Source organism: Triturus cristatus, chromosome 7 (assembly GCF_964204655.1).
Source record: "Triturus cristatus chromosome 7, aTriCri1.1, whole genome shotgun sequence".
NCBI lineage: Eukaryota > Metazoa > Chordata > Amphibia > Caudata > Salamandridae > Triturus > Triturus cristatus.
In genome coordinates this window covers 1,632,079,901-1,632,224,079 of record NC_140590.1, presented here as the reverse complement: position 1 = coordinate 1,632,224,079, position 144,179 = coordinate 1,632,079,901, and positions in this window count along the sequence as shown.

Below are 144,179 nucleotides of genomic sequence, written 5' to 3'. Positions count from 1 at the left end.
GGCTGCCAACACTTCTTGGATGAAGTGCTGACAGCCAATCAGATCTCAGGATGAGATGTGTGGTTAGGCTCCGCCCACATATATATATGCTTTTAAATGCTATTTTCTCAGGAAATACTGAACAGATTTACACCAGACCTGCAAAAGGCACTTCCTTGACCTTATGGCTACCTCTCTGCCAAATTTCAAGTAATTCTGTTCAGCCGTTCGGGCTGTAGCTGTGTCTAAAGGTCCTATGGAAAAATGCATGGGGAAAACGCGTTTTGGGACCCCCCTTTTTTCTCGGCCCCTGCTTGACGAATCCCCCCGAGACTTTCAGGGTGGGAGCGGAGCGTAGCGCCCCACCTATTTTGAAAATTTCGCGAGGATTCGTCGACCGGCGCCAAAGGTATTCCAAATAGAATGTTGCGGATTTCCTATGGAAACAGGGTCCTAACTATAACTACCTACTGGCGACCGCCAGTAGGTAATATATATATATATATATATACATATCTATATCCAAAGTAAATAAAAACTCCTTCCGGAAAGCATAGCTCATGAGGGGTGACGCGTTCGCCGGCGGAGAAGTACCGGCAGTCAATTCCTGCGTGCAATACCAGTAAATAAGCGCTCTCGGGCCCACGACTCAGGAAACATTTCAATCAGCAACAAGCATTTGCAATACAATAGGTCTCGCATTTATACGAGTTTGAGCTATTGGCATTGTAAATGACAATGCTTTTTATTTAAGTTTGGTTTTTTTAAAACATAAATAAAAGGCACTGTCATTTACAATGCCAATAGCTCAAACTCGTATAAATGCGAGACCTATTGCATTGCAAATGCTTGTTGCCCTTGGCAACCACCGTACCTCGGAAGCATCACATGTCGCAGTCTGTGGTTTTCAGACAAGATAAGCAGGACATAGTAACGATCGTCAAGAGACCTAAAAACGCATGAGACCAAATCACACAATCTGAACTAAGGGTTTGGCAGCAGCAAAATATGTAACAATCAAAGCGTAAAAGTTTAGTGCTTGGTTTTCACATTTTTCACCATTCAAATACACTAAGCGTTAAAATAACAGGGAAAATACATTCGTAGGTGTATTATCAAGAGATTGCGATTTTACGAATTTACGGGCAGCTACTAAAATGCAGGCTTGCTCCAATACAAACGATCATGCGGAAGCTTTAGGAGCAAGAAGTTAACAGCCAATTGAACAGCTACGCTCAATGACCAATGGGAAGCTTCGACGCATCACAGCATCGGGAAGTAAGTTTCACTTCTATAACGGGGAGACATTCGTTATTCATGGAGCCAGAATTACAAAATGATGGTTACAAATTAGACAAAGCAGCTCCGCATCACATGAATAATTCTGAAGGTAAGCATGTGCAATCCTGGTGCCCCTATAGATGCAGAAATAAATGCACGTCCCGGTTTTTGGTGCTTCCTTTACAGTGTTGTGAGTGATTACGCTTCTACTGGCCCTTTCACCGCACTGTGTCCTGAAGTTCAATAGTTTCTAGAGCAGCCTTGTCTCCTTCACTCAGCACAGCTGGTTTTAATGTGGGACCAGTCTCCTTCCTCTGAGCCCATTAGCATGTCCCTGTGAATGATCGAGGCATCGGGGGAAGGAGTATTAATCGGACTGGTTTCATTCAACGTAGGTTTGCACGATATGAATGTTTTCTATTTGAGTTCCAGTTCGGAATACATGTGATTATGGGCATCTTTTCACTGTCTTCTGTTTCCTCTTGTAGATACGCAAATCAAAGCTTATCAGGTCCTGTGTTTTTTTCGCTGGCATTCATGGAGGGAGGAAGGGAGGCGGCCGTGCGGCCCCGAATGTGAAAGTGATAGCGATCGCGAAAGTGAAAGAAAACGAGTGCTTTCAGGCTGCCAAATGGTGCACGCGCCCGGAGCACATGCACTGTAGTTGGCGGCCTGAAATGCACTTGTTTCCACTTCCAAAACTCGCTTACTATAAGTCTCGCCAGAGCAGCGCTAAAGCGCTGTCTCAGGCGAGACCTAAAAAGGGGGTTTATTAATATCATAAATCCTCCGTGACGCGTTTCGACCAGAGAAGGTCTTGATCACACACCGGAGCAAAAACTCTTGGGTCCTTACATACACTTCATAAGTTAAGCACAGTTAAACGCTTACTGAGTTCTGAGTCTCTAGCCCCACATCACCTCTTGGGCTGCTTGACTTCAGGGCCGTGCTAAAGAGGTGTACGTAGTTCAGGGCTGTTTAAGAACATTGAGCCTCGGGGCAAGAGTGGCAAAAGCATGTGATTGTCGCAATCTGAGCCCAGTAACCAACCAGCCTGCCTTGGGCTGCTGAAAATGTTCCCACAATTGCACCTCCAGTTCCCTCTATATTGAATAGAAAAACTATTTTCCACTGCTGCCCTTTTTGCCCTTAGAGAGGGTTTTGTGCTTGAGTGGGCGCATTTCATTCTTAGTCACGCAATGCAGCATCTTAATAAGCCCTAGGATGTGGTGTTTCCTTTTGCTGATGAGGTACGGATGTGAAACGTCTTTTGATACTGCTCTGGTATTAAGTAGTCTGATTTGAATCTTGCTATGCAGGTGGAGAGTCTAAGGCAAGAGTAGTGGGGTGTTCAGGTAGGGCTTGGGTGCCATACAGGGATGGTTTCGCTCTGTGATTTGTAGTGGAGAGCTAGTGTGTGTTCTATGCCCTACATTGTGTCACTATATGATATTGGGTTTGTGCTTAGGTGAAATCCTGCTAGATAGTGTAGACTCCATTACGTTCAAACTTCGGACTGTGGTATAATTGGTAGCAAAGAACATTTTTAGGTCTCGCCTAAAAGGCCCATGCGCTGTGCTGCGAGATGTATTTCTTTACAATTGGATGGGCTTGCAACCCACCTACAGCACACCATTAGTTGTTTACATTGTCACTCTCATTTGCAAACTTTTGTTTGCTAGCTCCCTCAGGCTTCCCTTCCTTTTTTGTGTAAGCTCACCCCTGTAGCATGGACCAAGTACACGTGTGCTCCCTCATCTTTGAGTGTCCTAGTCTTCTTGAACGCACAATTTTTTTAACCAATTTTATAAGCGCTTCGGTATTATTCCTGGACGTACAATGTGATTTCTGATTTTTAACACAGGCAGACGGCTTCTTATTTATGTTGGTTTCATCCCGTTTCTATTGACGCTTTAGTTACTTACAGTCACAATTGTACTACTCTCACCACTCAAATCTACGCTACTCCACTCTACACTAGTCCACTCCAGGCTACACCACTCCACTCTATGCCAAGCTACACCACTGCACTCTGCCCTACGCCACTCTGCTCTACGCCACTCTACTCTATGCCACTTCACTCTGTGAAACTTCACTTTATTCTACGCCATTCCACTCTACGCCACTCCATGCCAATCTACTTTACGCTACTCCATGCCTCTCCACTGTAATCTGTGCCACTCTACTCTATGACACTCCACACAATGCCACTCTATGGCACTCTACACCATTCCACTCTATGTTACTCTATGCCACTCTACACTGTGCCATTCTACGCTCTCACTCTACTCCACGCTACTCGACTCCACACAATGCCACTCTATGGCACTCTACGCCACACCAGTCTATGCCTCTCTGCTCAACACTTCTTTCACTCTACACCACTCCACTTTGTGCCGCTCCATTCTATGCCACTCAACTCTACTCTAGGCCACTACTTTATTCCATGACACTCTACTTCAATCTTCCACAATCTAATCCACTCTACTCTACGCCAGTCTACTTATGACACTCCACACTATGCCATGCCACTCCACTCTATCCCACACTACTCCACTCCACTAACTATTAGCCAACCTGAAAAGAAGCCACGCTGCTGTACTACATCTCTAAAAGACATTGGCAAAGCCAGTAGCTCTCACAAAGGCGAGATCTATTGGCTTTGCCAATGCTTGTTACTGAAGCCATGTTTTTCTCAATGTGGCCAAGACAGTGCGTGTACTCCACGCCACACCATTGTGCTCTATGCTGCTCTAATCTCTGCCACTCTACTCTAACCACTTTACGTCACTCCTTTCCACACAGTGCCACTCTACGTCACTCCAATCTACGCCACTCTATTTAATGCCACTCTACTTAGTGCCATTCTACTCAGTGCCACTCTACTCTTCTCCACTCCCCCCCACTCTGCCACTCTGTGCCATTCCACTCTGCGTACTCAAATCTAATCTACTCTACGCCACTCTACCCTACTCCACTGCACTCTAAGCCACTCTACTCTGTGCTACTGTGTGTCACTCCACGCCACTCTACATCACTCCACTCTACTCGCCTCTGCGCCACTCTCCCTAAACCACTCCACTCTACGCCACGCCATTAACTTTTAGCCATGCTGAACAGCAGCCACTCTGCTGCACTACATGTCTAAATGACATTGGGAAACCCAAGAGCGACCTATTGGCACTACCAAATCTCTTACTGAAGTCATGTTTTTCTCAGTGCATCCAGGACAGAGTGCCTGACATTCTGCTTGCAGGCGGGAGGGAGGGTCCAAGGCCGCGCCAGCCTTAAGAACGGCTGCAGCGAGTGCCTTAATTTGGGACTTCCTGGCATTAATGTCGAGCTAGTGAGAGTTCGAGACGGTCGTTTGCTCCTGTAAGGAGAGGCGCCTTGCAAGTCTCCCATGAGAGCCACCCTGCCTCAGCATCCTCTTGGCCTGAGGGTGACTTCAGTGTCCGTACTTGCCGGGGGACCCCCCCTCTCTCGACTCCCAGTATTGTTGACAGTGTACAATGAAAGTTGTTTAGGAAACCTTGCCAAGTGCACATGTGGCCTGGGCCTGATAGCAGGCAGCCTTGGTCGTGACCACAGCTCCATCTGATAACGATCCTAGGCTTTGCTCTTCTGACAGCCTGAACCAGGCCTTAGGGCAGATACAGATAAGTCATGGCTCACACTCTTTTTCCGAGGCAGGTCTGTAGGGCTCCCCTGAACCAAACAGGTGGCCTAGACAAAGGGCAGCTCTTCTAATAACAGCCCAGACTTCCACTCTTCTCAGGTGCAGGACAAAATGGCAGCTCCAGTGCTTTCCTGCTGCAGAGGTGACAGCTTGGAGAAAGGGCAGCTCCATCTCTTAACAATCTTGGCTTTCAGTCATCTTTGATAGATTTGATTTTTTTTAAAAATGTAGATTGGCTTTCACTCGTCTTTGAAGCAAGCCAAAATGGAAGATTCTCTTGAATCTTCCCTGAATTAAGGAGGCGGCCTAGACAAAGGGCACCTCTATTTGATATCAGCCCTGTTTTTCACTCCTCTAGTGCAGCTCCAGTTCTTTCCTGCAGTAAAGAGCCTAGACAAAGGACCGCTATTTCTTATAACAGTCCTGGTTTTTACTCATTTATAAATTGATACTTGTATAGCGCACTACTCACCCGCAAGGGTCTCAAGGCGCTTGTACGAATACCGCTGTGGAACCCATCCTGGCTTTCCCTGTGAGGCGTCCACTCCTGGGCACCCCCAAGGTGGAGGCCAGGCATCCTTAGCGTTGTGGGGGCCGTTGTGGAGATTAAGCAAGCTATTGCCCAGAGTTGCAGAGTGGGACTCCATGATTGGAATGGCACCGAGGCGAGAATTATCAGGTCCGTGGAATTTTTGAGCCCAAGACCCACCGAGGCGGGGAATTGAACCCTGGTCCCGGGCTAGACCTCTGCATCAGGGTCTGCCACTCTAATCATTGAGCCACACTTATGATGCTGGCTCAAAGGCTTCCCTCCACCAAAGGAGCATCTAGACAAAGGGCAGCCCAGGTTTACACATATCTCAGATGCTGACCAAAAGGGAAGCTTTAGTGCACCCCTGCACCAAAGAGGTGGTCATTACAAAGGGTTACCCCATCTGAGTTTCATAGCCGTGTCTTTTATGTCAGTGGTAGGCTAGAAGGGCACTTTCAGTGCTTTCTGCATCAAAGGAAACAGAAACAAGCATTGGCAAAGCCAGTAGGTCTCTCATTTGTGACCTATTGGCTTAGCAAATGGTTCTTAACAACACTGCAAACCATGCTTTGCAGCTTTGTTAAAGCAAGATAAAAAAAGAAAAAAAAGCTTTTGCGGTAACTGCTCGCGTCATTTTGTAGACGCAAGCACCACGCATGTGGTCAACTACAAAAGGGCGCTGGTGCTCTTAATTTTTTTTTTGTTACTGATTCAAGTTGGAACGAGGGGATCAGTGAGGTAAACCTTTTTTTTCTTTTTAGTTACTGATTTGAGTTGGAACGAGGGGATCAAGTGTGGGAAACTCTTGAGGTGTTTCCAGTTCTCTGTCTTCAGTCTGGTCGTTCAACTTCCTTTGCTGCCCTCTAATATTGGTACTCTTGCACTTCCCACTTGTATTTTGTGTTCTGCTTTTACAGCGTCACAATTTTAAACAATGCCGGGTTGCACCCTATTTTCTAAAATCTTTGCCTGACCCTTTAGTTTGCTTCTCGGTAGCAACATTTGTATGGGCCTGTATAAAAAAAGAAGAAGCAATGGGGTGCATAAATGTCGCCCCTCTACCCCTTTATCAACTTAGGGATTTTATCAATTTACAGAAGATAAAAATTAATTTTTATATACATTTTTTGTGGTACATTTGTATAATACACCCTGGATTCTCTCATGGAGTATGCTCTTTTTCCAGGACTTCTTAAAAACAATCTCAGGATATGTGATATAACATTTTAGATATGTATTTTATGCTAGAGGAAATTGAATTCTATGTAGGTTTTTGTAAATGTTATCTGTGCTTTTACGATCTTATCTATTAGATCGAATAAAGAATAACTGACTGAGTGTTCCCGGTCCGCTCCTTCTTTATTTCCTCTGTTTTGAAGTTTTTCAGAGGATGAGTTGTCCTTTGATTTGTGGCAATTCATTCTCCGGTGTCAGCCTGCCAGAGGCCCCTTTTGCTGTACTTTTTGGCGGTTTGGTTATCATTATTGCTGCTTTTGTCACTCCTTTCATTGTGGTGTGGCCATGGTGGGAGGGATGTAAGCAACAGGGCAGTTTTATATTATATTTTCCCTACAGGCTACCCTGAGAACCCTGTTTCTGTCTGTCTGCAGGCATCATGTTTGAACCCACACCATCCCTTCCCAGCAGTGAAAGGGGAAAGTGCTGACTGGCCTCTCCTGAACCTTTTTTGAAGACAACCAGGGTCATAAACGAGGAAGGTGGGATTCCTGGAGAAACTCTTGCTCTCAGGAAAGAAGCACTTTGTCTGGATCTCTCACATCGTTTCCTACAAAGCCTCGCAGGGTCTATTTTTATGATGAGCTACACCTATTTTTTCAATGGCTCTTCTCTCTCCCCTCCCCCAACTTGGCTGCTCTAAAAACACCGAGAGCTGTGCTAGAGTTTAGACAACAGTGCTGTAGACTTCCCATGACTCTCGACACAACTGCCCAGATTATTTTAGCAACACTGGGAGAGGAAGTCCGAAGATAAACCTTTCATTTTCATATCAACACTGGGAGAGGAAAGCTAAAGATAAACCCCTGACCATCCCGAGGCTTCAGAAAACAGAAGAGGACAAAGGGTCGTCCTACAGAACTGCTTCCTGTGTCATCTGTCATGGCGGACAGGTCACCTTCTGTGTGCTTCTCAATCTTCTGACAGCTGCGGTGAGGATAGGCCAAAAGGGGGAGTCTACAGAGGCAAGTAAAGCAGTGGCAAGGGAAGCCTAGATATATGGCAGAGATTGCACTAGTGACTAGTCCTGTCTGGCTTTTCAGAGGTAAACATGAGCTATTCCAGCCTGGTCCAAATGGAACTTTGGAAAGCTCAGCTAACAAATGACAGACTCTACCCCAAACCTACCTCGCTTTCCGAAACACCAGTTTATGGAGATGTTTCTCAGTTTCCATGCGCTTCTGCTTACCCTGGCTTTGATCTTTAGTCCTTCTGATTGGCCACTGATCTCATGAGCAAAATATCGGCAATTTGGTCATATTTTAAGAGGACCAGGAGCTGGTCATCAAACACGATTTTCTGTAGCATCCACTCTATTGTTTTTTCAGTTTTTTACTTTCTTTTCTTTATTAATCATTTAAGGATAGTTCAGACTACTATACAATACATTTGAAGAGATTTCTTTGTGCATTTGCTGTATTAAGTTTTCTTTACTCTAGGGGGAAGATACAGGATGTTGCTGGAATACCAATTTTTTTTTTTACAGGCTTCACATAAAATATTAGCCAGGGTTTTACAAGCATAGCCATTTTTATTTTATTCATGGCAACCCTAATTGCACTGTATACTTTGTTCTGTGCGCTGTGCAAACATGTCACTTCATTTCCGTAGCCATTATAATGATTTTCTTGGCTAACCTCTCGTTTCACACCTCCCAGATGCTTGTTATTACAATGTAAGATCCAGAGGGTAGAGGCACTTCTGAAATATGGAAAGTAACGTTAAGTGTTGTGATTTCTATCTCGGTAAGTCTACATATGTGGATAATAGCCACAAACGTAGTCCTCTTTTGTCTACAGGGTCATAACGTCCAAGGGCGCAGTGGCACAGGGGCCTAGAGGCCTGAGGACCACTGAACCATGAATATGGCTGGACCTTCCTACCTGAAATCCAACCATTGGCAAGCCCATAAGGCCCTAGTTTGAACTAGGGCCTAAGACCCCCTTGCTACATCACTGTTTGGTGCTGACCATTTATAGAGTTGTTTCAGAAAATGCGAGTGATTCTGTTATGGACCTGACAGGCTGGAATCCGTTATACAGTACAGTAAGTGAGTACCTCTCGGACCATTGATTGTCCAATCTTTTTACTACGACCATTTATAGAGCGCACATGACAAACGAAACTGTTTTGGTTCTTAAATTAAGGTGTTTTCAATAATCCTATCCTGCAATTCGAACTTCAATCCTGCAGGTTAAAAGGGAGCTCAGGCACCAGGACCACCTCTTTTGTTACAGAGGACGTGTTCCTCTACTTCTGTTCACTACAAATCATTCTAGGACTGGACGACCACCTCCTTTCACGTCTAGACGTTCTTACCAGTTTTGAACTTTTATGTGGTCACCTAATGCATGCTGCATGTTGTAGTTTTGAATCCATACAAAAGTGTATCCTCACCGGCTATCTTACTTTAGGCCTATCGGAATAGTGACGGTCTGCTCAGAAATACAAATAATTTTTCTTTTTAAAGACCCTCACCCACTCTAGTAGTGTTCATCATCGGGTCTCATCCTTGTCCCTAATAACCAGGATGTGCTCGACCATACTCCAGGGAGAACTTTGAATAATAGTTAGGATTCGGGGTCTGTGAGTAATAAAAATTCCTTAAGCAACCCAGGTATCTCCTTTACTGGTGGTTGCTCAGGTATGGTAAAAAAAACTATGTGATGGGTAGCAATGTGGAATAATGACCCTCTTACCCTATTCACTTGTCGACATGTTTCAGTCAGGGGCATCTCCCCACTGCTCTGTGAGCAGGTAAAAAGGAAAAATAAAATGATAATACTGCATCGTTATCATTTTTTATGTCCTTGCTCAGCTGGTTAGGGGTGGGGCTGGCCTGTGTCAGTGGAACAGGGGAGGAGTGGTGGCACTTTGTTAGTGCGCATGACGGTTAGGCCGGCTGGCTTGGGCCTGTCAGTCATGCACACGTTTCATGTTCTCCATATACAGCCTTGTTGGAGAACATGCCCAGGCTCCCAGTCCCTCTCTGAGCTCCGAACCATGGCACTCAGACCTGTCACAAAGCTGCATTGCAGCATTTTGAGTGGCTTAGGGGAGCTGGGGAGCCTGGGTGTTTCCTGTTCCTGCTTCCTGCCCTGGAGTCCTGGAAGCAGGCGAAGAGGACCGAGTCACAGGTAACTGATTTGTTTTCTTCGCCGTCAAGTAGCAGCTGCTACTGGTTTTAGTTATAGCGTCATGCTTGTAAGTCATTGATGACATGTAAAAATTAAATTAAATTAAAAACGAGCAATCCAGAGCAAAAATATGTGCAAGATCGTTAGCTTCACTAACCAACTGGCTGGGGCCGGATAGACCTGCATTTTCTGCCGCGGACACTTTCGCTGCTGGGGCCCTGACGCTGTGTGTTCTCCCCCGTCGTTGTTGCTCGCAACACCGCACGGCCGCCGTGGGGGGAGACTACAGCTCCCAGCCTGCACAGCGGCGACCAGCACCGCCCACTTACTGCCTGAGCGCGCCCGGAGGCGCTTAAACATCAGCTGTTTCCTCGGTGGAGCGGGCGCTTCACTAACCAACTGTCTAGGGCCGGATAGACCTGCACTTTCTGCCGCGGACACTTTCGCTGCTGGGGCCCTGACGCTGTGTGTTCTCCCCCGTCGCCGTTGCTCGCAACACCACACGGCCGCCGTGGGGGGAGACTACAGCTCCCAGCCTGCACAGCGGCTACCGTTACAACAAACAAATGATGGACGGAATGCTGACAATGCATACATTCTCCCCCAGTCAAGAGATCTGGGTTAAATCCGTCGTTCTTTTGCCCACTACACCACCCCAGTTTAGACATGGCCATATGCAAATCAGTCTTGACCCTGTGCCTCATGGGAACAGTCCAGCCCGAACTGCCAAGCCATGTCTTCCCTGGACCGGAATCAAGCATCCTAGGACCGGTTTCTGGCTATCAGCCGTCATCAGCCAGGATAGCTTGACTCCAGTGGCGTAGTGAGCACGGGTCCCACGTCTGGGAATACCCATCCCACTTAGGGCGAAAAGCGTTACAACAAACAAATGATGGACGGAATGCTGACAATGCATACATTCTCCCCCAGTCAAGAGATCTGGGTTAAATCCGTCGTTCTTTTGCCCACTACACCACCCCAGTTTAGACATGGCCATATGCAAATCAGTCTTGACCCTGTGCCTCATGGGAACAGTCCAGCCCGAACTGCCAAGCCATGTCTTCCCTGGACCGGAATCAAGCATCCTAGGACCGGTTTCTGGCTATCAGCCGTCATCAGCCAGGATAGCTTGACTCCAGTGGCGTAGTGAGCACGGGTCCCACGTCTGGGAATACCCATCCCACTTAGGGCGAAAAGCGTTACAACAAACAAATGATGGACGGAATGCTGACAATGCATACATTCTCCCCCAGTCAAGAGATCTGGGTTAAATCCGTCGTTCTTTTGCCCACTACACCACTCCAGTTTAGACATGGCCATATGCAAATCAGTCTTGACCCTGTGCCTCATGGGAACAGTCCAGCCCGAACTGCCAAGCCATGTCTTCCCTGGACCGGAATCAAGCATCCTAGGACCGGTTTCTGGCTATCAGCCGTCATCAGCCAGGATAGCTTGACTCCAGTGGCGTAGTGAGCACGGGTCCCACGTCTGGGAATACCCATCCCACTTAGGGCGAAAAGCGTTACAACAAACAAATGATGGACGGAATGCTGACAATGCATACATTCTCCCCCAGTCAAGAGATCTGGGTTAAATCCGTCGTTCTTTTGCCCACTACACCACCCCAGTTTAGACAGGGCCATATGCAAATCAGTCTTGACCCTGTGCCTCATGGGAACAGTCCAGCCCGAACTGCCAAGCCATGTCTTCCCTGGACCGGAATCAAGCATCCTAGGACCGGTTTCTGGCTATCAGCCGTCATCAGCCAGGATAGCTTGACTCCAGTGGCGTAGTGAGCACGGGTCCCACGTCTGGGAATACCCATCCCACTTAGGGCGAAAAGCGTTACAACAAACAAATGATGGACGGAATGCTGACAATGCATACATTCTCCCCCAGTCAAGAGATCTGGGTTAAATCCGTCGTTCTTTTGCCCACTACACCACCCCAGTTTAGACATGGCCATATGCAAATCAGTCTTGACCCTGTGCCTCATGGGAACAGTCCAGCCCGAACTGCCAAGCCATGTCTTCCCTGGACCGGAATCAAGCATCCTAGGACCGGTTTCTGGCTATCAGCCGTCATCAGCCAGGATAGCTTGACTCCAGTGGCGTAGTGAGCACGGGTCCCACGTCTGGGAATACCCATCCCACTTAGGGCGAAAAGCGTTACAACAAACAAATGATGGACGGAATGCTGACAATGCATACATTCTCCCCCAGTCAAGAGATCTGGGTTAAATCCGTCGTTCTTTTGCCCACTACACCACCCCAGTTTAGACATGGTCATATGCAAATCAGTCTTGACCCTGTGCCTCATGGGAACAGTCCAGCCCGAACTGCCAAGCCATGTCTTCCTTGGACCGGAATCAAGCATCCTAGGACCGGTTTCTGGCTATCAGCCGTCATCAGCCAGGATAGCTTGACTCCAGTGGCGTAGTGAGCACGGGTCCCACGTCTGGGAATACCCATCCCACTTAGGGCGAAAAGCGTTACAACAAACAAATGATGGACGGAATGCTGACAATGCATACATTCTCCCCCAGTCAAGAGATCTGGGTTAAATCCGTCGTTCTTTTGCCCACTACACCACCCCAGTTTAGACATGGCCATATGCAAATCAGTCTTGACCCTGTGCCTCATGGGAACAGTCCAGCCCGAACTGCCAAGCCATGTCTTCCCTGGACCGGAATCAAGCATCCTAGGACCGGTTTCTGGCTATCAGCCGTCATCAGCCAGGATAGCTTGACTCCAGTGGCGTAGTGAGCACGGGTCCCACGTCTGGGAATACCCATCCCACTTAGGGCGAAAAGCGTTACAACAAACAAATGATGGACGGAATGCTGACAATGCATACATTCTCCCCCAGTCAAGAGATCTGGGTTAAATCCGTCGTTCTTTTGCCCACTACACCACCTCAGTTTAGACATGGCCATATGCAAATCAGTCTTGACCCTGTGCCTCATGGGAACAGTCCAGCCCGAACTGCCAAGCCATGTCTTCCCTGGACCGGAATCAAGCATCCTAGGACCGGTTTCTGGCTATCAGCCGTCATCAGCCAGGATAGCTTGACTCCAGTGGCGTAGTGAGCACGGGTCCCACGTCTGGGAATACCCATCCCACTTAGGGCGAAAAGCGTTACAACAAACAAATGATGGACGGAATGCTGACAATGCATACATTCTCCCCCAGTCAAGAGATCTGGGTTAAATCCGTCGTTCTTTTGCCCACTACACCACCCCAGTTTAGACATGGCCATATGCAAATCAGTCTTAACCCTGTGCCTCATGGGAACAGTCCAGCCCGAACTGCCAAGCCATGTCTTCCCTGGACCAGAATCAAGCATCCTAGGACCGGTTTCTGGGTATCGGCCGTCATCAGCCAGGATAGCTTGACTCCAGTGGCGTAGTGAGCACGGGTCCCACGTCTGGGAATACCCATCCCACTTAGGGCGAAAAGCGTTACAACAAACAAATGATGGACGGAATGCTGACAATGCATACATTCTCCCCCAGTCAAGAGATCTGGGTTAAATCCGTCGTTCTTTTGCCCACTACACCACCCCAGTTTAGACATGGCCATATGCAAATCAGTCTTGACCCTGTGCCTCATGGGAACAGTCCAGCCCGAACTGCCAAGCCATGTCTTCCCTGGACCGGAATCAAGCATCCAAGGACCGGTTTCTGGCTATCAGCCGTCATCAGCCAGGATAGCTTGACTCCAGTGGCGTAGTGAGCACGGGTCCCACGTCTGGGAATACCCATCCCACTTAGGGCGAAAAGCGTTACAACAAACAAATGATGGACGGAATGCTGACAATGCATACATTCTCCCCCAGTCAAGAGATCTGGGTTAAATCCGTCGTTCTTTTGCCCACTACACCACCCCAGTTTAGACATGGCCATATGCAAATCAGTCTTGACCCTGTGCCTCATGGGAACAGTCCAGCCCGAACTGCCAAGCCATGTCTTCCCTGGACCGGAATCAAGCATCCTAGGACCGGTTTCTGGCTATCAGCCGTCATCAGCCAGGATAGCTTGACTCCAGTGGCGTAGTGAGCACGGGTCCCACGTCTGGGAATACCCATCCCACTTAGGGCGAAAAGCGTTACAACAAACAAATGATGGACGGAATGCTGACAATGCATACATTCTCCCCCAGTCAAGAGATCTGGGTTAAATCCGTCGTTCTTTTGCCCACTACACCACCCCAGTTTAGACATGGCCATATGCAAATCAGTCTTGACCCTGTGCCTCATGGGAACAGTCCAGCCCGAACTGCCAAGCCATGTCTTCCCTGGACCGGAATCAAGCATCCTAGGACCGGTTTCTGGCTATCAGCCGTCATCAGCCAGGATAGCTTGACTCCAGTGGCGTAGTGAGCACGGGTCCCACGTCTGGGAATACCCATCCCACTTAGGGCGAAAAGCGTTACAACAAACAAATGATGGACGGAATGCTGACAATGCATACATTCTTCCCCAGTCAAGAGATCTGGGTTAAATCCGTCGTTCTTTTGCCCACTACACCACCCCAGTTTAGACATGGCCATATGCAAATCAGTCTTGACCCTGTGCCTCATGGGAACAGTCCAGCCCGAACTGCCAAGCCATGTCTTCCCTGGACCGGAATCAAGCATCCTAGGACCGGTTTCTGGCTATCAGCCGTCATCAGCCAGGATAGCTTGACTCCAGAGGCGTAGTGAGCACGGGTCCCACGTCTGGGAATACCTATCCCACTTAGGGCGAAAAGCGTTACAACAAACAAATGATGGACGGAATGCTGACAATGCATACATTCTCCCCCAGTCAAGAGATCTGGGTTAAATCCGTCGTTCTTTTGCCCACTACACCACCCCAGTTTAGACATGGCCATATGCAAATCAGTCTTGACCCTGTGCCTCATGGGAACAGTCCAGCCCGAACTGCCAAGCCATGTCTTCCCTGGACCGGAATCAAGCATCCTAGGACAGGTTTCTGGCTATCAGCCGTCATCAGCCAGGATAGCTTGACTCCAGTGGCGTAGTGAGTTGTTTTTGCATTTGTCACCCCGAGTGGGAAGGGTATGCTCAGACGTGAGTCCCTTGCTCTCCATGCCACTGGAATCAAGCTATCCTGGCTGACGAGGGCTGAAAGCCCGAAACCGGTCCTAGGATGCTTGTTTCCAGTCCAGGGAGGACCTGGCTTGGCAGTTCGGGCTGGACTGTTCCCATGGGGCACAGGGTCAAGACTGATTTGCATATGGCTGGGTTCAAACTGGAATGGCATGGTGAGCAAAAAAACGATGGATTTAGGCCCAGATCTCTGTACTGGGGTGAATGTATGACATTGTTCTGCATTCTGTCCATCAATTGTTGTTTTTGCATTTGTCACCCCGAGTGGGAAGGGTATGCTCAGACGTGAGTCCCTTGCTCTCCATGCCACTGGAATCAAGCTATCCTGGCTGACGAGGGCTGAAAGCCCGAAACCGGTCCTAGGATGCTTGTTTCCAGTCCAGGGAGGACCTGGCTTGGCAGTTCGGGCTGGACTGTTCCCATGGGGCACAGGGTCAAGACTGATTTGCATATGGCTGGGTTCAAACTGGAATGGCATGGTGAGCAAAAAAACGATGGATTTAGGCCCAGATCTCTGTACTGGGGTGAATGTATGACATTGTTCTGCATTCTGTCCATCAATTGTTGTTTTTGCATTTGTCACCCCGAGTGGGAAGGGTATGCTCAGACGTGAGTCCCTTGCTCTCCATGCCACTGGAATCAAGCTATCCTGGCTGACGAGGGCTGAAAGCCCGAAACCGGTCCTAGGATGCTTGTTTCCAGTCCAGGGAGGACCTGGCTTGGCAGTTCGGGCTGGACTGTTCCCATGGGGCACAGGGTCAAGACTGATTTGCATATGGCTGGGTTCAAACTGGAATGGCATGGTGAGCAAAAAAACGATGGATTTAGGCCCAGATCTCTGTACTGGGGTGAATGTATGACATTGTTCTGCATTCTGTCCATCAATTGTTGTTTTTGCATTTGTCACCCCGAGTGGGAAGGGTATGCTCAGACGTGAGTCCCTTGCTCTCCATGCCACTGGAATCAAGCTATCCTGGCTGACGAGGGCTGAAAGCCCGAAACCGGTCCTAGGATGCTTGTTTCCAGTCCAGGGAGGACCTGGCTTGGCAGTTCGGGCTGGACTGTTCCCATGGGGCACAGGGTCAAGACTGATTTGCATATGGCTGGGTTCAAACTGGAATGGCATGGTGAGCAAAAAAACGATGGATTTAGGCCCAGATCTCTGTACTGGGGTGAATGTATGACATTGTTCTGCATTCTGTCCATCAATTGTTGTTTTTGCATTTGTCACCCCGAGTGGGAAGTGTATGCTCAGACGTGAGTCCCTTGCTCTCCATGCCACTGGAATCAAGCTATCCTGGCTGACGAGGGCTGAAAGCCCGAAACCGGTCCTAGGATGCTTGTTTCCAGTCCAGGGAGGACCTGGCTTGGCAGTTCGGGCTGGACTGTTCCCATGGGGCACAGGGTCAAGACTGATTTGCATATGGCTGGGTTCAAACTGGAATGGCATGGTGAGCAAAAAACCGATGGATTTAGGCCCAGATCTCTGTATTGGGGTGAATGTATGACATTGTTCTGCATTCTGTCCATCAATTGTTGTTTTTGCATTTGTCACCCCGAGTGGGAAGGGTATGCTCAGACGTGAGTCCCTTGCTCTCCATGCCACTGGAATCAAGCTATCCTGGCTGACGAGGGCTGAAAGCCCGAAACCGGTCCTAGGATGCTTGTTTCCAGTCCAGGGAGGACCTGGCTTGGCAGTTCGAGCTGGACTGTTCCCATGGGGCACAGGGTCAAGACTGATTTGCATATGGCTGGGTTCAAACTGGAATGGCATGGTGAGCAAAAAAACGATGGATTTAGGCCCAGATCTCTGTACTGGGGTGAATGTATGACATTGTTCTGCATTCTGTCCATCAATTGTTGTTTTTGCATTTGTCACCCCGAGTGGGAAGGGTATGCTCAGACGTGAGTCCCTTGCTCTCCATGCCACTGGAATCAAGCTATCCTGGCTGACGAGGGCTGAAAGCCCGAAACCGGTCCTAGGATGCTTGTTTCCAGTCCAGGGAGGACCTGGCTTGGCAGTTCGGGCTGGACTGTTCCCATGGGGCACGGGGTCAAGACTGATTTGCATATGGCTGGGTTCAAACTGGAATGGCATGGTGAGCAAAATAACGATGGATTTAGGCCCAGATCTCTGTACTGGGGTGAATGTATGACATTGTTCTGCATTCTGTCCATCAATTGTTGTTTTTGCATTTGTCACCCCGAGTGGGAAGGGTATGCTCAGACGTGAGTCCCTTGCTCTCCATGCCACTGGAATCAAGCTATCAAGGCTGACGAGGGCTGAAAGCCCGAAACTGGTCCTAGGATGCTTGTTTCCAGTCCAGGGAGGACCTGGCTTGGCAGTTCGGGCTGGACTGTTCCCATGGGGCACAGGGTCAAGACTAATTTGCATATGGCTGGGTTCAAACTGGAATGGCATGGTGAGCAAAAAAACGATGGATTTAGGCCCAGATCTCTGTACTGGGGTGAATGTATGACATTGTTCTGCATTCTGTCCATCAATTGTTGTTTTTGCATTTGTCACCCCGAGTGGGAAGGGTATGCTCAGACGTGAGTCCCTTGCTCTCCATGCCACTGGAATCAAGCTATCCTGGCTGACGAGGGCTGAAAGCCCGAAACCGGTCCTAGGATGCTTGTTTCCAGTCCAGGGAGGACCTGGCTTGGCAGTTCGGGCTGGACTGTTCCCATGGGGCACAGGGTCAAGACTGATTTGCATATGGCTGGGTTCAAACTGGAATGGCATGGTGAGCAAAAAAACGATGGATTTAGGCCCAGATCTCTGTACTGGGGTGAATGTATGACATTGTTCTGCATTCTGTCCATCAATTGTTGTTTTTGCATTTGTCACCCCGAGTGGGAAGGGTATGCTCAGACGTGAGTCCCTTGCTCTCCATGCCACTGGAATCAAGCTATCCTGGCTGACGAGGGCTGAAAGCCCGAAACCGGTCCTAGGATGCTTGTTTCCAGTCCAGGGAGGACCTGGCTTGGCAGTTCGGGCTGGACTGTTCCCATGGGGCACAGGGTCAAGACTGATTTGCATATGGCTGGGTTCAAACTGGAATGGCATGGTGAGCAAAAAAACTATGGATTTAGGCCCAGATCTCTTTACTGGGGTGAATGTATGACATTGTTCTGCATTCTGTCCATCAATTGTTGTTTTTGCATTTGCACAGCGGCTACCAGCACCACCCACTTACTGCCTGAGCGCGCCCGGAGGTGCTTAAACATCAGCTGTTTCCTCGGTGGAGCGGGCGCTTCACTAACCAACTGTCTGGGGCCGGATTGACCTGCATTTTCTGCCGCGGACACTTTCGCTGCTGGGGCCCTGACGCTGTGTGTTCTCCCCCGTCGCCGTTGCTCGCAACACTGCACGGCCGCCGTGAGGGGAGACTACAGCTCCCAGCCTGCACAGCGGCGACCAGCACCGCCAACTTACTGCCTGAGCGCGCCCGGAGGCGCTTAAACATCAGCTGGTTCCTCTGCGTCGCGGACGCGCACGGGCGGCGCCGAGCGAAGCCTGGGCAAAGGGCGGGCCGTCTGTGGCAGTCGTGGGCAGGAGGAGGCAGGGCTGGGCCAGCCCCCTGAGAGCTCATAATGGGTAAGCGAAAACATACTGTAACTACAGACCAGGGAGGTAAGAAGGCTAAGGTGCCTAGACACTCTGAGTCCATCATCTCTTACCTCTCATCAGCGGTGGGTGCGTTGACCAAGGAAATTGCAAATGCTGAATTGGAGCTGGGCTTACCCTCTACCTAATTGTCTGCACGTACTATCAATGCTGCGCCACTTGCCCCATTAGAACCGGAGGTGCTTATTGTAAAGGCCAACTCAACCGTAACAACCAATGCACCCACTGCGCCCCTTCTACCTGATGACATCCAGGTCCAGGCTTTGCCTGAGACCACACAGCCACGGTATCAAGACCCTAAAAAAAACTCGAAAAGGAGGAGGAAAGTTGAGGGCAATCTAGCAACAGCCCAAGTGCGGGAGGCTAATCTCGAAGACCAGTTAGAGACATTGTTCACTGCCCGTATCGAGCCCTTATTGTTGGGTATCGCAAAGGATATCGTTGAGACACTGAACACTTGCCTTGCCGGGATATTGACAAAATGTTCTTTGATTGATAAACTGGTCAAAGATTTCTCCTCAATCTCCCCCCAATTGACAGGGGGAAGTGTGTTACGGGACCTAAGGCCTAGTAAGGCTAGGGAAACATCTGATCCTAGTTTGCCCAGTTGCGGGAGGGTCCCAGTCATGGAGGGGGCGGGAAACCCAATAAATAACAGCACTAACCTAAGCCCAGTGCCAGGGGGGACCAAGCTAAGACCTCAAAGGAGGAGCAGTAATCCAATAAAGATAGTAGCAGATATGGGGCTAAAGGGTTGCAAATTAAACACCGATCTGCCCCTAGAGGCAGCCCCTCTAGTTGCAATCTTCATTGGTGTACCCCCTCTGGCAGAAGGAATGGGTGAATCGGCCTCTGCTTTAATTACAAAGGCAAGGTCATGGTGCGCGGAGGCAAGCAGTGGTGGGACCGAAATCGCCAATAAGGTGATATTTGCTAGCAGGGTAGGGTGGATTGGGAAACGAACAAAGAAAGTGCAGGGCGATTGTGTTATTGTTAATTTTGATCGCCCAGACTTGGCTGATAGATTATTCTGGGATGGGTCGGATATCTCAGGGACCGACCGTTTGAGACCTATTCCCCTGGGGTATTTCTACCCTCCCCCAACGCCAGCCCCCGGTTCTTGGGACAACCGCCTAGGGCGAGTTAGAGGGAGTATGTACTCTATAGCGGGCAGTGTAGGCCCAGTGACATTGACACAATATAATCTTGTGAGGGATTCTGGTACCCTGGCAGTTTTGGCCGCACACCCTGTGCATAAAGTTAAGGAAGGCGAGGGTTTGGCTTTGATCAATCGATTTTCTCCCCTTTCTGACATCGAGGAAATCGATTGACAGCAAGCCCCAGCACAAGTCATTAGCCCTAGAACCCCCACTCCCGGTGAGCCTGAAGTATGTAAATTGATCAGCTGGAATATTGCAGGGGCAAGAGCCAAGAGGGGAGATATAGCCTGGATTGAGTTTATTAGTGCCCATGACATCATAGCGCGCCAGGAAACCTGGGATATTTTTTCTAATTTTTGGCTAGACGGCTTTATTACCTTTGCTATCCCAGCTGTTCCTAGTATGTCTGGTAGGGCTAAGGGCAGTCTTATGTCCCTCTTTTCTCTGAATCTGAAAGGTACATTTAGGCAGGTTCAAAGTGGTTCATCAAACCTTTTAATTGTAGAATGGGCAGTTCCACCCAACTGCAACGTTCTCATAATTAATTTTTACAATTCCTGGGATAGAGATACAGAAACAGACCACTTAGATTGCTTGGACAATTTCCTCTCTATGTTCAGACAAAACAATCACACAAACTTTGAGCTGGTTCTATTAGGCGATTTTAATGTTCATCCATGTAGTGACCTGTGCGTGGTAGGAGATCAGGCGGATATGATGGCTATACATCCCATTTCGAGCATTCTAAGGGGGGAGAAGCCCTTGAGGAGTTGCTCGATAATTATAACTTGTATGAAGCCGACATTTCGGAGAGCGGGGCAAGAACCGCCACTTATAAAGGATCAATCCCCGGTTCCATACTTGACTATATCTTCCTGACCCCAGGCTTTTTATCCAGAGTTGTGTCCTATAACGCAATAGTTTCAATCCACAGTGACCACAATCCTGTTTTGCTTGTGGTCTTGTGGGGTGAACGGCTGGACGTTAAGACTCGCCTCAGTAGTCCGGGACCAGCCTTATGCCCTACAGATCAAGGGAGAAGGCTCAAATGGGCAAATGTGGTGCCCGGGAATTTTATGCAGGAATTATTCCCTAAAATAGAGGGGCTAATGGGGATCTGTCAGGAGGAGGGTGCCCCAGCACACGAAGTCATGGGGGCGTTTGAAGGTATTTGTGCGCAAATTTCCGAAGCCCTAATGGTTAAATGCACCCGGGGGGTGGAAAAACAACATAGGTGGTTTGATGCAAAGTGCTCCAAAGCCCATAAGGCTTTAATGACGGCTCTGAAAAGTAATCCGAGAGATAGGACTGAGATCGCTGAAGCAAGAAAGGTGTATAAGGCCACCATTATAGGAAGAAAGCAAGTTATAAAACAAGCGGCGTGGGAGAAACTAATGTCAAGCGACGTTTTGCGTGACAGTTCTCAGTTTTGGACCACCGTGAACCAATCCTTTTTCTCAGATGTGGATAATAAGGTAATGGATTGTGTTATCCCGGATGAAAAGTGGCTTAACCACTTTAGAACAGTTTATGGTGCTAGTGACTTGGGTACTCTTAAAAATGGGTGGGAGCCCCTAGAGTGTGCACCGTTAGTTTTTACTCCAGCTGAGGTGGAGAGGGCAATTTTGGAGACATCCAAAAAGAAAGCCCCTGGGCCGGATGGGGTCCCGGATGACTTTTATATGTACTCCCCAAACCTCTGGGCAGGGGTCTTAAGCCATGTTTTCACAGTCGCTAACAGTAATATCTTTCCTAGCAGCTGGGCCACATCAGTCATCGTGCCAAGTTTTAAGAAGGGCCAGCGCGATGACCCGGGGTGCTATAGGCCCATTTCCCTCCTAGACTCTGCTATTAAGATCTTAGGCAGAGTCTTACTCTACCAACTTAGAGAAAATATCGAGAGGAGGGGAGGACTGTCAAATGTACAGTATGGCTTTAGGGAAAAGAGAGGCACTGTGGACCAGTGCTTGAATCTCCATATGCTAATATCTAACTACACAGTTGCCAAGGAGGGGTCCTTGTTCTTGGCGTTCATGGACCTCTCCTCAGCATTTGACTTAGTGAATAGGTCAAAACTGTGGGTTGCCCTATTGGAGCTGGGGGTTGATAAGTCACTTGTGACCTTCATGGCATCACTCCACCAGGAACGTTTTGCAAAAGTAAGGGTTACAAAAGAGGGAAGGTGTACCAGTCAATTCAAATCGGAGAGAGGAGTGCGGCAGGGCTGCATCTTGGCCCCCCTCCTTTTCACCATCTATATAAACGGCCTTGGTAAACATCTTGAGGCCGTGGAGGGGGATGTGCCGCGTGTAGGAGAGATAAGAATACCTGCTCTCCTATACGCGGATGATGCAGTCCTGTTAGCACGCACCGGGGTGGCCCTCCAGCGTTTGTTGGATTCATTTGGGGCATTCATGGACATGTTAGAGCTGAAAATTAATGCCAATAAGTCCCATACCATGGTGGTGGCCCGTCATAGTAAGAAGGGTAAAAATATTTCATTTTTTTGTAAGGGCGAGGTAGTGTCCAGGGTTACATCTTTTCCCTACCTGGGGGTAACATTCGATGAGAAGGGTACCTGGGGACCCCAGATTAAGATAAAGAACCTTTCAATGGTGAGAGCCACATCGGCCCTTATGGGGTTCGCAAGTAGGCTGGGGGCAAGGCCAATGGAGGCCCTCTTAAAAATATATAATGCTATGTGCATCTCAATAGCCATATACTGTCGTAAGGACTCCCTTAATACGTACATACATTGTTAAGTTAGCATAACCACGTCAGAAGTTAGAAAGCCATCTTGCTGCTTTTGCACACGACACTGCGTTCACATGTTATTGCTTAAACGAACTGCTGACTCGAGTTTTGCCTCACACGAGAGCAATCTGTTGTTACCATCCCGAGCTCTGCGAAGCGACCTTGGTCTGCACACGATGTGACAAACAGTCTGAGTTGTTAGACAATGCATGTTTTCCACTCTAGGTTGATCGACCCACTATTTAGTCATAACACACGAGCAGCTGCACATACCTGAAAGTTGGTGCTTTTAATATCACAGACATCATGTTTATTATTCAGACCGAAGACGAGCCTTCCTGCGAGAAGACTCCTGATGCTCCTGTGATGTGATTTCACTAAGCTGATCTTTGAGGTATGGGGTCCCCTATTCAAGCCTAAGAGACCTTCTGTTAGTCTAATAATAATATTAGCCTCTTAGTAAAGGGAAAGTGGTAGTATCCACTGTCATTATAACATGATCACCCCTTTTATATTCTATGGAATTGTAACTATGTTGATGGTTTTGATTTTAATCATTTGTCTGCTTGTATTAGCCAAAGTACTGCATATTAGGACACGTGGTCTATAAAAATAAACTCTTTTTATTTTCACCGTGTCTCTGTTGATTCTTGTTGTAGACTGATGTGAGAATAATATACGAACAGGTATTTCCGATTCCCACCATTCCTGAGTATGTACTGAGTCGCGTGTTCTGGGTTGTCTTTTCATTGGGACCGCCGAGCTAAATCTCGGATAACGAATGGGACACTTATGCTAGCCGGATACTGGGTTCTGGGTTCTGAGGTGAGTTTCTGGTACACCACAACTCACTGAGGTCCTGGGGTTCTACGCATAGTTCTGTGTATAAGCAGAATCCCTGCAACATGGCGCACCTAACGTTTGGTCTATGAGTTGAAACGCCTTAGTAGTGCTCGCGTTTGTCCACAACACCCTCATTCTTGTTTCCGGATAACAAGTCTGACGGATTTAAACCTACCTAGGTCTATTGATATAGGTTCTTTCAAGCTTGATAATTAAAAAGGTTAGTGAACCCTTGTGCTACTGATAGTTTCACGTGTGTTGTCCTAATGTCGGTGGATATTGCGGCGCATAGCCGTGCGGCTCTAAAACGTCATTTGACGCTGTATGGGGTACCGGACACTGGTATGAACGTCATCTTTGTGATGGGAGCCGATGCGGCTCATCCCTATGAGTTGTTCTACTCTTGGGTGACGATTCCAGCGGTGGGGGATGATGACACCTTTCATTCTTATACTGCCGCTGCAGTGCCGGCGAACTGTACGCCGTATAGGACACAGGAAATACCAATATCTGCTTGGCAGCATCTTATTTGGTTTAATGGCGCCCTTCCCCATGTGGTTATACCGCCGAGAATGGGCCCTTTATCAATTGCAGGGGCCACTTGGCCGGTACTAGCCGGATTTACGCCTCATCCCCGTTACCTCACGGTGACGGTGGCTGAGCTGCGTGTACTACACACTGCCCTCATTACAGTATATAGGGCGTTAGTGCAGTATGTGTCGCGCAATATGCAGGCGGGGGCGCCTGCTGTTGCGGGACAGCCTACTGATCATCACGCGGTGGTCATTAGTCCTGTTATGGTCAATTCTGTTATGGGCAAGCGCCCCCAAACTAGAGATGATTTCCCCTTTTGGCTTGCTGAGAAATTTGACCAAATAGAAGCGGTTTACCCGAATACTACTCCTGTGGAGAAACACAGGATCCTCACCATTAGTTTGCCTAAGGACTTGGTCCCCCACATTGATGATTGTACAAATTGGGGCAAGGTCTTTGCAGCGACGTACGCGCAGTGCTATGGCACTCCGTCTATGTTGCAGCTGCCCTCCGTAATCAAAAGAGTTCAAGAGAACCATGGTGCGGAGTCTGCGATAGAGTTAGGGATGCGGCTCCTCGGGCAATTTGACCTGGTGGCTACCATGATAATTGGTAACCTGAAGGGTGATGCTTTGCATTTCCAGGTTCGTAATGAACTGAAACGAATTCCTGAGGAGGACAAACCGCAGGAATTTGCGAAAATAATCGCAGAGGCATATCGGGATTTGGGTCGTAGCTCTTTAGGAGTTAAGCCTGTAATAAAGAATCCCGATCTAAAACAGCAGGGTAAGGCAGAAACGTCTGGTAAGGACGACCGGCCCTTTTTTCCTAAACAAAAATGGCAGGTTAAACAACAGGGGAAGCAGCAGCAGCAGAAACAGGGCTCTCGGCCTGCCTCTCCCGTACAGTCAAGTAGTGAACGCACTTATGATCTGCGCGATCGTGCTGCTATAAAGTCTCCTGATAGATTTCAGGTTTCTGAACAGCGCTCTCCTCGTTCTTCACAGGAAACATCGGCTACACAGTCCGGTGGCGGAGGCGGTGGCAAAGGTCGGGGTGCTCCACAACAGCGTGACCAGCCCCGACAGACTGAGGGTAAAGGCAAGCAGGACGAATTTGCACGACAAAGACCCCCGTTTCAGAAGAAGAAAGTGGCGGCTCTGACGGCAAGGTATGCCTCAGATAGTGCGGACACAGCTTCGGAACCGGACATGGGCGCTGACGCTCCTGGACAGCGCAGCGGAAATTACCATAGTCCGTCAAGCTCTGCGTCCATTTCTGGCGGTGACAGCAACTGATATCTCGGTTACTGTGGAAACAGCTGACACCAGAGTGGCTCCCCCTGATAGACTTTATGAAATAGTCTTATTAATTGAGGGTGACATACAACGTACAATAAAAGGGATTTTTTGGGATAATCTGACCACCACCTATGATATCCTCCTAGCGGAGGCAGATTGGCCCCCAGCTTTCATTTTAGAGGCTCCTAGAGGGGAGGAAGTAATCCTCCCGTCCTTTGCGCACACAGTGCCTAAGGACCAAGCTGAAGTGTATGCTGAGGAGTGGGCGCTTGCGCTTGCGCCGGCGGTGTATCGTACTCAGGTGGGATGGGACAGATTGTCCCCCTGCCATGAGATTCCATTGCGGTCTATGCCCCAGCCTCAACCTCAATATCCTATGCGTCGTGAAGCGAGACCCCACGTCGCGGCAATCCTTGAACAATTGGAATATCAGGGTGTTATTGAAACATGTGTGTCCCCTATGAATAACCCTTTATTCACTGTAAGGAAGCCTGACGGCTCGTACCGTTTAGTTTTGGATTACCGGCACCTAAACTCCCACTGCCGGACCTGCGCGGTACAAAATACACATAGCTCGGCTTTGGTCGACAGTCTCGTGCGTAAAAGATTTAAAACGACACTTGACATTTCCAATGGCTTTTTTAGCCACAACCTGTCCACACTGAGTAGCCAGTGGACAGCGTTTACTTCGGGCGGAAAACAAAAACAGTTTACAAGATTAGCCATGGGTTACAAAAATAGCCCTGGCGTCTTTTCTGCTCGCGTGGTTTCTCTTTTAGAAAGAATAGACCCCGAAGCATACTCATATGTTGACGATATCTATCTTACGGATGATGAGCTGATGCCGCATCTGTCTCGCGTTGACAATATTATCGTGAGTTTTGCAGACTATGGCTACAAATTCAATTTTGCGAAGTCACACATCGCAGAATATACGGTGTTGTTTTTGGGCTACGAGCTCAACAATGAAGGTAAGGGGTTAGCCCCCCACTTTCTGGAGAAGTGTGCACGCTTGAGTGCTCCTACGACACTGAAGAAATTACAATCTCTGCTGGGTTTTCTGAATTTCGGCCGTACGTACATTCCTGATTATGCCCAGCGTATCAAGCCGCTTTACGCCTTGGTACAGCCTTCATTTTCGAAGTCTAGCTGGCAGCTAGAACATTCTGCTATTTTACAGTCTTTACAGGCTGACCTTCTTGCTTCACAATACTTGCTGACACGTGATAACCGCACTAACCTGGTAATAAGAATAGTACCAGGCGCGGTGGGGTTCACGTATTTGACGTTTAATGAGGGCGACACAGTCCCCATTGCGTACAAATCCCACTTGTACACCTCTGCTGAATTACGTTTTTCCACGGTCGAAAAAGTTCTGACTGCTGTGCAGATGGCGATCCTCAAGGAACGTGCACTGTCGCATGGGAAACAGATTCTGGTTGTAACTCCATATCCTGCTTTAGAGGCAGTGACTAAAGCAAGTGTACCCAATTCTAAAGCTTTGCATCCACGGTGGATACAATGGGCTACAACACTGACGTCGCCAGACGTCACTTACATCTTTGATGCCTCATTACAGAGTCAAGAGTACTTGCAGTATGAATTCGTTCATCCGGCACCTCTGTCTTTGCGCCCGCTCGAAGAATACCATTGTGTCATATACACTGACGGGTCTGCGCAACCCGCAATTGGATCGAAACACGCTTATTCAGCGGCTTGTGCAATTGTCGTAGGTACATTCGTAAATGGTGAATTCCAATCTGATGCAGTGCATACGCAGTCATTGGGTGATTGTACCGCGCAATTGGCGGAGCTCCGGGCTCTGGTGCTTGCACTGGAGTTTGCTGATCCCCGAGTCACTACTCTTATAGTGAGTGACTCCTTCTACTGTGTCCAGTCTTACAATGACAATTTACACTTCTGGTCTCAGAATGATTACCGCGACACTAAAGGTAGCACAATTAAGCATAAAACGCTTTGGGTTCGAGTGGCGGACTTTAAAGAACGTCTCCCTCTCGTAAGTGTTATACACACTCTTGGTCACCAGCGGCTTGGTGTCCATGCTGTCGGCAACAGCTTAGCTGACGAGGCAGCGAAAACAGCAGTGGCTACATACTTAGTGGCAGCAGTTACAAGATCCAAAAGTAAGATTGATGATGACATCTTGGCAGCTATTGCTGCTACAGAGAAGGGAGGAGATTACCCGAAGGGTTTTCCCTCTCGGTATATTTATCATTTAAGTCCTGATAACGTCCCGTTAGTGAGGATTAACGACGTTGGTGATAGAATAATTCCCAACGCGGACTGCAGACCAGCACTGATCTTGGCTGCACACGAGGGGTTGGCGTCAGCCCACGCCGGTGTGTCAGCTACAATATCTCTGCTACAACAACGTTACTGGTGGTTTGGTTTATATAAACAAGCGCGCGCTTATGTTCTTGATTGTGACATTTGCCAACAGATTAAACCTTCTACTGTTGCGCGCCCACCACAGACACAGCTGTACATCTCTAATAAGCCATTTGGTTGTGTTTATTTAGATCACTGCGGTCCTTTTTCTTCTGATACTGCGTACAAGTACATCTTGGTTGCAGTGGATTCGTGCACACGTTTTCTATGGGTGTGGCCACAAAGGAGTGCTGACTCGCGGACTGTCATCAGGGATTTGCGTGTCTTTGTGGGAACTTTTGCGTGTGGTACCTTCCATTCTGATCAGGGCCCTGCGTTCGCCTCTAAGGCTTACAAGGAGGCTATGAAAAATTTGGGGGTCCTTGTCAAATTTTCGTCTCCCTACCGACCTGAGGGTAATAGTGTGGTGGAGCGAATGAACCGTGACTTAAAGCAATCATTGACAGCACGTGTTTTAGGCACAGGCCGGAACTGGCTAGCCCATTTGTATAACGTCCAACGTGCACTAAATAATCTCCCTAGAAGGTCTCTGGGTGGGCGGACCCCGTACATGATGCTCTTCGGAATCAGAATGTTTGTTCCAGACCTTGATGGTCTAGACATTGCGGCGTCGACCGCACCCTTTGACGTAGATGATCACTGTGCTGTTTTGCAGACTCTACAAGAAGCCAGAGACTCTCTTTCGAAAGAACATTTGCCCTCCACGTCTGAAGCTGAGGTTCAGATTCCGGTAGTCGGCTGGCTACCCTGAGTTGGTGATCTGGTCCGTGAGAAGGTGGAGAACAAGAAGGAGTTCGGCCCCTCTTATCGTGCACCAGTTCCAGTGCTTGGAGTGCAGGGTACAAGAACAGTCATTTTACCTCCACTTCCTGGTCGCAAAGAAAACAGGTACATCTCTATTGACAATGTCAAACTTCAGCGAGTGGCCGATACTTCTTAGTATGACTCCGGCAGTTTCATGCCAGACAATGCAAAGAAATTCAATGATGGTTCCTGCTTCTACCACCTTGTCTGATGTTGCAATCGAGATGCATTCAGTTACTGATCCCTTGCTGATACCACCGGCTGGTGGTTTGTCCGATGAGACTGAGTATGCTTATCCTACACGTGGACCTTCGCCTGTTTTACAATCTACAGCACTTGGCCAGTCCCGTTTTTCCTTTGACACTAACTCTTTGCCCTCAACTCCCCCATCAAACATTGCTGTTTTTGTGAGCTGGTTTAAGAAACATTTTTTGATAGCTCCTTGGACATACATCTGGTTGATGCTTTTTGGTATTTTTTTGTTTATGTCCATTGGATTTGTTGTAGTTTTCTTCCGTTTGGTGGATGGCCATTATCTCAAAGAGAGATCGACAATTAGACTTATCAATGGAACTTTGGCTCCCCACTCCTCATCCCACATCATGAAAAGGGACCAGACTTTTGTGAATATTACTGCCTGGCCCGTCATGGATGGAATCGCATGGGAGGCAGTTAAATTTCAAATTCATGGGCCTACAGAGGTCATTAATGTGCCTAATGTATTTCGTGTTTCTATGGGTGATGTAGTTAAACAGAACATTCGTTCTGATGATTGGGATGTACACGCCATTGAAGCACTGTTTTCAGATTTGAAATATTATGCCGCCTTTGATGCAGAGGATTTGTATGAAAATGCGGCTAATTATGCGGAACAGTATTGTTTTCAACATTATGGCAATCACTTCTTGCATAAATCAAATTCGTTTAGAAATTTTGTAAATTTTACCCAGTGGGAACATTGTCCCACCCCCTCGTTTGGCAGTTCACACACATTAGTTGATAAGTTTACTTATTTTACTGATTTCAGTGTTTCAGCCCCGGCATCCTTTTATTTTAAAGTTAAGCCTGAGTCTGCCTCCAAGGTTAGACTGACACACACCAAATTGCTATATTCTAAGTCCTTTATGGATGAGTTGTCAATCAAAGGTTATGATCTATGGAAGGCTACTATTGATCTTAAGTCGGTTTGGGGTTCCAAACCGTGGCAGGTTCAGGGAACTGAAGCTTTACACCGTGCCTGTCTAGTACCAAATCATATGTTGTTTTTAAATGCAACCATCTTCCAAACCACCTGTTTCGGATTGGCCACTTCTAAAAAACTAAATTCGCCTTCTGTGCCGGATCTGGGTGCTTACCCAAATTGGAATAATCACACAGATCTGTCCCTTCCTGCTTTGCAGTTATTGGTTTCCAATTCGTCTTTCAATATTTCGAAATTTAATAGTGAGGGATGGATAATTTGGCAAAGCAGTTCTGATACCTGTCAACGTCGTTTTCTAGGACTGAAACCGGGGTATACTCAAGATCGAGTGGACCCCCGGTTTGAGTCGTCACATACAGTAACTACATACTCTGTGGGGAAATTATGTCAGTCCTGGCTGCGACATTCCACCTTGGCATCTGTCAAAGTTCATTTATCAAAGTTACATGACAAAATAGATTTGAATGATTTTGTTAAAGGTCCTGTGGGTGGCAGATCCAAGAGATGGGCGTATGCTATTTACAACGAAGTATGGAAACTGTCGGAAATTGAGGCAGCTTCAAGATTGAGAGCTATTGATCAGGCTAATATGGAAAAAGTATTAGCAGTAATTGATAACAGCATTAACACTCTTTCTTCTCGCATTTATACATTAGATAATATTGTTTCTTCAATTGTTGATATTGTGCAGGATGATATGTCTGTGTTGTATCATGGTCAAAACCAGTTGCGTTCTGTTATGCAGTTTGCATGGACATTACAAACATTGAAGGCAGGGAAGGTCCCTTGGGACTATCTGAATACAACATCGTTATTTCTTCCCTTTAACCTTACTGACAAACAGCAGTTCATGTCCATGAAGGATGCTATATATTCCCTGCTCCATATTGAGAAATTGGAGCCGTTACCTTTTTCTGTTGCGGAAGTCGATTCCGCTGTGTGGCTCTTACACGGATTGATAAGTCTACCGTTTGCGCTTTTTAAGTTTACCTCTTGTATGAAACACTATGCTCTGGGTAGATATGAACAGCTGGGTACCGCTTTCATACATGAAGTCTGGTCCCTCCCCTTTACGTATAGGTGTACAAGGGACGGTACTGAGGTTTATCTGAAGGGTGAAGAATGTACAACGTCACCTGATCATTCTGTTGTGTGTAGGCACATTCAATTACACGGTGCTTGTAATGTACACGCTCCGAACTTGGCCTGCGTCCTCAAAGGTATCCCGGTACCAGTGATTACGCCATCTTTCACGCTGCTTGCAAACGGTAGTTATTTAATTTTGAATAATGAAGCTTGCTGCGGGATGTTAGTAGGGATCCCGTATATAGTAACTGTAACACAGAGGGTTGTCTGCTGCAATAACGTCCTGTTTCCACCCCCGCATGGGAGGCTGGATGCTTCTATCTGGCCTTCAATTCCAACCTTGAAAGCAGAGTTCGACAAAATGAGCAGAATAAGAGCGCTATTGTCCCAAAAGGAGGTGCCATTGACTTCCTCCCGGGAAACATTTGTCCTTCACGTAGCAAATACGCGCACCGAGGTACAGGCGCTGTTGAATACTGACCTCCCCCTGCATTTTGGTGCTTTGATCCAAACAATTTTCAATGCCTCGTCCACGACTGGCCTGGCTCATTTTTTTAAACTTGTGGGCTCGGGCCTCGTGACCTCTTTCCAAACTATTTTTGGTGTGATTCCGGCATTTTTTCATTCTATTTTCTCCAGCGTCTTTGGAGGTGTCCCGTTAATTCTGGCTCTAGTGGCAGGTGTGCTACTTTTACTTTTCATCTTGCGGAATGGCTGCTCTTTCTGTGCCACACGTCAGCCTGTCCCGTCTGCAGCTTCTTCGTGACAGGATGCTTGATTACTATGGTGTCCTGCCGTTGGCGACTTTGAGCCTGGCATATGGATTATCCTTCCGGTATTCCTACTTCACCTGCGTGCAACCTGTCTTCCACTGCCTAGATTGTCCCTTTGAATGGCCTATGGATTTGTGTTTAACCAACATGGTGTCTCCGGACCCGGATTTTGATCGACTGATGAGGCCCTTAGTGTCTCACGAGTCTGCCTGTTCTGGTGTTCGGATTATGGCCTGCGGTGCGGCACATGGTATCCTGGGTAATTGGGACATCGTGAGAGCGGCATATGACTTCGTGAATATGAGTTACTTGGAAGTACACGCTGGTTGCCCTCTGATGGTGCTAGAGGCTCCGCTGATAGAAGAACACGTATGTTCCTTTTCTTTACTTAACTGGATGGCTGAAACCTTCAGTGGCCGTGCCAATGATTTTCTGCTGGAAGCAGTGGCCACATATGCTGCATATACTTTTATGGATTGAGTGAACTTTGGTCCACAATGTTTTCCTCACGTGTCTTGAACTGTCCATGTACGTCTGCACTTCTGCCCGGTGAGGCGTTTTTTCATTTTTTTTCACCTCCCACGGCACGTTTGAGGTTTTTTGTTTTTTCTCTCTATTTTTGTTTTTTTTTCCTGTTCGAACTTTGCCTGAACTGACCAGTTCCTTTTAAATTGGATACGCCTTGTTCTGCTCTGTCGTGCTTGAACTCTGCGTTCTCTCTTTTCTTGCATACTAAGTAGTGCTTCGATCAAGGGGGCATGTCGTAAGGACTCCCTTAATACGTACATACATTGTTAAGTTAGCATAACCACGTCAGAAGTTAGAAAGCCATCTTGCTGCTTTTGCACACGACACTGCGTTCACATGTTATTGCTTAAACGAACTGCTGACTCGAGTTTTGCCTCACACGAGAGCAATCTGTTGTTACCATCCCGAGCTCTGCGAAGCGACCTTGGTCTGCACACGATGTGACAAACAGTCTGAGTTGTTAGACAATGCATGTTTTCCACTCTAGGTTGATCGACCCACTATTTAGTCATAACACACGAGCAGCTGCACATACCTGAAAGTTGGTGCTTTTAATATCACAGACATCATGTTTATTATTCAGACCGAAGACGAGCCTTCCTGCGAGAAGACTCCTGATGCTCCTGTGATGTGATTTCACTAAGCTGATCTTTGAGGTATGGGGTCCCCTATTCAAGCCTAAGAGACCTTCTGTTAGTCTAATAATAATATTAGCCTCTTAGTAAAGGGAAAGTGGTAGTATCCACTGTCATTATAACATGATCACCCCTTTTATATTCTATGGAATTGTAACTATGTTGATGGTTTTGATTTTAATCATTTGTCTGCTTGTATTAGCCAAAGTACTGCATATTAGGACACGTGGTCTATAAAAATAAACTCTTTTTATTTTCACCGTGTCTCTGTTGATTCTTGTTGTGGACTGATGTGAGAATAATATACGAACAGGTATTTCCGATTCCCACCATTCCTGAGTATGTACTGAGTCGCGTGTTCTGGGTTGTCTTTTCATTGGGACCGCCGAGCTAAATCTCGGATAACGAATGGGACACTTATGCTAGCCGGATACTGGGTTCTGGGTTCTGAGGTGAGTTTCTGGTACACCACAACTCACTGAGGTCCTGGGGTTCTACGCATAGTTCTGTGTATAAGCAGAATCCCTGCAACAATACGGTTCGTCATTATGGGGGTATGTTACCCAGGAAACCTTACAATGAGCAGAAAACAAGTTTCGAAGACATCTCCTCTCCGTTCCCCAGTCTACCCCTACCTTCTCGATCCATGAGGAGGTGGGTCTAGACTATGTAACAGATAAGCTCAGATTGGCCCCCTTAACATGCTGGCTGAAGACATGGCTAAATAACGAATTATCCCTTAACCATGCCATCCTGCAGGATGTTATGTCTCTTGATCATATGAAGAGAATTCCCTGGTTGGAGTATGTGAGACACACTTTTGTACAGTTAGGACGCCCCAATTTATTTAATTTGCCGTCTTCTATTAGGAAAGAGGATATTAACTGGATTAAAACACACTTCATGGGAAAGGCGAGACTGGCTCGCGAGGAGCACGAACTGACAAAAACAACAGTCAGATCACATTATATGTTGATATCTTCCCCGTCTTTAGAGCCCTATCTTAGTCTTGTAACAAAGCCCTTCCACAGACATTTGTTAATTAAATTTAGATTTAATTTAATCCCACACATTCTAGGCTGTTATCAGTCTTGGTGCAAACCGGAATGGGGCCCGCCGTGAAAATGCGATGAATTTTCCACTCAGGACACTATGCATTTTATGATGTTTTGCAGTTTATATAGGGTTTCCAGGAACAAATACCTATTACCTATTTTAAAAGAAGCTGGGTTTGTCCAAGTAAGGCCAACCCTAGTTTATTTACAGTCTCTCGGCAGTATTCGTATTATATACTCTGTGGCTAGTTTTTTAGTGGCAGCTCATAGAACTAAAACAAGGACTCTGCCCGCTATTGATGCGGTATAAACTGGGAAAACTGTGAAGTGTGACCATATAATTTTGTTTTGTATGCCCACTTGCATTTTTGTATATAATGACTGTGCCCTGACCTGTATTTAGGAGTTATGTATTTTAAACTGTATATATTGTTGTTTTATGGCTTTTATGATTTTAAAAATCGAATAAAGTGTATTTTGATGGAAAATGTGCAAGATCGTATATTGTTAATTAAAGTAATGTTACAATGGTGTGCATGCAAAAAGCATGAAACGCACGTCTGTTATACCTGTGTTTTTCCACTAAAATAGCTAAGGGTGTTAATGTATTCTCTCTGAGAATGGTATGCAACCTAAAAGTCACTGGTTCCCTTCCCAGTGGGGGTTGGCTCAACCTTTCATCTTTCAGCGGGAGCGAAAAGGAGTGGCTAAAATGATTTCCCCATCTGGGCACATGCCCCTTAAAATATGTATTCTAGAGTAAATAGTTGGGTACAAGTGCTTTCAGTCGGGTGTCTGTTTGCACCTGGGATTTTTAAATGCCCACACAGTTGTCAAAAACGCACAGACACTTGCTGCCTATCCAGTACCACCCCTTTGACCTTCAGCACGGCCCAAGGTCATTTTCACTCTTTTCATTTACAGTTGGACCAGTGACTGAAACAGGAACAAACGCATTGAGGGTGTCCACCTTTCAAAGAGATCATTAGCTGCCCTTTCCGTGTGTTTTAGGGCTCTGGAAGGTTTGGAATCCCCTTTAAACATGATGATTCGGGCTTCATATGAGATGTTATTCTTGTAAAAAAAAAAAAATCCCCAGGATGCTCTGCCTAGTCTTAATAAAATTCCTACAAGCAGTGCTTTAAACGGGCCAGTACTCACCGGTACTGAGTACCAGCACTTTTTACTTTTAGCCACTTGACTACCGGAACTACTTCTGGAATAAATAAGAGGATTGGTATTCACAGTGACCCAGCATTGGCGCAGGCACTGTTGTGCACAAGGTATATTCAAATCCAGCCATGGCCCGTGCAGGTAAGAGCGTTGGGGCCAGGTGGGGGGAATATTTCGACGGACGATGACGAGGAAAAGTTAATCATTTATTTTATTTTCCCTCGCCATGGTCTGTTGAAATCCCACCCACCCCATCACGCTTACCTTCACGGACCGCGTTGTTCAAATAATTTACCAACCAGAGGATGAACCACGCAGAGAGCAGTATCCATAACACTCGTGTTATGCAGCACCTGCCCCATGATTCTTGTTACACAGCGCCAGCCTACTTATACTTTCAATTGGCTAATTAACTTCAGCAAGGAGGAATGTGTAGGGCTGTTGGCTGTTGCATGCACAATCTTTGCCTGTCTGAGTCTACCTCTGATGCTCGGTCAGACTGTCCTAGTGCCTCCCGCCCTCGCCTGAGAGCACTTAATCCAATTCATGCCAGCTGGCTCGAGGACCGAACCAACTACCACACTGCTCCAGGACTCTCAATTGCACCCCAGGAGGAAGCAGGAAGATTAAGAATGCCTTATTTTTCTGGTAAACTGGAGGAATCTAGTTCTGCCTTGGTCATTGGCGCAGCAGCTGCGTTTTTAGGTCTCGCCTGAGCCAGCGCAGGCGCTGCTCTGCGAGACATTTAGTAAGTGGGTTTTCAAAGTGCTACCACACGCTCTTGCTGGCCTCAAGCTTGCGGTTACGCGCGCACCCGCCATCTGGCTTTTTGTTATGGCTCATTAAGCCTTACAGCGCGCTGCTTGCCCTCAACGCTCCTCCGTCCTTCCCCCGCCGCGTCTCGCGTTAATGGGAAACATATGTGCAAATGCGGTGCTTTCACTTTCGCTGCGGCGGGCGCTCGCGCGCACACCACTTTCGAAGCCAGGCTTGTCTTGTTCTATGCCGTCGCGCGCGCACCTCAATTAACTTTCGCTCCACTACCCGGCTTCCTTCCGTTGACTGGCTCCCTGACTACACTGGTTGACTTTGACAGTAAGGTATCTATAATCAGTGGGAACAGGGCTGGTGAGATAAACAGACTTCTGTTGCCGCGAGCCACTCGGTCTGTACTTTTTGTCACAAGCGTGTCGCCTCCTGCGCCCTCCTCCTTTCATCACAGCCCTGTCACTCTGCTGCCACTGTTGGGTCGCTTGTGTCATTAACGCTTCTTCCGTGCTCTCACAACACAACTCAACAGGGCTGGCCCGCCGGTGAGTGTGACGTGCTACCCCTACAAACCTTCACTTACATGGAGCCCTGTTCCGTCTTCCAGGCAGGTAGCAGGACTGGCAGTCTGTCCCCTCTTCACCCACCACAGACTGGGCATCATTACAATTTAGGAAGCCGGGGGGCACAATACAAGCACCGAGCTGCTGACAGGGTTCTGAAAGAGCATGTGCTTTGTCCCACTCCGATGTGGGTATTGGCGAAAAGTAATCCACTGAATAGTGTCAAATATTTTTACAGTTATGGAATGTGTATTGTGTAGTGTATTATTTGTGTTTTCTCTAGGCATTTTGTGTTTTGCTAAAATGCCAAGCGGGTGAATTTTGCTTCAGAAGGAATAGTTTCCCAAACCATGAATATGTGAGCCTCCGTGCCTGCTTCATTATAAGAATTTCAACACATTCTTTAACGTTGTATATCCAGTCAAAAGTGATCTCTGATTGAATGAAGGCTTGATTTTCATCGCTGCCAAAGGCGGTGTTTGTGTGTTGCGTCGTTAGTCAACTGCACAGTAGCGAAGTCGCCACTGCCTTGCCTCAACAATTTTTTTAAGGGAGGTTTTGTCGGAAGGTTTTGTCTCCATGGTGAAATTGGGAAGGGTGAGCGTGGTGATTTTTCCACATGAAACTGTAGACTACCTGAGAGCTTCTAAGGGAGAGCTTCCCTGCTCTAAGCCTGTATTGAAATGTGACAGGCATTGCCTAAAGTAACGACCCTTATGTGTCTCACACACTGATATAACTGCTTAAGGTTCCGGTGAAAACAAGTAAATATTCCCAAACGACATGAAATAGTTCAAACCAGTCCCTTATTCTTTAAAGTTTTCATCTAATCCGCCTAATCTACCTTTTTATAGTTAAATTGGGCATGCATTTCAATGCAAGGCATCCTTTTTTTACAACTTTGATAGGTGGAGAGGTATAAATATAAATCATTTGCATCTCCTGAATTTAGCACTAGTGTATTGTAGCATTTATATGGGGCTTCTTGGCAGCAGTCGAAGGGCATTCAAACAGAATGGATACTTTGAACCGAAGTACTATGGGATGGACCGTCACTGAGTGTGGGGGCGAGGTCAGAGACGTGACAAAAAGAAGGAAATGTGTGTCAACTATTTTGTTTACCTTTCACCTCTATATAATGCAAACATCGTAATAAAAATAAATGCCAGCTAAACTAATCTATGAAATATGTCGTTCTGCTTTAAAAGCATCATTGGTTAATACATTCACTTAAGATCTCGATGTGTCTACCTGAAGGGTCCCCGACTTGAATCTTGACTGGTGTACTGGCATCAGAGCCTGTGACAGAAAGTACTGTGAATATGCAAGTCTTTAGTTAAGAAAAGTAATTACACACTGCAGAATGGCAATTGCTGGCCTTTGATGAGCTGGTAAGACCGCAGGGGTCAATTCCTACTATACCACACACTGACTCGTATCTTGTGCACTAACTGGAATGCTGCGGCAATAGAACACCAAATCAATGCTGATGTACAGTACCTCACCGTCATGAGCAATATGTGGAGACTAATCGTCTGGTTGGCAAAAGCTATTGGATAGCACATTCAGTCAGGGCGCAAGTCCAACAAGCATTGGCATAGCCAATAGGTCTCACCTTTGGGGCCTTATAAGTGTTTAACCATGCAACAGTTAATGTTGTTGCACCAAGGATATTGTGCTGCATAACTAAATACTTATAAGGTCCCAAAAGCGAGACCTATTGGCTATGCCAATGCTTGTTCTGTAAAGTGACACACTTTCTTAACAACAATGAAAGCTACAGACTGTTTGTCTTTAGCCTGCAATCTTCCTAAGCACTGTACTGAAAGAACAGCATGGGGTTAGTCAGCTATATGTGCCTTGTGCAATTTAAAACTTGTATTAATTTAATGAGTGTCAGCGAATATCCCTCACACACCAAACTCTAACACAAGCCGGCCTTTGCTAAGATAGTGCCCTGGTCGAAGAGAAATTTGGCGCCCCTGCTCATGCTAGTGAATTAAATGAGGCAGCATCGGGCTCCCTTTTGTGTTCACTGGCCAGTAACTGGTCCCTGAACACAAACATCTCCGGATCTCCCCCCACATCACCTAAATCACCCGTAGCTTAGCTGCCTCAGGCTGATAATGGTATTGTTTGTACAGGGTGAAAGGAAGGCAAGGAAGGGGGTTATGAATAGTTTATACGCAGGAGCCAGCAGATCGGTACTCCACAGATTACAAATGGTCCAACATGCAGCGGCCCGCCTAGTATTAGGCTGGCCTCGCAGATCATCAGCTTCTGCAGCAATGGATGCATTACACTGGCTACCAATTGCAAAGAGAATTCTTTTTAAGGTCCTCTTGATTACCTTTAGGGCTTTTCACCATCGAGGCCCTAAATATCTAAGCCAGGGTTTTAGACGATACAATCCGGTACGTTGTCTAAGATCTGTGGGCCAGAACCTGTTGGTTATCCCTAAATTCAAGCTGACAACCAAAGGTGGCAAATCTCTCTTCGTGTTGGGTGCTAAAGCCTGGAACAAGCTCCCCTTTTCCTTACGTTCCTTGTCGGATGAAACCCAATACAGGAAAGCATTAAAAACTTGGGTATACTCTATGTCCGATTCAGCTTGTATAGCAATGGTTTGAGATGTAGTGTCCTGCGCGAATCTGTGTCTACTCCCCCCCCTTCTCGTACATCTGAGCTGGGTGAGCGCCAAGATACTCCTTGGAGTGATAGTAGCGCTATAGAAGTAGACTTTACATTACATTACATTACATTACATGGGGTGTTAAAAACATCGCCCATGGTATAATGAAGGATTGAAGCCGCTTTAACCTTGCAAATCAGACAGAAATGAGCACTCGTTGATGAAGACAAAGCTGGAGCTAGATGACAGGGGTGCTGTTGAAATAACCTTAATGCACCCAGCTCAGTGCGCCCCTCAGAATATTGGCTCCCTGGGCCCAGCTTGCACATGCTAAAGGCCAGCCCTGGTCACCAGCGAGGTAACATTGCAGGGGCAGCAAAGGAACTGTATCCTAATGTCCGGAGCTGCCAATTTTGGAACTGTAGAACAAGGCTTGAGTCCCGGTGTTGGCTCAACATCCTGTTATTGTGGCCACTTTTAAAAACTCTGCCCCAAAGAAATTAACAAGGACACATGCCGTGGTAAGTATTTATTAGGACGTTGCCATGTATTTAATTCAGGAATTTGGTAACTCTCAAATGCCATCATCGTTTTGGCACTGCCAAATCATTTTCTGAATGTTTCAGTTAGAGTTGCTATCCCCATGAAGCCGATGTTGATTTTGAGTGTGCTTGAACATAGGGCTTCAGTCATATTTATTGCCTGGTAGAATTACTGAGATAATTCTATTTGTCCACTTCTTACCCAACATTCTTGCATACAAAGCCTGAAAAAGTTAGTAACATAGCCCCACCTCCAGCTCTTGCTCCGACCCAAACTCCACCACTTGTCTATAGGTCCATTTGGTGAGTATCTGCACTTATTTTTTCCCATTTAAAGCACTGCCTACAAGGTAACAATATGTGCTATGTTTGTCACATGAAGAGTAACTCCATAGTGTGGAGTACCAAGGCGCTCCAAAACAGAAGGTGTGGTTCTTCAAGGTCAGACACACAAAGGTCTATAAAGGGAAACAGAGACGGTAAAAACTAACTTCAGCGAAACAAAACCCGTGCAGCGAAGGCTGCTGGGCCCAGGGCCAGCACGCAGACGCCAACCCTGGCCAGGAGGGTGATGGGAGAGGTCAGCCGACCGGCGTTCACATTGATCTTATCTCTGGCGGCCTGCACGGCGGGGATGTACCGGGCTTCCTGTCCGTGCACGCCGACGCCGCCAGCTATGAGGAGGTCGAGCCAGCTCGCGCCTCCGCCCACAATTGCCCCGGTCTTTGCCCCACATGTCATTTCTGCTCGCCGAGTCCCAAGGCCAAGAAAAGTGTTTGACTTCGTCAGGAGATCTCGTCCTCGGGAAAGCGCCCTGAGACTGTAAGCATCGTCGCTCTTGTTGGTTTGTGTTTACACCACACCCAGGGACCTGCTGTCGGGGTCTTGGCACGGACCAGGGCGCTCTTGCATAGCAAGCGCGGGCAGCACCAGGCGGCATGCTGGCCACCACGTAGCCACTTCCGACCGACAAGCACGAGGAAAAATGTCACTTGTGGAATCTCAGAGTTAGTTTAGGATTATGTCAAATAATTTGCATTGTGAGTATCATGGGACGTAATTAAAGGAAGGAAAGAGACTCCTCCCTCCGCACCGTCAGACCTTACGTATACCACACGATATCAGCTCCCTTCACAGGGTCACGAGGTGTGTGGGTGTGCAAACAACTGGAACCCCCTGCAAAAAGTGAAACCTCAACACATGGGCAGCAGCCTAAGAAGCTTTGAGTTTTGTTTGGCGAAGGAGGGGGGAAAGAGGTGAATTAAAGTGTGAAAAGGTTAGTTACATAGCCCCCTTAGGAAGGGACCACACAGGAGAGTATAAAGAGGAGTGTTTAGTATGATATGCCAACTACAAGAGCAGCAGGAAGTAAGACTGGTCAGCTCTACAGAAACTAAGTCCCAGTATCAAGCATGACATTCCATTTCCACGTTCTTATTTCCACACCACAGAACGTGCCACACATACTTCTTTCGAGCACTAAACTAAACCTACACAAGCATGAAATAATGCAATACATTTTCTAGAGTAAAGCAGAGAAATATACACATATTGGATCTCGTTAAATGAAACTACCATGTGGTGAATGGAGAGAAATAATATAATGTGCCATAGCATAGGCGAACATCATACATATGTTTGTCTAACCATTTTGGTTTCCAAACATACCCGTCTCTCTTCCCCATTCACACTTATTATTATTATCACCCAGTCCAGATAAAAAAAAATTGGTGCACTCTTCTGAACTAGCTTTACTCCCAGCATACTTGGCTGTGCGATTTAAATTCCACACTCTACTGCCATTGGTCCAAACTGTGTTTTTGAACTCTAGAAGCACTTTCAAGGAATGTGGAAATTTAGTGTTGTGTGCGTCGTGTGGCACAGTATCCAATACACAGTCTTCCACTTTGACCTCAGTATTCTTTACAGCTCTCCTCAGATAAAAAAAAAAGCTTGTTCATCCTCTGATTTTATAATTCCTTCAGTCTGTACTCTGCACCAAGATCTCGTTCACAACCAACCTTTGTACCATTTCATCCAACCAGGAGACAAATGTTCGTTTGATATCTACCTTTGAAAATGTTCAAATGATCTTCTACCAGTAGATCACCGAGGAGTCACACTATAGGGTGTACATTTCTAGAAAACACTTCGCCATCTGAATGCTGTCCTTCCCATCGTAGTTGAATCTCTCAACAACTCCATTAGTTTCAAGTTTACATAATGAGGCGTTCTTATTTAAAATGCCTCTGTCACTTAAAAATGTCTCTATTTCTCTTGAAGTAAATTGTACAGCGTTGTCTTGAGTAAACCTCGAGGGCATCCTTCCATCGTGCAAATTTTGTCCAGAAACTTTTCCAGTTGTAATGTTTCTAACAATTTCCAGTTCAGGCCATCTAGAAAATAGGTCTGTCAAGACTAAGATGTAATGTAATTCCTTTTCACCCTGAATTGTACCCATAATATTTAGACTGATTTCTTCCTAAGGTCTCCCTAGTAATTCACTACATGCCATGAGGGATTCCTTTTCTTTCTGAACGTATCACTTACATGTTACGTTATGTTATTTTATATTGATTTGTATAGCGTACTAATCACCCAGGTGCTTTTCGGGTGTGTGGACTTATATGAAGCGCCAGGTCTTCAGCTTCTTGCAGAGCTCAAGAAGTGAAGAGGAGGATCTGATGTGTTGAGGAAGGTCATTCCATGTCTTGGGTGCGATGTAGGAGAATGAGCGACCTCCAGATTTGCTTTGGTGGATGTAGGGAATGTGTGCAAGTGAGAGTGAGTCTGGTAGGTTGGTGAAACTGTATGCGGCTCTTCAGGTATTCTGGTCCTGTGCTGTATAGGGCTTTGTATGTGTGCGTGAGAAGTTTGAATTAGCTGAGCATGTGAATGGGGAGCTAGTGAAGCTTGTTGAGGTGCGGTGTGATGTGGGTTTGGCGTGAGAGGTCGAGTATGAGTCTTGCAGCGGTGTTCTGAATGGTCTACAGTCTGTGTGTGAGTTGTTTGGAGATTCTGATATATAGAGTGTTGCCGCAGTCCAGCCTGCTGGTAATGAGTGCTTGTGTGACGGTCCGTCTGGTGTTCTGGGGCATCAATCTGAAGATCTTTGGTAGCATGCATAGGACGTGGACGCAGGAGGTGCACAATGTGTTGACTTGAGCTGTCATGTTGAGCTTGTAGTTTAGGATGAACCCTAGATTTCTTGTGTGGTCTGTGGGTCTAGGTCCTAACTCCGACGACCACCAGGTCTTGTTGCCAAAGACCAGTACTTCCGCCTTGTTGGAGCTGAGCTGCAGGCAATTGGTTCTCTACCAGTCTCCAACCAGTGTCATGCAGTTGGTAAAGATGGCCCTGGTGGTATTTGTCTTGTCCATCAGGTATAGGATGAGTTGGTTATCATCGGCGTAGGAGATGGTGGTGGTAGGAGGATATTATAGGAGACAGCATCGAAGGCCACGGAGAGGTCAAGCAGGATGAGAGCCACTGTTTCTCCTCGGTCCAGGATGATTTGAGTGCCATCGATGGCCGCGATCAGTGGTGTTTCGGTGCTGTGGTTCTTTCATGTATGACACTCCATACATTTTCTAATTGTACTTCCCACCATCAGGTCCAAACCAGGCACCCAAAATGTATTTCTCAACCTCTCTTTAGTCTTGCACGTAAATAGATGGCCCTCATGGGGAAGATTTATCATCTCGGTTCTTAAACACTCCAGAGGTATTATCCTGGTTCCTGTGAGCAACTTTCCCCCCTGCACTAGGCGACTACTAGATTACTCTCCAATATGCCAAATGAGTTTTCTCAATGACTTGTGGGAAGGCCATTTGTTTTCAGATGAGTAGCTAATCTTCATCGTTGTGCCCTCCAGTAACCATTCTTCTTCAGTTACACATTCATTGGTCAACTCATAAATCTTTACCTATATGTTACATATCATCACTACTATCCTCACTACGTGAATTACCACACTTCTCTGATAGAGACATCTAGCCGTAGATTCCTTTACTTAGAATATGTCACAGACGTCAGTCTGGATCCGGAGATTTTTTTAGCAGTACCTCTGCGCGCCGGGGGACGGTGCCGCATGTCCCCGCCTTGATGTCGTCCACGGATATGACGTAAGTGAAGCCACATTAGTTCCTCCCTGTGTGCTGATGTCCGTTTTCTTCTTTTCCGTCTCAACGCGGATCCAGGAGAAGCGGTTCCTCTGGCCTGTTTTTGTTTTCAGGCCTTACTGGCGCCTTTTAGCGTCCGGGAACAGTGTGTGATGCCTTCGGGGTTCAAGTCATGTGAAACGTGTTCGCGGCATATGTCGGCGACGAATCAACCCGCAATCTGTATGTGGTGTTTGAGAGAGCATCATGACTCCAAGAAGTGCGACGCCTGATGGCAGCTGAAGCCGAAGTCCCTGCGGGAAAGTCGGATGAAGTTGTTGACTGTCCGAATGTCTCGTTCGGAGTCCAAGCGTCGCTGGTCTCCATCTCATGCTGGGGCTTCTGTTCGGGTCGAGTCACGGAATTGTTCACGCGGACGTCACTCGCCTGAGGCAGGTAAGCACAAGAGAAAGTCACGGAAGTCGTCGACCTCACATAAACGTGACTTTGGGGACCGCTGCTCCTGGTCTTCACCGGACACGGGCCCTCAAAAGTCGGCCCTCACCTACCCACCTTTTCCTGGTGTTGGGGCGACTAGGACCCAGATGAAAGCCTATTTTCAGGCTTTGCAGGCCATCTTTGGGTCACCCCCTCTCCATGGTGTGCCTTCGGGTCCCACAGAGGGGTTGGGACTTTGCCAGCGGGTTCGCCCTCGGTGCCAGTCGAGTGCCCTGACTCCAGTTGTGGAGTCGCTGCGACGTCAGGACACGGCCCGGAGGGGCATCCCAGGCAGAAGTCAGGTCGCAGTCCTCCTGCTGCATCACCGTACAGCCCTGTGGGGCTCCAGACGCCGGATGCGGCTGCAGCGGGGGGCTTGACTCCGAGTCGACGCCGTTCCTCCCCACAGTCTCCCATTCAGTGGAGGTCGAGTCGACGTCTATGCGACGCAGTCTCGACATCGGTTGACACCGGTGACGTCCTCTGCTGTCCCTCGGCTGATGGTAGAAGAGGACCCTGATGGTTCCCCACCCCCAGGGTTGTTTACATGCTCCACGGAGCGGGTGTCCATGGAGCGCTGGCAGTCCCTTGGTCCTCTTCGGGCTGCAGAGTCTCTGCCGTTTGGTGGACGTGTTAGCCTGCAACCGTCCCCTACTGATGACCTACTGTCACCACCTACAATGGCCACGGAGGCTGGTGTGGTATTTGTGAGAGCTGTTCGCAAAGCTGCGGACATCTTAAAGATGCAGCCTCCATCAGTCTCTCTGCCTTCTGATCCCTTGTTGGATCTGCTCCACCAGGGCCCTGTGGAGGTGGAGCCCTTGCTGCTTTTTGACGGATCATTATTTAACATTCTTCTCGGTACTTGGGCGAGGTCCTCATCCATCGGGAGACCCTGTGGGTCGTGCTATTTCATATCGTCATCGCCCGCCTCCAGATGACCCTGTCTGTTTGTTCCTCCACCCTAGGGCTCAAGGGCTGGTAGTCTCAGCCTCGCTACCTTCCTCCCCTCGTTCATGAGCTCCGGCTTTCGGTCCTTGAGCACGTCTTGCGTGTTTGCACAAGCTACTTTTGGGACTGGGTCTAGCGCCTCCTTCCGTCTCTTCCGGAAGGCCCTCTGGCTGACCTGGATCGGTTACTTCACGATGGTCGGGAACTGGCCCAGTTTGCCATTCGGTCAGCCATGGACACCACTGACTCTGTGGGTAGGCCTCTGGCCAGGTCAGTTGCTCTACGCCGCCATGCCTGGCTGCGCAATGGCAGTTTCCCTGAAAATGTTCAGGAGCATCAGCGGGATTCGCGCTATGATAGAGCCACCCTTTTTGACAATCATGCTGACTTAGCGGTCCAATGTCTCATGTCTGGGTTTCCGTGATTTCCATTGTTTCTGGTCCTGGTTGCAGACTTCTACTTTTGGTTGCAGTAGTCACTGCTTTTTGTGGTCTCCGTCTATGGATTCACGCTGTTATTTCCCAGACGGATTGCACAGCTAGTCAGCTGTTTTTGCCTTTATTTGGTACAGCTAGTCAACTGTTTCTGCCTTTAATTATGTGTCCACTGTCTAAGGGCTAGTCCCAAGAGGTGTCCCTTGCCTTTTATAGGGACGTACCCTATGTGGGGTATTCGTTGGTTATTGTGTAGCCGCTCTTCCTTGCATAGAAAGTTTCATCACTGCTCCAGGGGAAACCTTCCTGGATGGTGTAGTTCCTTTCGGAATGGTGTAGATCCTTTCGGTTGGCTTCCGCAAAGTCTTCTTAGGATGGGTATCTTCTACCCCTTTAGGGAATTTTCCTATGGTTCATACTATAGGCTTCTTGCTTTGTCACGCTCTACCTACTGTTGTGGGACCTGTCCTCTGGTGAGACCCGCAGGATTGGCATGGCTTTCTTTGGAGCTTATGTGTTTGTATTTTACGGTTGGTCCGTAACACTCTTCTGTCTCTGTGGATGCAGACTTCTCCCGAGTTTTGTTGGGTTTCTGCCACGACTGGCTCCCCCCTGCGTGTTCACACCTTCATTCTGGTTTTTTTATGCTTTTCGCTGTGCTTCTACCCTTTTTTGCCTGAGTTGGCTGTCTTTACCGTAAGCAAGTGTCCCTAATGGGCATGTTATTCTGTTCCTCTCCGGAACAGTCTCTGTTCCGTGTTCAGTGCTGACACGATATGCGAGTACACACGGGGTATGTTCACAGTCACGGGGTGCCTGCGGTCCATCTGCGCCACAGCGCTGGCTGCGTTCTATTCTTGTGGTTTTGTCTACTCTTCAATCTCTGGTGTTAAGAAGTGCTTATGGCTCTCGCACGGCTCAGTCCCTGCCTGGTTTTACCTCTCGACAGTGGTGTCTATGCCAGACACGTCACTGCTGCACATTTTCTTGTGCCCCTATTTTCCTCTTCTCTTCCCCGGCAGGGGCTCAAGTCCACGTGCTCATTGCCACGCAGGGGCTCAGGTCCCTCTGCTCCTGGCCTCTGCTGATGTTATCACTGGAATTATTCTTGTTCACGATACTCATTGTCATACAGTGTCTGTGTATGGTCATATATATACATATTTCTGACTATGTATGTGTATTACTCTGTTTTGACATATGTTATGTCCTGCTAGGGTTCACATAGGTGCCATTGGTAGCAATTGTGCGGCCTCCTTTTTTTGTATAGTGTATGCTCTTCGACCTCCCATTGTCTTTCATCCCCCCCCCAAAGATAACTGGGATACATATTATCTACTGGCATTCGCCAGTAGATAGTTATAGTTATATATTTTTTTTCCATAGGAAACCTCAACATTCTATTTTGAATAACTTTGGCGCCGGTTGACAAATCCTCGCGAAATTTTCAAAACAGATGGGGCGCTCCGCTCAGCTCCTACCCTGAAAGTCTCGGGGTGATTCGTCAAGCAGGGGCCGAGAAAAAAGGGGGGTCCCAAAACGCGGTTTTCCAATGCATTTTTCCATAGGACCTTTAGTCGAAGGTACAGCCAGAACGGCTGAACAGAATTACTTGAAATTTGGCAGAGAGGTAGTCCTCAGGTCAGGGAAGTGCCTTTTGCAGGTCTGGTGTAAATCTGTTCAATATTTCCTGAGAAAATAGCATTTAAAACCATATAAATATCTATACACGCGCACCGTGCGCGCACCGTGCGTGCACGGTGACGTGCGCGAGCGAAATTCTGATTGGTTGTTAGATGTCAGTAAACATTCGAATCGGTCGAAATCAGGAAGTGTCGGCCGCCATTTTGTCTCTCGCAGTCTGAGGCAGTGAAAAACAAAGGTGGAGAACGTGAACAGGGGGCAGGGTAGGGAGTTCCTGACCCCCTAGCCTTTGTCAGGAGGTCACAGTAGGACCCCGAAGGGCCAAAAAAAGTTTTTAATTTTTTTAAAAAAATCGCGGGTTGCGCGCACGGAAAAAAACCTTACTAAAAAAAAAATATGAATAAATACATAACTTAGCATTTAAAAAACCGTACAGATTCACTTAAAAAACCATAGGTTTCACACACGTTATAGTTAGGAATTAGCATTTAAAAAACCTTGCAAATTCACTTAAAAAACCATAGGTATCACACATGTTATAGTTAGCTGGACATTTCCCTCGTAAAAAAACAATGAAATTCCCCCGTTATAGTTAGTGCAGGCAACTATAACTCACGCGACCACAATCCTCTGCTGATGACGTCAGATATTACATCACTGATTACATATGTGTCTTTCTGAAAAATAAATATTTGTAATATATGTATAGCTAAAGATTAATGGAAGAAGACATGGGTAAATAGGTGTCTAAATACAGTGATGTAATATCTGACGTCATCAGCAGAGGATTGCGGTCGCGTGAGTTATAGTTGCCTGCACTAACTATAACGGGGGAATTTCATTGGTTTTTTACAAGGGAAATGTCCAGCTAACTATAACATGTGTGATACCTATGGTTTGTTAAGTGAATTTGCAAGGTTTTTTAAATGCTAATTCCTAACTATAACGTGTGTGAAACCTATGGTTTTTTAAGTGAATTTATATATATATATATATCTATATATATATATATTCACTGAAAAAACCATAGGTTTCACACATGTTATAGTTAGCGGAAATTTTACTGATAAAAAACCAATGAAATTCCCCCATTATAGTTAGTGCAGGAAACTATAACTCACGCGACCGCAATCCTCTGCTGATGCTAATACTGTATTTAGACACTTATTTGCCCATGTCTTCTTCCATAAATTTTTAGCTATACATATATTACAAATATTTTTTTTTCATAAAGACACATATGTCATCAGCAGAAGATTGCGGTCGCGTGAGTTATAGTTTCCTGCACTAACTATAACGGGGGAATTTCATTGGTTTTTTATCAGTAAAATTTCCGCTAACTATAACATGTGTGAAACCTATGGTTTTTTCAGTGAATTTGCAAGATTTTTTTAATGCTAATTCCTAACTATAACGTGTGTGAAACCTATGGTTTTTTCAGTGAATTTGTACGGTTTTTTAAATGCTAAGTTACTTTACGCCATTCGTGGCGTGCGCGCCCACTTAATGCAGTTCATTCCGTGCGCGCACGGTGCGCTTCGCGCACCGTGCGCGCTCACTTTACGCAGTTAGTGCCGTGCACGCACGGTGGTCACGCGGTGCGCTGCGCGCACCGCGTGCCCACGTTAAGCGGGATGGGCCATGTACGCACGATGCGCTTCGCGCACCGTGCGCACATGGGGGACATATTATGCGCATCTTTGTGAAATGTATTCTTTGTAAAATTCATATATGTAATATGCCATGCACAAATGGTACCCTGCGGGCACCATTTGCACAAGGGGTGGGGAGAGTGTGGATAATTTTTTTTTTAATAATTTTTTACCGTACGCGTACGGTAAGCGTAAACGGCGATTTTCCGAAAAAAAAAAATTTTTTTTTTTGGCCTTGGAGGTGGTTTGGGGACCCCTGTATCAATGCTGGGTGGTTAGGATCTCATGAAACTGCCTCTTTACACATTTTTGGGGTTCGTTTTTGCTGCCCAACTCAGGGAGCGAGAGAGAAAATGGCGGCCGCCGCTTCCTGGTTTCGGTCGATTCGAATGTTCACTAAGATCTATGAGCCAATCAGAATCGCGCTCGCGCACGCCACCGTACGCGTACGGTAAGCGCACCGTAAGCGCACCGTAAGGTGGCTCAGATATATATATTGATTTAAAGGCTATTTTCTCAGAATCTACTGAACAGATTTACACCAAACCTACAAAAGGCACTTCCTTGACCTGGGGACTACCTCTCTGCCAAATTTCATTAAATTCTGTTCAGCCGTTCGGGCTGTAGCCCTGTCTAAAGGTCCTATGGAAAAATGCATGGGAAAAACGCGTTTTGGGACCCCCCTTTTATCTCAGCCCCCGCTTGACGAATCCCCCCGAGACTTTCAGGGTAGGAGCGGAGCGTAGCGCCCCACCTATTTTGAAAAATTCGCGAGGATTCGTCGACCGGCGCCAAAGTTATTCAAAATAGAATGTTGGGGATTTCCTATGGAAACATGGTCCTAACTATAACTACCTACTATATATAAACAAAGAGTTACCCTATCGTTGAGCTGCACTCGCAGGGTGGCTCCCAGCTGCAAATGTATAAGCGTTTCCAGCTTGAACACAGTCCTTTTATTCAAAATGCCGACGCGTTTCGGGCTGACGCCCTTCATCATGGGCAGAGACAAGGAAAGGCGGCAAGCAGACGACCAGAACATCCCCTTTATTTATTTTGATTAACAGCATACAGGTGGGTATTTCGCTATGATCTCTAGGACTGGTAGTCCATTATGATCCCCCAGTGGGTCGCCTCCTTTCCCAGTCTTAAAAACATACAGTTCTTCCAAGGAAACAAAGGTCTTGCTGAAATGCGCTTATTCGTGGCACAGCGTCACCCCGCTCAACATTCGCTGCCTCAGTGTGCAAACATGGACCCCCTCAGATATCGGGGTGGTGCAGGCTCGTGGCCTGGGCGGACCACATTTATGAAAACAAAGAGTTACCCTATCGTTGAGCTGCACTCGCAGGGTGGCTCCCAGCTGCAAATGTATAAGCGTTTCCAGCTTGAACACAGTCCTTTTATTCAAAATGCCGACGCGTTTCGGGCTGACGCCCTTCATCATGGGCAGAGACAAGGAAAGGCGGCAAGCAGACGACCAGAACATCCCCTTTATTTATTTTGATTAACAGCATACAGGTGGGTATTTCGCTATGATCTCTGGGACTGGTAGTCCATTATGATCCCCCAGTGGGTCTCCTCCTTTCCCAGTCTTAAAAACATACAGTTCTTCCAAGGAAACAAAGGTCTTGCTGAAATGCGCTTATTCGTGGCACAGCGTCACCCCGCTCAACATTCGCTGCCTCAGTGTGCAAACATGGACCCCCTCAGATATCGGGGTGGTGCAGGCTCGTGGCCTGGGCGGACCACATTTATGAAAACAAAGAGTTACCCTATCGTTGAGCTGCACTCATAATAAATACATAAAACATTTAAAAAACCGTACAAATTCACTTAAAAAACCATAGGTTTCACACACGTTATAGTTAGGAATTAGCATTTAAAAAACCTTGCAAATTCACTTAAAAAACCATAGGTATCACACATGTTATAGTTAGCTGGACATTTCCCTCGTAAAAAAACAATGAAATTCCCCCGTTATAGTTAGTGCACGCAACTATAACTCACGCGACCGCAATCCTCTGCTGACTTCCGTTGTATACTCTGCCCATTCCTGTAATAGCGCTGGATTCGGTTTTTCATAGGAAGGGACCGTGTAAATCCGTAGTCCCCTTGGGACCCGGCCAACATCTAGGTATTTCTGCAGACTTGTGGCTTCCCACCACTTCCGTGTCTCTCTTTCGTATAATTTCTCCAAAGTGAGAAACAAACTTTTCAATGTTGTGGGTATCGTTTTGGTTTGTTGCCCATTCGTATTGTCCACTGTGCTTTTTGTACTTGAAAACAAACTCTCAGCTGCTTCCTCTCTCTCGGAGTCTGAGAACATTGTGAAGCAGAATGAGACTATTCTGTGCTTACTGATAACGCATTGCTATACGTGACTGCCGATTATATAACAATAGTCTTTATGAAAAACTCACTGTGGTTGCTTCACTTCGGACCCGTCGGATCCTCCATATGCTCCCGCAGCGGCGTTTTCTTTGATGTTGTTCCCTTGTTCGCCTTTGTCCAGGCGTTACGGCGAAAATTCGGATCGGCGGGGCTAACGGCAAACTTCAATCACCAACACAAGTCCACCAGCCGTTGCACCTCAGCGTCACGGGTGCTGCTCAGCGCTTGGAGGACGCGCAGATTAATTCCAAAACACAGGTTACCCACTCCTCCGGAACCTTTTACAATAGAGCGCACTCAGAGCCATCAGCGTTTCGTAAGCACTTTTTACATTTATTTTCGTCTCAGCTGCTTGCAGAATAGACAAAAGCGTTTCAGCGTAACCGCCTTCGTCAGTGTCTATTCGATTGTTACAATCAAAATGTTTAAATAAAGTGGGTAAAATTCTTACTGACAATCCCCTGGTAACATACAGGAGAGGAAATTCTTTGAAGGATCATTTAGTCCAAAGTCACTATGTGGCTAAGAGGAAGAAACCTATACCTATCAAAGGTTTCTTTCCTTGCATGAAATGCAAAGCCTGCAAAAACAGCCACAAAGTAAAGGACTATGTAATACCAGGAAAAACCGGGAGAACCCCGATTTCAAAGCTTTTAAATTGCAACTCGGATCACACAGTGTATTGTTTGGTGTGTCCATGCGGGAAACAATATGTGGGAAGTACGATTCATCCCACAAAAAAAAGAATCTTAGAACATTTACGGGCAATTACAAATAAAGACCATAATTACCCAGTTGCCCGTCATTTCGAAATGGAACACCAAAGCAACAGTAACCTTCTCAGGTTCTTCTGCCTGGATCAGATTGTCAAATCTGAAAGGGGAGGAGACCAGGTGAAGAAATTACGTATTCTTGAATCCAAGTATATTATAAAGTTGCAAACAAAGGCCCCTAAAGGACTCAATAATGAAGAGGAAATGTGGATCCACATCAGTTAGATTGAGGGTCTCCGCATCCCAGAATGAGCTCATAACAGTAATAACTGTATTGTCCATTTGATGTAATTATGCAGACTCTGTTGTAGTATATGCCCATACAGGGCGGAATTAGAAAGTGCGGCCGTATGAATTGCAATCATTCATTACTTTGGAATGCATTTGGATGAACAATAATTAATTGTAAATAAGTGACAGATATAAGCATATTCAAGCTATGAACCCATACATGAATACAATGTATTGACCGTTCAAAGATGTCCGCTTCCATAACATAACAAATGCCTGCAGCATTGGATCTTCTTCTATGTTTATTCAAAAACGTTATTTTCTATTTCCATGAATTGCATGAAAACTTTATTTAAACATTTTGATTGTAACAATCGAATAGACACTGACGAAGGCGGTTACGCTGAAACGCGTTTGTCTATTCTGCAAGCAGCTGAGACGAAAATAAATGTAAAAAGTGCTTACGAAACGCTGATGGCTCTGAGTGCGCTCTATTGTAAAAGGTTCCGGAGGAGTGGGTAACCTGTGTTTTGGAATTAATCTGCGCGTCCTCCAAGCGCTGAGCAGCACCCGTGACGCTGAGGTGCAACGGCTGGTGGACTTGTGTTGGTGATTGAAGTTTGCCGTTAGCCCCGCCGATCCGAATTTTCGCCGTAACGCCTGGACAAAGGCGAACAAGGGAACAACATCAAAGAAAACGCCGCTGCGGGAGCATATGGAGGATCCGACGGGTCCGAAGTGAAGCAACCACAGTGAGTTTTTCATAAAGACTATTGTTATATAATCGGCAGTCACGTATAGCAATGCGTTATCAGTAAGCACAGAATAGTCTCATTCTGCTTCACAATGTTCTCAGACTCCGAGAGAGAGGAAGCAGCTGAGAGTTTGTTTTCAAGTACAAAAAGCACAGTGGACAATACGAATGGGCAACAAACCAAAACGATACCCACAACATTGAAAAGTTTGTTTCTCACTTTGGAGAAATTATACGAAAGAGAGACACGGAAGTGGTGGGAAGCCACAAGTCTGCAGAAATACCTAGATGTTGGCCGGGTCCCAAGGGGACTACGGATTTACACGGTCCCTTCCTATGAAAAACCGAATCCAGCGCTATTACAGGAATGGGCAGAGTATACAACGGAAGTTACCAAAGGAATGCTTAAAATTTTAATTAAGCATGCGTGGAGTGACAGATCAAAATTGCAACAAGAAATTAAAGAAATTGAAGATAAAATCAGCGAAGAAAAGGACGATAAAAAGAGTGAAGAACTACGTCAAGCCATGAAAAAACGTCTCATGAATTACGAAGCAACCATCAAATCAAGAAAACAATCAAAGTTCTTGCGAGACGAGAACGACTACCGGAATGGTCGGATACTAACCTTCGCAAAAAAATATGATGCTCCACGAAGAGATTTAAGCCGAGACAAACAAGGAACTGCAACACAGAGGAGTACATCTGAATCCGAGCTTGAAGTCTCCGAAGGGGAGCAACAAGCAAGTGATGTTGATACTAGTGAAAAAAGCCAACCAGCCACGGTTTTTCAGGAGTACGAACTTATGAGAGATTTGAGACAGAGACCGGCCCAACGAACACATCCACCAGAGACACGAGGAGGAAGAGGAGGAAGACGAGGAGGGGCAAAAAGAGCAGAAATGGAACGTTCTACCCCGATAGTAACACGCAGCAAACGAGGGGGACGATGGAATTGAAGGAACAGACAGTGATCAATCTGTCAGATAGGAATCTGACAGACACTGAATTGGATATTCTGAAATTAGGACTCACTTTTTGCCCCACACCAGCATTTGACTATACGTAAACACGTATAGATATTTATAAATTTATCAGAAAAGTCAAATTGATGAAATTACACCTCCTACATCCCAAAGCAAGCCTGCCGATAATAACAGCAACGGAGGCTGATGACGATTTGACAGGAGCGGATCTTGCAACCCTTGTGTTACTTCATGAGTTAGAAGATGAACAACAAGATATCACCGAAACTCAAAGAGTGGAAGAAAGTGGCATCCCACAAAGAACATGTAAAAGTAATCTTAAACATAAATCTAAAACGATACCACGAACAGCATATGATGCGATTGATACTTTCCAGGAGATGGTCATTGAAGACTTGAAAAATCTTCAAAAAAGTAAATTTAATGCAACAAGAAGAAATTTAACAAAACAACAATGGGAAACAATTGAAGATCTTAAAAAAGATGAATCCATCATCATAAAGCCCTCAGATAAAGGGGGGAACGTAGTCATCCTCAGGAGAACACAATATGAAGATGAAGCATTATCTCAATTGAAGAAATTGGAGCATTATACTCCGATCAATAAACAGCAGTACACTAGGAGTATCACGGACTTCCATGCTTTGATCACAAAATGGAGGGACGAAGGAACTTTGGATCAGGAAGATTGGAACTTCTTAAAATGTGAACATCCTGAATTGGCAACTTTTTATCATTTGCCGAAAGTGCATAAAAGTAAAACATGGCCTCCGGGACGACCAATCGTTTCATCCAAGAACAGTCTTTTGGAGAATACCTCAGTTTATATAGACAGCTTTATTTCTCCTATAGTGAGGGATCTAACGTCGTATTTACGTGATACTAAGGATTTTCTTCGTATTATACAAGGTATCACATGGGAACCTGGTATGCTATTGATAACTTTAGACATTGTCAGTTTGTATACATCGATCCATCACACCAAGGGCTTGGAGGCTATAAGCTTCTTTCTGAAGAGAAGACCACTGAAATATCGAAAGCACAATGAGATGCTTATGGAACTAACGGAGTTTTGTTTAACTAATAAAAATTTTATTTTCTCTGAACAATTGTATCTGCAGAGACAAGGTACGGCGATGGGAACGTGCTTCGCCCCCAGCTACGCGAACTTGTTCGTAGGCTGGTGGGAGGAGCACGTTGCCTGGACCGGTACCAATGCTAAGTGGATGGATAACATCGCTCTGTGGACACGGTACATTGATGATCTGTTCATCCTGTGGCGTGGTCCACAGAGCGATGCAGAGGACTTCATCAAAGCTCTTAATGTTAATGATCAAAACTTACAATTTACTAGTTGCATCAGCAGTAAGGAGGTGGTATATCTAGACCTCAGAGTATACATTGAAGGGAGTACTATAGAAACAGCCCTCTATCGTAAACCCACAGCAGGAAACACAATCCTGCATGCAGGAAGTTGTCATCCGAGGAGTGTAGTTAATAACATACCACTTGGGGAGTTTCTGAGAATGAAACGAAACTGTTCCAAGACCTCGGAATTGAACAAAGCAATCAGTCAGGCCAAAGTGAGATTTCAACAAAGAGGGTATTGCAAGGGAGTTCTGAATAAAGCGGAGCTCCATTGCAACTCTATTGAAAGAAGCGTCTTACTAGTGGACAAGATTAAAAGTAAAGATGCAAAAATTAGGATAATTACCAATTTCACTGAAAAATCATCTGAGGTTTTTCAAATTCTCAAAAAAAACTGGAGAATATTAAAATCTGACACTGTAGTGGGTAAATTTCTTACTGACAATCCCCTGGTAACATACAGGAGAGGAAATTCTTTGAAGGATCATTTAGTCCAAAGTCACTATGTGGCTAAGAGGAAGAAACCTATACCTATCAAAGGTTTCTTTCCTTGCATGAAATGCAAAGCCTGCAAAAACAGCCACAAAGTAAAGGACTATGTAATACCAGGAAAAACCGGGAGAACCCCGATTTCAAAGCTTTTAAATTGCAACTCGGATCACACAGTGTATTGTTTGGTGTGTCCATGCGGGAAACAATATGTGGGAAGTACGATTCATCCCACAAAAAAAAGAATCTTAGAACATTTACGGGCAATTACAAATAAAGACCATAATTACCCAGTTGTCCGTCATTTCGAAATGGAACACCAAAGCAACAGTAACCTTCTCAGGTTCTTCTGCCTGGATCAGATTGTCAAATCTGAAAGGGGAGGAGACCAGGTGAAGAAATTACGTATTCTTGAATCCAAGTATATTATAAAGTTGCAAACAAAGGCCCCTAAAGGACTCAATAATGAAGAGGAAATGTGGGTCCACATCAGTTAGATTGAGGGTCTCCGCATCCCAGAATGAGCTCATAACAGTAATAACTGTATTGTCCATTTGATGTAATTATGCAGACTCTGTTGTAGTATATGCCCATACAGGGCGGAATTAGAAAGTGCGGCCGTATGAATTGCAATCATCCATTACTTTGGAATGCATTTGGATGAACAATAATTAATTGTAAATAAGTGACAGATATAAGCATATTCAAGCTATGAACCCATACATGAATACAATGTATTGACCGTTCAAAGATGTCCGCTTCCATAACATAACAAATGCCTGCAGCATTGGATCTTCTTCTATGTTTATTCAAAAACGTTATTTTCTATTTCCATGAATTGCATGAAAACTTTATTTAAACATTTTGATTGTAACAATCGAATAGACACTGACGAAGGCGGTTACGCTGAAACGCGTTTGTCTATTCTGCAAGCAGCTGAGACGAAAATAAATGTAAAAAGTGCTTACGAAACGCTGATGGCTCTGAGTGCGCTCTATTGTAAAAGGTTCCGGAGGAGTGGGTAACCTGTGTTTTGGAATATATCTATATATATATATCTATATATATATATATATATATATATATATATATATATATAGATAGATAGATAGATAGATAGATAGATAGATAGATAGATAGATAGATAGATATTCCAATTACGCCATTCTGTCACTTCGATTCCACCAGGAACATACGGATGCGAACCCTTAAGTAAGTGCCAGATTTTCTTTATTGCTTTAAGCCACCATACCCGCCATGACGCGTTTCGACCTGACTCGTCCTTGATCACCTGACGCGCTCTGGGAGTCACATTACCTAGTTTAAAGTGCTTGGTGCTATCACACATGGTATCGTAGTCGTATAGACATAGACAAAATACTTATGTTTTATCATTGTTAACGATAAAAAACGTGCAAATCAGCAATGATTAAATATATACACGTAAATATATATCCAACTATGGGTATATTCCTTCTAGGAAATAAACATCCAGCACTCCGGCGAAAGAATGGGCACTCGGTCTTTATTTTCGACAAACGAGGTATAACATCGACGCGTTTCAGCAGACTCGCGCTGCCTTGTTCACGATGTTTTGTGCACCACCTATATATATATATATATATATATATATATATATATATATATATATATATATATATATATATATATATATATATATATATATATATATATATATATATATATATATATATATATAATTAATATAAGGCTAAAATCCTGACACTTAAAATACATATAAAATACAAATCTACGTAAAATACATAAAATTTAATGATACAGTATTTAAATTGTGTCCGTATACATATTAGTATATTGCACATCTATATGCTCTCTGAATGATGCCACATCCTACACGTAGTGTGTGTTTACCAGATTGACTAAAATGCCCTATGCTGATAGTTAATATATCTGCACATAGATATACTAAATCGTAATATCTTATTGAGTTATGTCATATCTTATACTGATTAAAGTGCTAAGTGCTGTGTGTTAAAAAAACAAGTGCTACCATGAATCCCACCATAATTATAAAGGGATAAAAAACTATATGTATAAAATAAAAGGGGGGAAAAAATTCCTAGATTCAGATCAAATAATTATTTCATATTAGCCTAAATGCTATTAGCAGCGTGCTGACTAGATGATATTAGCAAACACAGAGATAACAGTAATATTATTGGTAGAAGCTAGATGTTACATTACTCTAAGGAGGAAAGGTTACTGTGCTATGATGTCTTGTCAAATTCATTATAACCATGTATAGAAATCCTCACAGGAGTTGTGTCCGTTGGGGGTCTTAGTATCTAGTTCTAAGATACGTCTCAATTTCGCCTCCCTATTTCCACCCCGTCTGGACACAGGAATGGAATCAATGATAAAGTAAGTTAAATGCTTTAGGTCATTGGCATGCACATCTTTGAAATGCATTGAAATCGGATATGATTGGTCACTGTCGGTTATTGCTCTCATGTGCTGCAGTATACGTTTGTGGGCCTGCAGTTTAGTACTGCCCACATACTGCAGCCCACATGAGCACACCAACACGTGCACCACATATTCCGTGCGGCATGTAAGGAATTTTGAGATTTTCATTGGTACATCGAAAAAGAAGTTTTGTAAGTGGTTTTGTTAGTCCCATATTGGCATGTTCTGCACGTATTGCACTTAACAAATCCCCTACGCGCAGTTAGCCAAATGGTGGGTTGTTTAACCTCAGGACTGCTGCTCACCAATGAGTCCCTCCTAGATCTAGATTTCCTGAATGTAATACTCCGATGTTTGGGCAAAGTTTTACCAATTATGGGATCACTTTTAACAACTGGCCAATTTTTGTCAATTATCCTATGTATTGCATTTTGCTTTTTACTGTACTTAAGGATAAGCCTAGTTGTAGTGTCCATAGTTTTAGCGTCGAAATTTGTCACTGGAGCTTTTCTGGTTAGCAATTCCTGTCTCGCCACATTGTTAGCTTTTGGTATTGCTATATCTATGATTTTCTCATTATAGCCACGCTCTAAAAACCTTATTATGCTCGGTTTCTGTGCCTCAGCCAAATCCAGTTAATTACTGCACGCCCTAAGTATCCTCAGCATCTCACCATATGGTATACTATTGATGAGATGCTGAGGGTGGTGACTCGCTTGCAGTAGGCTGTTGCCAGACGTGGGTTTGCGGTATAGTTTTGTTTCGATCTTTTGGTCCCTAATGTATACCTCCACATCAAGAAAATACACACTTGTACTGCTAATTGTGGCAGTAAATTGGAGATTGACATTATTATTGTTAATACTGTTTACAAAGTCAAGGGCTGAATCCTCTGTAACTTGCCATACAATAAACAAATCAATGTAGCGCAACCATATTTTAACATGGCTGTCTACAATTTGCTTATGCTCCCTATTCAGTATCATCTCCTCCCACCAACACATGTGTAGGCAGGAGTAGCTAGGGGAAAAGCATGCCCCCATAGCTACTCCTCTTGTTTGCTGATATACATGGTTAGAAGACAGGAAGTAGTTGTTGTCTAGACAATACTGAATCATAGTAATCAACATTTTGTTATTGTGAACCAAACTAGATGATCTGTTGTCCAAATAATGTTCTGTTGCTCTGACTCCATCTTTATGGTGGATACTAGTATATAAAGATGTTACGTCAAGACACATAAGCAAATAACTTGAGTCCCATTCAAATGTGCTTAATCGTCTCAAAAAGTCATCAGAGTCTTGGATGAAAGAGGGAAGATTTTTAACAAAATCTTGCTGGAAAAAAATCGATATATTTAGATGTGTTTTCCAACAATCCTCCTCTTGCTGAAATGATTGGCCTGAATATAAGACAGGTGTGTTCTTTTGCCTTGTGAACTGCACAAACTCCTTGATGCCTCTGATAAAGGGTGGAACAGCCTGAAACGCGTCGGCACAGGCAAGGATATGCATTGGTGTTTTTCAACTTACTGTGCTTCCAGTCTCCATTAAAGAGTAGAGAAAATTATCCATCCGTGTGGGCCTTCCTTGGGGGCAACATCGTTTTGTTGGATATATATATATATATATAAAAATATATATATCTCCCAGTATCTTTTTCTGGGGTAAAGTCCCAGAAAGGGGACACAAAATATATATATACATATATTATCTACTGGCGGTCGCCAGTAGATAGTTATAGTTAGGTCCTATTTTCCATAGGAAATCCGCAACATTCTATTCCCAATAAGTCGGGCGCCGGTTGATGAATCCTCGCGAAATTTCCCAAAATTTTGGCCAGCTCCGCACCGCTCCTACCCTGAAAGTTTCGTGGTGATTCGTAAAGCGGGGGCCGAGAAAAAAAGGGGGGTCCCAAAACACATTTTCCCCATGCAATTTCCCATAGGATCTGTTGTCGCAGCTACAGCCCGAACCGCTGAATGGAAAGACACCAAATTTGGCAAAGAGGTAGTCCTCAGTTCAGACTCGTGCCTTTTGCATAAATGGTGTGAATCTGTTCATTAGTTCCTGAGAAAATTAGAGTAAAAAAGTTAGTGATATCTATGGCCGGGGAGGATCCGCGGACCATACTGTGAGAAGTTGGCCTGATATATGATGTCACTAGTTCTAGTGTACACCTTGTATCAGTCCAAACAACCCTTATGGTGATTGGTTGTAAAGTCAACCTTATAGACCAGCTATCCTAGTGGTAGCATGGACAAGAGCAGTCTTAGGCTAAACTCAGTATGGCATGTGAAGCCAGCTGTTATACCATTTGCAATCCCTTGAATACCAAATGAAGGGACACCACAACAGATATATTATAAAAATAGAATTTATTTATTCTAGTCACAATACCCTCAGCACTCTTTATGAGATTCGAGGTAAGTACAACACAGTCTTGTTTAAGCATACATAAGTCACACAGGTAAGTAATACAGTTAGGCCCTAGGGGCCATGCAAACCATATACTAAGTAAGTGGTATAAGAACCACTGTCACAAACACAGGTTAGGCCTAGGCCTAGGGAATTGCTGGGGCTACACTATACTACCAAGGGTTAGAAAGTGGGAGGCCCACGGGATTCAGGTGCAGAGTGGAAACACTCATGCGTAAAAGTCGATAGAATAGTAGTAATTAGAAATTAAGAGTTTTAGGACACTTCGGAAGGAGCTAGGAGTTAGAGACTTGGAAACTAGACACTAGGATAGTCAATACCCTTGTGAGCATCGGAGTACTCAAGTTACCTAGCCCACAGGCTGCGGGTGCATAGGTGTGAACTTGCGTCGGGTTTCGTCGTCGACTCCTATGGATGCCTGAAGAAAGATGCTGATAGGCAGTCAGTGAAGAGTGTCCGGTGGATTCCAAGGGTGGAATCAAGAAGAAGGATACCTGCAAGCAGAGGGGTCAGAGTCTAGGTCACCAGCCAGGAGCCAGGAAGGAACCAGGAAGGAACCAGGCGATGTCGTGAAGATACAGGTGAAGAGGTGAAGCTTGTCACAGCAGCCACGGGTACCAGGAGGCATCGAGGACGACCAGAACCAGGATGCGAGCTGTCCCACGAAGGTTCTTGCTGTCGGCAGCGTCGTTGTCGAGTTAGGACCCAACAAGCCTTGGCAAGCGTAACCCACGCAGGATGGAGGACTTGCTTCGGTCGCAGACCAGGAAGGTCTGGGGTGCTTCCCTTTCACAGGGGAGCTGGTGCCAGTCTGGAGGAGCCGGACCAGCAAGGCAAAGTTGAAGGTTCGTCGTCACAGGGGTCACTAGCCAACGGGCCAGCAACCGGACAACATGTCGAGCAACTCAGGTGCAGAAGGGCCCCACGCAGAACACGTGAAGTGTGGGGAGCTGGTCTTCTTTGCAGATGGTGCTCGGGATTGGGGCTTCTCAATTCCCCAAGCACAGCCTCGAGGAAGCCTCAGAAGTTGCGCTAGTCAGTTACTAGCCACTTTTCCCAAGTCGCCGGTCCCACGTCCCTCGTCGCCTCCACGGGTCTCAGCTTTGCTGTAGATGTGGATCTGGTTCAGAGGTGTCTGGAAGTTATGGCGCTGGTCAGTCTCTGCAGTCGTCCCTCGTAGGATCAGTCGCAAAGCAAGCAGCGGTCGCTGGATGGTGCCTGGTTGCCCAGTGTGGTCACTTCTTGGCCACAAGGGAGATTCTTCAGTCTTCTTCCGTAGTTGAATGTAGAAGGTCCAGAGTTTCTGTTCAAGATGCAGGTTCAGGATAATCTAAAGTCCTAAGGACCCAGCTCCCACTCTTATACTAATCTGGGGGGCTGGTTTACCTGCTTGGTCCCTCCTATGGGTGGGACCAGGGAGGGGGGTGGTTACACCCCCTTCCCTTTGTCCAGTTTCGCGCCAGGACTGGGGCTGGAGTGCCCCAGCACCGGTTTGAACCGGACTATGCATGGGACACCTTGTGTGCCCCAGGCAGTGTCTCATTTCATTCATCCCTCCCTGCCCCAATACACTAAGTCCTGTCTGGGGTGGTGCTAGCACCTCCCACGGCAGGAAACCTATTGTCCAAGCCTACCTCGCTGGAAGGACTCCCAGCAGCAGGAGGTCAGACTTGTGTCTGTGGCAGCAGCATCCATTTTGTGATGCTGAGGCTCTGGTTAACTTTAACCGGGTAGTATGATTTTAACATGTCTTCTCCCTCTAGAAGGGGGGAATACTATCCTCACCACCAGGAACGGTGTGGGGGTAGTATTCCACAGTGTTAGACACCTTACACGGCATGTTTCGATAAAGCCAAACCATAGTTACCATAACTGCGAGGATTATAAGGCACTTTAAGAGTATATGGTAGGCAATATCATAGAACAGCTATAAGGACATGGTTCCGAAAGCTGCAGACTGGCTCAGCTCATGCTAGAGCACCATCTCACATGTTACCAAGCACTCTGCCTTCAGGATTGTTAAGGCCTGCCATAGGAGTGACTGATAGGTTACCCATGTGTCTATATATAAGGTAGGCATAGGAATACTATGCCTAAGCAAGGGGTGATTACACGACCTTGCCCCAGCTGAGTGATCAGCCAGTTGTGTCATAATGGAAGGCCATTATTGGTTCTGATGCTCCGTCCATCACCACCCCCTTTTGTACCGCTTTGTTCGCCATAAGTTGGCAGGGTATGCTCAGACGTGAGTCCCTTGCTCACTTTGCCTTTGGATTCAAGCAAGCCTGGCTGAAGACGGCTGAAATGCCAGAAACCGGTCCTAGGAAGCTTGTTTCCGGTCCAGGGAAGGCATGGCTTGGCAGTTCGGGCTGGACTGTTCCCATGAGGCACAGGGTCAGACTGATTTGCATATGGCCATGTCTGAACTGGGGTGGCAGAGTGGGCTAAAGAACGGTGATGGATCAAACCCAGATCTGTTGACTGGGTGTGAGTGTTTGATTGGTTCTGATGCTCTGTCCATCACCACTCCCTTTTGTACCGCTTTGTTCGCCATAAGTTGGCAGGGTATGCTCAGACGTGAGTCCCTTGCTCACTTTGCCATTGGATTCAAGCAAGCCTGGCTGAAGACGGCTGAAATGCCAGAAACCGGTCCTAGGAAGTTTGTTTCCGGTCCAGGGAAGGCATGGCTTGGCATTTCGGGCTGGACTGTTCCCGTGAGGCACAGGGTCAGACTGATTTGCATATGGCCATGTCTGAACTGGGGTGGCAGAGTGGACTAAACAACGGTGATGGATCAAACCCAGATCTGTTGACTGGGTGTGAGTGTTTGATTGGTTCTGATGCTCCGTCCATCACCACCCCCTTTTGTACCGCTTTGTTCGCCATAAGTTGGCAGGGTATGCTCAGACGCGAGTCCCTTGCTCACTTTGCCATTGGATTCAAGCAAGCCTGGCTGAAGACGGGTGAAATGCCAGAAACCGGTCCTAGAATGCTTGTTTCCGGTCCAGGGAAGGCATGGCTTGGCAGTTCGGGCTGGACTGTTCCCATGAGGCACAGGGTCAGACTGATTTGCATATGGCCATGTCTGAACTGGGGTGGCAGAGTGGGCTAAAGAACGGTGATGGATCAAACTCAGATCTGTTGACTGGGTGTGAGTGTTTGATTGGTTCTGATGCTCCGTCCATCACCACCCCCTTTTGTACTGCTTTGTTCGCCATAAGTTGGCAGGGTATGCTCAGACGTGAGTCCCTTGCTCACTTTGCCATTGGATTCAAGCAAGCCTGGCTGAAATGCCAGAAACCGGTCCTAGGAAGCTTGTTTCCGGTCCAGGGAAGGCATGGCTTGGCAGTTCGGGCTGGACTGTTCCCATGAGGCACATGGTCAGACTGATTTGCATATGGCCATGTCTGAACTGGGGTGGCAGAGTGGGCTAAAGAACTGTGATGGATCAAACCCAGATCTGTTGACTGGGTGTGAATGTTTGATTGGTTCTGATGCTCCGTCCATCACCACCCCCTTTTGTACCATAATGGAAGGCCAGCCAGGGGTGGCATAATACATGCTGCAGCCCCTGGTAGGTCTAGGATACACCTATGCCCTGGGTACCTAAGGTACACTGTACAGGGTCCAAAAAGGTGATCCTTACCAATTGGGTTATACACCTAAAGTACATAGTGAATTTAGAGAGAGAACAGCTGGGCTGTGGGTCTGATTAGCAGGCCCACAGCCACATCTAAGTCGAAAACCAGTGAAGCAAAAGCAAAAAGTGGGGGTGAACATAGAAAGCAGACCCTACTCTCCTACACCTACCCGCACCGTAAGCGCACCCTCCCCGAATCGAGCGCGCACCCTCCCGATCGCGCGCTGATTGCTAATTGGCTGTCGAGTGTCTGTCTACATTCGAAACCAGGAACTGTTGGCGGCCATTTTCTGCTTCGGTAGAAGCGAGGCTGAAGAAGCAAGGGGAATAAGTGTGTAAAACATATAAAGGTGGCAGAGTGGAAATACTCTGACCCTCTAGAGGTGCTTAGGGGGTCCCAGAAGGACCCCCTGGGGCCCCCTTTAAAAAAATAAATAAATGGCGAAATGCGCGCAGAGTGCACGCATCCTATCGCGTTTGGTGCATGGATCCTCTCGCGTTGGGTGCGCGGATCCAAGGAAAAAAAAATTGAAAAAAGACAAGAAATCATTGGTTGTATGACAACTTTCTACACTGAAAGGTAGGGTGTATATTTCTGTTTTTTAAACGCATGATTCTTATTGGTTAACAAAAACTGATTGCAAGGAACATTATATATGATAAGCTGATATGTTGAAAAGTCAAGCACACTTGCTGTCTTGTTTAGCAACATTGTGTGCTGAACTTGTGACCTGTGTGCTCAGTGCAGTATTCCATGACCTGTTTCTATGGTAACAGACAGAAGGCAGATTGGGGGAAGGGTTGAAATGTATTTCATTTGGAAAGGTTTGAAATGTTTAACCAATAGAAATGTGTGTTTGCTTTTGAATTTATGTGTGAAGGATTGTGATTTGGTGTTTACATGTATATGTGTGGAAAATGAAAGGGAAACTTTGCCATTCTTTGTTTTTGCTGAGAGGTGCACAGTGCAGAGATTCTGTATAAGAAAATCTGGTGTGTGACTGATATCTGGTGTGTGACTGATATACTTCTTAATCCACAAAACAACTTGAAAGGTGAGGTATTTAATTGTGAGGGGATGTGTGTAGATTATTTTGATTTTAATCAGACTAATGTATTGTGTAGGGAGTACTTTTTTTCTCTACAATCCTATTGACAGTGTGTGTGCATGTATAAACCATTCTGTGATAAGCATTTTTGTTTTTCATGTGTTTGCAGACAGATAACTGTGCATATCTATATTTTGGTAGAATTAGAAACCAGTCATTGTTTATGAATTTGTGAAATGAGTTATGTTTCTATACTAAAATATAGTACTCCTTCTAGATGAAGAAATGTGTTTTGGTATAGTGCAAGGGATATTTTTGTTTGTCTAGAATCACACAGTGAGTATGTGTGCATGTATGCATTGATAAAATAAGTCATGCTTTAACACAAGTCATGCTTTAACACTAATGTGCTGTACTTTAACCCCTTCAGTGCCCATGACGAGCTGGACTCGTCATGGGCCGCGGTGGCGCTGTGCCCATGACGAGTCCAGCTCGTCATAGACCCCGCCCGCTAATGCAACGGCCGGCACTGGGCGGGGAAAGGGGCGGGCACTGAAGGGGTTAATATGTAGATTGTGTGTAGTCTCCTTGCACAGTAGTGAATGAGTTTTTGTAAGCTGCTAGGGATAGTGTTGCTTGTCTAGAATCACACTGTGAGTCTGTGTGCATTTGGGAACCACTGTGAGAGAAGTATTTGGCAACATCGTGTATTTGCTGACAGATAACTGTTTTAAAACCTGTCTTGTTGTCAAGTTTTAGTAGCATTAGAAGGCAGTTTTTGCTTATGCTTTGATTAAATGAGTCCGGCTTTGACACACAAGTGCAGTCCTGAAATATGTAGATTGTGTGCAGTTCTCATCCAGGGGATACTCCTCAATAGTCATAATCTATGAATAATCCCCGCTCACGTGCGGGATCCCGGAGCATATAGAATATACATATATATACATATATATGCATATGTGAAAACATATACATGCAGCCTAAAAATGTTTCAAACATGGCAAAGCTGTAAATTACATAGGTTTGCATTGTAGTGCCCCCTAACCCATAAGGGAAAAGGAAGCACCAAGCCAATTGTCACACAACAATGCTTTATTGCCATAAAGCAAACCTGTAATTGCAGGCATTTGCCTGTAGGCTGCAGTAGAGCATCAAGAAACAAAGAAAACTGACACCTTGCCTTTAAGGCATTAGAGTAGGGGAACCGTGCCTTTAAGACCTGCAGGAGACCCCCTACTCCCATGATGCACCACAGGTGGCAGTTGGGCCAGTTCTTTTTTCCGGCTCCTTCTGTGAGGATCCTGGAGCTTGAGCTCTTCAGTTTTTTGACTGAAAGTTTGGTAATTCAGATTTTTTCAGAATTTTCGACATTTTCTGGCTCCTGAAGGTGTATTCTGCTGGTTTCCTGAAGAATTCCATATTTTTTCCAGTCAGAATGCCTGCTTTATTCAGGAAATGCCCTTCCTGTGGAAATAAGATGGCACTGGCGGATCCACACTCTGTGTGTATTGTGTGTTTGCCAACTTCACACAAGCCTGACCGGTGCCCCCACTGCCAGAAGTTTTCCAAGCGCACTCTGCGAGATAGAGAGCGCATTAAGCTACATGCCCAGCTGGAGAAGGAGAGAAGCCGTCATGAAGGCGACCATTCATCCTCAAAACCACCTTCTTCAGCTTCACAATCTCAAAAACGGCGATACACCACCTCTTCTGACTCCAGGAAGACCAAGGTTCCAGGAGATTCGCCGTCGACGTCGAAGGTACTGTCGAAGAAGCAGAGGACGACTTCTGCGTCTATGGATTCATTTGGACGTCGAGATTCTCCGCCGCGAAGAAGTAAGTCGGCGTCGAGGCGCAGTCCTTTGGGCTCGAAGGCTGTTAGTCCGGTGAGATCTGGACTGTCTCCGTCGACGTCGAGGCTTCCGTCGACGCCGAGACACTCTCCGCCTCGCTCGAGGGGGTCGGCGTCGAGAGATGCGGCGACGTACGTCTCGCCGCGAATGGGTCGTTCGACGTCAAGACAAACCTCTACTCGGCAACATGAAAGGTTGACGACGAAGTCACCAAGTCGACGTCGTGGAAGGTCCACGTCGAGATCGCCAGGTCGACGGCATGGAAGGTCGACGTCGAAGTCATCAGGGCGACCGCAAGCACCTGTTTGGCGACGAAGATCGACGTCTATGTCTCCGCAACTCCGTAGGCGATCGGCGTCGAGACCGCCGTCGAGGACTGAACGCCAGTGTCAGCAATTGGCACCGATGGTGACACAAACGTCATCGACGTCGAGGGGTTCGACGTCGAAGGATACAGCTGCAGTGGTCACGGAGAGAGGAGTCAGATCTAGATCTTCTGGAGATTGATCATCATCTCCAGGCCTGCATATCGTGCAGATCTCTCCGGAAGGATCACCTAAGGCACCAGAGAAGTTCGGACTTTCTCCTCGCTGGTTGGAGGGTGTGGGTACAGGTGACTGCAGAAGTCTGGGCTCGGACTATTCCCGCAGGTACTCTCCCTCCAGGATTTCTCCGCACAGGAGCAAGTCTCCTCAGGGTAGTCGAAGGTCGCCTTCTCCATGCCGGTCTCGATCCAGGGACCGTCCCTCTTCGCACAGAAGGCCAAGATCTCCTTCAAAGCACAGATCACATCCAGGGCTCACCACAGCGACCGCCCCCACAAGAGGCGACGCACCAGATCGCCTACCTGGTCTTCCTCCACAAGGTCCTCGGTCCGGGACTACTCTCCGACCTTGTCTTCTACACCTCCGTCACGAGTGTCCCCAGTTGATGACATCACTACTTTCTCTGACGTCCTGGGTAGAGGTGCGCAGAAATTGAATATCACGCTGCACACCCCTCTGGCACCCACTTCAATCATTTTTGATACATTGCATCACCGGTCAGCACCCTGACCTTTGCTACAATTGGTGCCAGGATTGTTGGAGCCAGCTATGGCCACATTTCTCACCCCTGCTACGGTGGGCTCTGTGCCTTCAAGAATAGCTAAAAAGTATAAGGCTCCTACTGAGGACCCTTTGTTTCTGAGGGCGGACCCGCCAGCGGACTCCGTGATCGTGGCAGCTGCCATGAAGTCCCATTCTGCCTCCGTGTCGTCTTCTGTTCCCCGGAGAAGGACAGCAAGCAAATGGACTCGTATGGCAGAAAGATGTGCAACACTTCCGCCTCCCACATGAAAGTGGCTAGTGCTTCAGCCCTGCTAGGGCGGTATGATCGTTCTCCGTGGGATTCCCTCTCCAGATTTGTTGAGAAACTGCCAAGAGAAGACAGGCAGGATTTTACTGAAATCCTCCAGGAAGGTGGGCTTGTAGCCAATCAAATCATCAGTGCGGCTGCTGATGCTTCCGATCTCGCCGCACATGGCTATTCGCATGGCGTATGCTCTCGGCACTCAGCCTGGCTAAGGCTAACTGGCCTCAAGCCTGATGCGCAGAAGAAGATTCTTAATCTGCCACTTAACGGGTCATCTTTGTTTGGGGCTCACGCTGATGATCAAATGACCAAAATGAAGGCGGAGTTGGACACCGTTAAAGCTGTGGGGCTGGAAAAGCGCAAGGAATATCGCAAACGCTTTCGGCAGGGCGACAAGCGTGCCTTTGATCAGTGCGTTCAACCACCCCAATGGTCCTCTCAAAATCAACAGAGGTCCCAGTTTCAACAAAGGGGCCGTGGCAGAGGGAGAGGAAGTGCAAAGCAGCAACAGTCCTCCACCAAACAACCCTCAAAGCAGTGAGATCTTACTTCCTCCGCGCTCGTTCGCCACTCCGGTAGGAGGAAGTATCAGTGTTCACCTGGCAGAGTGGGAAGCTATTACAAAAGACAGATGGGTGCTGAATATTGTACAGCATGGCTTCTTGCTGAGGTTCAAGTCTCCCCCTCCGCAGGTATCCCCACGGAGGCAGTACCTCCCTCAAATCCAAAAACGGCTTTTACTGGACGAAGTAGCCACTCTCCTCTCCAAAAACGCCATAGAGGAAGTTCCACTCCCGCAGAGAAATCAAGGAGTGTACTCCCGGTACTTTCTTGTTCAAAAACGAGGAGTGGTCAACGAGTACAGACCCATTCTCGATCTCCGTCTGCTCAACGGATTTGTCAGGAGAGAAAAGTTCAGAATGCTGGCTCTACATCAGATCTTCCCGCATCTTCACCAGGGGGACTGGATGTGTGCCATCGACCTACAGGATGCCTACTTCCATATTCCTGTCTCAGTGAAACACCGAAAATTTCTCAGGTTTCAGATCTCTCGTCGGCACTATCAGTACAGAGTTCTGCCATTTGGCCTCAAATCTGCTCCACGGACATTCTCAAAGTGTATGGCGGTGGTAGCTGCCTTCCTCCGCAAACGGAAGATATTCGTCTACCCTTATCTAGACGACTGGCTCCTGAAGAATTCCACTCCTGCTCGACTCCAGATCCATCTCTCGTTTTGCCTAAATCTCCTACACTCGCTGGGATTACAGGTCAATTACAAAAAGTCGGTACTCAATCCCACCCAGCGGATTCACTACCTGGGCGCCTCTCTGGACTCCGCAAAGGCAAGCGTGTGTCCTTCGAAGGAGAGGTTATCATCCATGCTTCAGAAATGTCACACGCTTCTCAACGCGGCATTTCCCACAGCCAGACAAGTGTTGTCACTTCTGGGGTCGATGGCTTCGTGCATTTACATTGTACCCAATGCACGTCTTCACATGCGACCTCTGCAACAAGAACTAGAGGATCAATGGTCTCAGAGGTCCGGCCGCAGGGAGGATCGCTTTTGTCTTCACCAAGCGGCCAAAGACTCCATCAGATGGTGGATGAAATGCTCCCATCTACTTCACGGCGTCCCTTTCCATCCGGTGCCTCCGACACAGACAGTGGTCACAGATGCCTCCATGCAGGGCTGGGGTGCTCATATGGGCCAGCTTCAAGTACAAGGTCTCTGGTCCAATACCGAACAGAGTTATCACATCAACTTCTTGGAGCTACGAGCAGTCCATCTAGCTCTCAATTCCCTGTATCTGTCCCTCCAAACCAACCATGTTCAGATTCAGACAGACAACACAACAACTATGTTCTATCTGAACAAGCAAGGAGGCACCAGATCACGAGTCCTATCTCTGGAAGCTCAGTCCATCTGGCGATGGCTTCTGGCGAGAGACCTGTCCACCATTGCTGTTCACCTGCCAGGGACCCTGAACGTGCAGGCAGACGGCCTCAGCAGAGGCTTCGTCGAAGCGCACGACTGGGTGCTCAACGAAGACGTCGCTCAAGAGATCTTCCGGTTGTGGGGAGTACCGGACATAGATCTTTTCGCACACGCGGCAAACAGAAAATGCCCCGTCTTCACCTCCAGGTTCCCCCAACGGGGATCTCAGGGGAACGCACTTTTGATCAGCTGGTCACGGACATTGCTGTACGCTTTTCCTCCTCTCCCTCTAATCCCAGCTGTAATACAGAAATTCTACAGGACCAGAACTCGGATGATCCTGATTGCTCCGGAGTGGCCCTCTCAGTGGTGGTATCCGGATCTACTCCAGCTGTCAGAGGTACCACACCGGAGGTTGCCTTGCCTTCCAAACTTGCTGACCAAGGACCAGGGGAGAGTGTCCCATCCCAACCTCCCCTCTCTTCGCTTGACGGCATGGCTCCTGAATTCATCCAGTACGGACACTTAGATCTTCCAGCGGACTGTATGAACATCCTCCGGGAGGCAAAAAGACCCTCCACTAGGAAGTCTTATGCCTTCAAGTGGAAGAGGTTCTGCATTTGGTGCAGAGATAACGCCCTTGATCCGATCCGGGGTCAAGAACAGGTTATTCTCCCGTACTTATTGTACTTGGCAAAGTCTGGGTTGAAGTACGCTTCCATCAGAGTCCACTTAGCTGCTATCACAGCTTATAAGAAATCTCCTACCCAGGTCTCATTCTTCCAGATGCCGGTAATCAAAGATTTCTTAGAAGGGCTTAAGAAAGTATTTCCACCAGTGAGGTCTCCTTCCCCTTCCTGGGAACTCAACATTGTTCTCTCTAAGTTGATGGGAGCCCCTTTTGAACCGATTCATAAGGCCTCCTTGCAGCATCTGACCTGGAAGGCTGCCTTCTTAGTAGCCATCACTTCTGCCCGCAGGGTGAGTGAAATTCAGCCCCTCTGCTGCAAGGAACCTTGCACTGTTTTCCATGCTAATAGAGTGGTGCTACGTACTCATCCGAGCTTCCTGCCCAAGGTTGTCACGTTGCCCACCTATTTTCCTCAGCCAACCACTCCCCCGGAGAGAGCTTTACATTCTCTTGACCTCCGGGGGGTATTGAAATTTTATCTTGCTAAGACCCTTTCGCTTAGGAAGTCTGACAGGCTCTTTGTCAATTACGGTCCAACGAATACCGGGCTGGCTGCCTCCAAGAGGTCCATTTCTAGATGGATTGTCTCATGTATAGCCTTGTCTTATCAACTGTCTCACAAGGTTCTGCAGGGTAGACCAAAAGAACACTCTACTCGAGGGAAAGCTTCAACTGTGGCTCTCCTTCGCAACGTTCCCATGTCTGAAATTTGCAAAGCGGCTACATGGCGCTCAGTACATACTTTTACACGCCATTATTGCCTAGATTCAGACGCACAGGCCGACGCCCAGGTGGGGCAGGCCTCTTTGAGGAATTTGTTTGCATAACTGCTATGCTAATGTGATATTAATGCATGTTCTAAATGCTGAACTGCTCGTCCGCGAGACTTTGGGTATGGGCTTGCTACTCTATTCATAGATTATGACTATTGATGAGTATCCCCTGGATGAGAAGGATTAGTGACTTACCTGTAATCCTAGTTCTTGTCCAGGGGTATACTGATCAAAGTCATAAGCGACCCACCCACCTCCCCGGACGAGCATTTTTTCTCCTTAAGTTATTGTTGCAGATCTACTCAGGTGCGAGTGCACCGTCAAAAAAGAACTGGCCCAACTGCCACCTGTGGTGCATCATAGGAGCAGGGGGTCTCCTGCAGGTCTTAAAGGCACGGCCCCCCTACTCTAATGCCTTAAAGGCAAGGTGTCAGTTTTCTTTGTTTCTTGATACTCTACTGCAGCCTACAGGCAAATGCCTGCAATTACAGGTTTGCTTTATGGCAATAAAGCATTGTTGTGTGACAATTGGCTTGGTGCTTCCTTTTTCCTTATGGGTTAGGGGGCACTACAATGCAAACCTATGTAATTTACAGCTTTGCCATGTTTGAAACATTTTTAGGCTGCATGTATATGTTTTCACATATGCATATATATGTATATATATGTATTTTCTATATGCTCCGGGATCCCGCACGTGGGCGGGGATTATTTATAGATTACGACTTTGATGAGTATACCCCTGGATGAGAACTAGGATTACAGGTAGGTAACTAATCCTTCCCTTATCACTTCCACTGTAGTGAATGAGTTTTGGTAAACTCCTAGGGATAGTGGTGCTTGTCTAGAATCACACTGTGAGTCTGTGTGCATTTGGTAACCACTATGAGAGAAGCATTTGGTAACATTGTGTATTTTCTGACAGATAACTTTTTTAAAACCTGTCATTTTGTCAAGTTTTAGTAGCATTAGAAGCCAGTCTTTGCTTATGCGTTGATTAAATGAGTTAGGCTTTGACACAAAAGGGCAGTCCTGAAATATGTAGATTGTGTGCAGTTCCCTTACCACTTCCACAGAAGTGACTGATTTTTGGTAAACTCCTAGGTATAGTGGTTGTTGTCTAGAATCACACTGTGAGTCTGTGTGCATTTGGGAACCACTGTGAGAGAAGCATTTGGTAACATCGTGTATTTTCTGACAGATAACGTTTTTAAAACTTGTCATGTTGTCAAGTTTTAGTAGCATTAGAAGCCAGTCTTTGCTTATGCGTTGATTAAATGAGTCATGCTTTGACACTAATGTGCTGTACTTAAATATGTAGATTGTGTGCAGTACCCTTACCTCTTCTAGACTAGTGAATGAGTTTTGATAAACTCCTAGGATAGTGTTGCTTGTCTAAAATCACATTGTGAGTCTGTGCATTTGGGTAAGGATTGTGATAGAAGCATTTGGTAACATCATGTATTTGCTGACAGATAACGGTTTTAAAACAGGTCATGTTGTCAAGTTTTAGTAGCTTTAGAAGCTATTCTTTGCTTATGCATTGATAAAATGAGTCAGGGTTTGACACTAACGTGCAGAACCATGTACTATTCTCTTCACTGTGCCAGAACTGAATATTTTAAAGTTTTACCCAGGCACTGTCCTAGCAGTAGTCTGATGATTTAGTCAGTTTCCAAGTACTCATGTTGTGAACCATACAATACCACATAGACTGCTTCAAATGTCTATGCAGTATGCATGCAGTCTTCTAACATACTATACACTTGTCTTTCACACCTTCAATTCCCTAGTCAGTATCCATACAGTCCAGCAAACATCCTGTCACTCCCTTTGCACTCCTCTAGTGACCCATTCAGTACCAAGTACTAATCCATTCACTGTGTCAAAAGCCAACCACTTATAAATTCACCCAGGCACTCTCCTTGCTGTACTCTAATCATTCCGTCAGTACCCAAGTACTCATGCAGTGAGCCAGGCCTTAGCACATAGACTGCTTCAAATGCCTATTCACTTTGGATGCAGTCCTCTAATCACCTACACAGTTGTCTTTCACACCTTCAATTCCACAATCAGTATTCATACACTTCTAGCAAACACCCTGTCACTCACCCAGTGTGCCTCCTTATAGTACTGTAATCATTCAGTCAGTTAGCATGTAGTCTTTTAGTGAGGTAGGCTTTAGGGCATGAACTGCTTCAAAGTAGTATGCACTATGCATGTAGTGTTTTAACCATTGTCACACTTGTGGTTCAGGGCTATAGTTTCTTAGTCAGTTTTTATATAAAATGTGTTTGTACAGTAATGGAATAGTATACATTTGAAAGTTATTAATATACATTTATTTGTGATTCTTTTTTACAGAAACTGTTTTTCAACGTAAAAATAGAGAAATCATGCCAGAAAAAAAAGAAAAAGAAAAGAAACTCCGAAAGGCGCAGGAGTGTTTCTCATCCGTTTGCACTCTTCTCGTGCAAGATTGTTTGGATGAAGGGTCCTTAGATGTTTCATCATACTTGCCGTGCTATACGAGTATTTCTTGTTAGGATCCCCTCGCCACAGAACTCTTTTGCAAATCTTGCACATGACCAAGGTGGCATTGGTCTTTGTTTGCCCCTCGGGAAAAGTAAGAAATTTCCACACCACTGAAGAAAAACGTTGTGGGCGTGGTGCCTTCTCCAAAAATGTATCCTCAGATTCGGTGAATATTTTAAAGCGGCAACATTTACAGTTTTTGTAAGTTAAACTTCTAAAATTAGCCGTAAGCATTTTATATATCTGTGATTTGTACCTTGTGGTATTTTGCTGAGAATAGCATGTTGTTGTTTTTTTAACAATCTTTCTGATTGTTTTTTTTTTGCCCGCTGTTAAGTGATGAGTACGATTGAAATCACTATTTTTTGTGAAATTCAATATATTCTGAGAACAGCAAAAAAGGCAAACAAATTACTTTGTGGAAATTATGCTGTGTTGTAAAAAATTTAATATTACATGTTATAATTTTTTTTCCTCTTCATTCACAGATCCAAATTTTAAAATAAGCAATTTATATGAATTTAGATTGCAATGAAAATCTGAAAAAAATATATACCATTTTTTATTCCTATTACTGTGAAGGGAAGTTTAACTAAGTCTCAATATTCAGAATGAGGAGGTCTGCAAGAAGCTACAAAGTTGAAAGACGTTTCTAAAAACACTCTATTTATACCTATGTAGTTTTGAAATCTGACCATAATCAGATATCATGTGACCTGCAAAAAAAGAGATTTGAGGGGTTCATAATATTCCCCATTGTACCTATTGAAGGACCACAATCATTTCAATCATTCTTCTTTGAACATCTTTGCAGACAAAACTCTGTGCTTACCTTCTATCATTCGCAAGGAATTTTAAAACCAGAAATATGTCACTTTTTGTAACATAGTTATTGCGCAAGACACTCTTTCATATTTACAAAGAGAGGAAAAGGCACTCTGTGCACTTTTTATACTCCATGTAAATACAACCTCATTATGCCCACCAGTTTGCGTTGAAAGGGTGTTCTATAAGTGTTGTTGTGCATGATTGCACTGAATACTCATAGAACAAGACACATGTCTAGATTTATCAGAAATCATAAATCTCGATATGTGTGTGAATGCTGCACCATTCTAAAATTGGTGTAGGAAAGCACAACAAGGATAATTGTTTTCATTTCTCCACATTTTTATATCTTCAATGCATGCTACAATGTTCAGCATACATTGAAAGAGAAAAATGCCTTTACTGATTGTTTTTGTGCAGGAAGGTGTGTCTTCCTGCACAAAAACAAACAGCACATGACACAGATATCCTTGCACTATGGGGCAAGGGTGCCTGTGTCACCACATGGCTGCAGTTTAAGCAGCCGTGCAGAGAGAAGCATGGATTTGCAACATATTTATGTACATATGTTGTATCTCTGTGATTCGGAAGTACTACAGCACACTGCAGTTAAAGAGGTTACTGTGTGATCTGCAGCACTTCCTCATAGTTCTACACTTATACATTCACCATACGCTACTAATGCATTCATTCAGTCAATTACATACTACACATACATTCCTCTAAACTTTCACACACTAACAAAGAAATGTAGCGTTTTTTTAAACCAGGAAAGTTAGTTCTTACAAGAACTTTTTATTCCTTCTTTTTTTTTTGCAAATGTGACTTTCTTGCCGGCGGCAGATCAGATCGATCGACTGCTCACCGTAGCACAAAGTCGCATTGCACTTAGTGCAGAGCACTTTTAAAAATTGAAATTGAGGACGGATGTCCAAATTTTGGGCTGATGGATGCACTCTTGAAGTGCTCGGCTGCGATGAGGTGGAAGGCGCAGGAGCAGGAGTGTTTCTCATCCGTTTGCACTCTTCTCGTGCAAGATTGTTTGGATGAAGGGTCCTTAGGTGCTTCATCATTCTAGCCGTGCCGCATGAGTATTTCTTGTTAGGATCCCCTCGCCACAGCACTCTTTTGCAAATCTTGCATGTGACCAAGGTGGCATTGGTCTTATTCTGCCCCTCGGGAAAAGTAAAAAATGTCCACACCACTGAAGAAAAACGTTCTTTGCGTGGTGCTTCCTCCAAAAATTCATCCTCAGATGTATGAGGAGATGCAGGTGATGCCTGCTGCCCTGAAGCCATTTTTTGTTGAAAAAAGTTAGAGCTAAGTGTAAACTTAGTTTAAAAAAATCTTCTTCTCTGCAAAGAGATGCTCCTCCAAAGAAGGTCAAAGAAGAATGATTGAATTTGGTGCTGTCTTTCAATAGTTAGAAGAGTAAGTGTAATGAACCAATCAAATCTCTTTTTTTGCAGGTCACATGAGATCCACGCACCCTGCGCATACCCAGCGCGCACCCAGCGCGCATCCGCGAAATTGAATTAAAAAAAATTATAGGATTAGATGTAAAAATATATTAGTTTTAAGACTAGTTTAGAGTTTGTCTTAAAACTAATATATTTTTACATCTAATCCGCGCACCTACCACGTCATAGACGCAGATGACGCATCGCGGAAGCGCGTAAATGTCGCATTACGTACATCGAATGTGTCGCGTATAGGCTGGGAGTCGCGTACCTGTCGCATTGCGATCGCGCACTAAACACGTACCCAACGCATACCATGCGCGGATGCTATTGCGTAGGGTTCGAGAACGGTGCGCATAGGGTGCACGGATCCAAAAACATGGAAAAAATATATATAAAATAAAGTTTTGAACTTACAGTTAAAGAAATATTTTTAAAAATGTTTGAAAAATCCAATAAAAACAAATAGTATTTTTTAATTTTTAAAAGAATTAATTAAAAAAAATATAATTAGAAAATGGTGTTAAAAAAGAATTTCAAAAAAACATAATTAATGAAATTGACACACTGAATTTGAAAAATATAGAAATCCAATGAAAATCATTAAACATGATATCTTTAGAGATAAGTTATAGATAGGAATTAGCATTTAAAAAAACCTTTGAAATTCACTGAAAAAACCATAGGTTACATGCACGTTATAGTTAGGAATTGGCATTTAAAAAAGCTTTGAAATTCACTGAAAAAAACAAAAGTTTCAGGGGCGTTATAGTTAGCTGGACATTTCCCTCGTACAAAACCCTAGAAATTCCCCTGTTATAGTTAGTTCAGCTAACTATAACTCGCGCCCCCACAATGCACTGCTGATGACGTCACATATTACATCACTCATGACATGGTCAGTGACATCACTGATGACATCACTGATGACATCTCAAATGACATCACATCACTAAAAGTAGTCCATGCCTAAAAATGCCAAGAGCTCTTCTTTGACTGTAGGTCTCTCTAACTTATTTTGGGCTTAATACCATATTTTGTAATAAGATGTCCCAAATATTCACGTTTGTTCTTTGCAGAATAACATTTTTTAACCTTGAGAGTCAGACCATTCTTTTGCAAAATATTGAGGGCTACCCTCTTTCTGTGATTATGCACAGCCATATCACATCCCACAATCAAGATTCCATCCTGAATCATCTTGACTTCAAGAATTCAACCAAGAAAATTCTCCATGACTTCAAAAAATTGAGGCTGCATGACTAAACAGAAAGGCATTCTAAAAACCTATAAATGTCCTTACAAATGCTGTTAAATTTCATGATTTTCATGCAACATTATTTGATAGTATGCCAAAGTTAAACCAAGGGAGTTGAAGACCCTTGCCCCTTTTAAAAAAATAACCATTGTCTTAATATTGGACAATGGTACTTGCCTACTTGGCTTTCTTGTTCAGTTCTCCTCTGAGTTTGATATACTTTAAAAAACTATATTTTTATTTTCATTTACCAACACTGAGTACATAATACAGAAAAAACAAGCAGAATAAGACCACCATTTTCACCCCCAGTAACAACCCCCATCTACACAATTAAATACCAGAAAATATGATCACAGCTGCCATACCATAAATCAATCATAGATCCTACTAATTCCAATATTTAAGAAAGGAGATCGGGGAGATGTGAAGAACTACCGCCCCATCTCCTTGCTGGATTCCTCTGTAAAAATAATGAGCAGGGTACTTTTGGTCAGGCTGGAAGAATGGGCAGAATCCAATGACATCCTGGCAAACTGCCAGTATGGGTTTAGAAAGGGACGCGGGACAATCGAGCAATGTTTGAACCTCGAACTTTTGATTGGGAAATATACCCAGGCTAAGAAGGGCTCTATTTATCTCTGCTTTGCAGACTTGAGTAGTGCTTTCGATATGGTGGACCATGCAATTCTCTGGGCCAAGTTGATTGAAATGAGGGCCCCTGAGGGCATTGTCTTTTTCTTGGCACGACTCTATGTCAAACTACGTACTAGTGTACGATATGGTTCTAGTGGGGAGTGTACCACCAAATTTTTGATCGGACGGGGTATAAGACAGGGGTGTGTTCTTGCCCCCTGCTCTTTACCCTTTTCATTAATGAAGTGGACTCCGTCCTACAGACGGTAGCGGCAGACGCCCCTAGAGTTAGCAATATTAGTGTCCCGGTATTGCTATATGCGGACGATGCCGTGTTACTGTCCAGGACCCCGTTAGGCCTTCAACGCTTAATGGATGGGTTTTCACAGTTCATTAAATCTAGAAAATTAGTGATTAACAAAACCAAAACTTATACCATGGAGTGTGGGCCGGGGAAGAGAAAGCCCCACTCTTATTATATAGATGAACATAGGGTCCAACAAGTCAATAATTTCAGTTATCTTGGTATCACGTTTTCCAAGAATTGCAGTTGGGCCAGTGAGCACATAAGTGTTAGAGCTAAGATGGCAAGGAGCGCTAATGGGGTCTTTACTTTTGCCACTAAATTAGAGGATAAACGGATAAGCGACATGCTTAAGATCTTTCAGTCACGATGCCTCTCCACCGCCCTTTATGGGGCGGCGGTTTGGGGTTTTGCCCCGGCTGGGAGCTTACAGGTGGAGGAGAATGTCTTTTTAAAAAGACTTTTGTGTTTGCCCAAATCTGCTTCTAATGACTTAGTCCATAGAGAACTTGGTATTCCATTTCTGAATGATCTGATCCTCCTGAGGCCATTATTGCTGTGGCGGTCAATTTGGCTGAAAGAAGAGACATCTCTAAATAGAGCTATCATTAAAGATTGTCTCACTGTTGATAACCATTTAAAGATCCCATGGATTAAATATATAATCATCAGTTTCCAGGAGATCTATGGCCTTGATATTAAATCTGATAGATATGGGGCTTCAGAAATTCCAAAGTCAGAAATTAAGCATATCTTTTTGATGTGTAAAACTGAGAGACGGGCCTGTAATACTGGCATTTTATCCACCTGTGTGTGTTACAGCAATATGAATGAAATGGAGGGTTATCAACCTTATTTGACGCAAGTGACCAGAGTTTCGCATCAGTTTGTTTTAACTAGACTAAGAATGGGGATTGTGCATAATCTGGTTGCTTTCCCTTCCGTGAACAAGCAGCCTGTTGGTCCCTGTCCCTGTGATAACTTGTCAGCACAAAGCACTATGCACTTTCTCTTGCTGTGTCAATTATATGGGAACCTCCGTAAAGCCTTTTTAAAACCCATTTTTGTTACGTTTGGTGTCAGGACTGTACATGATTCTATGAAACTGCTCTTTAATCTGCACCACCCTGACATTTGTTTTTTTACTGCTACTTTCTTATTAAAGGCTATCAATGTTAGGAAAAGAATACGTTTTTAATTATTTTTTCTCCCCTCGCCTGTATTATATGTCTTTTTCTTAATTATCAGCTGTTCATTGTGATTTTAATCGTACTGTTATTGTATTTTATTATATGTGTGCTTTTATGGACATTGCTTTTTTGTTCCGAATAAAGCCTTATGAAATGAATGAAATCCTACTAATTATACCGCAAGAATATAAAAAGGAGAAAAGACAAAGCAAATATAACCAAAGCTGCAAACTGCCCGTAAAGTACCAAAGGGCTCACATAAACACAAGCTTAAAGTGCATCATGCCTACCCTCAACAACTCCTGACGTCCACCCAATCTAATAACGGACCCCACCTCCTCAATCCCTTTCTTTTATTACGAATACCCTTCCTTAGGAAAATTGCCTTCTCTAGGTTACAAACAGACAGCACCCTTGCTAGCCACTCTTGAAATAAAAGTGGGTTACTATCTAGCCAGGCAGAAGCAACGCATAAACGAAAAACCGTCATAACAATAAAGATCAGCTCTCTGCCTCTTGTTGATCTCTCAAATTCAAACACTCCTAAGAGGATCACAGCAGGGATACATTTACCTAAATATTTTGTTTGTTTGACAAGAAATCAGTTATCTGAGATTTAATGGTTGATAAGGACGGACAAGTGGCAAAAATATGCACAAAATCAGCCCTACTAAGATGATATCTAGGGCATCGGGTGCCTTTGCCATCCCCCCATTTGATAATCCTACTAGGAGTATAATATAAATTATTACACATTTTGTAATATTGAACATGTAGTTTAGCTGATATAAATGATGTCTCAGCATGGCGTCTAAGATGTGCAGTTGTTTGTGCCATCTCAGGGAGTGCTTATCTAAATCATCCCTCATGTATTTATTGAGAAAGGAATATATAAATCAAGTTGAGGGCTTATGCTCAGCTACCAAAGTATCAACCAAATTACACTGTTGAAACTCTATTGCCACACCAGTTTTGCGAAAAAGAAAATCCCTTACTTACAAAAATTAAAAGAAATCCTTATGAGTAAGCCTAAATTCTTCTCTGATTTCTTGAAATTATTTGATCCCTATATTGGAGAAAAACAGACCCACCTTGTTTAATCCAGTATTAACCCACCTTGCTATATATAGGTCTGAAATAATTCCTGGAAGATTTAAATTATCCTTTAGGGGGGTGTAGAAATTAAGTCGATCTAGACCCAGCAGTTTACGAACTGAAAACCAGATCTCAAACGTGTTCCGCAAGGTCTTAAAACGAACGCTTTGAAAATAGCTCATTTCGATTTGCCTCCATAGATTCCCCCACACCCCTTCACCTATCAGTAACTCAAATGGGGAGGGGAAGTAAACAACGCCTGCAGATGATGGAATTTTCTCTTGTAATAGAGGGCCAAGATTTTGTAGCACCGTGGCCCAGTAATACAGCTTTAGGTTAGGGAGCCCCCACCCTCCCCGGTCCTTAGGGAGGGTCAAGAATTTCGTGGCTCGCCTGGATTTAGAATACACCCACACAAATCGAGAAATGATGTCACCAGGATCGCCCTAAAAAAAATTAAAAATCTTAAGGGAAAAAAACATTTTAATGACATTGCATCATCCTGCTAGGGATAGGTGTAGGTTATTTAGTCTCTGCAGATCTTTCTTAGATTTTTCGATTAAAGGCTCAAAATGATCCCCTATAATACAATCCACATTAGGCGTGATAGTAACTCCCAAATATGTCGCCTTTACAGCCACTCGTGGGTCCTGCCAAGACAGGGTACTACCTGAAATATGTCGCTTCTTTCTCAATTTCTAACATTGCAGTCTCAGGCTCGGGCGTAACTACCACAATGTTGTCTGCGTACGCAAGCGTTTTTGTATCCCATCCATTATATTTCATCGGGGCAACCCTTATGTTAGCTTCTAGCCTGCAAATAAACGGATCGATGTATAGGGAAAACAGCAATGGGGAACAGGGGCAACCTTGCCTCGTCCCTCTTAGAAATAAGAATGGCTCAGAGAGTTCCCCAGCTACAATCAGCCTGGCCTCAGGTTTGTAATAAAGCACCTTGAGTGCTTGCCTAAATTCAGGCCCTATGTTGATACGCTCAAGCATTTTCCATAGGTAGCTCCAGTAGACCCTATCAAAAGCCTTCTCAGCGTCTAATAAAATTAAGGCCATAAGGTCTCCAGTTATCTGGGCGGCATCAAATAACGTTATTACCCGCCTAATGTGGTCTGTAGTGCTTTTCCCAGGTATAAATCCATGTTGCTGCCCACTCACTACTTTGCTAATGACAGGGGACAAACGAGAAGCTAACATTTTAGAATACATTTTAGTGTCCCCATTAACAAGCGTAATTGCCCTTTATGATCCGAGCTCTCTAACAGATTTGTTTTTTTTGGGGAACACCACGATCTTCGCTTTCGACCAAGAAGGAGGTGGTTTATTGCCTTCAAATATATGTTTGAACAGTCCCACAAAGCAATCCCTAAGCTCTGATGCAAATGTCTTATAGAATTCCGTTGGAATCCCATCTTCCCAGTCGCTAATGAGGAGATGGCTGTCAGGATCTCTTCCCACGGGGCAATTCCTTCCAACCCTGCCTGATCATCATCATCAAGTGTCATGATTGTGTTTAAATCTAAATAATTGGAAATGTTCTTCAGATCCCCCACACCAGTTTCCAAATACAATATCTGGTAAAATCTTTTAAATGCAGATCTGCAGAAACAATGCCCCGATCTGGATCCCTGATTCCCCCAACTTTATTCAGGCCATTCTTTTGCCGAGTCCTTATAGCTTGCGTGCGCCCCACTTGTTCACCACATTCATATGCTTGCTCACTGCAAACAAAAAGTTTTGCTGCCATTTTGTTTTATTGCAATATCATTTATGGCTGTTTTAGCCATCATGACTCGAATCTATGCTTCCAGACAATCCCCCTGTAGTGTAGCCATTATTAATTTTCTTTTTTCCAGGGCTAGTATGGCATATAATTCTCACATCTTTTGCTTCTCCTTCCTTACCCTAGTTAGCGAGAATTGGACAGTCTCTGAGCCTGATATACTCGCCCACTGGTTTGTTAACCACATCCACAGTGGCCAACCATTCAGTGGACTCAAAATGCTCAATTATCCATGATTTTTGTAACCTATACAACTCCTCCATCTTTAGCCTCGCATTTGATGGGATGCTCCTTACGATGGCTACAGATGGTTTGGCGCATTTTTCAAATCTATTTTATGTACATAACCTTTCTGGATTCTCTACAAAAACCAGAGGAAATCAAACAACCAGTATTCCCAACTCATTCAGCTGGATCTGTGGAGAGGCATAGGGGTTTAAGGTTAATCCCAAAAGTTACTGGTAGGGACAGCACAATTTAAAATCACCCTTACCAGCCACATCAACTTTTATGATCATATTCCTACGTCTAAATTTGAGGCAAGCCTTAAGATATCCCTTCAATTTGATGGCGTTACCGTCATACCTTGCTTGAGTGGAATACTGTCACACACTTATCTACAAATATGTTAAATGGTAATAAAATTAATCATGCCCCAGAATGGAACAACATTTCAGTTCTTTCACCATTCAACTCCATCCAATGTTTGGGATTTCTCACTTTCATCTCCAGCCACTTAAAGAATGAAAGCTTACCTTAGTTTTCATACTCCAGCAGCACTTCACAAAGTGTCCCCTTTTTCCATTATTTGCACAACAATTTACTTGCTGGGCAATCCTTCTACTAGCTATATGAACCCTTGCACCACAATCTATAACACTCCACTCTAAATATTTTGAGAGTCTTGCTAGCACTATGTATTTTCTTCCTCAAGGCAAACAGTGTAACTAGTTGTTCACCTTCCTTGCTATTAATTAATTTCATTCTGTGTCAATATGTCCTTATTTTTCTTTGTTGTGTTAGTGACCTCACATAAAGGAGGGTCTCCTTTTAGCCAGAGTTCTACGTAAATCCTGTCATGCCTACATTTCAACATGAACTGGTCATGTATTATCCATTCTATACTTTCACCCAACTTACATGTGGAGGCCAATTTCCAGAGAGCCATAACATTTTCTTCCACACTTTCACCATAACTTTTTAATCTCACACCAAAATGATGTCTTCAAAAATAATGCTCACACATCCACTGGCAGGGGAACAGGGAGTGGGGTGATGCAGAGGGGTTGTTGGGGGGATTTTGTTGATACTATTGTTACAAGTCACGAAGCAAAAGGTTGTACAATGGGTCTGACAAACAGTGACCAATCTCACTCAATGCAATATACACAACAGCCGGTTGCGCAATGCCCCGCACTGTATGGTCCATTCCGGTTGGATTGCATGGCTGATCCCTGACATAAAAGACAAGTTAGTTGAACAGACTGACTATTATTTTAAATAAAAACTGGGTTCAGTAGACTCAACACAGACTATCTGGGAAGCCTACAAAGTGGTACTAAAAGGCCATGGCCTGGCATTAAAAACTTGTTATCTCATTGCTCTTGGCCCGCCTCCTTTCTCCGCCCGCCCGATGTGGCGCCTGAATGCCTGGTTCCTTCAGGATAAAGAATTCCGGAAAATGTTGGCTCTGTCTCCTCCTCGGCCATCCTCTGGGAGGCCGGCAAGGCGACTATTAGGGGGGCTGCCAGGGGGCACGTGCAACAGCAACGCCGGGCACAGCTCCAGCGACTCACGGCATGCGAAGCACAGGCCTTGGAACTTGAACGGGACCAGGAGGCGTTGGGTGACACCGCGCGGGCGCGACGGTTGGCCTTTCTGAGGGAGGAGATACGTATGCAATCTATGGAGGCGGCTAAGACCCTTTGGCGCTCCTCGGTGGCCCGGGTGTATGGGTGGGGGGACAAGAACGGTACGCTCCTCCATCGTGGACTCCAATGGCGTGACCCACACAGTCTCCGTGGCAGTGGCACAGACCTTTGCAGATTATTACTTCCCAATTGTACCGGGCTCGGGCGGGGTCGGTCTTGGGTGGTTGGGACGGGAGGCTGGTGAGACTTTAGACCTGCCCATCATGCTGCAGGAAATCGGTGAAGCGATCAGTCACTTGGCATCCGGGAAGACCCCGGGCCAGACGGCTTCCCGCAGGAATATTACACCTATTACCGTGAGACCCTCGCCCGAGGCTTCTGGATCTCTATGCTGAAGTGGTGGGGAAGGGCTCGTTCCTGCCGGAAACGGACACGGCTACAATAGTAGTCCTTCCCAAAACACAACCCCCATCACAATCTTGCTCGGATTACCGGCCGATATCTCTCACTAATACCGAACTTAAGATATACGTTACCATCCTGGCGCAACGGCTTCGCCCGCATCTTGTCTCACTGGTCCACCCAGACCAATGTGGATTTATGCCGGCTCGGGGGACTAGGCACTGCTTGTGGCGCCTACATCTGACTCTGGCCCACCGGGAGCGCCTATCTCCATATCTGGCTCTTCTACTGGTCGACTTTGAAAAGGCCTTTGACTCGGTGGGGTGGGTCTATCTCGGAGAGGTCTTGAAGCGCATGGGTTTCGGTCCCTAGTTTTGTGCCATGGTCCGTGTCCTGTACGCGGCGTCGCGAGCCTGAGTGTTGGTGAACAGAGCTCTCTCTCACGCGTTTTCTATAGGGCGGGGAACGCGGCAGGGCTGCCCGCTCTCGCCCCTCCTCTTCGCCCTGGCGATGGAGCCTCTGGCTGTTCTGGTCCGATCGGACCCTGTTCTCCGTGGGTGGGATTGGCAGGGTATGGTCCTTGATAAGATCACCCTGTACGCGGACGACGTCCTTCTTTATATCTCAGATCCGGCTGTTTCGGGCCCTCGTGTTCGCCAGATTCTTTTCGCCGTTTCGGTCAGGCATCTGGTCTTCACCTGAACCCCAAAAAATCTGTCCTGGTCCCGTTGCACCGGTCTAGGGAATGTTTCGATTGGCAGTCTGATATTCCCCTCCGGAGACTCTCATTTAAATATTTTGGGATCTGGATCACCCTTCTCCCGGAGCTCTGCTGGGCCCTCAACGTGGCTCCTGTGGTTAATAGGACCAGATCGGACCTGGTGAAGTGGCAGTCGCTCCCACTGAACCCACTCTACAAGATGATGATACTCCCTAAGTTCCTATATATGCTGCAGAACACGCCTTGTTCCTTCTCCTGCTCCTGGTTCCGGGATATGGACAAGATTGCAACTAAGTTTCTCTGGGGTGGCGGTAGGCCACGTCTGGCCCTGGACCGTTGCCGGATTTCCTCTTATGGCGGAGGCCTGAGCATGACCAACCTTTATTTGTACTATCTTGAAACTCGGTTTCTGGTGATTCATGATTGGTTCTCCGGCGGGTGAGACGATCCGGCCTATAGGTTAGAGGTACAGATCGTGGGGTTCTCCTCCATTCAAAACATGCTCTACGGGGCGGTGATCCCTTTGTCACTCTCGGACGTTATGCGGGCCCCCTTCCTGGCATGGCGTGCCGCCCTACGGCATACCCGCTGGTCGAGGACACTGACGCTAGTCACACCACTTTGGCATGGTACTTGGCTGCGGGAGGTAGCGGGGCTAGAGGGGTTTCGAGCATGGGACCTTCTTGGGATCTCTCGGTTGGGTGACTTGTGGCGGGGGAGCCACATGTGTTCCTTTCAGGAGCTTCAGTGTCGATTCTCGTTGCACCCTTCGCAATTCTATAAATACCTCCAGCTGCGCCATGCGGTCCAGACTCACGTCCCTCTGGATTCACGGATTCCCGACCACAGCCCGCCTGAGGCTCAGGCGATGCTGGGGTGCCTTGGGAAAGGAGGAATCTCCCGTATTTATCGCTCCCTGGTTAATAACACCCCGGTGGACTGGGATGGACTGAGGCAGCGCTGGGAGACCTGGGTGGGCCCATTGGATGAAGCTGACTGGAGGGATGCCCTTATGGCCCCCAGGACGATCACCTCATCAGCTAGACTGTGGCTCATCCAGCTTTATTTCCTGCATGCCGCCTACCTGACCCCGGCGCGCCTCTATCGTGCAGGCCTTTCCCCGGATGCTTCATGCGCCCGCTGTGGGGTTGACCCGGCGGACTTCTTCCATATGGTCTGGAATTGCCAGCGCTTGGGGAGTTACTGGGGTGAGATTGAACTTGAATTAACAGAGGTCCTGGGGTGGGAGGTCCCCCATGACCCCAAAATGGCTTTGCTGGGGATAACGGATGGTTTGGATGGCTCCCGCAATGAAAAATATTTTCTAACTACTGCCCTGGCAGTGGCTAAAAGGGATATCGCAGCTTCCTGGAAGCAGATCGATCCACCCAAATGTGCTAAATGGAGAGGGGGCGTGGACTGGTGTGCCGCACAAGAACAGACGTTGTATGCTGCACGGGGATGCCCCAAAAAGTTTCGTAGGGTGTGGGGGAAATGGTTAGGGGTCTTATTCTAGGGGGAAGAGTACGGGTAGGGGGAATGGGAGGCTAAGGGGGGGGGGATGGGGGTTTTGCTATTGATTGTCATTGAATCCATGATATGTCATTTTGATGCCAGTTCAATCGGATTGTTGTATATGATGTCTGAGTTTTTTGTCCTTCCACAAGAAAATAAAAATGTGATTATCAAAAAAAACTTGTTATCTCCGTCGCCACAATGAACAAATAATAGAGGCAGAGAGAGAAATTCAACAGTTAGAAACATGACATAACTCCTCACCCACCGAGGCAACGGCGCACCGTTTGACCATCAAGCACCTTGAGTATAGAGCCCTACTGCGGGAAAAAGCAAGGGCACGACTACTTTCCATAAAGCATAGAGTGTACAAGGAAGGGGATAGGGCAGGCAGAATGCCTACCTGGCTGGAGAAAAGGGAGCAAGGTGAGAGATGGGTGCCTGAACTCCTCACGGGCAAAGATTCGCGGGTATCAGACCCTCAACAAATAGCTGAGGCGTTTGCGGATTATCTGGAGGGAGTATATACATCTTCCACTACTTACACATCGGAAGATTACCGCCAGTTACTGATAGACTGTACCTTGCCAACACTGTCCGAGACGGATAGGACCGACCTAGAAGCTGACATCACAGACGATGAAATCTGCAAGGCTATATTTAGTGTTCAATCAGAGAAAGCAATGGGGCCTAACAGAATCCTGATAGAATTCCTGAAATCAACAGCCTTGAAGATAGCACCCCAACTCAATCATATGTATGCTGAAAGCCTCGAGAAAGGTATACTGCCAGCAGACCAATGACTGGCCTCTATAGTGGTAATTCGCAAGGCCGGGAAACCTGCCGATTGTTGTAGCTCCTACAGGCCAATCTCCTTGATATACGCGGAGGCTAAGGTACTGGCAAAACTGTTATCATCGCGTCTAAATGCTGTCCTACCCTCCCTTGTTCATGCAGACCAATCCGGTTTTGTGCCGGTGCGTAATACAGCACTGAACATTCGCCGGGTACATAATGTGTTAGCACGGCAGCAATGTATAGAGGAGGATGCGGTGATTCTGTCATTTGACCCCTCCATGGCTTTCGATTCCAAAGAGTGGCCCTATCTTTTCGAAGTACTTGCTCGATGTGGATTTGGCCCGAAGTTTGTATGGGTTAGATTGCTCTATACTGAACTCCACGGCCAGGTGAGGGTGAATAATCGTACATCGTGGGTGTTCACGTTGCATAGGGGGACCAGACAAGGCTGCCCCCTGTCCCCTCTACTTTTTGCTGTGGTTCTGGAACCCCTGGCATCATGGGTGAGACGAGACGTGGTTCTCAGAGGCCTTAAATGGGAGGAGGACACTGAAGACAGAATATCACTATACGCCGACGATATCCTGATTTATCTAGCCTCCCCCTACACCTCAATACATGGATTATTGCATATCTTTACAAACTTCGGCAAATACTCAGGTTATGCTATTAACTGGGAAAAATCAGTGCTTTTTGTTCTCCATGGCCCCACACCTAGGCTACCCAGAGGATGTAATATAGAGGGGACTAGGGAAGGTTTCCGCTATCTGGGGATACTTATTACTCCTGACTCAAAAACTTTTTACGATAAAAACCTCATGGTCCCCCTACATTGACTTAAAGATGATGTCAAACACTGGAGGTCATTGTCATTATCATTATTAGGCCGTGCAGCCCTGTTTAAAATGCTGGCGTTACCACGATTCCTCTATCTACTCCAGAATTGCCCATACCAATTCCCTGACTCATATATTTATAGTGTTGAAGCAGAGGTTCGGACGTTGTTGTGGGACGGTGGGACGCCGCAAATAGCCTTAGAAAAATTGTCGAAGGGGTGGTATGACAGAGGCATTGCACTCCCGAACATACGACTCTATTATTGGATATCACAATTGGTGGTAATTAACCACTGGCTGTACAGTCTCCCGACGAACCTAGCATACCGGTTAGAGAGGTACCAGACTGGGCGAGAGGGATACCTAGAAGCTTTGTATACTAGACCCTGCAAAGGGAAATACCTAGGGCTGATGGACCACACAACCTTTATCTGGCATAGGGAATCTGGACGCCTGGGCTGGAAGGAAAAACTGACGAAGGCGACACCCTATGGTTCTCTCAGCAACTAGGGATGCTTTGCTATTAAGTGGGATTTGCTAGATGGGACACCATAGGAATCTCTACAATTGGAGATATCCTACAGAAGGGTAAGATACTTACGTTTAAGGATTTGCAAGTTAAGTATGAATTGGCACCAAAGGAGTTGTTTCGATACCTCCAAATTCGGCACGCGCTTAACACAGCTCTCCCAGATCTGACAACTGTGCCAGATGCGTCCCCCCTGGAGGATCGACTTTTATCGGAGCCCCTTCTGACCAAGGCCATTTCTTTTACATATCGTAAGCCATGTAATAAGATAACAGATCCCTTTCATACCCTTAGAGATAAATGGCAGGCGGACTTGGGACAAATCGAGGACGAGGACTGGCAAACCGCCTTGATGTCCCCAAGAGAGGCGGCCATAACCCAACGCTTTCGGTTGATCCAACTAAAGATCTTACATAGGGCATACCTCACAGGAGTAACCCTGGCCAAGGTAGGGTCCAGGCACAATGCATTTTGCCAGCGCGGATGTAACCACATAGCCACATTTTACCATTTACTATGGGATTGCCCCCTGATTCGACACCTATGGGAAGGGGCTACAAGGAAGATGCAAGATGCACTGGGGAAGCAACTTGCTCTCACACCTTCACTGAGGATCCTGAATATCTGGGAGGCAACCGATCTTACGGACATAGAGCAACAATTCACCACCCTGGGGTACACATTAGTCAAAAGAGCCATTGCTATGAAATGGGGGGCAGTAGAGCAACCACTGGTGATAGGATGGGTGGCGGAGATGGACAGATGCATGGTAGCCAAAAAGGAGGTTTACAAATCTAGGGGTTGTCCTAAAAAGTGGGACAGGAAATGGGGCGCCTGGAATGCCTATCGCGGGGAACTGTGTATCTCACCTACAGTGGAACTGGAAATGTCACAAAAGAAGGCCACTGACCTGTAGTGTTTGATTGACATATTGTGCATGACATTGTTTACTTTCAATTCTGTAAAGAAAGTGTATTGCTATGAGTATACAAGTGACGAATGTTAATTAATAATATTATTTAAAAAAAAATAATAATAATGCTCACGTTCGGTAAGTAATCTTTGTCCAACTTTGTCATGCAATCCTCAAGTTCATTATTTTTTCCACTTATTCTTACAATGGCAGTCTTAGTTTGAGATTTGGTCACTGTTAATGGATTCTAACCAGTTAAAACGCTCCGTTTTTTGCTTTGACCTCTGCTTTGTTGTGAACCTCCCTTCCTGGAATCTCACACACTGTATGCTCTAATCAAATTGGATTACGAGCAGCAACCCATGGTGCCTGCCTTTTAATATAAAGTCAGATGCCTATGGACAGCTAGGATTAAAGGGCTTTAGGTAGGTTGCAAATGACATGTATGGGGAATGCCCTTGAACTGTACCTTTTGCATGTGCAGACTACATTTGAAGTTGCGAACCCCTTACATGCTAAGCCCTTTTTTGATATTTGGGACACTTTACTCTTAAGCATCCATACATTTTTTCCACAGTGTATCCAAGCCAAATTTACGTCCCTTATTCCTCCACATTTTGGGGATTCTGAAGGTACTAAGGGATTATGAATTCCCCAAGAGGGAACTGAGAAAATAGGCAAAATATAGCAACATGCTAATTTTCTTTTTTGCAAAAAAAAAGGAAAAGAGTGCTGTGTAAGAAAGGTTATTTTATTAAATGGTATCAACAAAAGGTATGCTGTGCTAAGACCATGACCTTGCCAGCTAGTTTTTACATGTATCTAAATAAAAAGTATATACAATTCTGAATTCAGCAAGGGGTCATTTTTGCAGATCACTCCTCGTTTTCCCATGCGCACTAATCATTGAAATAAAATACAAATTAAAACAAGTAGGAAAAAATTGCAATAGGTGACATTTTCATCGTATTTTTTTGCCACAGTGGCTGATATACAAAAGTAATATAATGTTACATTCTGTCAGACCCTTCTGGGTGGTGGAATATATAGTGCTTTTTAGTTATATAAAGAACAGGTGATAGCCAGGACCCACAACTGAACTGTAGCTTACAATTTTATTTCATTTGTACCTACCATTCATCAATTTGTAAAGCAAAATTTAATGAATTAAAAATCGTAATGAAGGAAGCCTAGGCATTTTTTAAATGTAACGCAAGTATTGAGTTTAGGAGTATTGTTTATTTGTTAAAACTAGAATTTGAATTCGCCCTTACTATCATGATGTATATGACAATTGGCACAAATTTTTCTTATTTTCTAACTGGAGGTAGGGAGATATCAAGTGTGAGAAGTGCTATTTCGGAGCACTCAGTAACAGGTTAATTTGACTCCTTAGACTGGTTACTTGTCTATGCTGTGATAGAGTGTTCCTCTCTTTATATTGGTTCTCTTTATCCCTCAGTTCCTCCTGCAGTTTGTTTTTTGTAAGGACCCACATGTGGCATTGGTTTGCTCTAAGTGTGACGAGTTTGCCCCTAATCACCGCTTTAAAGTGTTTCCAGAACATGAATGGTTGGACTACTTCTGATCGATAGAGCTCGTAGTATTCCCATATTTGGTCTTTTATTTCAGCTTCATACAGTTTATCCATAAGGCTGAATAGGTCAGATGGCCACTTATTCTTCTGTGTACATGATTCCCCTCAAGTGAAATCCCATATTAGCTCCAGGTGAGTGGAAACGGATTAGTGAAACAGATTTGGGTCCCTCACTGGGGGGCTACCTGGATTACCAACGGATCAGTGTCTAGAGTAGGACAGAAATACAGCAAGTCAAGAGAAATATCTGCTTATTCTCCCAACTCCCACTTCCCCTTATGTGATTTCATTTAGCTCCTAGCACTCAAACTAAATATCACCTTCTATTTTCAGGTTCATTGTACTGAACTTTAGTGAAAGAGGAAATGGCATTTGCGCCAAACGAGTCACTGTCTCTGCTTCTTACAGGTTCGGTGGATCGAGGAAAGACACCATAGCAAACTTCAGGACGAAGTCCTCAGGAGAGCACCAAAAAGAAACCAGAAGAATCAAGAAGAACCTCACTGGAGAAAATAAAAAGGGCCCAGTGCAAGGTAAGTCTTAGAAGCAGGACCGCATGCTCCTTTCCAAGAGAACTCTTAAAGCCAAGCAGTGGCTCAAGGGACGGTTGCTGTATTTTTAGGTTGCATCCTGTACCGCACACAATATGGCGGCTGGATCTTGCGAGAGGTGGAAATCTTGGGAGATCTTAAGTAAGATTGCTGGGCAAAAACACATGTCGGTAAGGGCTAGTTGGACAGTGAGACGCGGTCTGGTTGTGGTGGTTATGCTACAGGCAGCTGGGTGTAGAGGGAAGGGCCCAAAGGGGTCATTGAAACACTGGTGACTGGGTGTGGTGGGAGGTCCAGAGGGTAATTTGGCATCGTGCTCATAATGAGGGGACAAATTACATGCACACCTTACTCTGGGCACTAAATGAACCCAAAGGGCTGGTCTGCGAGGTGGCATACCGAACATGCCAAGAGAGGCACAGAGGACACGCATATGGTTCGGTACTAAGTACCTTAGACAAGTAGTCTAATATTTATTATATGATTTGCTTCTGAGTTCTTGAGTCTTCTTCTTTCATCTTTCTTTGCTTCTCAGCTGGAATTCCTTATCTTGTTGGCCTGCAAGTTTCAGATCAGTTGCTGTTAATCCGAGGTATTCACTGTTCTTGTTGCAAGCTGGTTGGTTCCTTAGGACTTGCAAGATGACTCAATGGGTCCACCCTCAGGTACCACCAAATCTAAATACCGTTATGGCACAGATTATTGGAGTGGCTAGGCGAGGGAAGGGTGTTGCAGAAAGGAACAGCTGCGAGGAAAATCTGAAAAAGAAAATATAATTATTTACAAATGATCCAAGACTTAGTTCCCTCCTTTTCACACCTCTATAATATCAAAAACAACACAACTATGTCAATAATCACCTGTGGGTATTAAATTTGAGCCTTGGAGGTTATGATCAGATGAGTACTAGTATCCCTTGATAGGTTGAATTGTGACAATGCAAGTGGAGAAATAATACTTACCACTACCTACATCTTTGAATTCGGCAATTTGTCCTCTGTACCAGCAGCAGCGAGTTACTCTGCTTGTATACATCAAAGGTATATCTGAGGCTACATATTATTATTACTCCTTGTCCTTATGTGCCTCTTCTGTAGTCTTTATACACTCACAACTTCCATGAAATTATTGGTTGGTGACTTTCTACCATAAGACAAAAATTCCCTCTCTGTACTCGTCTTTTCCAGAAGAGATGTAGATTTTATTTAAAGACTGACATTTTGTGATATACTTAGATTGCACTATATCCTCTAGTGCTTTGTTATTCAACATATGGTGTTTTCGCAAAAAACGCATTCAAACGATTTTAGTCGGGCTGTTGTCACTGAATTGTTGCCCAAATTAATTTCTAATAATATTACAAGAAGCGCATCGTAGAGATCAGACTGATTTAAAGAATCCAAAAATGCTTACCTATCGAATCCGCTTGGATTCTCCATTTCTATTCATCTTTCAGTGAAAAGATCAGGAAGTGCTCCCACTCGCAGAGGGGATCACGGTTATCCTAATTTTGTTCCCTTTGTGATCTGCTGGCTCAGGGTGCTGAGTGACAAGCACCTCAGTATGTCAGAGAGCAGTGCAAGTAGGCAGCAATACTTTAGGTGGTTTGGAGATCTGGGCCTAATTTCCTGGCCACTCAGTTCTTCTAGGAGGGCCAGACAGGCAGAACATGCATGCAAATATCCAGGCGAATTGAGACACCAGCTCATCCTTGGGGATAAAGGAATAGGCAACTCAGTTGGAGGACATGCTTTAAATCCTAAATGCACTCTGAGATAGTTAAATATACTGGATGCAGTGCCTAATTTGATCCGGTGGGTTCCAGTGCTCAGCACCAGCACTTTATTGTCTACACCGGCTCTTTTAACAACTACCACATGGTGGCGCTGTTTGTTTAATTTTATGAGAAGCACAGCAACAGTTGTTTAATATTAAATATACATTAAAATCAGTAATACCTGCCACCAAAAGCTATAAGAATTGCTTGGGCGGCATGTATTAATTATTTTTAATGTATATTTAAAGTCCCGATTGTCAAACTTGAATGAGTATGATGGTTAGTTGGGATGGTACTGTTAATACTGATAAATCGATGTCAATGTACATCATGATATATGTACGTATAACAACAAACTTGCATCGCTGTTGTCAAATCCATCTGCTATGAAGTCCCCATCAGCCCTGAGTCAAATACGTGATCAGGCAGGCCCAGCGACCTAGGCCTGAAGCAACTGATTGACAGATCACAGGTGGGGTGACATGTAACCTTTAGACAAACGTGCAGACAAAAAAGCCCAGATTGATCCCACAGATAGGGAGCTACACCACAATGGTGTTAGGGGACTGGCCCCAATAAAACTCCTTTGACAGGAGGGGCGCACATTCCCAAAACACCATAAAGTCAGAAGCCACACTAAGTTACGCACACTCAGCCAGTCAGAACTTAGCATGCGCACTAAACACAGTGATCACTCGCTCACCATGCCGGACATCTAGACATGTGCTCACCGGCCCCACATTGTGTCCACACAAATTAGAAACCCACCTGCGCTTCTTATCAAACGACCAGGTTTATGGCCTTGTGACTATGCCCAGATTTCTGTCTCCAAAGGAATGCACAAATTTCTTTATGATGCTTCATGTAATGTATAAAATGACGGCAGAAACCAATGTGCTTAGAGACAGTCTTCTGACATTTGCCTGTTCTCTCAACTACTGCGTTAAATTAACCAACTGTTCCTGTTTTGCCAAACGCCTCTTGTCTTTCATATTTTCAAGGTAAATTCATATTCAAGCAATATTTTGGTGAGCCAGATAGGAGAGATTGGTTCTTTGAGCCCAACTGCAGCCAAAGGAAAAGAACCTCGTCCGTACAGTTTCACATCAGCGCAACAAGAATGGTTAGCAGGCGCTGAAATTGATTGGAGGTTCTGCTGAATCCACGGGGTGGAGGTCCGTCCTGAAGCCGCCATCAGTGGGTAAGAGACTACATATGATCCTTAGTCCCAGCATTTGGCGTAAGGCAAACTAGAAAGAACTTAAACATCTAAGCTGAGCGTCCTGCCACTAACAGAAATCTGACATAATACCCATTTTATGGGTCTCCGCTGAATAGTCACAAGGAGGTCTAGGAGGCAATCCTGCGGAGGTCACCTTCCTTTGATAGTCTGCACACTAGGAAAGGTGAGGGTTGTTTAGTCACTTGTACCGATGGGCGTGACACAGAGGGTACGCTTGTCTCTGGGTGTGATACAGCAGTCAAATCTCAGAGAGTGCCACTACTGTCACCAAATGGGTAACATGGCTGACCGATGCCGCCTGAAGGCGTACCATGATCAAAGATCGATAGGCCTTTGCCAGTCCCAGCAAAATCCCCATCTGCACAACCAAGCCCAGATCAACCTGAGCTCACAGCACAATCAATCACAAGAAAATCAGTCAGCAGACACACTACAGCAACAAAGACCAGATGGTCGGCCAAGCACATGGCAACCACAGCAAGCAGGAAATCTAGCCCAGCAAGCACCAGGGCAACAGGCAGGGAAGGGTGACTGTCTGGGGAGGCAATGCCGTCACACAATTGCCCAATCCAAATGCGCAGTGAGTCTAAAAATTGCCTCCATGACGCATCCACTTCATACACAATTCAGAAAACTCACCACAACAATTAAGTCTAGTGACACAGCATAAGGATAAAACTCAAGTCTTTGAAAATAAATTTGCAGAGTGCACCACTTTTACAACAATTAATAATTCAAGAAATAGTTCCACAATATTCAATAATTGATCTAAATCTTCTATCTGAAAGAGACAATTGGGTATGGATTCCTCACCTTAGATTTACCCCCAGGCATCAGACTGGATCTGGAGAATTTTTTCCTCAGCAGTACCCCTGCACGTCGATAGGTGGCGTCGGTAGCCTCCGCGTTCGTCGTAGGCGTCGTGGTCGCTGGAATGATGTTATCTACTTAGATGTTGGCCTCGCACCCTGATGGCAGTTCTTTCTTTTTTCCGCACTAGCCAGCGCAGATCTGGAGAGAGCAGTACCTCGAGTCACTTTTTCACTCCGTTTTGCGACTTTTGTTGACACCTTTTTTGAGTCGTTCGACTCCTGGTGCACGGAGGGATGTCATGTCAGACCGGCTTCAAAGCTTGAGACTCCTTTCGCAAATTGATGTCGGTTACGGATCCGGACCTCGTGTGCCTTTGGTGCTTGGAGCGCGACTACGACCCGAAGTCATGCTCCGACTGCCGGGCCATGAACCCGAAGTCTTTGCGGGAGTGGTCCCTAAAGCTTCTCGAGGCCCGGCAGACCTCTCCGCGCCGTTTGAGGTCCCGGTCGAAAGGGAGGTCGCGGGACCGGTCGCGGAGCCACCACCACTACTCGTCATCGAAGTCTTTGTCTTCGGGTAAGTCGAAGCACAAGAAGAAAGCGAAGAAGCATTGTCGCTCTCCGCTTTCTCCCCGTCTGTCGTCCGACACAACACGGGAAGTGGAAGGACGTCGTCCGGCTGCGCCCGCGGAGTCTGTTGGGTCGACTCCGGCCTTCCCTCCCTTTCCGGGAGCCGGAGCGACCCCTGCCCAGCTTTGCAACTTTAAAAAAAAATTATTTTTATTATATTTCTTTATTAGTTTGTTCTTTCAACCTGCATATCACGTTCATGTACAAATACAAGTATATAATACTTCCGCCTCAGTCGAGATAGTGAATCAGCCCAACAATGAACTCCGGAATTTAGTCCAGTATGCAGTCCTTTGGAAGTTGTCCAAGTATTCAGGGTTTACTTTGTTGTTTTTGTGTCGTGTCATAGTACCTTAACTGGAACCAAAACTACCCCTAACCCCCCCCAGTCTCCTCCAACCCCTCCCCAACAACCCCTCTCTCCACCCCCCTCTCCACCCCCCCTCCTCCCCTGCCGGGTCTGTCTAAGTAGAGGTCTGGGTATTTCAAAGCTCGTTTGGGATCTCCACGTTCCTCCCCTCCTGGCTGGGGGCCAGCCCCCCACTGGCCGTTGTCCCCTCTTGTGACATATGTGTGGATTGTGATGCCTGTCCCGCTATTTCCTGAATCATCACTCCCCATGCCAACAATACCTCCGGTAGTTTGCTATCCCTCCTGGTGCTACGCATATGCCCCTCTTCAGCCAGAGCCCACTCTCTCAAGTCTGTTATCCATTTCGCCACTAGGGGCCACTGTTGGGTTAACCAATGGATCGCAATGCGCCGTCTACCTACAACAAGTCCCAGAACCAGAAACCGCCAACTAATCTTACGTTTAGGATCCCGGGGGATCAGGCCCAGAATACAAGGGCGCGGATCCATGTCAGTCTTCCACTCTGTAATTCTGGTCAAATTCTCTAGGACCGCCATCCAGTACGTCTGGATTATCGGACAGGTCCACACCATATGCGGGATATCCACCTGAGCGTGACGACATCTAGGGCAATGTGGATCTCTAGAGTTGTCAATGACATGAAGCCTCCTGGGCGAGAGATAGGTCGTGTGTATCATGTTATACTGGATTTGTTTGAATCGATTACATACAGACACCTTCCGCGCACACTCATGGATTTTTTCCCAGTCTCGTGATCTGATCTCCTGCGGACAAACCCGCTGCCATTTCTCCTCTACCTTTAGGGGTCAATTCTTTTTATCTTCCCTCAGCGCCCTATATAGGTGAGTGACAAACTTCCGCCCTTCTGCCATGGTGATCATAGTGACCATCATCTGTGTGTGCTCCAGGGCGTCTGGGAACGACGGCCATATCTGCCACGCTGTCGCCACTAGTTTCACATACTGCAGGAATTGTCCTGACCCCAGCTCAAAGGTAGCCACTGCCTCCTGATAGGTGATGAATTTATTGTCCGGATAAAGGTCCGACAGCATAAGGCATCCCCCCTCCTTCCATTTATCAATTGACATAACCCGCTCAATTTTGGCGAAGGCCGGCATATGCCATAAGTCTGCCTCTTGGGCAAACGGTCTGGTCCTGATAAGTCTGTGGACTACTCGGTTCCATATCACGGCTAATAGCCGCACTAATGGGGGACATTGCTCCCGCTGCCCCCCTGCCCGCCAGAGAAGAGCCCCCAACTGTTGGTCTCCATAAGTGTCTGCCAACAAGGACCTTTCCCAGGAGGAGTCCGTGTTCAGCTAGGCTATAGCATGTTGGATTTGCGAGGCAAAGTAGTAGAGTTCTAGATCGGGGATTTCTAAACCTCCCTTGTCCCACCTACGTTTCATGACCTCTAGGCTAACCCGACTCCACTTGCCGTTCCATAGCAATAGGATGATCCAGCTTTGCAACTTTTATGAAGCCTTACATTCCATCTTTGGGCAGCCCGACTCCGCCAGCGTGGACTCGGCTGGGGGCTCTAGACCTTTGATGCCGACGTCTCTTCCAGATCCGAATCCAGTGACAACACCTCTGCCTCCTCCCAACGCGATTTTGTCCCTAGCCGACATCGACCCCAGCCTCCCCCTCGATGTAGACACGGAGTCGGACCGACATCGGCAGACGTCAGCACCAGCGCTGACCGGTACGTTTGTACCACTGTTCTCCCCTGATGTTTCCTATCGCCCTGAGTGGCTACCAGGTGAGGGTGAGGAGGACTGAAAGGGGAGACCTTGGCATGCTTTTTCCCCTACCGTGGCTACGGAGGAGAGTGCATCTTACACAGTGGTGTTGCGTCGGGTGTCCGAGGCCTTAAACCTTGAGCTTCCTACAGTGGCAGTCAGGATTAACCTCCTGACTGAGGTGCTTCAGCCGGCAGCGGCCTCTTCACAGCCCCTGCTGCCGTTCAATGAGGCCCTTACGGACCTCCTTTTGGGCACTTGGTGCAAGGCCTAACACAGGGGCTGCTGTGGATAGGATGATTCCTCAATGACACCGCCCAGCCCCAGGCGACCCCATTTTCCTCTCTCACCACCCCACCGCTGAGAGCTTGGTAGTCCAAGCCTCGACTTCGAAGGGCGCGTTCCCTAACACACCACCTGATAGGGAATACAAGAAGCTGGACCACTGTCGAAAGAAGATGTTTTCTTCCTCCACCTTGTGACTGCGGTCGGTGAACACTGCATGTCTATTGGGCTGTTTCTCCCACTCGGTGTGGGACACGGTTGCGCAGATGCTGCCACAGTGCCCGGAGGAGGCCCGGGCTGTGCCCTCCCGTGCAGTGGCCAAAGGGAGAGACGCAGTGAAGTTCGCCATCCGAAGGGCTACCGATGTGGAAATGGTCCTGCCTAGTGAGTTGGCGGTGTCCAGCCCACATCGGTAGCCCTTCGACGCTATGCCTGGTTGAGGTCTACTGGCTTTTTGGGTGATGCCCAAGCTACGCTTTTGGACATGCCCTCTGATGGCGCTGCTTGTTTGGCGACAAGGCAGACAACGTGCTTGAGCGCATTAAGGACTCCAGGGCTAAGCCCGGGTCGTTGGGGCTCGCACCCACCTCCCGCCCAGCGCTGTCTGCCTTTCGCCCCTTTCGTGGCTACGGAAGGGGTGCCCCGCCACATACCGCCTAGAGCTACAGGCAAGCGCAAGCTGTCCAGCCTCTGCGTGGCCAGGGATGTGGGACACACCGTTGTGGGTCTGGTGTCCAGCGGGCGGGCCAGTCCACCAGTGCCCGCTCTGCAGCAACCTCCTAGCCCTCCTAGTCCCACCTTTCAGGGCCACCTTTTGCCAGTGGGTGGCAGGATTCGCTCTCACCTCTCCCACTGGCTCACCATCATGTCAGACAGGTGGGTTTTGCAGATAGTCCGAAGGGGCTGCTCCCTCCCCTTCGAGACTGCCCCTTTATCCATGCCACCTCAGACCCATCGCATGTCGGAGGAACACTTGGCCCTTCTCCAACAGGAAGTTACGGCTCTCTTGGCCAAGGGAGCCATCAAGCGAGTTCCTGCCCCAGAAGTAGGTCATGGTTGTTATTCCCACTACTTTCTGGTGCCCAAGAATGACAAGGGCCTGGAAAGTCAAACGCTTCCTTCGGAAGAAGAAGTTCAAAATGTTGACACTGGCTCAGGTCCTGTCTGCTCTCGACCCTGAAGACTAGATGGTAGCGTTGGACTTGCAGGACGCTTATTTTCACATCCCCGTCCTGCCGGCCCATCGGCGTTACCTACAGTTCACGGTAGGCCACGAGCATTTTCAGTTTACCGTGCTCCCAGTCGCCTTACCAGCGCCCCTTGGGTGTTCACGAAAGACAGGTCATCTGCGCAGATCAGGGGTTCCAGTCTTCCCCATCTCGACGACTGGCTGTTGAAGGTGGGCTCACACCAGGCTGTCGTCTCCAACCTCCAGACTACAGCCGACACAGCACAGTTTCAGGTTTATCCTCCCGAGCAGCGAGTCCAGGATATTTGGGCTTTGATCCCGATCTTTCAGCCTCTATCTCGGGTTTCGGTCAGAATGACCTTGAGGCTACTGGGCCTCATGGCCTCCTGCATCCTGCTGGTTTACTATGCGAGCTGGCATATGCGGGCTCTGCAGTTGGACCTGAAGTTCCAGTGGGCACAGCATCAGGGGAATCTTTGCGATCGCGTCCAGATCTCGGAGGGCACTGCACGTTATTTGCAGTGGTGGCTAACGAACCGGAATTGGGTCCACGGCAGATCCCTCTCCCTTCCCCAACCAGAGTGCACAGTGTTGAGGAATGCATCACTGCTGAGGTGGGGCGGCCACATGGGAGAGGCGGATATCAGAGGCCTCTGGTCTCCGGCGGAGTCCAGGCTCCATATCAAGCTTCTAGAGATTCTTGCGATTCGTCTTGCACTGAAGGCATTCCTTCCTTCTGTCAGGGGAAGAGTAGTGTAGGTGTTTACGGACAACACCACCGGCATGTGGTACTGCAACAAACAGGGCGGGGTGGGGTCGTGGACCCTATGTCAAGAGGCTCTCCACCTTTGGACGTGGCTGGAACATCAGGGCATATCTCTGGTTGTTCACTAGGGCGGACGAACTCAGCCACAGGTGCATGATGGATCACGAATGGCGTCTTAACTCGGAGGTGGTGCAAGGTCTCTTTCAGCAGTGGGGAGAGCCTTTGTTAAATGTATTCGCCACCGAAGAGGACGCGCAATGTCAGCAGTTCTGCGCGTTGGAAATTTCCAAGGCGACCCTCACTAGGCAACGCTTTTCGTCGCAAGGGGAGTTACGGCCTTCTATACGCCTTTCCGCCTATACCACTTCTGCCCAGAGTGCTGAAGAAGATCAAGCACGACCGGGCCCAAGTCATTCTTCTGGCCCCGGATTGGGCACGAAGAGTCTAGTATCCTGAGATGTTACATATGGCTATCGATCCTCCGATCAGATTGCCTCTTCGGGAGGATCTTGTGTCGCAGCAGCAGGGGACGGTCCTCCGCCTGAACCTGTCCTGCCTCCCCACTTCTTGCGTGGAGCTTGAGCGGCGACAGTTGACAGCTTTCAACCTTCCTCCAGAAGTCTGTAATGGTATCTTGGCAGCCAGGTTTCCCTCCACCAAAACGGTATTCGCCTGTAGATGGAACAAGTTTGTGGCATGATGCACAGCAAAGGCTGTGGATCCCTTTTCTGCCCCCCTTTCAGAGGTTCTCTTCTTCATTCTTTCTTTGGCCCAGCAGGGCTCTGCTCAGGGCACTCTCAAGGGCTATCTTTCGGCCATTTCAGCCTTTCTTCAACTGCCTGACCAGCCTTCTCTTTTCTAGTCCCCTATTGTAAATCGCTTTCTAGGGCATTTCTCACTTGTTTCCTCCAATCCCTTTCATAATGCCCCAGTGAGACTTGAACCTGGTTCTCACTTATCTTATGTGCGCCCCTTTCGAGCCACTGCATAACTGTCCTCTCAAACGTCTGACCCTTAAAACTGCATTTCTGGTTGCCGTCACCTCTTCTTGTAGGGTGAGTGAGCTTCAAGCCCTTTCTTCTAAACCTCCTTTCCTGGCTGTTTATCCGGACAAAGTTGTCCTTCACCCTAGGCCTTCTTTCCTTCCCAAAGTGGTTACCTCTTTCCACATAGGACAGACCATCACCTTGCCCACCTTTTTTCCACCTGCGCATCCTTCTAAAGTGGAAGAGAGGCTCCACCGTCTGGACCCAAAACGTGTGCTTTCGTTCTATCTGGATCGCACAAAACAATTCCGGGTAGATGACCAGCTCTTTATTTGTTATGTGGGTGCCAAGAAAGGTCAGGCCGTGCAAAAACAAACCATCTCCTGATGGGTCGTTCTTTGCATCAAAATCTGCTATTCTTTAGCGAAAAAGGAACCTCCAGTGGGATTGCGTGCCCATTCCACCTGGGCGATGGCAGCCACTACTGCTTTGGGACGTGGGGTCCCCCTTCATGACATCTGCCAGGAAGCTACGTGGGCTTCCTTGCACACGTTTACTAAATTCACTGCCTGGACAGCCAAGTCCGGAGAGACGGCTTCTTTGGCCGTTCAGTTCTCTAGGACTTCCTGGTGTGAACTTGGTTCGCAGGATCACCTCTGGGATTGGTATTGCTGGCGTATCTATTCTAAGGTGAAGAATCCAGAACTAATTGTCTCTTTCAGATGAACAAGTTACTTACCTTCGGTAACAATATATCTGTAAGATGCATAGATTAGTTAAAGATTCCTCACCGCCCCACCCATCCTCTCCGTTCTGCGAACTAACTTCTAGGGTAAGGGACTTCCTTTCAGGGCCCTAGTGTTTGTGCACCAGTGGTCAGTGTCTTGCATGGTTCTGCACTTCTGGCGTGGAATGTCATGTTTGATATCTTTTGAATCATATATTCTAATGTAGAATTGCCTATTATCAATATATTTGTGTGCAATCTACACACAATAAAAATTAAATATATTTTTTTATTAATATGATGTACACTGTGTTTCCTTCTGCAATATTCAAAATGCCTAATGTATTACATAGTTGTTTATTTTAGACTGCCTAGGTGTTTAAGTTCATATATGTAAAGAACAGACGTCAGCACGCGAGGGCTGCGTCTAAGAGATAGCGCAACGTCATTCCGACGACGAACGCGGAGTTGACCGACATCACCTATCGACGCGCAGGGGTACTGCTGAGGAAAAAATCCTCCGGATCCAGTCTGACGCCTGGGGGTAATTCTAAGGTGAGGAATCCATAACTAATCTATGACTCTTACAGATCTATCGTTACCGAAGGTAAGTAACTTGTTCTTTTATTCTCTTTTTCCTTTAAAGTGCTTAATATGTATACAGCGAAAAACAGCCAACTAATTTTGTTCATATACAAATGGACTTTTTCAGGGCACAACAGTAGTAGAGAATCTATTAAGTATGCTGTTATCAAACAACAACCACTTTTTCCATTTATCTCTCTTGGTGTGCCACCCAAGAGGGGTGGTTCGGTTTCCCCTTGGTACCAATTGCAGTGCTTGATGATGGGCAGATTAGCCCTCTGTCTTCCATTTGTCCAAATCTAAATAGAAGTTGTATATGGAGAATGGACTAGTAAATGGATTGGAGAATCTAGTTTTGTAACATTCTGACAGATGATTCATGGAAGAACTTATCATTGAAATGACGGTTGAATAATTTACAAATAATGGGTTGTTGTTTGATAACGGCTTACTTAACTGAATTTTCCACTACTGTTGTGTCCTGAAGAAGTCCTTTTGTATATGTTGCTGTTTTTTTGCTGTATACATATGAGGCACTTTAGAGGAAAAATAGAAGATTTAGATTTATTATTGAATGTTGTGGAAATATTTCTTGAATTTCGTAATTGCTGTAAAAGTGGTGTACCTCTGCAAATGTATTTTCACTGACTCTCCCTAAGGTTAGGGTGGCACTTTGGCAGAGAGTGTCTGCAGGGAGTGCACACAATCAAATAATCAATTGAATGTTTTTGGGAGATATCTGGTTAGGTGCTGCAACCTTGGTCTGTGGCCACTTTTGTGTTCTAAAAACTCAAGCCTTTACTTTCGTTCAGGAAAAATTCAGCGTTGCTGTATGTTCGGTCGATTGGCATTTCGTGCCAAAATCCGCCATTTGGGAGGGGCCTAGGCCCCTCGCTGCTGCTAGTCCCCCAGGGCGGGATTGGCTGGTCACGTCCTGGGGGAGGGCAGTCTGACGAGGGGGCCGGGCGGACCCCAACTAATTCATAACAACAGGCACCCAGGTCCCTTTATCCAAGTCCAATTGGGACGGGTTCCTAGTACGAGGCCAAAAGGACCCCATTTAGGCCTCCAGCTAGGGAAGGCCCCTTTCAGTTCCAAAACAAAGCGACACCCCAGTGTCGGAAATCAGGTGTTCTGTGCATTTGGAATAACAGAATAATAGAACTCCATAGTCCATGCACAATTAAGCGACACTGTGGCACCAAGTCAGTAGGGAAATAAAGCTGGGAAATAAGCCATCTCAGTTTGTTGCCCGCTGCACAACAAGTCCCAGCCTTGCACTTGACTCTCGTCGTAAGCAAACACCTGCGGCTGCTTCCCAATGGCATTAGTGGGGCAGGGACGGGGGGAGGTGACGTGTAAAAAAAAAAAAAAAGAAAAGAAAATTGCTCACCTGCCAGCCTGCTGCTGTCTCTACTCAGTCCTCTGCGTCCTCTCTTCCTTCCACCTGCTTACCTGCTTAACAGGAGGCCGGAACAGGAAGCACCCACCCAGGCTCCTTTGACCATTCAGAACACTGCAATGCAGCGTTATGATTGGTCTGAGTTCTGTTTTTTGGTGCTCAGCCAGGAAATGGGAGCCTGGGGCATGTTCTCCACCCAGGCTGTAATGCAGCCTAGATGGAGAATATGCAAAGTGAGCTGGCCAAACACTCATGCTCACTTAGATTGGGCAAACCACTCCTCCCCTGCCCTTCTCTGTGAGGAGGGCAGCCCCGCCACGCCCACAAAGCTGCCTGAGCACGAAAAATAAAATTATAATAACATTGCGTTATCATTTTATTTTTCCTTTTTTTGCAGTGCTGAAGGCAGTGGGGTGATGCTCTTCCACCTTAGCAGAGGAGCCGCCACTGTAAGCATGATATGTTTCCTCTTCCTCTCCCCTAATGCTTTCAAACATCCAAAGTATGCTCACCTGATCATGTCCCTCCAAAACAGCGGGAGTAGCTTGTCACCGGACAGGAAGTCCCCAGTTCCCGCCGAGGGTGGCAGACCCGGAGCATCCTGGATCCCAGGGAGAGAGGGGTGCCAGGAGGGGAAGGGGTGTCTGTAAATGACGATAGCAGCCCCCACACAAGGTGCACAGATACGCTCACCACCGCACCCAGCTTGTCGAATCAAATAACACAGGGCCTCATGAACACCGTTCAAGGGAGCAATAGGTCTGATTCCAGTCATTGCCACATCAAAATCACAGGGGGCTAGCTTGTCAACCCCCACTGGTATGTCACGATAAAACCAACACTACATGAGACCTTAGGAAGATGCCCAATGACCTGCAGGAAATAGCCCAAAAACGAAGCTTCCAGAAAATAAGCGTAGTCAAAACACCCAACTCCATTAGAGAAAACCTCATTACACGCCACATGCAGGTACCAGAGGGGCATGCACTTGTCCTTAGGATACATTGCAATCACCCACAACACCGAATTCTGAAACCCCGTTTTCTTTCGCAGCGCTTCGTGCATGTTTAGGTCAAAAGGTACCTTCTGCATCGATAAAACTGCACACACACATGCTCATGTTAGGAACAGTAGGGTATTAGAAGGCCGACAACGCCCATAAAACGGTGGTTAGGTTCAAGTGCTCCACCCCCCCCCCAAAGACCTCAGACTATTTTTTATGGATATTTTTTACAAACAGACTGTTCACACTGTGCCAAGCAAAGACACCCTGGACACCAGAAAGGTGCAGACGTCCCCTCCAGACACCATCCCAAGACCTGCAATGTTCCAAAAGTGATTTATTATTGCTCCATTGTACACCATCTGCTTAGCATGGGTGTGGCCGCATCCATCTGTAGCGAGAAACCTGCTTAGTCACATGTAGCCTACCTCGACATTTCTACAGTGCTTGCGTATGGACCTCTCCCACCTCACTTACACTTACACTGAACTAAACACTAGTATTCCACCTCCATTACACAGCGCATTCTTTACAGAACACATGGTATTAGCACATGACTGTTGTGGGTGCCCAGACGTCGGCTAGGTCGTGCTATGTCAGTTTGCTGATACCACACGCTGTAGGTGCAGATGCGCTCTACTTATCCCAAGGAATAGACCCCGAAAAAGCCAAATGTCTCATCCACCTTTATCTATGTTAGATTGGGGCCAAGATACAACCTAGTAGAGTAGAACCCCATAGAGGAGTAGTCACCCGGTATGAGACCAACCCCACTGCACTGTACCTTCTCATCGAGCTAAGTGATATTCAAACTGAGGTAAACAGGGTGCACATGTGGGGCACCATAGGGGAGGACACTGTTTGGCACTGAGAGTTTTCAGAAAAGATGTTCTTGGAGTTAGCAAACACACCACATTAGAGCACAAACACGTCTACTCTTGCCTCCACCTGTGGTCCCAGCGTGGCCCTTAGCATGTCTGGGGCAGTCTTCTTTAATAACAAATGGACCCCAGGCATGGAGTTCCAGTGCAGGACCATCCACCTCGATGATACAAAGGAAAATGAGTCTAGAAGGGAAGTGTTGAATGCCAGAATAGATACCCCATGTCAGGAAATCTAGCACACTGAGATAGATAGGTACACATGGCTATAAGGGAAGGGGCAACCCCTAATTGTATGCAAACTTACACTGTATTCCTTGTGTTTCAGAGGCAAAGAAACGATCTCACTTGGTGCAAATGAAAATTGTGGAGCAATACTGCATGTACAGGCATGCAGTGACACACCTCTGCGCTGATAGATATCTAGAGGCAATGCAGGGAGTTTGCCTACGCTCAGCTCGTCCCCAGATGGCAAGGCCTCTGCGCCCTCGTAACCATACACACCCCGACCCTGGTCATCCCTGGAGAAGACCTGTCCAAGTTGTTCAGCCATCAGCTACAGAAGAAAACAACTCTATTGCAGCAGGCTTGAGAAAAAAGAACTGCTGATTATTTTGGCTGGGTTCAGTACAAGGGCATCCCGATAGAATTTAGGGCCACAAAACAATCATACACACCAAAGCGATTCAGTATTTGGAAGGGATGCTCTAAACATGTCCCTTCCAAATACCGAATCACAGACCCATTTTACGATTCAGATTATAGGTTATCGAATAGCAAAATAGGATTTGATACATGAGAAAAGCCTTTTTAGCATTCGCAAACAGCCCGATTCTGCAAATCGGCCTGTTGGGGAATGCAAAATTGCTTGATTCATGTGGTCCTTAGACTATTATCTGACATTCAAGTAAACGCAGGAGGGTCCGTACCCTTCTGCACCCTCCAAACTAAGGTGAACGCCCGCTGATTACAAATAACCAGGTGGGAACTGCTGAAGATGATCAACAATACTGAGCTCAGCCAAAACGCTATCAAGGAAGAACTAAGAGCCATCCGCCTCATGGTGATGCAACATTGGTATATGTTGCACATGATGACCGCGATAGAGGGTGTTGTGCCAAGATCGGTGCATCCTGCTGGACATTTATTCCTGGAAATTCTATGGAGAATGGCACGCTAATTCTTGACATACAAGCATTGCATCATCTACAAGAAGAAGGAGGGTGGTGCCCCTGAGCAAGACTGGTTTATCGATTTGTTTTCCTGCCTCCCCCGGTGCATGACCAGACTGTGCCTCGTCATTGCTCCCGATTGTCATTTTTGTGTGCTTTACTACAGGTGGGGATTTTCTGCTGTAAAAACAAGACCTCAAATTTGGTAGAATGCAAGTAACCAGGGAAGTAGTAACAGACACAACAGAAACACATTGAACCTCAAATTATGTGACTGGCATGGAGTAAGGGGTAAATGATGTAGTTGAAAATTCAACTAGAAGGGGGGGAATGTTAATATTGATAAATACGATGTTGATGTACACCATGATATATGTGTGTTTAACAACGAACTCACATCGCTGTTGCCGAATCCACCCGATAAGACCTTCCCATCAACCCTGAGTCAGAAATACGTGGTCAGACAGGCCTTGCGACCTAGGCATGAGCAACTGATTGGCAGATCGCATGTCGGGTGAAATGTAACTCTTCGACAAATGCGCGGACAGGAAAACCCAGATGGATCCCACAAACAGGCATAAATGGTTTTATGAAATTAGCACCAATAAAACTTGTTTGGCTAGAGGGGCACGCATTCCAAAAACACCATAAAGTCAGATGCCACATTAAGTTAGGAACACTCAACCAGTCAGAACAAAGCATGCACTCTACACACAGTGATCACCCGCTCCCTATGCCGGACATGTGGACACATACCCACTGGCCCCACATTGTGTCCACGCAAGGTCGAGACCCACCTGCACTTATCAAACAACCAGATTTCTGGCCCCGTGACTGTGCCCAGATTCCTATCACCAAAGCGAATGTACAAATTGCTTTATGACACTTCATGTAATGTATAAAATGATGGCCAAAACCCATGTGCTTTGAGACAGTCTTCAGACACTTTGTTGCCTGGTCTACCAGCCACTGCGTTTAACTAAACCTACTGTTCCTGTTTTGCCAAACGCCTCTTGTCTTTAATTTTTTCAAGGTCAATTAATATTTGGGCAACTGTACCGTCATCGGCATCGCTCGTGGGGGCAATTGGTGGTGCAAACTGCAATGGACTCCTTACAAGGGCCCTGGCCCTTTTATTTTACAAGTTAAGAAACTGACTGGAGGGTAGGTATGGTGGCTCAGTTCAAGTGGCTGCATGTTTTCCAAACTGTAAAATTGTCACTCGGGGCCAAATCCTTCCCTTTCAAATTTCGCAGACTTTAACAGTGGGACCATCAGACTCCTTGAGACTACTTAGTCATACTCACCATTGGATCCCTGCCCACCATTTGTCAGTCTCTAGGCACAGTAGCAGCCACTCATATTGCAAAGTAGTGGGGCGGGGGGAGGGGAACACAAAAAAAACAGAATTATAATTAAAGAAAATAGCACTTATCTGCCGCTGCCTTACTCCAGATCCTCGGTCCTGTCCAGAGTTCCTGCGCAGGCTCCCAGCTTCAAATCCCAGCGCTGCTCACATGCTGGGAATAGTATTCTTAGCATGAGAGCAGTGCTGGGATTGGTCTGAGCGCCTCGGATCGGCGCTCAGACATAGAATGGGAGCCTTTGTTGCTTTCTCCACCCAGCTGTACAACACAGCTCGGGTGGAGGAATGCTAAGTGCACATGATGGTTTGGCTAGACCCAGAGAGCCAGGCAAACCATCATGTGCACTTGACAGTGCCCACCACTCCACTTCCCCCTCTGGTGCTTGTGGTGCAGCTGCAGTGTCAGTATGGGTGGCCATGCCCCTCTCTCAGCTCGTAGCCTGCAGGATGAAAAATTAAAGGATAAAAAAATGTTTTAGTATCATTTTATTTTTGACCTTTGCCTCTGCTGGCTTTCAGCAGGGGGGCAACGCTCTTCTGCCATAACGGAGGAGCTGCCCCTGGCTAGGTATCTTACTATACTTCTTACTAGGGAATTGTCTGTAGGTCGATTTGCAGCGCGTCCATTTGCCTATTGTTGATAAAACCTTCTTTGGACCCAGAGGATAATAAAAGCTTTCGTCAAAAATCTGGAGAAGGTGCATAATGAAGACCTTATGTCATTCTTAGATATCCATAACATTCTAGATACCTCTCACTGTACATGTTCTGCATTAGTAGTTGCCACTGATGAGATTCGTAGGCAGGTGGACTCAGGAGAAAGGGCTGCCCTGATTCTTCTTGATCTCTCTGCCACGTTTGATACAGAGAAGCATTCTCTGCTTGTCAACTGGCTAGAGAGACTATCGGGATTGCGGGCACAACCTTACCATCCTCAGTTCTTTTCTCTCTGATAGTAAACATGTTGCAGCTTTTGGAGATTTTGTCTTGAACCCTTTTACCTTACTAAAAAAAAAACGAAAGGCCTCTGAGGCAGTCTTATTGGTCTTATATTCAATAAAAATTTCGGACACAGCAAAAATAGCCATTCTGGTCTTAATCATTCTGGTTCTCTACCTAAAGCCTATCTGTGTAGTGCCCACGTTTTATGATGGAGACACCAGAAAAGGGTGAGAGGACCTGAAAGTATCCCTGATTTATCAAGGTTTTCTCCTGCAGTCTGTGATCAAAATCTTACCTGAAGTAGATAAAACAAAAAAGAGACTTCTACCAGTTGTAATTTTCTGTAAAAAGTAAGTATTTAATGATGTGGGCCTAATTCTGGTCTAAACCCTTCCTATTGAAGAGGGATGAATTTTCCTTCTTGCACCAATTTTTCTAATGCCTCCAATACAATTTTTGAAAATATGTTATATGAACAATCCAGAGACTAGCTGGTAAACAGATGAATCTATGAGAATACCCTTAGGTCTGTAAATTGTTTTAATTAAAATGCCATTCAATGTTCTATGAATTTTCCCCTTTTGAGGCAGCATGCTTAAAATGAAACTTAAGATACTAGCTTACAAAACAGGGATTACTTTAAGAAGAAATAAGGTATACCATCGGAGCCTGTCGCTTTGATATATCTGGTGCCAACTATAATTTCCATAATGTAATTTTAAGTAATCTTTGGCACACTTTGTTTACATGCAAAAAATGGTTCTGTTTAAAAAAAAAACACAGGGTCATCTGACCAGCAAGAGGTTCTTGGATATTTTTTATCACTATAGTTCTTTAGTAATTTTTGAAGAAGTGCCTCCTTGTTCTTGGGAAGATCCCAGCTTCACCAGCTTCCAGAACTTAAGTCATATCTGTTCACTGGTGGCAAGCTTTCATAGTCCATTGTTCAATTTCAGTAGGCTTTGTATATAAGCAAAAGCAATCCACTTGGGTCTTAGCATAATTCTGTAATGCTTTTTTTTATTTTTTTTCTGGGCACCAAAGCATTTGTCATCAAAGCACACGTTTATCTTGGATTTTATACACCATGTCCTTGGTGGAAGCACTATTTACGACAAATTCTATGCCCCGTGCCTAATTTGATAGAACAAACTATCTCTGTCTTTCAACGTGAGACCAATTACAGATTTCCTTTCTCAAATAATATATTCTTTGCTTTTTATTCTCTTTTTTGATTTTCTGAATTGAATTATGGGCCTCACTAAAGCATTATGGGGGTTTTGGCTACAGGCTCTACACAACACACAGAAAGGCTACTGAAGTCGCAAATTTTATTAAGTGATAATCTAAGATAAAGGTGTAGCAAAGTACAAGACCTTGTAAAAACTGCCCTCACCTACAACGAATTGTGGCATGCTTCATCATAAGGCTGCTGCAACGCCTCAGCGCAGACCAACGCTCAAGGCAGAGCAATAGGGTGGGGAAGACAATACAAACACACAGAAAAGGAAAAAAGGATCCAGAATTAATAGTGCAGATTATATGTCTAAAACTAACTAAGGGATATCCTCATAATAGTTTTATTCCTGGACTCCCCTGTCAGGATTAAAAAGGTAATTCATAACCGAGGATGGTGGTGAAGTAAGTATATTAGGCACCCAACACCCCTCCGTTCTGCATAAAGGTCGATATGTTTCTGCCTGAATTTGTGTCTCTACCGCCATTCATCAGGACTGTCGGATCCCTATTCTAAATTCCCTTACTGCCAATATACCACTAGTATATCAGATTTCTCCAGATTACTCCACCTATATTTAGTGGTAAGGTCCAGTAAACATACTCCTATTAGGATCTGTAAATGCAAAGAAAAATAATACAAGTGAAGAGAGTTCTTGTATAAATGCATAAATCAGCAACAAAGTGAAACAAGTGACTAACTGCTATATTTGCTACCCTTATTTATTTATAACCCTTTTGCTGCGAAGCGGTCGTACTAATCGTTATAACGTCAACGCTAGTGAGGGAACAATGACCTTTCTTGCTAGTGATTCCACTAATGCAGGTATCAGAAAAGAAAGCAAATTGTGCCTATATTAAAACCAGTATGAACATGAGACGCTACTCAATCAAATCCTACGTTGACTTGATGCTGGAACCAGACACGGTTACAGTCTAAGATGCTGATTATGGCTCTGCATCATTAGTGTGTATATAAAATACTCTCGTTACACAGCTTCTGGGTCTCCTTAATGGTTTATCAAACCGGAGCTAACACTTATACCGAGGAGCTTTACTTCTTGGATGCCCTGAAGAAGCCCGGATATGGGCGAAATGCTTTGGCTGAATTGGCAATTCATCAAACAACATGAAATAAAGGATTTAATTCATAAAGATAACTTCTCATTTTATTTGTGCATGTCTGGAAATTGTGCCTTTACTCAATTATAAGTTGTTCTTGTTGCCTCTCAGATCTTTGTCTTTTGCTTAAATATTCAACCAGGACCAAGTATGGTCACTATATAAATTGAATATAGCCCTCTTAGCTCTGAAGTGCAACATCGCAGGGGATATTAGATGTAGTTAAGAGGACAACCATTGGATTTCCTTACATAAACAACTACCGAGAGTGTAGGGGTAGTTCTTCAAACCTACATGACTCATGTGATAATAATCACAGATAACCCTGTACTGTCTTGTGGGTAATGTGATGCGATTACGTATGTGTAATTCACCAGTGTGTGGAGCAGTACACTCAGTAGCTCAGGTTATGCTATTGAATAAGAGGCACCACAGGGATCAAACATACAGTCATCCGTACCTTATACTCACAGTGCCACCTTACGTTATGAGCACCACAGGTGCTAGTACATGTTGTCAGTATACTTCTGACCCCTTGGTCATGGCCTTCCCAGGGAGATCCATGGGATGTTGTCATTAAGGCCTATCTCATGGCTAAGTAGCCTATAAACCCATTTCTGTTCAAATAGGAAAAAGGTACGGCTGGGGTCCCTAGTGTTGTGTGAGATGTAGGGTTTGTCTAATACTGTCCAGTATAGATCCTCCACCGTGTGACGCATATCAGCATAATATGTTGTGATGCGTTTTGTTGTCCTTTGGCTACATACATATCATGGCTCTAAAAGATAAGTGTTCGCTGCGCAGGCATCCCGTCCACATACGCTGAAGTCCTGAGCTAAATTTTACTGCAATTTACCATCCACCAACATGTAGGGGCCTATTCATAAAGGCAAACTTAAACATGAGTAAATATTCATATGTAAAGTTACTCTTACACTTAGTAGTAACTTTTGGCACATCACATTTTCCGAGTGTAAATTTTGTACAAAGTGTAGGTTTACATGTTTCCACCCCCTAAATGAGGGGATGAGACATATTTATATGTGTAAAGTTACTAGTAGTAGCTGTTGACAGGTTGTATGACAGAACCACGCATGCCAATACAATGCATGGCTTAACAACGTGGTCATTACAACAAACGTCTGTACCACGCAGATGCCTTTACCACGCATGCCTTTACAACGAAAAAGTAAGTATTTAGCAGGTAAGTATAATGCCTTTTTTATATATAAATAATAATAAGGTGTGCATTGATGATGTCAGCGCTGTGAGAAAGGCTTAGCAGCCAAAATGTGTGAAACCCTCTATCTTTGCCATATGGATTAAAATGGAGTGAAACACTGCCTGGAGTACCGTTTTCCTTTTTGATTCTGAATCAGGAGCAGTTTGGAATTACACATGGTCGGGTGCAAGCATCTTCTGTGCACCCTGGCATTCAGGCAGCGAGCTAACCAAACACACACTAGTTGAAGAAAGCCTTGCAGTTAACTGCAAAATGCACACAATTTCATCGTGATCAATGTATTTAACATAGATGGAAATACCGAAGCATATCAGATTATATATAAATTGACATTGTGTCACGGCAGCTATGGCCGTGAAGGAGAACTGATGAACTTTAATGTCAACATTGCAGCCATAATTAATGTATTTAACATAGATTGAGCAGTCCTCTCATGGGTGTTAAACATATATTTTTAATCTAATGCAAAATATAAATTAGTATACTAGGTGCACTACTACTGAATGATACTACTTCTAGCATATCATGTGAGTGGCTGTGTGATTGTATGTATCCTCATTTGTATGGGTGTGTGAGTGGCTGTATGGGTGTATAAGTGGGTGTATGAGTAGCTGTATGGGTGAGTAGATGTCTGAATGGCTGTATGAGGGAATGCCTGGTTGTGTAAGTGGCAGTATGGGTGAGTGAGTGGCTGTTTGAGTGGGTGTTTGGTTAAATGAGTTGGTGTGTGTGTGGCTGTATTGGAGAGTGAGTGTCTGTGAATGGCTGTAAGGGTGAGTGAGCAGATGTGTGAGTGCTTGTATGGATATGTGAATGGGTTTGTAAATGATTGGGTGTGTGAGTGAGTGACTGTATGTGAATAAGTGGGTGTGTGAGTAGCTGTATGGCTGTGTGAGTGGCTAAATAGGTGAGTGAATGGTTCTATGAGTAGCTGTATGGGTGAATGAATGGTTGTGTGAGTGAGTTGGTGTGTGAGTGGCTCTATGGAGGAGCGAGTGGGTGTGTGAGCACTGGGATGGGTCTGTGAATGGGAATGTGAGTGGTTGGGTGGGTGTGTGTGTGAGTGGGCATACTAGAGGTTGTATGAGGGTGTGAGTGGTTCTGTGGATGATGTCATCAGTGATGTTATTTGAGATGTCATCTGTGATGTCACTGACCATATCAAGAGTGATGTAATATGTGAGGTCATAAGCAGTGCAGAGCGGGAGCGTAAGATATAGCTAGCTCAGGTAACTATAACTGCTGAATTTCGCTGGTTTTGTACGAGTGAAATCTGAGCCCAACTTTAACGTCCCTGTAATCTTACCTTTTTCAGAGAATTTCTAAGGTTTTTTAATTCTGTTTCCTAACTAGAACGTCCCTGTAACCTTTAGTCTTTTAAGTAATTTTTTTTTATTTTTCAACTAGTAGTTGCGTTTGCAGAGTGGTGGTACCTCGCTAATCCTGCGCAGCTGAGTTAGAGCTACCGCAGCCCTCTCCACCTACAAACTTTTCCCGCCGCCATCTCGGCGAGGACGGAGGCCACGCCCCTTTGGGAGGCCACGCCCACAGATGCCACCCTCCTACGCCCTATAAATAATGTGTATCTCTCGGCCGCGCAGCGGGCGCGCCGTCAGCGCGCCGAAGGCACGCCTAAGGCAAGCCCGTCTGCGCCCGTCCGCGCCCAGCCGGCCCTAGGCCCGGTCACTATGCCCAATTCTCCCTCAGGCCGACGTTTCTACACCAGAGACAGGCTCCTTGCACTTAACCCCTCGAAAAACATTAAGTGTAACTACACCTATTCAGGAGAAAAACCCTTTACTAATTGTGACCTCTGCAATCCGGCCCTTACCACCGTATAATGCCACGGCCTACAGCTCGGTCTTCTTAACTGTAGGTCCCTTCCTAAACATTCCCATGAGATCAACCTTCTTGTCCAGGATCATGCCATCGACATTCTGTTCCTCACGGAAACTTGGCTCACCCCCTGCTCTGATTCTGACATTGTCAACGCTCTTCCATCTGGCTACCAAATCCACTCTCAGAACAGACCCCTTGGCCTGGCAATAATTTACAGAGAGCTTCTCTCCTGCAGAACCAACGACGGTAATATCGACGAATGCGAAAGTTGCCACTTTGCTCTACAGATATCTCCCGCAACTTCCCTTTCTGGTCTTCTGATATACCGCCCGCCGGGAGCCCCAGCCAAATTCTCAAGCGCCCTTGTTGATACAGTCACCCAGATGACAACCACTACTCCCAATTTCTTAATCCTGGGAGACTTGAACCTCCATCTACTAGACCCCAAGGACATAACTGCATCCGAACTTCTCCTTGACCTCACGTCCTTTGGCATCTGTCTAGTGAACTCAGAGCCCACCCATGACAAAGGACATCTTCTAGACCCCATTTTCACCAATATCTCTGACCTCAAAACCCACACTCCTTTCCCCCTGCCATGGACAGACCACTTCTTGATCCCCATTTACTGGCATTTTCCTGTCCCATCCACCCAACCGCCTAAAACCCGGGTAACTGACCGACGATGGCACAAACTCTCGCCGGAAGAATGGGCCGACACACTCAGGATCACTCTTCCCCCCCGGCCTCCGACCCAGTCACTGCGGACATCCAGTTCAACTCTTGGCTCACCCACTCATTGGAGGACCTCCTCCCTAAAACTACCACCTTGAAACGAGTCAAAAGAGTGAACCCGGCTCCCTGGTACACTCCTGAGCTTAACTTCTTACGTAAGGAGTGTAAAAGAACAGAGCGCTCATGGAGGAAGGATAAAACCACAGTCAAAAAAGTCGCATTCCGCACCTCCTTAAAAAATTATAAACTCGCCCTATGTAATACCAAAAGCATATTCTTTGATGAAAGAATAAAAAACTCCTCCTGCTCCGCCAGGGAAACCTTCATCATCTTAAAAGAATTACTCAAAGTTCCAGATCCGCGGCCAGAGAAACTTCCAGACTCCAATACCTCTGAAGAGAAATGCCACAAATTGGCTAAATTCTTTGAAGAGAAAATTCATAAAATTCTCGCCTCCCTACCTCCAGTCGACCCCAGTCTCAATGATGAGGGCTGCACTAAATCAGACCCAATCACCACTCACCTAAACTCTCTCGGCCCGGTAACTATCGAAGAGGTTTTAACTACGCTAGCTACAATCAAAAGCGGCTCCCCTAGCGACCCGGTGCCCCTACGTATTCTAAAAAAAGTGGCTCCCACGATCGCCCCTCCTCTAACAGACCTCATCAACTCATCACTGCTCCAGGGAAAAGTTCCCCCCAGCTGGAAAGCGGCCGTCGTCAAGGCACTCTTAAAAAAACCTCCACTTGACCCCCTGGACCTGGCCAATTACAGGCCAATCTCCCTCCTCCCCGCAATCAGTAAAATTACTGAAAAGTTAGTCAATAAAAAGCTCTCGCAGTTTCTGGAGTCTAACAACCTGCTCAGAAGCTCGCAAACCGGATTCCGCCCAGGTCAGGGCACGGACATCGCCCTGCTTGCGGCAGTGGAGGAGACCAGAGGCATTCTGGATGCAGGAGGATCAGTGGCAGTGATCCTCCTGGACCTCAGTGCGGCCTTCGACACTGTTAACCACCGAGTCCTAATCCAGCGACTCCGAGACATCGGTGTGGAGGGCACTGCCTTGACCTGGTTTGCATCATTTCTAGATCATCGTTCCTTCCAGGTCTGGGAGAACGACGCCCACTCCCCTGTTACTCCCCTCCAAAGTGGAGTGCCCCAGGGCTCCTCATTAAGCCCGACATTATTTAATGTCTACATGTCCCCATTGGAGGAGGTGGTTATCCCGTTCGGAGTGAAAATCATCAGCTATGCCGATGACACTCAGTTAGCGGTGTCTCTATCGCATCCCAACCACGAACCATCTAACCTCCATAGCTGCCTTTCCGAAATTCAGGGATGGATGAATAGTTTGTCGCTGAAACTCAACGGATCCAAGACAGATATCCTACTCCTGGGTCAAAAGGGGCTCTCTCTTCCACTTAACATCTGGCCCTCTTGTCTGGGTGAACCCCCTGTCCCCAAGACTGAGATCAAGAGCCTGGGAATCTGGCTAGAAAAAGATCTGTCCTTCAAGACCCAAGCCAAAAAAATCGCTGGGACTTGCTTCGGGCTCCTTAAATCTATCAGGAAAATTCTGCCCCTGCTCCCTTTCGTCTCCCAGAAATTGCTCATCCAAGGCCTTATTCTCTCGAGGCTGGACTATAGCAACACCATCTATCTGGGTGCCCCCGAAGCAACCTTCAACAAACTGCAAAGGATACAGAACGCCGCAGCTCGGCTTCTTACTAACACTCCGGCTAGATCCTCGGCCAAACCAGCTCTGAAGCACCTTCACTGGCTCCCAGTGAGAGAGCGAGTCAAATTTAAGGCTCTCTGTCTGTCCCATAAACTCCTGCAGGACAAAGGCCCCCCCATTCTCAAAAAATTCATCAGGCCCTACAAAGCCACAAGATCCCTTCGCTCTGACCATGAACATCTTATCGCGATTCTCAGAGTAAAGAAGGCACGCACTGGCGGACGGCGTTTTTCTGTGAACGCAGCCCGATTGTGGAACGCCCTCCCCCGTAATCTTAGGATGGAACCAGACTATCTCCGGTTCAGAAAACTTCTGAAAACACACCTATTCCCCTGATCCCCGTTTCTTTCTTCCGCTCTCTCCCTCAGACTTCCCCCCTCTCGACTGTCTTGGTCTTAGCGCTGGGATACTTACGGGTTACTACGCGCTCTACAAAACCCTATTAATAATAATATTTAATAAAAGGGGCGAGGCCTCCGACCAGCTGTCAGGAATCCTGCTGTGTTGGACTTACTGGAGGTAACAGGAGGGCTTCTGGGCCCCCAAGAACCCTTAGCATCCAAGAGGACGTCCGCCTACAGCCAGCAGTGCACCAGGAGGTGTGTTTGCAGAATGGTGCACAAAGGGGGCACGGCCTCTGAAGACCTCTCAGCAATTCCGCTATGTGGTATTTATTGGAGGTAACAGGAGGGCTATTGGCCCCAAGAACCCTCTGCAGCTAAGAAGACTTCATCCTCCAACCAGCAGTGCTCCATGAGGTGTGTTTGCAGAGTGGTGGAGAAAGGGGGCGTGGCCTCCTAAGTCTTCTGAGCAATTCCTCTATGTGGGACTTACTGGAAGTAACAGGAGGGCTTGTTGGCCCACAAGGACTATCTGCAGCCAAGGGGACCATTTTTGGCCCAGGAGGACCCCATCCCCTGGGGCCCGGCCTCTTTTTTTTAAATTTATTTTTTGTGGGCTGATTAGTAAGGAAGAACAGGAGCCCACACTTAGTTCTTTTCTTTCAATTTTGCCGCGGGTCCACCCGCGAATTTGCGGTAAAATTTAATTTAAAAAATGTGGGACCCCCTTAGCATATCTGGGGGGTCAGGGTATTTCTACCATGCCCCTTTTCTTTATTTTTGTACATTGTTTGTGGGACTCTGCTTGCCGGGTCCAAAGATGGCTGCCAACACTACCTAGGTGAAGTACTGGCAGCCAATCAAATTTCAGTAGGATCCGCAAGTTCACTGCAAGAAACTGAATGGATTTACACCAAATCACAAAAAAACATGCTTTCCGGACCAACATCTATCTTTCTACCAAATTTGGTGTAATTCTGTTCCTCCGTTTGGGCTGTAGTTGTTTTCTAAATCCCTATGGGAAAATGCATGGGGAAAACACGTTTTGGGACCCCTCTTTTTTCTAGGTCCCACGCTTGATGGATCACCCCGAAACTTTCAACACAGCAGCTGAACTGACTGTAGCAAAGGTTATGAAAAGTTTGTGAAGATTCGTCAAGCAGCGCCAAAGTTATTGAAAAAACAAAAAGGCTTTTCCTATAGAAACATGGTTCTTGCTATAACTACCTACATTTGTATGTATGTGTGTGTATATATATATATATATATATATGTGTGTGTGTGTGTGTGTGTGTATATATATATATATATTTATTTTTTCTTACCAACTCTTCACCTACAAACCTTACCCACCTTAAACCTAAAAATGCCATTGCCACCCAAAAATCCTTACCCACCCTAAACCCTAAAAATTCCCTTACAACCCAAAAACCCTTACCCGCCCTAAACCCTAAAAATTCCTTTGCCACCCAAAATCCCATTCCCAGCCTAAAAATTCCCTTCCACCCGAAATCCGATAGCCACCCTAAATCCCAAAACTTCCCTTGCCACCCAAATACCCAACCCAAACCCTAAAATTCCATAGCCACCAAAATCCCATACCCACAAAAAATTCCCTTCCCACCCAAAATCTCATACCCAACCTAAAGCTTCCCTTGCGACCCAAAATCCCATACCCACCCTAAACCCTAAAAATTCACTTGCAACTCAAAAACCCATACCCACCCTAAACCCTAAAAATTCAATTTCCACCCAAAATCCCATACAGACTACAAATTCCCTTGTCGCCCAAAATCCCATACCCACCCTAAACCCTAAAAATTCCCTTGCCACTCAAAAACTCTTACCCAACCTAAATCCTAAAAATTCCTTGCCACCCAAAAACCCATACCCACCACAAACCCTAACAATTCCCTTGCCCCCAAATTACCACACCCACCCTAAACCCTAAAAATTCATTTGCCACCCAAAAACCCATACCCACCCAACAACTCAGAAAATTCCCTTGCCATCCAAAAACCCATACCTACCCTAAAAATTCCCTTACCACCCAAAACCCCTACCCACCCTAAACCCTAATGATTCCCTTACCACCCAAAAACCCTTATCCAACCTAAACCCAGAAAATTCACTTACCACGCAAAAACCCTACCCATCTTAAACCCTAAGAAAACCCTTGTCACCCAAAATCCCATGCCCACCCTAAAGTTTCCATTGCCACTCAAATCCCCATACCCACCCTAAACCCTAAAAATGCCATGCCACCCAGAATTCCCATACCCACCCTAAAAATTCTGTGTCCACCCAAAATTCCATACCCACCCTAAACCCCAAAAATTCCATTGCCAACAAAAAACCCACAACCACCCTAAACCGTAAAAACACCCTTGCCCTGACATATGTACCTATATATACACACACATACATATATACACACATATATAAACTACCTATATGTATATTGATATATAGTTTTTTTCTTTCTTACCCATAAAGCTTACCCAACCTTAACCTCTAAAAATTCCCTTGCCACCCAAAATCCCATACCCTTCTAAAAATTCCCTGTCCACCTAAAATCCCTTACTCACCCTAAACCCTAAAAATGCCCTTGCCACCCAAAAACCTATAACCACCCTAAACCCAAAAATTTCCCTTACCACCCAAAAACCCATACCTATCCTAAACCCCAGAGATTCCCCTGCCACCCAAAATCCTATACCCACACTAGAAAATTTCCTTTCCAACCAAAATCCCATACCCACCCTAAACATTCCCCTGCCACCTACATTCCAATACCCACCCTAAACCCTAAAAATTCCCTTCTCACCCAAAATGCTATACCCACCCTGAACCCTAAAGCTTCCCTTGCCACCCAAAATCCCATACCGACCCTAAACCCAAAAAATACCTTGCCACCCAAAATCCCTTACCCACTCTAAACCCTAACAATTCCTTTGCACCCAAATTCCCATACCCACCCAAAAAATTCCCTGTCCAACCAAAATCCAATACTCACCCTAAATCCTAAAAATTCCCTTGCCACACGAAAACCCTTACCCACCATAAACCCTAAAAAAAAAATTCCCTTGCAACCCAAAAACCCATACCCACCCTAAACCCTAACAATTCCCTTCCACCCAAATTCCAAGACCCATCCTAAACCCTAAAAATTCCCTTGCCACCCAAAATCCCATACCCACCCTAAAAACTCCCTTTCCACCCAGAATCCTATACCCACCCTCAAAATTCCTTTGTCACATGAAATCTCATACCCACCCTAAACCCTAAAGCTACCCTTGCCACCCAAAAACCCATACCCACCCTAACCCTAAACATTCCATTTCCACCCAAAATCCCATATCCACCCAAAACCCTAAAAATTCCCATGCCACCCTAAATTGCATACCCACCCTAAACCCCAAAAATTCCATTGCCAACAAAAAACCCACAACCACCCTAAACCGTAAAAACACCCTTGCCCTGACATATGTACCTATATATACACACACATACATATATACACACATATATAAACTACCTATATGTATATTGATATATAGTTTTTTTCTTTCTTACCCATAAAGCTTACCCAACCTTAACCTCTAAAAATTCCCTTGCCACCCAAAATCCCATACCCATTCTAAAAATTCCCTGTCCACCTAAAATCCCTTACTCACCCTAAACCCTAAAAATTCCCTTGCCACCCAAAAACCCTTACCCATCCTAAACCCTAAAAATGCCCTTGCCACCCAAAAACCTATAACCACCCTAAACCCAAAAATTTCCCTTGCCACCCAAAAACCCATACCTATCCTAAACCCCAGAGATTCCCCTGCCACCCAAAATCCTATACCCACACTAGAAAATTTCCTTTCCAACCAAAATCCCATACCCACCCTAAACATTCCCCTGCCACCTACATTCCAATACCCACCCTAAACCCTAAAAATTCCCTTCTCACACAAAATGCTATACCCACCCTGAACCCTAAAGCTTCCCTTGCCACCCAAAATCCCATACCGACCCTAAACCCAAAAAATCCCTTGCCACCCAAAATCCCTTACCCACTCTAAACCCTAACAATTCCTTTGCACCCAAATTCCCATACCCACCCAAAAAATTCCCTGTCCAACCAAAATCCTATACTCACCCTAAATCCTAAAAATTCCCTTGCCACACGAAAACCCTTACCCACCATAAACCCTAAAAAAAATTCCCTTGCAACCCAAAAACCCATACCCACCCTAAACCCTAACAATTCCCTTGCACCCAAATTCCAAGACCCATCCTAAACCCTAAAAATTCCCTTGCCACCCAAAATCCCATACCCACCCTAAAAACTCCCTTTCCACCCAGAATCCTATACCCACCCTCAAAATTCCTTTGTCACATGAAATCTCATACCCACCCTAAACCCTAAAGCTACCCTTGCCACCCAAAAACCCATACCCACCCTAACCCTAAACATTCCATTGCCACCCAAAATCCCATATCCACCCAAAACCCTAAAAATTCCCATGCCACCCTAAATTGCATACCCACCCTAAACCCTAAAAATTCCCTTGCCAACAACAAAAACCACGCCCCTCCTAAACCTTAAAAACACGCTTGCTCTAATATATGTATCCAATCCAGCAAAGAGTTTATGCGTACTGACCACAACCGCAGAGTACAATACACGACGGTGATCAATAAAGTTCAAGAACGGCAAGACATTGTAGTCCGATGGTCAGACAAAGGAGGGAATGTGGTGCTGTGGCCACTGGACATGTACAACAAAGAGGCACAAAAACAACTCCAAGATATGGAGTGCTATTGTAGAATAAGCCCTACTTGTATTCAGGGAGTAAAAGAAAAATTCCATACTGCACTTTATGAATGGAGAGGTGTAGGACTGATTTCCAAACAAGAACTAGATTTTTTTTAAACTGACTATCCGATTATACCGCAATTGTATCTCATACCAAAAATTCACAAACATGCATGGGAGACCGATAATTTCTACCATAGGGGGTTTACTCGAGAACACCTCTAAATATATTGATTTCTTTCTACAAGAACATGTCTGTGAATTTCCCTCTTACATTAGGGATACGGGAGACTTCCTTAAAAAGATCTACAATGTTGCATGGAAAGACCAATATGTACTTATGACTTTAGATGTCAAAACTCTTTATACGAGCATTAAACACACAGATGGTTTAAGAGCCCTAGCAAACTATCTAGGCAAGAGACCCATGCATCTATATCAGCACACACAAATGTTACTCCAAATGGCTGAATGGTGTCTTGATAATAACATCTCTATTTTTGACCAACTCACATATAAACAAATTCAAGGCACAGCCATTGTTACCTGCTTCGCCCCCAGCTATGCGAATTTGCATATGGGCTGGTGGGAGGAGCAGGTACTCAGGACCAACTTCAAAAGGGAAATGTCTGGGAATTTTATTTTTTGGGTCAGATAATGACAACCTGTTCATTCTCTGGCAAGGATCTCAAGAATCAGCATATCAATTTGCATCAGAGTTGAATGTTAACAATTTGCATCTTTCATTCACTTGCAACATTAGTACTAAATCTATACACTTTCTAGACTTGGAAGTATTCGTGGAGAATTAAGAGTTGCATTCTAGAACTTACAGAAAGCCCACATGCTAGCAGCTTTCACCTCACAAAACTCAAGGAGAGCATTCCCTATGCGGAATGCCTCCGCATGAAACGCAATTGTAGCACAGCAGAGAGTTTGAGTGGAGCTACTGATGACCTTTTTAAGAGGCTTAGGTTACATGGGTACAGCCAAGAAACACTTAATACAGCCCAAGTCAAGACCACATCAAACAAGAGAGAAGATATGTTATTTAGCCAGACTAACAACAAGAGGAAAATCCCACATTCAGGCACACCGCGTCTTATCACTGGCTACACGACATATCACACCAATCTTCGTAACATTCTCTATAAAAATTAGCAAATCATTAAAAGTGACCCTGTAATTGGCTCTAAAATTATCAGAGTTCCTCCTATATCATTCAGGAGAGCGAAATCAATGCGTAATGAGTTAGTATGCAATTCACCACATTTCAAGAAAGGCACAGATTGACTGAAAGCACATAGGGGTTTCAAAAAGTGCTTTAAATGTAAAGCCTGCCATCATGGCGTCAACATCAAACAGGTGCAACACCATTTAGGCAAAAAAAAATTGAAATTCGAGGGAGTTTTACTTGCCAAAGTGACTTTGTAGTTTATGTTTTACAGTGTACCTGTAACAAAAAGTACATGGGGAGGACCATACACCCCGTACATGTAAAGATCCTACAACATCTTAGGACCATTACTAATGACGACCCCAGTTACCCTGTTGCTAGACACATCAACCTATGCCATGGTGGGAATGCTAAGGATGTATCCTATTACTTAATAGATACTGTCCCTAGGAACCCCAGGGGTGGCAATAGACAGTTGGCACTGAGGAGGCTCGAATCCAGATATATCCTCCTTTTGAACTCTAAAATTCTGTTTGGGATGAACTCGGATGAAGCATTATCTGTACATTTGTAACTCTTTTCTCTCTCCCTCATGACACCCCAGAGTTTTATAGAATATTACACTTATGATTTATATTTGTCACATATTCAGATTGCACTTTTTAGGTACATTTATAAGTAACTATTTTATTTTTGTGGGTTTAGGCACTTGTATTTCATATAGCGTACACACATAGGTGACGCTCTATAAGCCCACTTGAGCTGTACTCTGTGTCCCTCAAATGCGCCACAATTATTATATAATTAAATATTGACAAGGTTCTTTAGCCCTCTGGGGCCAGATACTATGCTAGTGCAGCTCGCACCAAGGGAATATCAATATCTTATTGCATATTGAACAGTGTCTTTAATTATTTCTTTGACATTGTGTCACACTCTTGCCTCATGTACACTAGCATGAGATGTGTCTAATTAGGATATTGTGCAAGGATCCTCACTGAAAACTATCTGATAACTCTTTTGTCCTGATAGTCTGTTCGCCGTCTAACTGGCTGTGTGTATTACTTAGGCCCTCATAACACCACTTTACCCACACTCAATGTTCTTATATATATATATTTTTATATAGAACAACAGACTGATGTTAAGTCTCTCTTTTTTTCAGTTATTGTCATGTTATTTTGTATGTTATTTCTTTGCATACGCTGAGAAGTATATTGTTTTGATCATGCACCTAAATGTCATTAACTTCTATGTCTATTCAGACTCATGGTTCCTGTGACAACCATGTTTAGTGACTTTGCATATAATGATGGACTACAATGGCACCCGATGTTGTGAGCAAGGCGGTCCGCCGCCAAAATGCGACAAGGCTATTGTGTGGAATAATAAATTCCAGTGTCACATCTCCATGGTGTCAGTGCCTGTTTTTTTGGATATTTATAACAGGATTGACTCAATATATTACCTACTGGCGGTCGCCAGTAGGTAGTTCTAGTTAGGCCTTATTATCCATAGGAAATCTGCAACATTCTATTTGGAATAACTTTGGCGCCGGTTGACGAATCTTTGCAAAACTTTCAAAACTGGTGGAGTCCTCCGGTCCGCTCCTATCCTGAAAGTCTCGAGGTGATCCGTCAAGCGGGGGCCGAGAAAAAAGGGGGGTCCCAAAACGTGTTTTCCCCATGCAATTTTCCATAGGAACCGTTAATCGCAGCTGCAGCCCGAACTACTGAACGGAATTACACGAAATTTGGCAAAGAGGTAGCCCTTGGTTCACACTCGTGCCTTTTGGTTAAATGGTGTAAATCCGTTCAGTAGTTGCTGAGAAAATCAAAAGTAAAATCATAGATATATCTGGGCGGAGCCTAACCACACATCGCATCGTGAGACATGATTGGCTGTCAGCACTTCATCCAAGATGCGTTGGTAGCCATCTTGAGGACAATATACATGATAGCACCTCATTAAAAAGCATTGCAGTTAATAGAAGGTTTTAAGACTTTAGTTACATTATAAATCATTTGTTGATGGTACCATACTCATTTTAGGAATTGTGGTGTGTTCTAGGGTGATTTTACCATGTGAAAAAGCCTTCTGCTGGGATATTATGAATCATGTTTAAGAGAAAACTATTTTCTCATGCTTTTCCCACAGAGGTTTGGAAGGTGATCTATAAGCTAACCTGAGAGCATATTTTCTGTAAATTCACATTATCTTTCTCAGTCATGTGAGAATGAAGTCTGACATTCTCAGTAAAACATGTACATCCAACAAGGGCAGAGACTGTCAGTTGATTCCTTTGTGTTCTACTGCAGCTTCCCAGAGTATTCTAAAGAACAACTAGAGCGCTAACAGTCCTACTTATGACAAACGTATGGCACACCTGAAGCCATCTTGATTGGAATGAAGTGACAAATCTTAAAACATTTAATTTAAAAAGGAACAAAATGAGGGGGTTCATTTGGCATAGAAAGTATGATTAGTGCTGCAGAAAGAAAAAATAGGGCACATTTTGAGTGATTTCTCAAATCCTCTTCTATTTCATTAAAAAATTCTGACATGCAGACTTAAACATGCACTTTCAATACCAGCAACAGACTTCCCTGGTGAGCAGTAGCTTTACTACAGTGATCTAATGAGCAACTAGAGTGCTAACATTCAGAATGTATGGCAAATGTGTGACACATCTGAATGCCTTCTTGATGGAACCAAAGTAAACAAGCATTGAAAATGGCTCTAGAGCAGCTCATAAGTTTTGAAAATTTAGCGAAGATTCGTCAAACAGTGCCAAAGTTATTGGCATTTCAAAAAACGCGTTTCCTATGGAAACTAGGTCCTAACTATAACAACCTAATGGTGACCGCCAGTAGGATATTTATATATATATATATATATCCACCAAAAGCTCGCCAATCCTTTCTTGATGCAAGCACGAGCCACACGAATCCAGTTTTCAATAATGCTTGATATATTCAAAGGGCAAAAACAGACGCGTTTCGAGCATACAAGCTCTTGGTCACATGACCATAAGTTCAGAGTTCAGTCTTTTTAAAGAAAATCAAAGAACATAAACAAAAGTCATGTAAAACAATGAGGTCCCTTAATTCTGTGACTATAAATCATTACTCAAAATAAATTCATACACCACAGCGTTTTACAGCGATAGTGAAGATCTACATCATTGAAATTATTTTTAACGAAATTATATATGCATTTCATGGCCCAATTCGAAGTGTATATTTAGAAACCATATCTCGTTTGGACTGCATGTCGGACCTCCTTTTGACATGAGTAGGTCACTGACTTTAATTAAATAATCGCCTACTTATCTAGAAATTAGTTTTCCTATCTTTTTAAATTATTTATAAAAAAGGGGAAAGCATTCATTAATTAATGATGTCAAAGAATCAGAAGATTGAGGGTATAGTACCCCAATTGCAATTGAGAATATTTAGTGTGGACGAAGAATTTAGCAAAAAAACCTATGTCTCTATATACACTCCCAACTATAAGTATTAACACAAGCTATATATATATTTTCATAAAGTGCACTTAGCTTAAATCAAAAAGTGCAACATAATGGTGTGGCCCATGGTCCTAAATGTCCCAAAAGAAAAGGAGAAGGTGGTTGTAAGACAACCCCCTAAGACTCCGTGCTCGTATCACTTAGCAGTAACAGTAGTGCTTGTGGGCTCCATAAGTCCAGTCTAGAGGGGAAAGACAAAAGATGAGACACAGGTTTAATCATAATGCAGGTACAAAGTCCAATAATGGTAATACATACTCCACTTACTGATTATGAGACAAAAAGATTAGGCTCAAATAACTAAAAGACTCTAAGTCATAGAAAAAAGTCAGATTAGGCAACAAGACCCTTTCAAGATTTGCATTCAATATATTCCAAAACACAAGTGCCATGAAGACAACCAACGAGAATGCATATGCAATTAACATGAAAAAAGTCACAAAGAAAAAACAAACAACCGGGAATTAAATGATCAATGTCATTCCAAGTACATATTTAAGACTAACGTAAACTATTCAAACAGTCGCCAGTAGGTAGTTATAGTTAGGACCTATTATCCATAGGAAATCCGCAACATTCTATTTGGAATAACTTAGGCGTCGGTTGACGAATCTTCGCGAAATTTTCAAAACTGGTGGGGCGCTCCGGTTCACTCCTATCCTGAAAGTCTCGGGGTGATTCGTCAAGCGGGGGCTGAGAAAAAAGGGGGGTCCCAAAATGTGTTTTCCCCATGCAATTTTCCATAGGAACCGTTAATCGCAGCTGCAGCCCGAACTGCTGAACGGAATTACACCAAATTTGGCAAAAAGGTAGCCCTTGGTTCACACTTGTGCCTTTTGCTTAAATGGTGTAAATCCGTTCAGTAGTTCCTGAGAAAATCAAAAGTAAAATCATAGATATATCTATGGGCGCAGTGGATCCACGCACCCTGCCAAGCACGAGCTGGATGCTAATTGGCTGTCAACACTCCAAACCAGGCAGTATTGGCAGCCATCTTGTGCCTCGGTAGAACCGAGGCACAAGAAAGCACAAAAACAAACGCGCAGAAAGCAAAAAGGGGGCAGGGTAGAAACACCCTGACCCCTTAGGCCTGATATATATATATATATATATATATATATATATATATATATATATATATATATATATATATATATATATCATCAGTGATGTCATCAGTGATGTCACTGACCATGTCATGAATGATGCAATATGTGACATCATCAAAAGTGCATTGCGGGCGCACGAGTTATAGTTAGCAGAACTAACTACAACGGAAGAATTTCTATGGTTTTGTACGAGTGAAATGGCCAGCTAACTATAACACCCCTGAAACCTATGTTTTTTTCTGTGAATTTCTAAGGTTTTTTAAATGCTAATTTCTAACTATAACGTCTCTGAAACCTATGGTTTTTTCAGTGAATTTCAAAGCTTTTTTAAATGCTAATTTCTAACTATAATGTCTCTGAAACCTATGGTTTTTTACAGTGAATTTCAAAGGTTTTTTAAATGCTAATTTTTAAGTGTGATAGTAGTTATACCTATTTTTTTGTACTGATTTTCTACAGTTTAACTGTTTATTTATAAATATTTTATTGATTAAATAACATATATTTTTCTGAAAATTGCTAACTTTTTTCAAAAAGACATTCAAACTGAAATATTGATTTTTTTTCATTTTAATATGTTTATATTGTTTTCTTTAAAAAAAATGTGTTCCAAATTACTCTCTTCTGCTCTCTACCACTCACTCTCTACTACTCTCTCTCTACTACTCACTCTCTACTACTCTCTCTCTACTACTCTCTACTACTCACTCTACTACTCAATCTCTAATACTCTACTTCTCACTCTCTACTTCTCACTCTCTACTACTCTCTCTCTACTACTCACTCTCTACTACTCACTCTCTACTACTCACTCTCTACTACTCTACTACTCACTCTACTACTCTCTGCTGCTCTCTACCACTCACTCTCTACTACACTACTACTCTCTCTCTACTACTCACTCTACTACTCTCTCTACTACTCACTCTCAACTACTCACTCTCTACTACTCTACTACTCACTCTCTACTACTCACTCGCTACTACTCTCTACTACTCACTCTCTACTACTCTCTACTATTCACTCTCTACTACTCACTCTCTACTACTCACTCTACTACTTTCTATTACTCTCTACCACTCACTCTCTACTTCTCTACTACTCACTCTACTACTCTCTCACTGCTACTCTCTACTACTCACTCTCTACTACACTCTCTTCTACTCTCTCTACTACTACTCTCTACTATTCACGCTCTACTACTCACTTTCTACTACTCACTCTCTACTACTCACTCTACTACTCTCTTCTGCTCTCTACCACTCACTATCTACTACTCTACTACTCTCTCTCTACTACTCACTCTCTACTACTCTCTTTCTACTACTCACTCTACTACTCAATCTCTAATACTCTACTACTCTCTCTACTTTTCACTCTCTACTACTCTCTCTCTACTACTCTCTCTCTACTACTCACTCTCTACTACTCACTCTCTACTACTCTCTACTACTCACTCTACTACTCTCTGCTGCTCTCTACCACTCACTCTCTACTACACTACTACTCTCTCTCTACTACTCACTCTCTACTACTCTCTCTCTACTACTCTCTACTATTCACTCTCTACTACTCACTCTACTACTCTCTACTACTCACTCTCTACTACTCTCTCTCTACTATTCACTCTCTACTATTCACTCTCTACTACTCACTCTCTACTACTCGCTCTCTACTACTCGCTCTCTACTACTCGCTCTCTACTACTCACTCTCTACTACTCTCTACTACTCACTCTCTACTACTCACTCTCTACTACTCACTCTCTACTCCTCTACTACTCGCTCTACTACTCACTCTCTACTATTCTCTACTATTCACTCTACTTCTCTCTCCTACTCCCTACCACTCACTCTCTACTACTCACTCTCTACTACTCTCAACTACTCACTCTCTACTACTCTCTACTACTCACTCTCTACTAGTCTGTACTACTCACTCTCTACTACTCACTCTCTAATACTCTCTACTGCTCACTCTCCACTACTCTCTACTACTCACTCTACTACTCAATCTCTAATACTCTACTACTCTCTCTACTTCTCACTCTCTACTACTCACTCTCTACTACTCACTCTCTACTACTCACTCTCTACTACTTGCTCTCTGCTACTCGCTCTCTACTACTCTCTAGTACTCACTCTACTACTCACTCTCTACTACTTTCTACTACTCACTCTCTACTACTCCACTACTCTCTACTACTCACTCTCTACTACTCACTCTCTACTACTCACTCTCTACTACTCTCTCTCTACCACTCACTCTACTACTCACTCTCTACTACTCTCTACTACTCACTCTCTACTACTCTCTACTACTCACTCTCTACTACTCACTCTCTACTACTCTCTCTCTACTACTCTCTACTACTCACTCTCTACTACTCTCTACTACTCACTCTCTACTACTCTCTACTACTCACTCTACTACTCACTCTCTACTACTCTCTGTAAGAAGTTGGCCTGATATATGATATGATTCTAGTGTACACCTTGTATCAGTCCAAACAACCCTTATGGTGATTGGTTGTAAAGTCAACCTTATAGACCAGCTATCCTAGTGGTAGCATGGACAAGAGCAGTCTTAGGCTAAACTGTGAATGGCATGTGAAGCCAGCTGTTATACCATTTGCAACCCCTTGAATACCAAATGAAAGGACACCACAACAGATATATATATAAAATAAAGTGTATTTATTCTAGTCAAACCCTCAGCACTCTTTATGAGAAACCGAGGTAAGTACAACACAGTCTTATTCAAGCATACATTAAGTCACACAGGTAAGTAATACAGTTAGGCCCTAGGGGCCACGCAAACCATATACTAAGTAAGTGGTATAAGGACCACTGTCACGGAAATAGGATAGGCCTAGGCCTAGGGAATCGCTGGGGCTACACTATACTACCCAAGGTTAGGAAGTGGGAGGCCCACGGGATTCAGGTGCAGAGTGGAAACACTCACGCGTAATGCGTATAATCGATAGAAATAGTACAGTTTAGAATTAATAAGATTTAGGACACTTCTGGAGTAGCTAGGAAGTCGAAACTTGAGAACTAGACACTAGGATAGTCAATACCCTGATGAGCACCGGAGTACCCAAGTTACCTAGCCCACGGGCTGCGGGTGCATAGGTGTGAACTTGCGTCGGGTTTCGTCGTCGACTCCTATGGATGCCTGAAGGAAAGATGCTGACAGGCAGTCAGTGAAGAGTGTCCGGTGGATCCCAAGGCCGGGATCAAGAAGGAAGGATACCTGCAAGCAGAAGGGACAGAGTCTGGGTCACTAGCCAGTGACCACGTGGAACCAGGAAGGAACCAGGCGATGTCGGGAGATTGCAGGTGAAGAGGTGAAGCTTGTCGCAGCAGCCACGGGTACCAGGAGACGTCGAGGACGACCAGGACTAGGAGGCAAGCTGTCCCACGAAGGCTCTTGCTATCGGCGGCGTTGAAGTCGAGTCAGGACCCAACAAGCCTTGGCAAGCGGAACCCACGCAGGATGGAGGACTTGCTTCTGGTGCAGACCAGGAAGGTCTGGGGTGCTTCTCTTTCATAGAGGAGCGGGTGCCAGTCTGGAGGAGCCGGACCAGCAAGATGAAACAAAAAGGTTCGTCGTCGCAGAGGCTACTAGCCAACGGGCCAGCAACCAGACAACACGTCGAGCAACACAGGTGCAGGAGGGCCCCACGCAGAACACGTGAAGTGTGAGGAGCTGGTCTTCTTTGCAGATGGTGCTCGGGAGTGGGGCTTCTCAATTCCCCCAAGCACAGCCTCGAGGGAGCCTCGGAAGTCGCGATAGTCCGTTACTAGCCACTTTTCCCAAGTCGCCGGTCCCACGTCCCTCGCCGCCTCCACGGGTTTCCGCTTCGCTGGAGATGTGGATCTGGTTCAGAGGTGTCTGGAAGTCTCGGCGCTGGTCAGTCTCTGCAGTCGTCCCTCGTAGGATTCAGTCGCAAAGCAAGCAGCGGTCGCTGGATGGTGCCTGGTTGCCCAGGAGGGTCACTCCTTGGCCACAAGGGAGATTTCTTCAGTCTTCTTCCTGAGGTCGAATGTCGAAAGTCCAGAGTTTCTGTTCAAGTTGCAGATTCAGGTTAATCTACTTTAGCAGGGCCCAACTAGCTACTAATATACTGGGATAGTGGGCTGGGCTACCTGCAAGGTCCCTCCTATGGGTGGGACCAGGAAGGGGAGTGGCTACACCCCCTTTCCTTTGTCCAGTTTCGCACCAGAGCTGGGGCTGGAGTGCCCCAGCACCGGTTTGAACTGGACTATGCATGGAGCACCTTGTGTTCCCCAGGCATGTCTCATTCCTTTCAGCCCTCCCTGCCCCAATAAACTAAAGTCTGTCTGGGGAGGTGCTAGCACCTCCCCAAGCAGGAAACCTATTGTCCAGGTCTCCCTGGCTGGGAGGGCTCCCAGCAGCAGGAGGTCAGACTTGTGTCTGTGGCAGCAGCATCCATTTTGTGATGCTGAGGCTTTGGTGAAAGTGAAACAGCAAAGTAGGATTTTAACATGTCTCTCCCTCTAGAAGGGATGAATAATATCCTCATTACCAGAAATGGTATGGGGGTATTATTCCAAAGTGTTAGACACCTTACACGACATGTTTTGATAAAGCCAAACCATAGTTACCATAACCGTTTAAGATTATAAGGTACTTTAAGAGTATATGGTAGGCTATATCATAGAACAGCTATAAGGACATGGTTCCAAAAGCTGCAGACAGGCTCAGCTCATGCTAGAGCACCATCTCACATGCTACCAAGCACTCTGCCTCCAGGATTGTTAAGGCCTGCCATAGGAGTGGCTGATAGGTACACATGTGTCTATATATAAGGGTAGATATAGGTATACTATATCTAAGCAAGGGGTGATTACACAACCTTGCCCCAGCTGAGTGATCAGCCAGTTGTGTCTGATTGGAAGGCCAGACCAGGGGTGGCATAATACATGCTGCAGCCCCTGGGAGGCCTAGGGTACACCTATGCCCTGGGTACCTAGGGTACACTGTACAGGGTCCAATAAGGTGATCCTTACCAATTGGGTATGTACCTAGGGTACATGGAGTCCATTTTAAAGAGAGAGCAGACAGCCTGAGACCCTGAATGGCAGGATCTCAGGCCAACTAAGTCGAAAAACCAGCTAGACACTAGGCAAAAAGTTGGGGGTAACCATAGTCAGATATCCACCTTCCTACACTCTCTACTACTCACTCTTTACTACTCACTCTCTACTACTCTCTACCACTCACTCTCTACTACTCACTCTACTACTCACTCTCTACTACTCTACTACTCACTCTAATACTCACTCTCTACTACTTACTCTCTACTACTCACTCTACTACTCACTCTCTCATACTTTCTCTACTACTCTCTACTACTCACTCTCTACTCTCTATTACTCGCTCTCTACTCTCTACCTCTCTACCTCTCTCTCTACTACTCTCTACCTCTCTACCTCTACCTCTCTACCTCTACACCTCTACCTATACACCTCTACCTCTCTACCTCGCTGTACATGCACACATGTGCACATATATATGCATATATATGCATTTAAATATATATGTGTATATATATATATATATATACACATATATAAATATAATCTGCATATCTATATAAATATAAATGCATGCAAACATATACATATACATACATATGCATGGTATGTACATGAAAGTTTGAAAAACTCTAATACAAGCAAAGCTAAAAAGCCACCTAATTACAAACAGAATTGCTTTAACTTAAACGAGGGCGAGAACTATTGCATTTTCAATGCTTGTTTACTTTGATTCCATCAAGAAGGCATTCAGATGTGTCACACATTTTCCATAAATTCTGAATGGTAGCACTCTAGTTGCTCATTAGATCACTGTAGTAAAGCTTCTGCTCACCAGGGAAGTCTGCTGCTGGTATTCAAAGTGCATGTTTCAGTCTGCATGTCAGAATTTTTTAATGAAATGGAAGAGGATTTGAGAAGTCAAAATTTGCCCTAATCTTTGTTTCTGAAGCACTAATCATAATTTCTATGGCAAAATGAACCCCCTCATTTTGTTCCTGAGCAAATTAAATGTTTTAAGTGTTACCACTTTATTCCAATCAAGATGGCATCAGGTGTGCCATACTTTTGTCATAAGTAAGACTGTTGGCGCTCTAGTTGTTCTTTAAAACACTCTGGGACATTCTGTCATTGGGCTATACTTGGGCTACATCTCGGTGATATTTGTGCTACATTTGGGCTCTTTTGTCTCTGGTGTCCATCTTGGGAGACTTATTTGTTTTGAAGTTTCCTAATTTCCTCATTTACAACAGTCTCCTCAGTAGGAAATACTTTCAAGTTTTTCGCTTTCATTCCATCAAGAAGGCATTCAGATGTGTCACACATTTGCCATACATTCGGAATGTTAGCACTCTAGTTGCTTATTAGATCACTGTAGTAAAGCTACTGCTCACCAGGGAAGTCTGCTGCTGGTATTGAAAGTTCATGTTTCAGTCTGCATGTCAGAATTTTTTAATGAAATAGAAGAGGATTTGAGAAGTCACTCAAAATGTGCCCTAATTTTCTTTTTTCCGCACTAATCATAATTTCTATAGCAAAATGAACCTCCTCATTGTGTTCCTTTTAAATTAAACTACTCACTCTCTACTACTACTTTCTACTACTCACTCTCTACTACTGTCTCTTCTACTCTCTACTACTCACTCTCTACTACTCTCTACCACTCACTCTCTACTACTCTCTACCACTCACTCTCTACTACTCTCTACCACTCACTCTCTAATACCCCCCCGTTCTCACTCTACTACTCTCTCTCTACTACTCCCTCTCTACTACTCCCCCTCTACTACTCACTCTACTACTCTTTACTACTCACTCTCAACTACTCACTCTCTACTACTCTCTCTACTACTTACTCTCTACTACTCACTCTCTACTACTCACTCTACTACTCTCTACTACTCTACCACTCACTCTCTGCTACTCTACTACTCATACTCTACTACTCTCTACTACTCTCTCTCTACTACTCGCTCTCTACTACTCGCTCTCTACTACTCGCTCTCTACTACTCACTCTACTACTCACTCTACTACTCTCTACTATTCTCTCTGCTACTCACTCTCTACTAAACTCTACTACTCACTCTACTACTCACTCACTACTACTCTACTACTCTCTACTACTTTCTCTACTACTCACTCTCTACTACTCACTCTCTACTACTCTCTAGTAATTTTTCTCTACTACACACTCTCTACTACTTGCTCTCTACTACTCACTCTACTACTCACTCTCTACTACTCCCTACTACTCACTCTACTACTCACTCTCTACTACTCACTCTCTACTACTCCACTACTCTCTACTAATCACTCTCTACTACTCACTCTCTACTACTCTCTACTACTCACTCTCAACTACTCTCTACTACTCACTCTCTACTACTCTCTCTACTACTCACTCTCTACTACTCACTCTCTACTACTCACTCTCTACTACTCACTCTCTACTACTCACTCTACTACTCTCTACTACTCACTCTCTACTACTCTCTCTCTACTACTCTCTCTCTACTACTCACTCTCTACTACTCACTATCTACTACTCACTCTACTACTCGCTCTCTACTACTCACTCTCTACTACTCACTCTCTACTACTCTCTACTACTCTCTCTGCTACTCACTCTCTACTACTCACTCTCTACTACTCTCTACTACTCACTCTCTACTATTCTCTCTCTACTACTCTCTACTACACACTCTCTACTACTCTCTACTACTCACTCTCTACTACTCTCTACTACTCACTCTCTACTACTCTCTCTCTACTACTCATTCGCTACTACTCATTCTCTACTACTCTCTCTCTGCTACTCAGTCTCCACTACTCACTCTCTACTACTCTCTACTACTCACTCTCTAATACTCACTCTCTACTACTCTCTACTACTCACTCTACTACTCACTCTTTACTACTCTACTACTCTCTAATTCTCACTCTCTACTACTCTCTACTACTCACTCTACTATCTCCTACTCACTCTCTGCTACTCTCTCTACTACTCTCTACTCTCAATTATTCATCCTCTACTCTCTACCTCTCTACCTCTCTACCTCTCTCTCTACTACTCTCTACCTCTACACCTCTACGTCTCTACCTCTACACCTCTACCTCTCTACCTCTCTCTACACACACAGATATGCACATATATGCATAAGCATTTATATATTTGCATGTGTATATATATATATACATACATATATATAATCTGCATGTCTATATAAATACAAATATAAATGCATGCATACATATACATATATGCATGTTATGTACATGAAATTTTGAAAAACACTAATAAAAGCAAAGCTAAAAAGCCACCTAATTACAAACAGAATTGCTTTCACTTAAACGAGGGCGAGACCTATTGCATTTTCAATGCTTGTTTACTTTGGTTCCATCAAGAAGGCATTCAGATGTGACACATTTGCCATAAATTCTGAATGGTAGCACGCTAGTTCCTCATTAGATCACTGTAGTAAAGCTACTGCTCACCAGGGAAGTCTGCTGCTGGTATTCAAAGTGCATGTTTCAGTCTGCATGTCAGAACTTTTTAATGAAATAGAAGAGGATTTGAGAAGTCAAAATGTGCCCTAATTTTTCTTTCTGCAGCACTAATCATAATTTCTATGGCAAAATGAACCCCCTTATTTTGTTCCTTTGCAAATTAAATGTTTTAAGTGTTACCACTTTATTCCAACCACTTTAATTCGGGAGTCTCCTGAGGCGGAAGCCGGGAGTGAATCTTAGCATTTTAAAATCTTTGTTGTGTGATACTTTGCCTTAACTTCACTCACCTGTGCACTTTAAACAGCGCTCCTAGCGCTGCAACGAACGCCATCTATCGCCATCACTGAGGGCGAGGCGCCACGGCGGACACGCCCACCTCAGCTGGCCACACCCCCATGTTCCCTCTCACACGGACATAAAGGATGTGCCTCGCCAGGAAGCGCAGCGGACGGGCGCAGCGGGCGCGCCGTCAGCGCGCCGAAGGCGCGCCAAAGGCAAGCCCGTCTGGGCCCGTCCGGGCCTGGATCGGGCCCAGGGCCAGTCCCCCTGCCTCTTCAACCAGCCCCACCCGCATCTGCTGGACTTCTGCCCAACTACTCCTACTTAATTCACATCTATGCCCGACCTGCCCCCGCTGCATCCCGAGTCATCTGGAAGCCGCTCATTATCTCTGCCCACAATGCAGCTTTACACTCCCGCCCTGTCAACCCCGTCTCTCCCCTTGCTCACCACCGCATCCCTCTTCCTCTAATCAGTACACCTTACGTGCAGGTCTGATTAATTGCCGATCTTTACCCCGTCACGCCAACGACATCTGGATGTCCATTTCGTCTGAGGAATGGGATATTCTTTTTCTAACCGAGTCCTGGATCACTGATTCTTCCTCACCAGATATCTATCTGGCCATCCCCCCAGGTTATGACATCAAATGCCTGAATCGGACCAGAGGTAAGTCTGGTGGTGGTCTTGCCGTCATACTTAAATCCTCTTTCCAGTTGACTTTCACTAGACTCAGTGCAATAGGCACAATCGAAGCTATGTACTTCTCCATCTTCGACAATGCTTCAGCAATCTTAGCTGGCACACTAGTCTACTGTCCCCCTCCTGTCTCCACGCCCTCCCTCAATGCCCTTGCCCACTTATTGGCTGATCTTTCTATTAAACATCAAAATTTCATTGTCCTGGGCGATTTTAACCTCCACATCGACAACCCGCTATGCGCTAAGGCTACTAACCTGGTCGACACCATGGAAAGCCTCAATCTTAAACAACTGGTTGCAGGTCCCACCCATGTGGCAGGCCACACCCTGGACCTTATCTTTGCAAATTTCTCGCTCATCACTGCCCTTCAGCCTCTCCCTCTAACCTGGACCGATCACTTCCTCGTCCCTTTTCTTCTTACTTTAGGACGCAAACCTGCCCAACTGGCCCATAGAAAGGAATTGGGAAGAAAGTGGCATAAGGTCACCTGCGCTACCCTGGATCCCATATTCCACTTCCATTCGGAGTACCTCTCCCCGGACATTGATGAAAATGTCTCCAGGTTAAATTCTACTCTCCTTAAGGCTATTGATTCTATCTCCCCCCAGATAACCATCTCCTCCACCAGGTCGCGGCCCTCTGCTCCCTGGTTCTCCACCTCCCTTCGGGAGGAGAAAAGCAAATGTAAGGCTCTTGAGCGCAAGTGGAGGCTCAACTACGACTCTGAAGCCAAACATCTTTACAGAACGGCACTTAAACAATTTCTCAAACTTAAAAAAGGCGCGATGAAAGACCACTTTGCCGCTCAAATTAATAAAGCCAAAAACTCTTCAAAAACGCTCTTTAGCGTCGTCAAAGACTTTATTAACCCTCCGGCTAGAGCCCCCCAGAACACCGCCAGTCAGGCCCTTTGTGAGGGACTCTCAGATTTTTTTCTAGAAAAAATAAACAAACTGTGTGTCTCCTTCCCCACTGAGTCAGTCACTCCATCTCCTACTTCTAGCCCCCCTGAGTCTCCATCTTTCCTTGCATTCAACAAACTAAACATGGACGAGGCTATTAGACTGCTCATCGCCTGCAAATCTGGCGCCCCCTCTGATCCTGTTCCCGCCAAAATCATGGGAGAACTGGCACCTTCACTGGCCTGCCCTTTCCTTACCGTCTGGAATGCCTCCCTTCACCATGGCTTCTTCCCCACCACCTGGAAGGAGGCACTGGTGATCCCTATTTTGAAAAAGGCAGACGCAGACCCCACTGTCTTCTCTAACTACCGTCCCATCTCCCTCCTTCCCAAACCTGCCAAAGTCCTGGAAAAAGCAGTACAGCTCCAACTTACGGACTATCTAGAAAACCACTCTTTGCTTCATGGATCCCAATCCGGTTTCAGAGCAGGATTCAGTACCGAAACGGCCCTGCTGGAGGTATCTGAGACCATTCGGGAGTGTGTGGACAGGGGCGAGGAGGCCATGCTGGTTCTCCTCGACCTGTCCGCAGCTTTCGATACGGTCTCTCACTCCATCCTCCTGGACCGCCTCAGGCAGATAGGCATCGGTGGCTCTGCCCTCGGATGGATCAAGTCCTTTCTCTCATCCAGAAGCCAAAGAGTACTACTACGCCCCTTCAAGTCAGAGGAAAAACCTCTGTCATGTGGGGTGCCACAGGGCTCCGCCCTTAGCCCCCTATTCTTCAACGTCTATCTGGCCCCCCTGGCTGACGTCGTTGAGTCCTGCGGAGTCAGGGTGGTATCCTACGCCGACGACACACAGTTGGTGTTTTCTTTCCGGGACCACTCGGACTCCGCATTCCTCAACTTTCGCCAATGCCTGAATAACATCAGCGGCTGGATGACTACGAACCATTTGAGATTAAATGCAGATAAAACGGAGGTCCTGTTTTTCAATCAGAACACCTCTATCCCCTCTTCTTGGTGGTGGCCGACAGCTCTCGATCCTGCCCCTACCCCGGTTCGCTCGGCGCGGAATCTGGGCTTCCAATTTGATGACTCCTTGTCATGTAAAACCCAGATCAATAAGGTTACCTCCGCCTGCTTCATGAAACTACGGATGATAAAAAAGATCCTCCCGTACCTTCCCACGGATTCCCGCCGCACAGTCACCCAGGCCCTCATTACGTCCCACCTGGACTATGCTAATAGCCTCTATGCAGGGGCTCCGCAGTACCTGATTGGTCGACTGCAGATTGTCCAGAATGCTGCAGCCAGACTGATCGGTAACATCCCTTACCGTCAATCTGTCTCTGCATATCGAAGGCAACTCCACTGGCTCCCTGTGGCTAGCCGCATCCAGTTTAAGGTTCTCACCCTTACATATCGAGCCGTCAACAACTTCGGCCCTACTTACCTGAAAAATCGGGTTTCGATATCCTGCTCCACCAGATCCTTGAGGTCCAATGACCTCCGCCTCCTGATCTCGCCCCGTTTTAGACTGTCCAGAACCGGAGGCAGAGGTTTCGGTGTCATTGCTGCCAGACTTTGGAACTCCCTTCCACTTGAGCTGAGGTTCTGCCCCTCTGAAACCATCTTCCGAGCCAAACTCAAAACCTGACTCTTCTCCGGACTTTAGATTCCCTTGCATCACATTTTTTTTTTTTTTCTTTTTTTTTTTTTCTCTCCCCTGTTCCACTCAGTAACCCCTGGATTTTAGCGCCGGGACACCCCTTCGGGGGTAGCTGCGCGCTCTACAAATTCCATAAAATAAATAAATAAATAAGATGGCTTCAGGTGTGCCATACTTTTGTCATAAGTAAGACTGTTAGCGCTCTAGTTGTTCTTTAAAACACTCTGGCATTCTGTCATTGGGCTATATTTGGGCTACATCTCGGTGATATTTGTGCTACATTTGGGCTCTTTTGTCTCTGGTGGCCATCTTGGGTGACTTGTTATGAAGTTTCCTAATTTCCTCATTCACTATAGTCTCCTCAGTAGGCATACTGTCAGTTTTTTACTTTGATTCAATGAAGAAGGCATTCAGATGTGTCACACATGTGCCATAAATTCAGAATGTTAGCACTCTAGTTGCTCATTAGATCACTGTAGTAAAGCTACTGCTCACCAGGGAAGTCTGCTGCTGGTATTGAAAGTGCATGTTTCAGTCTTCATGTCAGAATTCTTTAATGAAATAGAAGAGGATTTGAGAAGTCACTCAAAATGTGCCCTAATTTTTCTTTCTGCAGCACTAGTCATACATTCTATGGCAAAATGAACCCCCTCATGTTGTTCCTTTTTAAATTAAATGTTTTAAGAGTTACCACTTTATTCCAATCAAGATGGCTTCAGGTGTGCCATACGTTTATCATAAGTAGGAGTGTTAGCGCTCTAGTTGTTCTTTGGAACACTCTGGGAAGCTGCAGTAGAACACAAAGAAATCAACTGACAATCTCTGCCCTTGTTGGATGTACATGTTTTACTGAGAATGTCAGTCTTCATTCTCGCATGACTAAGAAAGATAATGTGAATTTACAGAAAAGATGCTCCCAGTTTAGCTTATAGATCACCTTCCAAACCTCTGTGGGAAAAGCATGTGAAAATAGTTTTCTCTCAAACATGATTCATGATATCCCAGCAGAAGGCTTTTCACATGGTAAAATCACCTTAGAACATACCACAATTCCTAAAATGAGTATGGTACAATCAACAAATGATTTATAATGTAACTAAAGTCTTAAAACCTTCTATTAACTGCAATGCTTTTTAATGAGGTGCTATCATGTAGATTGGTCCCAAGATGGCTGCCAACACTTCTTGGATGAAGTGCTGACAGCCAATCAGATCTCACGATGAGATGTGTGGTTAGGCTCCGCCCAGATATATATGTGATTTTACTTTTAATTTTCTCAGGAACTACTGAACGGATTTACACCATTTAAGCAAAAGGCACGACTCTGAACCAAGGTCTACCTTTCTGCCAAATTTGTTGTAATTCCGTTCAGCAGTTCGGGCTGTAGCTGCGTCAACACGTCCTATGGGAAATTGCATGGGGAAAACACGTTTTGGGACCCCCTTTTTTTTCAGCCCCCGCTTGATGAATCACCACAAAATTTTCAGGATAGGAGCGGACCGGAGCTGGCCAAAAGTTTGGAAAATTTCGCGAAAATTCGTCAACCGGCGCCAGACTTATTGGGAATAGAATGTTGCGGATTTCCTATGGAAAATAGGTCCTAACTATAACTACCTACTGGCGACCGCCAGTAGGTAATTTGTGTATATATGTATGTATATGTATGTATATATATATATATATATATATATATATATCAAAGCTCCACAGTCTCAATGGGGGATCGTACCCTAAAATGAGAAGCACTCGCGGGGTGAGTCCTCTATTTTATTTCTGGAACGCGTGCAAAACAAACGCGTTTTGGCTAACGCCTTCCTCGGTGTTTACCGGGCGCACCAGAAACCACCATTTGTTAAACAATCTTGCATGCATAAACACAAATGAAGGACAAAAAAGTCATTTTACAAAATTCCGCCATCTTAACATGATGGTATTCGGCTATTCCTCTAGATCACATTATGGAAGTACGTCAGTCAGGATATGCGTTTTAAACATATACATCTTTCGTTTATTTACACAACTAATATCTCGCCCAAAATGGGCCTTATATGTGATCATGCCACAATAACACAACCAATTTTCGACAGAAAATTCGACATACCAAGAAGGTCATTACAAACCAAGAAAACGCATTCCATCATCGAATCCTGGGAGACTTCAGAGTCTGACATAACTGACAATGAACCATCAAGCGAAGAATGTATGAGTCGAGTGACACCAGCCATGGGGAAGACTCCTTTTCACAAGGAATTCCGATTGATTCGCTAATCATGGCAAAGAGGGGGCAGGAGCAAACCACTGGACCAAAGGGCGACAGAAAAACAAGGCGGGGGCTGGGGTTCCCTGGGACTGACGCGACTCCGGCGAAGGTCAGTGCCTTCCTCTCGGCCATGAGGAATCTGGCTCCGCCGTCCCCGACGCCGCAGGTCCTCGAGGGATCCAGGCCTGGATCTCTGTCGGCGCCGGTCGACCTCACGACGCCTCCTCTGCCGGCGCCGACACCGGTTCTGCCCCCGTCCCCGCACAGCATCGAGCCTCAGTTTACCCCTATTCTGGACCCGGCTCCGGTACGGCAAAGAGGGGGCAGGAGCAAACCACTGGACCAAAGGGCGACAGAAAAACAAGGCGGGGGCTGGGGTTGCAACAGGTC